The sequence below is a fragment of the Stegodyphus dumicola genome, chromosome X2, assembly GCF_044657685.1.
Source record: "Stegodyphus dumicola isolate Sdum_Otavi_A_Nest chromosome X2, ASM4465768v1".
NCBI lineage: Eukaryota > Metazoa > Arthropoda > Arachnida > Araneae > Eresidae > Stegodyphus > Stegodyphus dumicola.
This window is the reverse complement of record NC_140781.1, coordinates 153397365-153519260: the sequence shown is the minus strand read 5'-3', so window position 1 is coordinate 153519260 and position 121896 is coordinate 153397365. Positions and strand designations below refer to the sequence as shown.

At 32.8% G+C, this 121896-nt stretch overlaps 1 protein-coding gene across 1 annotated transcript; it reads left to right on the top strand.

Annotated features, from left to right (window-relative positions):
- The first annotated feature begins 7644 nt into the window (after positions 1-7644).
- On the top strand, positions 7645-74468 carry LOC118186996 (uncharacterized). The gene is made up of 18 exons (XM_035357175.2): positions 7645-7795; positions 19024-19089; positions 20027-20486; positions 21410-21624; positions 25552-25710; positions 28027-28329; positions 28421-28459; positions 31615-31699; positions 34291-34445; positions 36169-36296; positions 42814-42898; positions 49771-49902; positions 54828-54973; positions 55792-55894; positions 59972-60010; positions 63762-63836; positions 68692-68742; positions 74176-74468. Exons 2-18 carry the CDS (start codon positions 19056-19058, stop codon positions 74262-74264), a joined length of 2298 nt encoding a protein of 765 aa, XP_035213066.2. The 5' UTR covers positions 7645-7795; positions 19024-19055; the 3' UTR covers positions 74265-74468.
- Positions 74469-121896: the final 47428 nt, after the last annotated feature.

Here is a 121896-nt window from a genome sequence, read left to right as displayed (position 1 = left end):
CCCGTCACCTGGCACTTTTATTTCCTGCAATCATATTTCGAACCTTTGCGGACATGAGGATCTAAGGATTTTCAGATCGCAGCCCACACACAGATACGTGCTTTTCACAGCGATACATGATATCTAACATCAAAATCACTTACGATATAAATTTTCGGCTTCCTAAGAACTAAAAAGACAGTATTTATAAAATTTGAGGAAACAGGCTTCACTGAATTTTTCTTTAAAGCTAAACGTGTTTATTTACAATCAGCAGTTGCTAAACGAATGTTTATTTACAATCAGTAGTTGCTCAAGTATTACGGGCAATTTTAGCAGTAAATGAAAGTCTGATCCATTGTAAATAATGGTCAAATAACACTAATATCTGAAAAGAAAATTCTTATATCTTCGGTGTTTCTACGTGCTATATAGTCCGCATAATACGACTAAAGCATCAAAAATAAGCATAGAATGCATAGCTGATACACCGTAACAGCACGATTCATAGTTTGACAACCGCAGAGTCCGTATAATGCTTCAAAACATTAAGGCATTTCTGTGACATGAGGTGAAATATTTAAATGAGCAACAACTATCTAAGATGCCTAAATAAATTTCTATAAAGAGCAATGTGATTCGAGTTTCTAGAGAAAGCAGCGAAGGATCTTATGATACGAAAATGTGGCCAAAAATAAATGCGAAAACATATAGCCGTTTTCCTTTTCATTAAATAATTGATAGCCGCTTTTAGACCTAAAATGAAATCACTTTAACACATGCTGAGTTGAACCAGCTTTCAAATGAGATTTAAATTTTCCGTCATTCAGAGAAGTTTTGTTGCCAAAATGTTAAACATTTATAAACTGAGAACACATTTTGGGAAACTAAGAGAATCTGTATTATTTGTTAGCATTCTTCGATAAGTCTAAATTCCTTTTATGCGAGCTAACACTTTTTTGTTGATAAAATTTCTGTTTAAACTTATAACTGCTGTACATAAATTCGCTTATTAATTAACTTAAAGTTTTTCATAACCAAATAATATCCGCATGTTATAGCTTTTATACTTTTGGAACAAAAAATTTGCACACTTTTCTGAGATGAAAGTTTCGTTTGGTTTATTTTAATTATGGCAGAGCATGCGAGGGCTGTCTGGCTGAAGCGAGGGTTGCCTTCATGTAGGACTGGCTGAAGTGAACTGGCTCGTATCCACGTTATACAGTTAGAAAACCACGAAAACGCCTATGCAGTACCTCGTTTGCCGGGTTTCGAACCTGGTCAGATTCTCAGTATGGAGCAGTGTTAATCACTCGGCCATTGGTGGGCTCCTCAGATACAGGAGCCGGAAGCTTGTTACAAGATTCAAAATCTTTAAATCTGTGACTTTTTCCTGCTTAATGAATATATTATTAATACTTCAAATAGTTTTTAATTTTCCGAGAAAATCGAGTGAAATGAAAAGCTATTGCCAGCCCTTGCAGTCCAAAATCTTTCATTTATCTTCCAAATTATTAATCTTCAGCTTCTTAATAGCCTTTCATGAAAGCTTCATTAGCGTTTTGTTATAATTTACTATAATAAAATATGTTGCTAGTACGACATAGATGGAGTTCTGTGAAAACGTTACAATATTCATTTCATTGATATAGTAGTTTATTTATTTCTTTATATTTATTTTTATTATTTTTGGCAATATAACTTTGTAACAAAGGTATTATAACTGAAAAGTATAATTAATTAGATATAATTTAATTAATTAATGGTATAATTTAATTAAAATTAACTTTAAATTATGCGCTTAATTAAAAGCAAATTTAAGAAACAATTTTCAAAAGCATGTCCATATTTATTAAGATACAAACAAAATTCAGTATAAATGAAGTGCATAATTAAAACTCATAAAAATGTGGCTAATTTTCTCATCATAATTTGGCGAAAAATACTTGTGCAGCAATTAAAATTCAACAACTGTAGCTGAGGAATTCAGCTGATGGACAATGAACATCGTTAGAGCGACTCAGCCTTTACACAGCATAACTTTGAGTTTTTAGAAAAAACCAAGATCTATTAGCTGTAGATCACCTTTGTCCAGAACTATCGAGGCGATTTAAAAGTTAGTTTCGAAAATTTTAGAGAAAACGCAAAGTACCAGTTTCTTGAATTTCCGGCAGATATCGCTAGATGGCACACTGAAACAGTTTGGAATAATTAAGTTCACCACGAAATGGAATAGCGATCAATCGGATACAACTAAAACTTCAACAATAAATTCTTTTTATAATGAACGCTTCATTGGAAGTCAATAAAATACAAATTTTGCAAACTTAAAATTAAAATTTTAAACGTTTATAAAGTGAAGATTTGAAATACTGAGTTGATGAAAAAAGCGCGAAAATTCGAGTTTTGAAATTGCTTTAGATTTTGTGTTTTAGATTTAGATGGGATTAGATGATTTGAAGAGCCATTCCTTAACTCTAGATAAAAGCAGTTTGACAGGAAATCTCGAATCGAGGATTAGAAAAGAAGATGTTATCAGGGCCAGTGTTGCATTTACTCTCCACTTACCTGAAAAATCTATGCAGAATGCTTTTTTGTTTCTTCATAATAGAAATCTTTAAAATTCTAATTTAGTTCTTGTGCAATTAATAGAAAACGTGTAGCATGGAAGATTATGCAAATATTAAACTTTCCTATAAGCACCTGCTTAATTGTAGGCGGAACAATTTCAAAACAAGCGACTCCAGTCCCGGTTAATTACAGTGATGATACTAATAGCTATACTCGATATATCGATACTTCTCTAGCAGAATGGTGTCAAACACCAGGATACCTGAGCTCGAAGCCCTACCCCCTGTAGAACATATTTACATTTCGAAAGGATGTCAAAAAATAACTTAGAAAGATATACACAGTTATATATATGAAACCTATATTATATATGTATTATGCATATAACCTATATTATATATATATATATTATACATATAAAACCTGTATTATACTCGTATATATAGAGAGAGATATCCTGCCGCTTTAGCGCAGGACTAGTTAATTTTTTTTTAATCTTTAGCCTTTTACTATGTTCCTTTCTATATATATAGAAATGAAATTGTTTTAAAAAACAACGGTATATGGTCAGCGTTTCTTTAAACTATAGATCACTATCCCAATGACGGAGACGTGAAAACTTAATTCAGATGCATGAATTAAAAATATTACATTTATTTAGATTAATCATCTGAAATATGTAAAGTCCAAAACGAATTTGTTTGAGCTATCGAGAGACTCAAACTTGAGTTTCCGCTAACATCCTTGACTGAATTCTGGATCGGAGTTAGAAGTGAATTTCTCATTATTTCTGAAATAGTATTAGATATTCTTCAGCCATTCAGCACCACATACGTATGTGAAACGACTTTTTCAGAAAGCACACCCGTCTCATTAAAATGTGATTCTTTAATTTTTGCATATTTTAGACAAATGTTAAAACTACTTCGAAGGCTATTTGTCTTATTATTATCTACTAGCATAAAAAGATCTGCATGCTAAAACTTCAATAATATTAAATTTTAAAAATAATTCTGCATACGTATCTAAACTAAGTTCTAAGTGACTGGTTAATAAATGCTATAAAACGTGCCATCTGTAACAGTTATCTTAGTATGAAAGATTAAGAGAAATTTAAATGAGTACAAACTTTCCCCGGAAATACAGTAAACACATTGTTTGCTCATGCGCCCGCCCTAATCCAAACTGATCGATTATGTTCGGATATGCATTTATTAATGTAGATAAATATCTGGGTTCGGCTACTATGATAAGTTCAATTTGCAATTGGCCATAGACAGTTTGCATATCTGCTATTAAGTCTGTATTAATATGCCTGATTAGCTATCTATCTGCCTCTAATATAGAATAATTCTAAAAAACAAACTCTGAAACTGAAGTCTCTACTATTCCGTTTTAAGTAAATTTGCATTTTAGATTAAAATCACTGAAAACAGAAAGAAAAGGCTGGATTTTAAGCCTAAGATGATTTCAGAAAAACCGCTCAAGAGTACCTGACACATTAGGCAAAGAAACTTTAGGCTACTGTATGCTGTGTACAAAATGGAATCTCTCTAAGACGTCCACCCGTAGTTCATTAGTTTGGTCTTTTTTTTGAAAGGGTCGCCTCATACAATATGATTGCCTTTCAAGTGTAGTACTGTCATTCAATTGTGTTTTCTTCTGGAATACTTTTGGAAGTAGTCACCTTTGGAAAGTAATTATGAAAAGTTTGCCGCCAGGCGGTATAGTAGTTAGGAGAGCCGACTGCGAAACCGAAGAGTCTGGTTCGAATCCCGGAGAAAGCATGGATGTAAATTTTCTGTCCCTTCATAGGAGCTAACGGTGGCCGCCCATTATGAGCCTCCATAATACAATGACCACCACTTCTGGCCTTAGTAGTGGCGAAAGCCTAAAAATGGCTAGTGCCCACCATTTAAAAAAATAAATATATAAAAAAAATCTGAAAGGTTTGAGATTTTAAATTACGTCTAAAGAGGCGTTTTTTTTTAACATTTTGTGTGTTACCTTTATTTATTAAATATCATGTTCTTCCCACTTAAACCATAAAATTCAGTTCAAGAGCATAATCCCAAAATAATTTTTAAATGAGCATAGCTTTATAATTTACCATACACAGACTGGCGCGCTGGAGATAAAAATGTTTCTTCTTTAAAACGTTGCTCGCTTTGAAATCCTTGATTTTATTAATCAAAAATTCGTTAAAGTTTTACAAAATATGAAATCGACAATAAAACAAAATCCAAATTTTAAATTTGGGCTTTCAGATGCCCATATTCGCAGGAGGATTACGTTATTCAAAATTTGAGAGCTCTATGTACCATTGTTTTCTCACAATGCGAGAAAAATACATACATTTATTCAGATTATTCATTATTTAATTTCTTTAAATATAATACAGGGGGATAAAGTTTGATGACAACAATTTAAAAAGTGAACCGACATTTAAAATGAATCAACGCAAAATGCCAAACCGAAATTAATAGTCCTCCTGGACAAATTGTCCCTTTGGACTTGAAAAAAAACTTTTGTGACAGCGAAAACACACAGTTAAACAGTGAAAACACACAGTTTTATAGTTTCACTATATGAAACCACTGTGTGTTTCCAATATTTAAATATTTTGCTGGACTTAAAAAATTCGAAAATATTGAACGACATGCCTTTCTTTATTTTTCAAAAGGAAGTGCAGTACGGAACATGGCTTGCCTACGCGATTGCATACGATTGTTTAATAAACACATGTTCAACAAAAATCTATTAAATATTTTGAAATAAAACCTACATGATTTTTAGATTAAATAATAATGTACAACGCAAAAATATTTAGTGCTCTTCGAAGGCTATATGCATTATTATTATAATGATAATAAAAAGATTTGCATGATAAAATTTCAATAACATTAAATTTTAAGTAATTGCAATTTCATAATGAAATGGGTAATTTAGTAATTAACTGGTAATAAAATGGGTCCTGAACAATACTTCAATAAGATAAAACTATATAAGGAGGTTAGAATATTGTCAAAGAGATTTAATTATCAGTCAGAAAGTCCCTAGAAAAGTGTCCGTTACAGGTATTCCATATCTCACATTTTATTGTTCATTGCTAAGTAATAATAGCAAATTTTTTTAATACCACTATGCCATATCAGTAAAGAAATTTAATGCTTTGTTCTCCCTACCGACCGATGAATGAATACTGTGATATTGATAATACACTCACCTTGGGAAATAAATCCTAAAATGCATGATAGTACAACATGCAGGTTGAAAGGCTCTTTGCAAATGTCATGCATTTCTAACGTCTAGAAACGTGAAATATTGGGTCATATAAAAAGACTCGTGTTTTTTTTTTTTTTTCCACTAGATGGTGTTGATGCCTATATATCTGGCAACACTCACCCGATTGTCTCAAAAGAACATGTGCTTAAAAGATGACATTCATCTTCCATTGTCTGTGAAAATAATTTTCTAATTCGCTGCTTGTGTAAAAAGTTATATTGATTCGAAAATGAGTGAAATATCTGAAGAAATACGTTATGTGGTGCTTTTTTACTATAAAAAAGGTAAAAAAGCTTCAAAAACATGCCGAAAATTTTGTGAAGTGTATGGTGAGAATGTTGTGAGTGAACGAAGGACCCAGAAGTGGTTTGCTCGATTCCGTTCCGGAAATTTCGATATCAAAGATGCACCTCGCTCTGGTCGTCCAGTCACTGAAAAAGTCGATGAAATTTTGCAACTAGTGGAGTAAGATCGGCACGTAAGCTGTCAGGAAATACCAGAGGCACTAAACATCAACAACATGACAGTTTGGAATCATTTGAGAAAAGCAGGTTACAAAAAGAATTTCAATGTTTGGGTGCCACATAGATTGCAATCTAGTGCAACCTGGCGAAACCATCAATTTGGCCCTGTACTGTGTACACCTCGACCGTTTGAACGAAGCAATACAGAAAAAGCGACCAGAATTGGACAAAAGAAAAGGAGTTGTGTTCCATCATGACAATGCGCGACCACACACATCTTTGATGACTTAGAACAAATTGACGGAACTTGGTTGGGAAATTTTGATGTATCCACCATATAGCCGGAATTTTGCACCATCTGACTACCATTTTCTTCGGTCTCTGCAAAACTCTCTTGATGGTAAATAATTCTCCGACCGAAGAGCCTCTGAAAATCACTCGCCCAAGTTTTTCGACAATAAAACCACAGAAGTTCTACACCGATGAAATTATGATGCTATCCGGAAAATGGCAAATGGTCATAGATAATAATAGTCAATATGTACTTGATTAAAACTGATTTTCAATAAAGAACATTTTTGTTCAAAGATGCACCAAAAAAGGGCGGAGACCTTTTTATATGACCCAATATTTAGGAAATGACCCTCATATGCAAAGCAACATCTGAAGATTTTATGTAAATTATACATGTACGATATGCAAGAGCTTCAGGAAGGAAACTATCGTATATGAATGAATGAAAGTAAAGAAACCTTTAACAATAAATTCACACACACACACACACACACACAAAAAAAAAAAAAAAAAAAATCCAAATCTTATTAGTAGTATATTCTCCAGTTTATATTTTTTTTATAAATTTTATTAAAATTGTTTCTTCTTAGTTGTGTAACTAAACGAAATCTTTTCATTAAAGGAAAGACTTTTGTAATTGTTATGTATTCTGTAGATAACATTTTAATCCCTGAATAGTTGTGAATATTTGCTATCCACTGATTAATGTATTTTCTTAAAGAGCTTCTTTTTTATAACCACAGTAATTTCTTAATCGCCTTCTGAGAAAAGTGAGGTCCAGTAGCTAATAGTAACGTAACAAAAACCCAACTTCCTTCAGATGATTTCGCTTCTTTGACAAAACTGCTTTACAGTTTGAATTATCATAGCTTTTTACTGTGTTCTAGTGCAATGTACTTGACGCTTGAAGAATGTCACATGATATCACTGAGTCGCCAAGTAGAGATAATCATTCTTAAGATAAAAGAAGCTGAAAATACAAGAGAAAAGTATACTAAAATTTCTGAGATAAGATATTTTCATCGCATAGGTGGAAAGGTAGTTACACAAACCGAGGCCAAAGTATACCTGCGGATGAAGTTGCGCAGAAACTCTAACGGTGACATCTTTTTTTAATATCTTGGTGATGATGCGTTCTTCGCTTGCACTATTGTTTCATGTTTAAGCCTGAATAATCGGATAATCTGAAGAATTATTACTAAGTAAGCGAATTCATTTCATCTCTATCCGTTATATTTATTTTCATTGTTTAAACTACATAACTTGAAAACAAACTTTTGTAATTTGCAGGTAAAAATATTTCCATTGTTCGACCACACCCTATTGGTGGTATCTTTTAATGCCTACCTATTTATAGTACATAAAAGCTCATTTATACATAATGCTTTATTATTTGGAATTGGTGCAGATAATGGAAGAAAATTAAATTATTTGGCTTAATGCAAAACAATTTTTATGCGATATGATTAATGTGTCTTTCATAGAAATTTGTCATTTTGTAAATACTTTCATTTGTTCATTTCTAAAAGTGATGTATTTGAGGCACGCTTTTTATTCATTTGAGAAATCTGAAGATAAGATTATATTATTTTGAATAAAACTTTTTATCCATTTTTAATCGTTTATTAAAGGAATTAAGTTTAAAATTATTTTAAACGAAATTTTTTGTTCTTTACCTTATCTTTGACAGAATTGATTATTTTTTAGATTGCATCACATTTACAACAACAATACGGAGGTACATTATACTAATTTAAAATGCTAATTATATCTGTTTCGCAGATATAACGCTGTTTTATAGTTCTTGATGTTATTTACAGTTTTTAACATCAAACGCGAATTCTTTGGTCTAATTTCTTTTTATTCTACTCACTTGTTTCTGAAATCTATCTTCGTTGTAACTTAGAATTAGCTTTACTTATCATATAAGGTTCACTGCATTGGCACTACCATAGCGAAATCCAAATATTTAGTTCCATTGTTTAATAACTGGAAAATTTCATGTGATGTATTTTTTCATTTCTGGCCTTGATTTCAGAGTTCTTTACATTTCAGGATGCTTCTTATTCTTTGAATACTGGTTAAATAATAGCTAATTATAATTAATAATTATGTTTTTGGTCTTTGGATCTCGTAAATAATTCATTAGTAAATAGAAATAAATGGATGAATCATCGGATACAAAATTTACTCAATTGTTTTTCTGTGTTAAAGCATAAACTGGATAAAGAAATTTAACAGAAGTTATGTCTGGTATAGATATGCATGGAAAAAATAATTTCTTGTGAGACTAAATAAAAAGATCTTAAGCTCATGGCAAATTTCTTTTGATGCACCATAAATTTAAGAATTATGAAAGAGAAATTACCATATTTTATTAAAGCTAAGTTTCTAGGTTTTTGTTATTTTGCTTTTTATGATCTTAATAATGCTATGCATTTCTTCCATAAAAGAATTCTTAAACATTTATTAGCAATACATCAGACAAGAAAACAGTTTCTAATGAATTAAGCTACTATAGCGTCTCTGAATTTACTCCCGATGGTTTGAACGGGCGGCTACATAAAACTGCTTGTGGTTTCTTCATACACAGCTTAAACATGCGCCAAATTCTTTTAAAAGTTTTTCTTGAAGATTTCCTTCTTCATATGCAGATAGGTTTAGCATGTTTTACCTCTATTAAGAGTACCCAATATAGTGAGCCATCATAGGAACTGTGTCACATCGGGAACAATACCGAGTGTGACGAACCTGCATTTATCCATGGCGGCCCGTAGAGCAATCACAAAACATCCGGTGGTTCAGTTTTCTAATGCTACTTATTATTCGTTATATTTACATATTTACAACTGTCCTATTGTTAGGTGGACTACCTTCACAGAAACCATATTGCCTAATCAAACGACATTTCGTTTCTACTTACATGCGTTGCGCTACTGCCAAGCAGCGCCCTCTACTTCTTTCTTTACAACACTCCCCACCTGTGAACTCTTTAAGTTCACACAAACCGAATACAAAATAAACCAGTATTTCTAAATCAAACACAACATTTGAATACTATATAAACTACATCAAATTACAAATAACAATTAAGTAATGTTTAAACACGTTAAATCAACTTATAAACTAATTACTAAATAAAAAACATTATACTAAATCAAAATTCGCAATAATTATATAAACTAAACTACATTTAGCAAAAATCAATAAAGATATTCAGAAGATGATATATGTGCAAACAACAAATTAGATTATTACATTGTAACTCTTTACTACTAATTATGCACTTCAAGGTTGTACAGCAATTGTACTGGTCTCTTTAGATTACCTGTTTGAGTTTTTATCAGACAAGAGCGAACCTGACCATCTCTGCCAGGATAAGTTTCTATTATCTTACCTAGTGTCCACAAATTCCTAGGTAAACGGTCGTCATGTACAAGGACTACATCATTAACATTAAAGTGACCAGACACTTTAGTAGGTGGACATAAATTCACAGATCTTAAAGAAAGCAAGTAATCCTTCCTCCACCTATTCCAAAAGTGGTTTAACAAGGTTTGTTGATGTTTATACCTTTTGATCAAGGAATGTCTAGACCCAATCAAGTCTTCTCTGCACACTCTTGTAACTGGAAGAGAAAGTAAACGTTTACCAATTAAAAAATGAGCAGGAGTTAGCGGTGAGGGTTCTGAAGGGTCATTGTACACATACGTTATGGGTCTTGAATTAATTATGGCTTCGATTTCTACGAAGACTGTTTCTAGCTCATTCAAACAGAGACTAGAACGTCCAACTATTTTCCTTAAACAAGTTTTGATCGTTCTAAAATGCCTTTCCCAGAACCCTCCCCACCATGCTCCTTTTTCCACAATAAACTTCCATGTTATACCGTGGGAAGAAAACAAATTTTCTACAGATGGATGTTGAATGCACTTCCAAATTTTTCGCAACTCGAGATCAGCACATTTGAATGTCTTGGCATTGTCAGAATATATTGTTGAGCACAATCCACGACGAGAAATAAACCTGCGAAACGCAAGCATGAAATTCTCCACGCTCATAGAAGGGACAAGTTCTAGATGTAAAGCTCGAGTTGTAGCACATGTAAACAGAAGCAGATAATGTTTATTCTTGCTGTCCTTTGTAAAAAAGGGACCAGCATAATCCAGCCCTGTTACAGAAAATGGAGATGATTGAAGAACACGATCAGGTGGTAAAGGAGCGGTTTCCTGTGTACCGGCACGCACCTTGTATCGTTTACACAAAAAGCACTTACTTAACGTGGATTTGACGAATTGGCGTCCTTTTATGATCCAAAACTTTTCTCTAATATCGGCCAAGGTAGCTTCGACTCCAGCATGAAACAATTTGTTATGAGACTCAAAAATTACTAGTTCACTGTATCTATCTTTATAAGGTAACAGCCATGGGTGTTTTTCTTCGAAAGAAAAGTCTGAGAATTGAAGTCTGCCCTTCTGCCCTTTAAACGCAGAAGACCATGGGTATCCAATTCTGGGTTAAGTGAATAAATCGACGATGTCTTTTCTAAGCATTTTCCACTTGATAGATCTAGAATCTCTTTCGCAAAGTATTTTCGCTGTGTAACTTTTACCCAATAGAACTCAGCTCGTGAAATCTCAACAGAGCTTAATGGACCTTTGACTTTCACTGAATTTCGTTTTATATTGTTGGTAAACCGCATAACATAAGCCGTAATTCGATACACCTTGAGCAGCCTGCTAAATCGCGTTAACTGTAGTAATGCCGAAGATTCTACGTCTTGAACAGAAACATGAAGAGATGTTTGCACCCTTGCTTCGTTCTGAACGCTCTCCTTGTCGATGTTGGTCTGTTGATTTACTGGCCAAACACTTTCAGGTTGAGACAGCCAGTTAGGTCCCTGTAACCAAAGGGAACTTCTCACAAGATTAAAGGCATTTTCTCCTCGAGATAAAAGGTCAGCAGGGTTTTCACTCCCACTGCAGTGAAACCAGCATTCAGGATTCGTGAGTGACTGAATATCAGAAACTCGGTTTGATACAAAGGGTTTCCAATTTCTTGCACATCCCTTTATCCAGTAGATAGTTATTTGTCTATCACTCCAAAGAAACTTTTGATGACACAGTTCAGGAAACAGCTTTGTCAAATACATAGACAATTTGGCGGCTACTAAAGCAGCCATCAACTCCAAACGAGGTAAAGTCATAGTCTTGAGTGGAGCTACGCGACCCTTTGCGGTAATGAAACTGGTGCAAATAATGTTTTCTGAATCAAGGTATCTAAAGTATGCTACTGCGCCGTACGCTTTAGGGCTAGCGTCAGCAAATACATGAAGACTAACATTAGATTTTTCACTACTACCAAAATATTTTCTCGGAAGAGAAAAATCCTCCAACACCTGTAATTCAGCTTGCCAACGACTCCAGTCCTTAACTATTTCTAATGGAAGGGTATCATCCCAGTCCACACCTAATGTCCAAATTTTTTGTAACAAAATTTTCATTTTCATCACAAAGGGTTGAAACACACCAATTGGATCGTAAACTTTGACCACCCTTTGGAGAATAGTCCTTTTTGTGACCTCAGCACTGTCATGGGATAAATTTCCTAAAAATTCGCAATTCAACTTGATCTTATCTGCTTCAGAGTTCCAGATCATGCCCAAAAATTTTGACTCTTTAGCTGGTTCTATGTTATAACCTTTTCCAATCCACCAGGAATTAAGTTCCTCGGAATTTGACCTTAATTTTCTCAAATTCATCTCAGCGTCTTTAAAAATCTTAACCGCGTCTGAGGATAATCGACATGCATCTTCAATAGTGTCTGCACCGTAGTATAAATCGTCTACATATAACGAGGAATCTAACATATCATAACTTTCTGGATTTGTGCTTTTATATTTTTTAATGTGGAATTTTATAGTCATCGCTAAAATTGCTGGACTACAGCAAAGTCCGAATGGAAGACGTTTAAACCTTAAAACTTTATATTTTTCCTCACTATTCCCGAACCAAAGAAATTTTAAATACTCCCTATCCTTTTCTAAGATTCCTATCATTAAAAAGGCCTTAGCTAAATCTCCGCTGAAAGCAATTTCATATTTCCGAAATTTCAAAATTATGTCCAAAACCACGGGGATCAAACTAGGTCCAATGTCTAAAAAATCATTTAAGGACTTTACACCTTTAGTTCTAGAAGAGCTCGCGTCGTAAACAATCCTACACCTTGTGGTTTCCTTAGGTTTTATTATTTCCCTGTGCGGCATAAAATACGATGCCTCCGTTATTTCCTGTGAACACTTCTCAACTATACCCTCCTTCATTTGCTCTTCAATTACGGATTTATACTGCTGATAAATCTCAGGATTTCTAATAAGTCTATTTTTAAGACTTTCAAATCGTCTTAATGCTACTCCGAAATTATTTTCTAATTGCCCTGCTTCCGATTTCCATAATAAACTGACATAGTATCTATTACCTTCTACCCGTATTTCCTTTTCAAAGCTCTGAATAATTTCTCTCACCTCGTTAGAAACCGCTGAGTCATCGGTAAGGCCCATCAAATCTAAAGTCCACAACGATCTCAATGAATCAGTTACGCAAGAAGAAAGGTTTACTATTGCCGTGTTTTGAGATACTATTTCGCTCTCTTTATCTTGAAGGCCAACTGGGACCCATCCAAACATAGTAGAAATCGCATAAATTTCCTTTCCTAATTGAATCTTTTCCCCCCTTACCATCTTCCAGTAATAATCCACACCTATTAGAATTCCAACCGTTCCTTTACATAAACAAGCGATTCGCAATCCGCACTCATTCATCATTTTTAGTGTTTGTTTTGACGGCGTGGTCATATGCGCAGCCGTTATGGCGTCAGTGACGAGACAGCTGATTTTTATTTTGTTCTTTTGCTTCGCATCCGAAACACAGAATTCGACAACCTTATATGTTTTAGGTACTGCGTATTTCATTCCGAAAGAATAAATAGACAATGTTTCTTCTCCAACAAATTTTAAGTTTAATTTCTTAACTACACTAATATGAACAAAACTTCGTGTAGCACCACAATCGAAAATTAAATTAGTTAACTCTGACTTTCCGTCATAATGAGCTAACACTGAACAGGTTTGCAATAAAGCGTTTTTATTCAATGATTTATCACAAGGAACAACAGAAAGCGTGTGTTCTTTTGGGGAGTTTTGTGTTTCATCTACTGAATTATCTCGCGAACTTTCGCACAATTCTTTTATGATTTGATCTGAAGCCGTTCGCGCTTTGTTACGATTTGAACTACTCGTACATAGTGACTCATGATGCGACTTAAACCCGCATCTTAAGCAGTTAATTTTATTTCTGCACGATTTCCAAATGTGATATTTTCGAAAACAAATAAAGCATCTATTTTCAGTACGTAACTTACACAATTTTTCTTTAATGCTTTTGTCACAAGAAAATGAGTTATGGGACTTTTCGCAGAAGATGCATGCACGATTATCAACAGCATTGAAACTGGCAGCCGTAGGTACATTTCTGTGAATTTTTTTATAATCAGACTTAGCATGTTCGAAACGTGGAGGCAAGGTATTTCTTTTATCTCGCGTCAATAAACTCGACGCTTCACGACATTCAATTTCCCGCTTTATGAAGTCCAACAAGTCTGAAACATTAATTTCTTCATTTGGGTTTTTCCTTCGATTAAATTCCAGAACGAACTCTTCTGGAATAGCTTTTAACAACACAGGTATTAATAACTGACCAAATGAACCTTTCGTAACTCCTTGCGCTTCCAAATTCCGAACTGCAATTTCGATTTCATCATATAACCTACGTAAAGCTTTAATATTATTTGAATTCCTTACTGGTTCTAAATTTAACAGTTTGTTCATGAATTGACTAATTATTATTTCTTTTTTCCCGAATCTATCCTTTAAAGATTTTATACTCTCATCGTAATTTTTTGCATTTAATTCTAATGAAGATACTACATTACTCGTGGCACCTGTAAGTAATGTTTTCAAGTATGCGAATTTTTCTATCTTACTAAGACTTTCGTTTTTGTCTATAGTGCTTTCGTAACTGTTCCAAAACTCCGTAAATTTTTCAGGATCACCTGAATATTTCTCTAAAACTAGTTTTGGAAATTTTACCGTACTTTGTACATTTTGCAGTCTAACCAAGTTTTGTTCAGGATCTTTAATACTTATTTTATCCTCTTCCAACATTCGATTAATTCGTTTAATAGCTCGAGAACTTTTTTCCTGATATTTCTCAGAACTAACTACATCCGCTTCTAGAGAATCTATCTCAATTACGGAATGAAATGCCTCGTCTAATTCTTTCAAATTACTTTTCTTTTCTATTAATAATTCATGCACTTCGCATAATTCATCTGTATCTTTCTTTGCTAAGCTATCCTCGACTTTCTTTAATAGTTTAGATACTACCGTTCTCAATGCGGTTCTCTTTCGTTTTAATCTATCTAGTTCTGCCATTATTTCGCGTTAATACACAAATGTACCCAAGACTGCAAATTATCAAAATTCAAATCAAACACGTTCAAAATTTAATAATAATCATGCTCTTACCTAGGGCATGGTCTGGACACATACTTCCTCGTGAAGTTCACTTTAACAAATCCAAACATTTCCGTAAGATGCACCATTGTGATGAACCTGCATTTATCCATGGCGGCCCGTAGAGCAATCACAAAACATCCGGTGGTTCAGTTTTCTAATGCTATTTATTATTCGTTATATTTACATATTTACAACTGTCCTATTGTTATGTGGACTACCTTCACAGAAATCATGTTGCCTAATCAAACGACATTTCGTTTCTACTTGCATGCGTTGCGCTACTGCCAAGCAGCGCCCTCTACTTCTTTCTTTACAACACCGAGTAATGTAAAATTCAGCGTTTCTGTTTTCAAATGGGTTGCTTAGAGTATAGAATTCTGTGGAGTAATATAAGCGCAATATTACAGGTCGGCATTGAATTCATTATACCTGGGATTTTACAGTGGTCAAATCTCCTGTACTTTTACTGTTTTCTAAAAGATAAAACTTATTAAAAGAACCAGGTTTGAAACTATTTCCGAACTACTTTAGGTGAACATTGATTTGTACCAATTTAAGGCATAGATCAAGTCCAGAATAAATATTTAGATAACTATAATTTGCTGTTTCAAATTAATTTGAAATCTGTTACCATCAAAAAAAGATGGAGTAGGTACCTGTTTGGCCCGAAGATAATGGAAATTTTATCTTATCTTTTGTATTCCCTTTTGATACTTTTGCATTTCTTTTAACAGAAGGCGTGACTTTGCATTGAGACTTTTGCGTTTCTTTCAAGGGACCCTTTCCTTTTTAACATGCACAGACTATGATATTCTATGGAATTTCTTTTAATGGCCGGGAGCTTTATTTAATAGCCACTAGCCTTGCGCCACTACAAAGGCCGGAAGTGGTGGACATTTCTTTATGGAAGCACCTAATATAGGTGGCCACTTACGCTTCCTATGACGGGACAGACAGTTACAACCATGCCTTCTCTGGGATTCGAAACCGAGCCCATCGCTATGGCAGTCGGGGGTTACTAACCACTGGGCGGCAATTCTATGGGATTTTGTATACCCTTTAAGACTTTTGATATATTTTTATTACCTTTACTAGAAGGCGTGACTTTGCATTGAGACTTTTGCATAACTTTCAAGAGATTTTTCCCTTTTTAACTTTAGAGACTTTTGCACTCCCTTTAAGACTTCTTGATCTCACACACACGTTCTCTATATTTCTCTTTAGCAAGGCATGTCCTTTTCGTGAAGACATGTCATACTCAAAAAAAAAAAAAAAAAAAAATATAGAGAACGAGCGTTCTTCTGTTCTGCATTCTGCAATTTTAATTCTGTATAATTTATTTTAATTATTCATAGTTCCATATTCCTTATTAAATATATTCAAATAAGAAATTACATTACAGAAGAGAAATGAAATTAGCTTTTACCTTTTATATTCTAATGTAGTTGCTATAACAAAGAATCGTAGCTGAGTTCGAGTAGATCTTGCTCTTTCTTGAAGTAAATCACATATACCTATCATGTATAGCGGTTTTGACTTTAAGCCTGTAGGATTTCCCTTATTTTGACAAATTTGTTTTATGTTTTATACCTGTAATGAACTTCTCAACTTCCCCTCACATTTTTTCGCCAGGATGTAAAGTGCGTGTTTAAACGGGTGAATCTCTGAATTTATTCAGAGTGCGTTTTCGCTAGCCAGCGCACGTTTTCGTTGCTGTTTCGCTGTTACGCTAGTCAGCCTCTTGGCCATTCGAATTATCATCACGCCTGTTAGGTTTTTGTAAGTCACCCTGCTAGGCTTAACTTATGTGCTATCCAGAACTATTTTATTTTAGATTTTTGACTTAAATTATATTCTACGTTTTTAGTTTCACAACAAGTTTAACGGTGCCATTAATCAGATATTTTTAGTTTCACCGCAAGTTTGACGGTGCACGAAGATCGTGCCTTTCTGTTAACTATTTGAATTTAAATAAAGGGTTAATTTCACCCTTCTTCTGTGCTGTTATTTATTCACGCCTGTGCGAGAACTCGCCAGGTTCACTGTAGGATCGAATTTAGTTTATGTGGAAAAACAGAGACAGACCCTACAATCCTTATGTAATTGAATCTTGGTTATGGGAAATCTGTGCTTAGAGAAGAATTCCTTACAAGGCTGAACTGGAGTAGTATAAGCATAGGCTCCAGTATGCTTTTGAGAATCCACATACCACTTTTTTTATCTTTAAGGAGGAAAACATCATTAATGATTTTTGAGGCCTCAGATGACACGGAGTTCTGGGACCAGGCTTTATGGGCATTGGAAGTCTAAGCCCTGATTCCACAGTCTATGAGTATAAAAAAAACTAATCTTTAGTCATCGTGCCGCTCTTAAATGGCCTTGCGATGCATCGAGATGGCCGATGGCACTTCATCACAGTTCATTTGGCAAATAATTACACTAAGATCTTTTTTTACATCTTTTTTCTAGTTTTCAAAGAGATCACATAATCTTGACACGCTGATTTCATTCAAATTCTGCATAATTATAAAAGACTTTAAGGTAAATATTTCTGAAACCCATAATGCGTCTTATTTGCCAATACGCTGTAGAATCGGGTATAAATTGTTAATTAATATTCGTATTATTCAAGTACATCTATTTTCTGCAAGCTTCAATAGTTTCTCAACAGCAAGGTTCCACAAGAGAAGTCGAAAATTGTAAATCAGCTGGTTGCAGCATTGTTTCTTTTTGATTTCATTGATTAATTCTTTTATTATTATTTTGATTTGAAACACAATTTATTCACTAAATATTTAAATGAAATAACACAAATATTTCACAAGAAATGCAGTCTTCTTAATAACTGATTATATTTCGGGTAAATTTCATTATTTATGATAATTTTAAAGGTGAATTAATCTACTTCTTCCTTTTTTCTGTCTTCCTTGGTTATGGATTTATGTCTATGGCTACTGTCGTCTATAAGTTTTAAATGACAAAAATTGCCATTCTAACTAACAAAATTTTGCCGCTTAAACATAAAATTTTTCTACTGACAAATAATCAAACAAGCCTGTTTTTTTGTGAACTAATAGTAAGTGCATTTTAGTATTGTATTTAGTATTGTAGTTAGTATCTACTAACTTATTTCACTTTAACGAACCTATCGAAGGCAACCAATTTCTAAATAATTTTTAATCTCATTCTCAGTAACTGCAGTTTAAGCCTTCACCAGTTCAGTTCGGTGGACAACAGATCAAGGAAACAACTAAATATCTTGTTATAATGTTATAAAACTTTAAATCTTATCAAACATATTCGCAACCCTTCGAGAGTTATTTTAATTGTTCTTCATTTAGGTACTTCTACAATAGTAAAAATTACCATACAGAAGTATTACCTGGATGTCCTCCATTTTTAAAACATCATCAAAATAAAAAAGATCTAAAATTAACAACTTTTGAGTGTAAACTTTTCCAAGCACTAGTTTCCGATGAGATAATCCCAGCCTGTCTTTTTACCCAGTACTCTTTACTATCAGGACGAAATTTATTGCTTGTGGGATTTAAGTTTTAGTTTACGATGTCGGGGCTTAGTTCAACAGTTTTAAAATTTAGAGGAAATTTTATAGAACATGACTTGTAAAAGGAAAAATAATTATATGATTATTAGTTATTAGTAACTTAAAAGCTACTTCTCATTAAAATGAAATTTTAGAAATGCAAATCTGATCATCTGGATTTTCATCTTTTGCTTTCGTAATGTCTATACTTGATCATCAGTATCTGGTTCTTAATCAGATATTCTTATAAATGTTCTAAAAAAGTAATTTATATATGTAAAAAAAGCAATGTTCTTTTCTACTGTTTACAGATAAATTGCTTACAAAGTACTCAGGAAACATCATGAAGTCTCAACTGTTTTTCTGTTTTTTTATTGGTAAGCTAATTTTATGCCTTAAGGTTTAGATAAAAGATAAAAATGTCAAATTTTATTCAAACATATATAAATTCCATTGGCTAAATACTTTATAAGATATAGAGATTAATATAAGTATGTCATGTACGCAACATATCTGCCAGAATAGCGTGATCTAATTAAAGTATCTGAACTTTATTCTTTTGTTTACCGATTTACTTTCCCTCCCGATTTTTGTACTTCTATGTACATAACTTCCAACATTTTGTGCATATTTCGTGCTGTTTGAAATCGGATGACCCAGTATCAAAGCTAATATGCCCCCGTAATCTTTGTCTTATGCCAATGACCGAGTTTTTAGTGTATAGTTTTGAAATGATTATGAAATAATTAAGAAATTAACTTGTAAATCATATACAGATGGCCCTCGACTTACGACGAGTGCCGCTCCAGCGGGGCAGTCGTAAGTCGTTTTGACGTAAGTCGGAAAATTATTTTATGTTTGACACCTTTGATACTATTATTATAAACCAGGCCCTTATTTAATTATAAATTTCTTAAATTTAGAGCGAAGGTTCTTTTACTCCTGTTTGCTATATTTCAATACGTACTTCACTTTTTTCTCTGCATTACTGTTTAATATGCATTATTAAAGTCGCATATAATTTCCATTTCCATATGTTTTTACATTTATCTGTAAAATATACGTTGAATTTACTAGACACTACTTTTATGTGTGATTAGGGCTGTGTTTACAATTATAATAATAATTTCAGTTTCGCATTATCCTGCTTATGAATATCTAAATAATTTATTTTGTAAAACAAGTATGCATTTTAGCATATATTTTAATTCCAGCATTTTGAAATTTTAGATTTACATACTTCTAATGAAGCGCTTTCACCACAAACCAAATATTTGTATTTAACTTTAAAACTTTTTCTTATGCTTCTTGCAGTTTGCGTGTCATATACTTCATCTTTCTTAAACGTAAGGGAGTTCAAACAAACTGATCTACTGAAATGCTATGATGGACTAAGAAATAATCCCAAGACAAATGAATTAATTAATGGTCAAGAATATCCTCTGCCAAATTCGTTAGAGACATTTGTTTCACTCGTCGAAAAGCTTGAGACTTCCCATAGGAATATGGAGCCGTTTGAAATGAGCAAAAATCTTCTTCTAAGTTTCAGCGTTGAAGGAATGAATCCAGACCTAAACGTCGCTCGAGAACCCTTCAATGCATTAAATGAGTTGAGAAGATCCTTTTTCGAAATTTCAGACGTCACTGAGAAATCGAATTTCAGAGATGGAGCCCTTACTCATGATGAAAAATGTGCACTTCATTTCATGCTATCGCATACAATAAATGATACTCTAGATGGTAATGAAGACTCAGTTCTAATTGACGGCAGAGAGTAAGTTTATTATTTTTCTTCCCTTAATTTCGTTATTTATACTGAGAAGTTTTCAGTGTCTGAGTTTAAATACATCTGCAATCACAATCACCTAAATGGTTATGATATTGCTTAATCGCAGCATTTGGAGAAGAAAATATTCAAATGAAATTTTCTGGCTATTTTCCCCCACAGAGAATAGAATAGAATAAAATAAAATATAGTTTTATAGCGTTAAACAACGACAGCTAACAAATTCCGTCTTATTAATTTTTTTCTACTGAAGGCAGCGTTATTTTAACCAAAGTTTCATTATTATTTGGACTACGTTGAACTAATTATTTATAGTTAATCCATTTCAAATTGCTATAAAAAACTATTAGGCCATAAAGACCCATTAATGCTTCTGCTTGCGTTTTTCTTCTACGACCATGTGCGAATTTCCTAGAATCCGTTTCACAGTCTTGCAGTTGTTTCTAGAATGCAGAGACAGTCTGTGTAGAAACTGTCAGCCATTTTGCCTCTTCCACAGATGTTTCCCTAGTCCTCAATCCTGACTGCTGCCTAATTCACAGATTTTTCTGCGTAATACTTTGGTCACACAAAATACAATTTTGTCTCTTTAAACACTCAAACCAAATCTTAAATTGCAAAACATTTGTACAAACGTATTTTAGGTAAAGTGACCAACACGCATTTAAATGGCATCCTGTCAATACTTTTAGTTCAAAAACAGGTTGATTGAATTAATTGGATGATGATAATTAGGTTTGCTTTATCTCATTTCATGAAAATCATTCAGAATGAAGACATACTATTATTTTAAAGAACATATACAATTTTATGCAATATGATATTATTAGATAATGATGCCATATCGCTTAAATCGCACGAATGTAGTTTTACGTACATTTGTAAACGCCTCTGCTTTTCCTTTCTTCCAGTGTTGCAAAGCGTCCGAGAGAGTATGGCGTTGTTAGTTTGCATGCTAAGAAGGTTCATGCCATTGCATTAGCAAGAGTTCTGTTAGGAGTAATGGCAGGATTAAGAGGAAATAATGAGATGGAAGCTTCTGTTATATTGAAAAAGATAAAACCTGTTGGTAAAGATGGGCTGAAAGGGGTGAAGGTCAAACTTTTACCGGCTGTTACACTTGGTGGTAAGTGAAAATTATCTTATAAAAAAATTAAACTAGTCGTCCTCTTCTTCGTAGATATTAGGTTTATTTTTACAATAATAAACGTTTTATGTTCATTCCGAAAGCTTGTAGTTTTAATTTCATAAAAGATTTTTCCTTTTAACTGAAGATATATTCAAATCCTTATAATAGAGATCTAAATAACTGCAATCAAAAGTACGCCACTTTTTTAAATTCTTCTGGAATTGAAATTACTTATATAATCAGTCATTTAATAAAAAAAACAAAGGAATTCAAGACATTTTTTTAAGGCTCGAGAATAAATCTTCTTCTAGAGAAAGTTTAGAAAAAAAAGACGTTACAAGACTTAAAAACGTTTAGTTCTTTAATACCAATTATAAATTTTTAACATTCTATATATAATCATTCAGAGTTGTCTTATAACAGTCTTACACAGAAAAGGAAGTGTATACCCTTTTACTGACGTCGTTGTTCTTGAAAGTTATACTTCAGCTCCAAGCACGGTAACAACGAAGGAAGAGTAAAAATTATTTTCCGTGCAAATAAAAAATAAAAAATGATTTCATGAAATGTGTTGGATAATATAGATCTTTATTAGCATTCAACTTATTCTTAATGCAAATATGAATTTCGTGAGAAATTTAAAAATTTAGATTCCATGAAGACAGTTTCTTGAAGCTGCACAATCCTTCGTTTGACCCTGCATTAAGTACTTAACGTCATAATACTATCACATATTATGAAAAGAACTAAGTGAGAATTAGGAAGAACATCAAGCAAAAAGTATAAAATAGATTTTTAAATCAGTAAGCCGAAATTTATTGTTGTGGGATCACAATTTGCCTGAAAACTTAATAACCTAATAATAATAATAATAACAATTTTTACTAAATGTAAGCGAAAAAGCAGCATTGCATAACGATTTCTGCAGTTACATTTAGGAGTTCTGAAGAGGAGTAGAGAGTCGGTATAGATGCTTACCATAGAGGCCATATATTGCAAATAACTTCCTTCCTTCACTTTTTGTTATATCATAGAACTAGCATAATACAATCCTAAAGAACTAACATGAAACAGAAAATATATTTTTTCATAAATTAAGAAATTAATTATATTTTCATAATTATAGATTATGATATAATTCATAGATTTTAGTTTCACTTTTTACAATATTTATGTGCGCTAGTATTAAAACAAATTTAACTAAAATTTTTTCAAACTCAGTTTCATTAAATTAAATAATATAATTTAATTAATAAAATAAGATAATAAAGTATTAAAAACTTGCTAAAATATTGTTTAAAACTTTAGCGAAATCAGAGCATTATTTTTCTACTGTGATATATCAAGAACAGTTTTATCATTTATTTATATTATGCACTAATTTTAATTAGTTTAACACAAAGTTAGTTTCACGTAATTTAAAATTACAAAGTTAAATTCAGTGAAATTTTCATATTCATACTGTTATATTTCCTAATGTTATGTTCACATAATCATAATTAAGGCTTGCTGTAAGATATTTGTTTATATTTATTAACATTATAATGTTAAAAAATTTAAATAGGATATCTAAATAACCTGACCTTCGATATACCCAGTATTATCTTATATCCAACAAAAACTGTATATGGATATTTTCAATACAAAAGTGACGAGACAAACGGACATAGGCGGAATTCTAACATTAAAGTACGTAGAAGCAATGCGAACAGAAAGGAAAACGGAAATTGTTTTCATGTATAAAAATAAAAAATACCTCTGGAAACTTAAAACATTAGTTTTTGATGCACCATTTCTTTCTGAACATCCAAAAGCAGAACCACAAACCATTTACTCACTCAAAATAAAAAATGAATAAGTAAATAATAAAAGGAAGCAAGGAAGGAAAGTAAAAAAATCTGAATTACTGTAGAATGGATCATTGGTGTCCATAGCATCCCACTAGTGGAAGAGGATATATATCAACCCACTAGTATCCTACTTGTGGAAGAGGGCTGGTAAAAGAAAGACACTGAAGGGAGATATCCAAGTCATATGTACAATTTTCTACCTACAATTGAAGAGACGATGACCACTCCATCTACTTCTAACTGTCATAATCATATAGCAGATTTTACTAGAAGATGCTAGAGCTGAAACCCTATTTAGACCTTCGTAGAGCCCATTCAGATAGACCTATTTATTTGAAACTTCATATATATGTTATATGAACCGTGGGGAATAGAAATTTTCAATAAAAATCAATAGTTCAAATTTTAAATGACAGCTAGCGCTTTTTATGCAATATAGAAAATATATTATACAATACAGAAAGGACATCATTCGGGAGCGTTTCAAAAAGCCTTAAATACATTCTTCTTTAGAGAAGATATATCGAGCTTTACTGATCAAGTTGTTTTATCAAAATAGCGGTAATTTTTCAACTGCACTGCAATAATATAGACGTTTGAAAGGCTTATGAAAAGGGAATACGTCATGGCATGGTTTGAAAAAGATAATTACTAAATTTGAAGAGACTGAGAAATTGTGTATGCTACGAGGAAGAGGGCGGAAACGGATTTCGAATGAAACTGAGGAAGAAGTCGATCTTAAAGTGGGCGAAAGACAGTCCTATTTCCAATATTTTTCAACAAGTGCTGGAAGTTGCATCATAATTTATCTCTCCCTCAATGGATAGTACGAAAGATTCTGCTAGCCTTCTTTTGGTCAGAATAGCGGTTGACAACTCATGGCCTTGGAAGATTTAGTTGGTTAGACAAGTCACATTTTGCCTTAGACTGAGCAATTAATACTCTAAACTGTCGCATATGGGGTACTTCAAATCTTAATGTTGTACATGACTGGTCTATGCCTCCCGATTAAATTACTGTATTTTGTGGTTATACTGCTGATTTCATCCTTGATCCTTTTATCTTTGAGAACACTTCTTAAAGCTCTCAAAGATGTTCTATCTCACATATGCTCAAAATGCAATTTTCTTCAGAAGCAAGGCATTCTTGCCTTACAAGAACGAAAATGTTTAAAGACAATCTTCTTCATGCAAGATGGTGGTGCACCTCCCATTTCCGGGCCAGTGATAGCATGGTTTCGCGCCCACTTTGGAGATGATGGGATAATTTCGAGAAATTTTCCGACTGCCTGGTCTTCTCGTTATCCGAACTTGAATGCCTGTACTTGGTTTCGGAGATTATTAGATCGTGTCTATGGAAGAAGCATACGGGAATATGCCTGAATTGAAAGCAAGCATAACGCGTCATATCGCTGCAATTGATCGAGAAACCCTTCACCCTACTTTTGAACATGCTATAACACTCTTTGAATGTGTGATTGACACAACTTGAGTGCACATTGAACAAATGCTGCTATCAAATAAAATTTTGTGCTTCTTACTTGTTTTTTTTTTTTTTTTTTTTTTTTCTTCGTGCGCCAACTTCTCACCTGATGGTCGAAATTTGAACCATTGTCTTTTATTGCATATTGCAGTTTTCTTTAGCCTGAGGGGTCCATATAATGCATATATGAAGTTTCAACGAAATAGGTCTATCAGAACGGACTCTACGCAGATCTAAATAAGGTAATTTTAATTATAACCACTCTGTACATATATCTTCTATATTAAGAGCTGGAAATGAAAATCACTACTTCCATTCCAAATATATGCTAAAATATACTTCATAATTTGCTGGGAACATGTAGTAGGTGAAAAGTGTACAGTATAGACCATACACTAGATGGGAAAGAGGACATTTCCAGCATATGTATTATATAATGTATGTCTCATAAATATAACAGTCACGGTTCCTCTGAGGAGTCTATTTTTTAAGTGAATACTCTGTATTTTGTCTTAAAAACCTGATCTCGACGTGATTAAGTCATAATTTTGTCATCAAATTTTAAATATTGGTGTATTTTCTGTGGTTTCAGATTTAATATCCGCATTTGTATCTTCAAACTATCAAAGAGACAATCCAATATTCTTTCCTAATGGAGAGTGGAATGAAGACGTATGCCCAACAGAATATTACCTTAATGAAAATGTGAAATCTGTTGTGTCATATTCCCTTTTGCGTGGTGCCATTGATGGTGAGTATTTTTATTTAAAACTTTCTTAAATACAGATAGGAATGTATCAAAATGAATCCCAGTAGTAATAAACTCGACTAAAACGCAGTATACATAATTATTAGAACAGTAGAAAATCTAGTTCCATATTCTAATCTATGGCATTCTTTCTACTTTAGTTTTACATTATTTGCCTGAGTTGTATTTAAATCAAACTATTGATTCTAGATAATTATCTCTTAATTACAACTAGTATTGACGTTTATCACTTTCATATTTTAGGATAACAACGTATAGCGTAGGTTTGTAACGCTAGGCAAAAACGCTACTTTAAACTGAAGAAGACTTAGATAAAACTCAAATAGTTTCATAACAGAAGAATGAAACTCAAAGAATAAAACTTTTTCCCTAATTATATATATACTTTGGCGTGTTTCTCTTCCAGTTAGCGTGTTTTAGTTAGTTTTTTGGCGTGTAATATGTAATTCTGTAAAGAAAAGACTGCTAGTTTTCCTCAGTCAGTTATGCTAACAAACCAAACTAAATATTAAACAATTCACTAATAAAAAACAAGGTTTTAATGAACCTCATTTTTTCAGTAAACAGAGAACATCGACAAAGAGAAATATAGAAAAAAATATGATTTTTGATCTCCTTATAGAAAAGTCAGTATTGTCTCTGAGTTTCGTTATAATCCGTGGTTTTTTAAATTGTAAACTTCATTCACTGTGTGACACCTGCTGTAGGTAAAAGTAGCTTAGTTAGTTCAATTCCAATAAAACTAACATGCTACTTAAATTCCGAAGTGAATTATTACTAGAAGAATTTCTAAGTGAACAGGCATAGAAGAAATAGCACTTTAAATTTATTCTACGTCACAACTTGTGAGGGATTAAATTTAAATATACAAGCGTATAGTTAAGTGGACCTGGTTTAAAACACAAAGTTTCTGTTTCTTCTAACAATCGTTATAAATTCAGCAATTTATATCTAACTTGACAGAAAATGCAAGCTTTGCCTAGACTGCAGCAGAAATTTAAACATATTGTTGCGTGCGTACGGGTTCGTAAGAGATTGAATGCACAAGTCCGATAAAAAGTTAATAAAATTTATTCTTATCACAAGAAATGTAACAAAATGCTAGGTTTTTCTCTCAACGATATTCGCACAATATCACACAGAAGTTATATTTTAAACTACTAAAACGTTAAATAGAACGCAATCCAAAGCTCAAAGAAAGCTAATCCAATCTCACCGCGAATTCGCTACAGTCAACAACAACAGTTATCTAAACTGTTGAACTAAGATGTTTCTCTCCGGCCTTTTAAATCTTTTTAATCGGGCAAGAGAATGTTCTGGTAATTTCTGTTTTCTGGAAGTTTCTGTGAAGCAAAAGTGTATAATTACGAGATATTTATTTATTAAATGTTAAATGCGCGTGCTCCTGTACTTTAACTTTTCCGTCGTAGCTTACTTTTAAAATAAGTCTCTTGCTGCATTGCATGGGGATATAAAACAGTTTTAAGTACAATTCTACTAAAAGTAGCTAACTAAATACAATGACCAATAGTGGAGTCGCCAACAGACTTTGTTTTAACTAACAAATCAGCAATGAATCGCAAGCCAAACTTTCCCACGCATATTCGTAATTCCTCTATCTCTTTATAGTAAACTGCTTGCCTCTTAATTCTGTATAAATTCTGAAATGAGCGAACCTCGGGGCGAAAAGAGTCAGAAAGGAAAGGAGTAAATTAAATAGCATTTCGTTAAATAAAACTTAAATGCCATTGTCTAAGATAAAAGTTAACATTCATTACATTTTCTATTAATAAATACTCTCTACAAATATAGGTGATACTTCACGCAATCTGTTTCTAAACGTATGACACTCACAACTCTCAGAACAGACTAGGGCAGCAGTACACCGGCCGTTGGGCAGCAGTACACCGGAAGCGAATTCCTGACTCCTGACTACAAAGCCGTAGTGCGAGCTTCCTTGCTCATAGCGCAAATACGAACTAGTTTCCCTTATAAATCCTTCTCGAATCTCTCTCATTAGATAACCGCTCTTTGCTATTAAATGATAGAAATTAAAATAAAATGTTATTTTTACAGTAAGGCAAAAAAGGCTGCAATAACAAAAATTAATAGTAGTTTCGTTTTAAATATATAATCTGTAGATGAATAGCTTCAAATGGCTTAAAGATGCTGTTGCAATTCTTTAAAAATGAATAATTTTAGCTTTAAAATTTAAAATTTTAATTTCATTTAAAGAACAAGCTTTTATCTAAAATTTAGAGTATATTACATGTTCTTAAGAATTTTTTCTCGAAACAGGGTTCATCCTTGGAAGACTAGTAGAAGAAAATCTTGAAACTTATAAACACCTTCGACTGAGTCAGATATTACGAATGTACTATGGCCCATCTGGACTTGTCAGTGGCACTAATAGTAAGGATCAACAGTGGTGCAACAGGAACTCGCTGTATACCTCTAAGAAGGTTAGCAATGAAGAATACAAGAACTATCTTAAGCTGTATAATGTTTATCGCGCTGCAGATGACAAGTCACAGTTAGATGAAATAGATAACGTTTTAAATATCATTGAGAACAAAGCGGAAATTTTTGAGATAGTATCTGGTATGCTATTTTTTTCTTTAAATTTTAAATTTGAATTTTCAAGAAAAAATATTTTATGTATTAATTTTGATCACATTACGCATTTTTACAGTTGAATCATCAACGGAGTGCCGGACAGATTCAAGTCAAGGTAGGTGAATATTTGAATTCATTTTATATAAAAAATAACATTGATTTTAAACACATAGCTCAAGAAAAAATGCTCTAAGAAACTAATACCTTTTTTATTTTCGCCATCATTAAAATACTGCAGAATGTAAAACATTTACACTCATAAATAGCAATTTGAAGAAGGCTAAGGATGTGAAATCTTTTCATTTTCATTTGTAACTGAATCATTTATGATATTAAGGTATAAGATATTTCTCCCGCCTTCTTAGCGAGCCTTCGTGGTGTAGTGGTCTGTACGCTCAGCTCGTAATTGAGAGGTCCCTGGTTCGATTCCCGGCGAAGTCGTTGCTAATTTTTCAATCTCTCTTGCTTTAAAAAATAACCTAATGTCTTTACAAAAAATAAATATTTATAGCAATGTTTAAACTTAGCCAATCTTCCTATAAGAGTTACAATTTCTTCTAATATTTGATAAGTTACAAGGACTTAAACAGTAATATCAAATTCTTAACGGATTGAATTTCAATGAAGGGGACCAGTATATCTGGAAGTTAGTTGTTTATATAATCAGACTGCCATTTTGAAGAACATAATTTATTGGTGGAAAGCGCTGCAGCGATATGCAATATTAAAGTCCAATAACATTTATCGCAAATGCTTAGCAACGCTCAGAACTCTAGCATTTAAAATGATAGTTTGATTAAGTTGTAGAATTTAGTTATAGCAGAAATGCGGTACTAACTGAAGAATTCAAGGAATGGGTATTTGTAAAAGGGGCTAAATAGGGCACAACTAGTCCTTTTGCAAACAATAATTCTGCGGATACTTAACTTACCATAACAAAGTTACCGTTACAATTCCATGAATTCTTCAGTTACCGTTATAAATTGCTTTACTTGCTTCCTCAGTTGTGTATCAAGGTAAGTGTGACAGGGTGCTCGAATATCGTTGCTGGTATAGTAAAAGAGGTGCGCTAAAAATATGTAAATTAATTTTAAGAGTTTAATTTAATTCTCTTTAGGTTTGATATCTGTCATTTGGAGTCTACTGTTTAAATGGTACAACTCATATCAAGGTCACTATTTTTCGAATAGGCAGTGGAATGTAAGATTATCAGGACTAGTGTTTCTTTTGACTTCTTTGGAAACATGAATTGTAATGAATAAGAACAGGGAGCTTACTCAAGCTATGTTCAGGAAGGTGTAAAATAGACAAGACAAGCAGGAAGGGTATACGAAACCCTTTATTTTCTATCTTTACAGGTATTCCCGAACTTCGGGATACAGAGACCAACCACTCGTGGTCTGAACGTAAGAATATAAAAACTATTAACTAAAACTCTAACTAAAACTAACTTTGAATTAGTATACAAATGCCTAGCACCAAGATTGGCCTTTCCTTAAAGAAAGGTACGTATGTAGTACGCCGAGCTGCTAAAACTACGATACGTCTGCAATTATCAAGAGGGCTAAACCTCTGGCCTTGAAGGCAACCAGCAATAGAGTGAAAACTCGTAAAACTACAGTGGCAAGCGGCTTGCTTCCTACAAATCCTTTCTCTCTCTTGCTTGGCAAAAAGCTACAACTTAAGTGCTTGGCGTTAGCAAGACAATTTGCATAAATAAGTTAAAGCGTTTAATTCTGGCCGGAAGTAAAAAAAAAGAAGTTATAATAAAGATTTAAAATAAAATAAACGTTAGTAAAACTTAGGATCCTTACAAGATATTTAACGACCCATTTCAGATGCATTTGCTAAATGATCTATTGAGACATTAAACAGGCGGTAACTGTTTGGCACAATGTAGCAACGAACAATGGCACGTCATCATGGCATGGCACGTCATCAGTTTTCTAACAGCTGTCGCGTTGACTTTTGTAGCTAAGGAATTATTATGGCTGCTTTTTGCCTTTCTTGCTTTCGTCATATGAAAGTTAGAAGCCCATTCCGGATTAGCCTTGTGTCTTCTGATTGAAACATTTCAGTTTCAGGTCAATTTCCAACTGCTTAGGCTACATCGCATGTGCAGTTACATTTGCATAATACTTAACTGCTTTCTCCATAAGATATCATTTGTCGACTTTGTGACATTATGTCAAGATATAAGATTTTAATGAGACCGTCTGCGGAAGTTTATTTGAGCACTAAAAGTTATTGCTGTGTATTTCATTTGTGGATATTAAAATGTTGTTTATCTTTAATTTCCACATTATTTGTTCTCGAAGTGTTAGTTTGCTGCACAAATGTCTTGAAACGCCTAACGCGTTTTAGGTTTATTTCATAAAATATAATTTTCTTTAAATATCTGTGTTCAATCTTTGTTCTTTAAATTCTTTATTTAAATATCTCTGTTCAATAACATGTTTTGTGTTACAATTAATTCGGCATCGTTACTTGTAATGCGTGTAACAGTGTAAGATGATAGCATATTTAAGATATGAACCTCCCATCCTAATCATTCCTATGACAACACTGCTTCTCACTTGAATTTCAAGATGACTGTCACATGAATGTTCGGGGAGAACGAAGATGCCCGAAATCTGCAGCTCAAGCCAACTTCGCTATTGCGATTCATGAATGCCTGAACGAGCTCTAGTCGGTGGATAGGATGTAGGTTCTTAAATTCATCAGTCCCTTATCCTTGGCCGCTTTAAACACTTACCTTACGACACCAGACAAGGTCCTGTGATGTATCGTTAAATTGTAAGTCAGGAAGAATTCAGGAATAAAGGTGGTGCGAAGATGGGGTTTAGAACAAATAATTGTGATATTAAATTTATAATGAAATAATGGCATATGTAAAGGGATTTTCTGGCCACCCTGTTATATTAATAGATTTTTATTTAGTACAGATCTGAGATTCGCATTTTGTTGAATGACAGAGGCTTTAAGTTTATTTTTATTTGTGAATTCTATAACTTATATTATTTTTTATATGCCCATTCATTTCAGAAAAATTCTAATGATGCACGTAAGCTGTAATATTTTCAAAAAAAAAATTCCATTTCTGTTCTGTAAAATTTCATTTTTATATTATTTAACAAGCTAAACCTTTTCGCGAAAATAATTTCTTTTACCAAAATTTTCGACATAATAAAAATGTAGTTGTTAATAAATATTTATTTGATAAAGAGAAGAAAAAGAAAGCAACTACATTTGAAATATTTTTAATCCTAGGTGCAAAATGTGAAACTCCAACCAACATATTTGCTATACTAGATGGAGCACAATTAAATAACAATTTCCAGATGGAAGTAATTGGGTAAGTTCTTATTCTTAACAGCAAACATTTCTTCGCCTTTTTAATTAATAAGTCATAAATAAAAGAACAAAATAGTTGTAAAGTTTCAATTTTATAATTTGGCGTAATTCTTCACTCAGATTACCTGAGATATACTTCCCGTTGTATGAGGCCCTGAACTACTTGTTACTTTTAAATGTTAAAGTATATTAACATATTTTTAAGCTATGGAATTTCAGCTGCAATTCAGACGAAGAAAATATTTATTTCCTTCCTTTTTCTTAGTGAAAAATCACAAAGTGAACAAAAGGTCGCCTTTAGTTCTTATTTTTTTTTTTTTTTTTTTTTTTTTTTTTTTTGCATAAACTTTAAGTGTGCAGCCTTCCTTTCAGCCTCCGTAAGTACACTAATGTTTTTGAAAAATGCAACACCATAAAGGCATTGTCGGAAATTAATGAAATTCATTCACGTATTACTAATCGTGTCGTGTCAAATAAACTGTCAAGTTTACAAGGTTAAAAAAGGTCGGAAATCAGTACTTTGTGTGTCCACCACGCCGAGCGATCAGAGCCTGTACTCGTCGTGGCATTGAAGCATACAGGTTCTGAATGTAATCCTGAGGAACCGAATTCCATATCACTTCCACTTGTTCGATCAAAGTTCCGTCTTAATATGTGATTCACCAACTGTGCAAGCGAGTGAAATTCCAAACATGCTCAATGGGCGACATATCCAGGGAACGAGAGGCCATGGAAGAAGAGAAACCCATTGTGCTCTAATGACGGCTTGTGTAATCTGAGAAACATGTGCACGAGCATTATCCTGCTGAAATATAGCGCCTGGAATACGAGGAAGTATAGGAAGGACCTCTGGCTCCCCAACTTCCCTTATGTAGCGATCACTGTTAGGCTGCTGGCAATCTGCACTAGATGGGATTGACAATGATACCCAATAGCTCCCTACACAATGATGCTAGGCGTTTGTGCGGTATGACGCTGGATAACACACTATGCGAGCAGTCGTTTTTCTTTCTCTAATGTCTGGGGTGTACTCTTCCATCGTTGGTCTCTAGACTGTAGCAAAATACATCGAGAAAACAACTTGTTTCCACAAGGCACGCAACGCATTGTGTTGCTGTGCCCATTGAAGTCAGAGGGGTTTGTGATTCAGCGACAGGGCGTAGCTGTGATTTAGCAGCGTAGATGAACCCATTCATACGCAGTTCATGCTGCAGCAGACGGTGACGAATCGTGGAGCTAGACAATACAACACCTGTAGTTGTGCTCCAACGTTGTATTAACACACTAGGGGACTCTGTACGATCCGTCACAGCCATTCGAAAGAGGTGTCTGTCGTTCCGAGCCTTTGTACTCTTGCATGCCCACTGCCAGGACTTCGCCTTGTTTGGTTCTCCTCTGTCCATTTCTTCCAAACACGCATAAGTGTTGTGGTATTATATTGCCTGCGCGCTGCGATTGCTCGATACGAAAGTCCACCCTCTCGGATACCGACGATGCGGCCTCGTTCGAACTCCGTTAGTTGTTGGTATAGCACCTTGCGCTGTTGAGGAGGCATATTGACCACTAATTAATCGTTCACCGCAGACAGAGAACGATAAACAGATTTCAACGCAACTTTACAGTTCATAACATGCATGGTTCTCATTGCACCCACGCACAATCGCTTTGTAAGTCTAATCATTTGCACGTCTTACTTCACTTTACATTTTTTGTAAGTTTGGTTCAATTTCCATAATTTCTTCATTGTGTTGCAATTTTCGCAAACACTAGTGTATTATTAATATATTATAATAATAATATAATATAATGTATAATTAATACATTATTATTAATGTTTTTCAGATATATAAGTAAATATAATTATATATGCATTAATAATATATACATATACGCATCTGAAAATATATGTCTCTGCAAATATTATTATTAAAATAAACAAAAGATTATGTTAGCTTTAAAAAGCTAAATTACCAAGGTTTCGGATAACTTTCAAGCAAAATCTGGCGTAATTAGTTGGAGATATACTCAATAAAGAGGTTGTGCAATTAACGTTTTATCTCTCTCCGTATCTTTTGTATTTCTTTTAATTGATTATATAATTTTATTTTTTATTAATTACGTTTATTTATTTATTTTTGTAAAACAACGTTTATTTAATCTGAAACATTTCGTACTTAAAATGTTCAATATTGTCTTTCAAAATTAGTGCGGCACGAAGGAATTTTTCATAAGCCTGAATTTTAGCGCATACAAACTACAACACATAAATACAAATTACAAAACAGCTTTTACTCCTTAACGGATATTTTTTATTATAATACAAATTTAAAAATAATTACTTACAAATAACGTTCAAAAATGAAAGATTTATTTAATTATGGTTCTGAACTATTCGACATAAAATTTAGTTTTAGGAGGAAACTACGAAAAATAATATATATTAATTTATATATTTTTATTTTATAATTATTATGAGTACATTTCTACTCAATAAGGAATACTTAGTGTTTTCTATAGATGCAATATATAGTCTGCACTAATATATTTTCATATCACCAAATTTTGCATTTTTGTATTGATTTTATGTTCCAGGAAATTATCAGTTGATTTTGATATTCGTCCGCATGGAAGTTCAGTGGGAGTATACTTTAATTCTAAAAGCATGCAGAGAAGAAGCCTAGATCTTATAGCAAACCACACTGGAATTTCAGGATGTCCAGGATGTTATGTTAGGCATTACAGGAGATGTAAGTGTAATTATTACAAATGACAAAAATGTAAGAATATTTTCCAAAAATATTTAGTCTTTAACAGTAATGTTTTCGAATTCGTAGTATAATTAGTTCGAAATTAATCCTTTATTTCATTCATTCCGATAACTTTAGGGATTTATTTTATTTCTATTTCAGTTCATACACAATTTTAAAAATTCTTGCGAGACCTACAGAAAATTTAGGAAAAATTACTTCTTCTCTAAAATAAATTATTACGCAGCTTCTTTGGTTCTGAATTGTGAAAAAAATTTCACTTAAATAATTTATCATTAATTATGTTTCAACTTTAAAAATATTAGTTCTGATCATAATTAAGAATATTTTCTCACAAAGTTTAAAAAGTCATTCTAATCTTTATAAAGTACGTGTAATTTAATTCAATTTAAAAATTTAATCCTATAAATTTCTAAGATTTTTTGTTGAGTTGGTAAAAAGAAAATACCTCATTTGCCCTTTGTTAGTTGAAGTTGCTTCAGGCTTATCTTTACTGTGCTACTTAGTTTTTTGAAATATATAAAGATAATAGCCTAAATTTTATTTACTTGTTTACACGTGTCTTTGAAGTACATAGACATGCCTCAGCAGATAATAAGCAAAATTATTCTACTGAAGTGCACTTAAATTTCTGCTTATTATTGTTTAAGGATTTACTATTGTAGTGGTGCCTCGCATAACGAAAGCCTCGCATACGCAACATCCAATGTCAACAGCACACAAGGAAAAAATGTCCTGGGTCGCATATTAGGGAATGCAATGGAATTTCATCATATATAAAAACGTGGGGCTAAATTAGTTTCACTTTATGTTTTAATGGCACCGAGGAGAGGATAAATAAACATATTCGTTTATATTAAATTTTTACTGAAAACTATGAGTTCTTTTTGACCAGAAACATGAGCTTCCTCATGTTTCTGGTCAAAAGGAAATTTTACTCTGAGCTTCTTGGCTTCTTGCCTTATGAAACTATCGAGAACATTCTGAAAAAGTGGAAATTGGACCAAGAATACATGTCTTAAAAAGGAAATTTATTTAATTCAAAATCCTGCACAGAGAAATGAAAAAAGGTCTAGCTCATAGTCAAGCAGAGACACCCCGATAAGAAGAGATGAAGGGATTGGCTGATTCGTTTAAAAACATTATCATGTATTACTTGAAAACAATGCTAAGAAATAAAGAGTCCACACCACAAAATTTATAATTCACTTTAAATAACTTGGAACTTCAATCTTCCCAAACACTAAAGAAGACAAGCAAGAGCTTGCTGAGTCTTCTACATTCAGTGGATGATTGGGAAGACTCAGACTAATCTTAAAAATTGCGAAATTGTGTACATTGAAAGCATGAAAATATTTTTATAACTAATAAATTAATACTATCTCAGTATTCTCGACACTGGTATTGTTTTAATATTTCCCTTTTTTTCCCCTTCCAGTACTTCGTGATTTTGCACGGGCTTTGAAAAGGAGTAAAATTATGAGCAGCATAATGAGCACCATGTTGGAAGAGATAGCGTTCGTTATGAGAGGCACAACTACATTATCATATCTAACCTATATGAATTAGAAATCTCTTCAGTTATTATTTATTCATAGAATTTTGAATCAACTTTATATATTAATCATACTGCTTGTATGATTTCTGACTGATATCTGACTGATTTTCTGACTGATATCTTCCTTTATGATTCTATTTTAAGCTGGTGGCTCAAAATTAAACGAGGATGAAGTTTTTCATAGCTTGAACGAAACCTTAACTGAATTTGAAGAGGCATATGACAAAGCTCAAGAAAATCTTCATGAAGCTAAGTCTGGAACGCCAGCAAAGGTTTGAAAAGCTTTTTTGACCTATATACGTATTATAATGCAACGGAAGTGTAAAATGTTTGAATGCCAAAAGTGAAATAAACTTAGACTGCAAAAATTTAATTATTTTATGCAACTAATAACAATTTTATGCCAACAACTGCAACAACAATCAAGCATATTTATCTATATAATAAATTGCTGAACAGTTATTTCTTTTGAAGGTTTCTGCGGCACGACACACGTTTCTCAGGAAGCATAACTTTTTAAAGAAAAACATTTTCAAACTTTCGATTTCACACTTTTAATGTTTAAAATAAAAGATCTTATAATTGCAGCGGAATTATTTTCAGTTTGATATATTATATAATTATCAGTACAATTCTAAAGAAGTTTTCAGAAGTCTTTTTCTGCATGCTACATTTTCATGAATATAAAACAGCATGTATATGCATATATATATATATATATATATATATATAAATCAAGAATAATGCTAAGCTATCTGACAGGAAGAACATAAATCAAAATTGAAACAAAAACAAAAGAACATAATAAAATGACATATTAATACACCGGTGTCCAAAAGTTAAGAATAATTGATGTTTGTGGGAATGTTTAAGAATATTTATATTTGAATGACGGGAAACGTTATATGCGAGTGTAATATGTTTATACCATAAGAAAATAATGCAATCATTTTTATTATCCAAAGAAACAGTTTGAAAGAAAACAACGCAAACTAATAGGTTGCACTTTACTGAAAAATTTTAAAAAAAAGTTTTTTTGGCAGTTTAATAAGGTGTATGGTTGCCACTAGTAGCTACGCATGCTGCACAAAGATTGCCCATATGTGCTATGAGAGTGTGGATGAGTTGTGGCCTCAAACAGTTCCAAGTATTAAGGAGAACTCTCTCTTTTTAGTTCTGAAACGGAGTTTGGTGGGTGTGGAAGGGCTGAAATTTTCTCCGCAGCATATCCAACACATGCTCAATAGGATTAAGATCAGGAGAGTGAGCATACCACTGGTTAGTTTCACTTTCAAGGAAGTTGTCGACCCGGATCGCACGGTGATAATGCACGTTATCATCCATGAATATGAGGCCAGAACATCCAGTACATCGAAACAGGCGAACATAAGGCTCAAGGACTTCGTCTCTGCGCGATTAGCAGTATCAGAGCCCTGTCATAGACATGGAAGTCTGTGTGGGCATTCAGCAATATAGCTGCGCACACCATGACTTCCTTTGAAGGAAAATGGCGCCTTTCCGTGATATCGTTATCCGACGAGAATTAGTGTTCAGAAGAAACCGGGACTCGTCAATGAACAACACATTGGCCCACTCTTGGAAAATCTCATGTTGATGTTTTAAACTCCAGTTTAGGTGAGAGCGTTTATGCGCAGAGGAATAAAATGAGAGGAATGCCAATGACTTGTCGTGTGGCATACATACCAGCATGATGGAATCTCCTAGAAAACAGTTTACCTTTAACTTCGTACTTCTGTGGCAACGGAGTTCCCTGGCACAATTTTCCCTCAGACATTGTGCAGTTATTGCCAGATATAGGTCTTAATGGATGATTGTTACTCTTACTCGATCTTGCAGTGGTCGTCTGGCAAATTATCACGTACGGTGAAACCGCTGCCACAGTCTTGAAATCACACACTGAGGCACATTCAAAATTTGAAAACTTCGGTTTCAGGTCATTCACATTTCAGTATTCCAATAGTTCTTCTTTTTAAAAGCATGTCCATTTGGCGTCTTTGTGACATCTTTCGGCACGTTTAATCATTTAACTCGCTTCTCAGCAGTAATACGATGATTTTATGCAATTAATTTAGTAATTGCACATAACCTGCCTGATCTCCATATGGCGCATGAAATAGTTTTATACTTTTTCTGAAGTGCGCATATGTTTTGCGCATGCCAACGTCGACTGAAATGTTTTGCATATGCACATTGTTTCACCTTGAAACAATTATGCTCCACAAGTGATTTTGAACAATTTAATTAATATTTACTCATGCTATCCCGCATTTTACACATTATGCTAACTTTTGGACACCAGTGTATAAAAATACAACAAACACCTAAAACTTCTGTGGTCTATTTTAAGTAGCAGCCGAAAGAAACCAAAGAATAATAACAAGCAGTTGAAAGAATTTTCAACTGCTTGTTATATTATTGTATTAATATGTTATTTTTAGTCTTGCTTCAATTTTGATTTATATTATTCCTGTTGTTTACTTGCCAACATTTCTTGATTTAATTATTAACGCTTTATTATATACATATATATATATGAACTTAAAGCATCTAAACTTAAAAGTAAATTGGAGTCAAAGCAAGGTAATTCCTCAACAATATTAATAACTGCATCCTTGTAAAGGGTTTAAACATAAAATCAAATCATTTCAAAATAAAAATGATCACAGTAGTACAAACCCGAAAACTAAAAATGCAAAAAGGGAAAAAATTTCAACATCAAAATTTCCAACTTGGATATGGTTCCCAAAGTGAAAGGAAGACTTTTTAAAGGATCAATTTATATCTTACAGCATAAATCACTTTACTCATATGTGCTCAACTCTTGCCTTTGGAGTGTAACAGACCACAATGAATCTACTACTTGCAGTCAATTTTAAATTTACAGTAAGAAGACTTTAAGGTGGAAAAAGAGAAGGTATAAGAAATATTAAAAATTTTTTGCTACTATGAATACAGAGCAACTACAAAATAAATTTAGCAGATTACTACAGGCTGCCTTAAATTACTCCCCATTTTCAATAAGAAAATTTTATGGCAACTACTTAATTATTTCTAACAACATTATACAGGTTTCTAAATTATTAAAGACTTAGTTATTGACTTCTGTAATTTTAAATCGGAAAAAAGCAAAATTCTAACTAAAAAAGCTTACTGAACTATTAAATTTAATCATCCAGTTTATGATTCACATAGCATTAATCAAATCTCTAAATCCTTTCAGCATCTGTTTTAAAATAACAAACATAAAACACATCAATGTTTCAAATATACAAAGAACTTGAGTAACTTAATAACTGGGGAGCATGTTATAGATTCTAAAACTATCTGACTGTGCAATCATCCAGAATATCATACTTTTGTGATTAACCACCAGCAGCATATTACTGCTGGAGATTTAAAAATAATAGAAGACCTCGCTTTAAGAAAAGTAACGCAATTAGGGACACAATTTAGATAAGTATTAAGAAACAGAAAGAAATTCTGCATCGACACCTTTAAAAATATTGTTTTTAAAGGTGTCGATGCAGAATTTGCATTCATTGTTTCTACCAAGCTACAAAACTAATATATTCATTGCTACAGTTTTAGAATGGAAAGCAGCGGTTTTTAACAACTTCAAGTGTAACTTATATCAGACATGCAAACTATTACAATTTAACCGCAACAAAAAAGATATTACTATTAAAATCTGTCAGCTTAGACAAAAATTCATCATCACTTAAAATTAACAAAGCCAGTAATCATTTCAATATTATTTTACTACCACTATCTGAAATGAGCATATATATCATAGCTTCAGTATTTAACCTGTTTTAAGCTCTGTTCACCTAACAGTTTATGAGTTACTTCAGAAATAGTGGCTAGTTATGGCTTTGTTTAAAATCAGACTTGCACAAAGTACACTTTGCAAATTATAATCAACAATCTTTAATTCGACCACATCTAGTGGATATGCAGGTAAAGAAGAAATCTACGAAATTAAAATTGGTAATGACAAGTAAAACTTGTAACAATCAAGTGACCTGGCAGTGTAGTGACGTACCACTATCAAAGGTGAAAAATATTTAAATAAGACACTTGGTTTTAATATTCATGTAACTAATAAATAAAAGGAGCTCACTTACCATCTCTGACGGTACAGGAACTCTATGCTGCTTGCAATCAGTGCTAATTTCTCTCCAAAAAAGAATAGCTGGATAGGTATAAGCAATTACCAATAGCAAAAGAATTCTTCACGCATCAAGAAATGAGTTGCGTTCTTCAATCTTTAAACTTCATGCGAATGCTTCGTATTTGCGTATCCTCTTCTGATCTGACAGAATGCGTGTCATGAGAAAAATAAAAAAGAAGATAGCGTAGTGTTTAAATTAAACTTAAATGTTATAAAAATGTTATGTAATTGTCGTACTACATGTAATTATTGAAGCACACGATGAATATATGCAAACATATTTCGTATTCTTATTTGATACTGTTTTTAACTGGTTTCAATTTGATGACACCGTCTATAATCGCCATTTAATGACATCAACTATTCATGAAATGAAAACATCTTAGCTCATCAACAGGAATATTGATTTCAGTATAAAAGCCGGTTTCTAAATCTTGCTGATAGCACCATTCTCGCTGATGATGATTTATAGCATCTTAAACAATCATTTCAAGCATGATTTTGAAGCCCTGAATATTCACAGCAACTACTTCGCTTACCTCATTTCAAGGAAATAAGACAGTGAAATCTTAGCAGAAATTTAATACCATTCTTTCAACCTTCATCTATGGATAGGACGTTGACATAGTCTATGTGGATTCTCTGGATTCCATTATATGAAATTCAGCTTACTAACATTAATAAACAGTTCTACCGCGTCAATATTGTACTGCATGGACCAACACTTCTTAAGAATTAAACTCCCAGCTGTACTGACTATGATGATCTCACGACTTCACTATAGTATCACCATGCAGCATATAGTATGTAACTATTCATCTCTGAAAATAGTCAGGCTTTTTTTTCAAGGAAACCTATATTATGCACCACGCCTACAAAAGTCTTAATTAGGTCATTATTTTTGCGTCCATTAGTCGTAAACATATACATTCACCTACAAAAGTATCTTAAATAATACAAATATTTATATTTGACATTTTTAAATGTAAAAAATCATCATAATAAAAGTTACAAAGCTTAAGTTTTTATACTAGCCCTTGATATTAAGTTTATTCCCATTCTAAAAAATAAAACAGAAAAAGTTTGATTTCTATGAGACCAAAATTGCATGCTTCCAATTACACCACGAAGGCAAGCGGAGAGGAGAGAGAAAATAGCTTATAAATTCTGTGAATAAATTATCCTTTTTGTAAAAGAAAAATTAGAGTGATTATACTTTTCACTATAGCATCACTTAACCTATTAAAATCAGAAACCTTTCTATAAAATGAGATTTTTACTTTCAGTTACTTACAATTGCAAACATCTCGCTCTGCAACTTGTATACGACACCTGAACACGAGTTTTCAACGTACGGGAGTCAAACATTTTGTGATATTTTAGAACGAGCATACATCTTTAAAAAATACAATTATAAGGATCAATAGGCCGTATAAGAAATAAAATTTTGGAAGTTTTTATATTTTAAATTAAAATTGGCATAACACATATATTTTCCTTATTTAAAGTATTTCTGTAATTGGAAGCGTACGTCAAGGACCTCCCGCTGATTAAATGCATAAACGGATCCTATTAATCTTCCTCGCTTTACTATTCGCTTCAATATTTAGTGCTGTAATATGTAAAAAACTCTTAAAACGTCACCAAACATATAAATAAATAAAAACATAAAAATAAAAGGATTTATATCAAATTACCATTTTAATTTGAATTTCCTCAAGTCATGTTAGTTTCCGCTAATTTCTTCTTAAACTCTCTTTATATATTTTTCTCTGTTTCTGCTTACCATTTTATTTTTATGTTATTTTTATGATATTGATGTTGATGGATTTTATTCATAAGCAATCTGTAAAAATTAATTCTTGATTCTTATGCCAAAGACCAATAGTTACGAAAATGTAGGCCGTATAAGTGCTTTTATGAATACGGTATATATTATAAGTAAACATTTTTTTCCTATCACTATAAGCAGGCTGCGAAATCATCGAAGCTATTTATTGGAAAAATATCTAAGTTAGTATATATGAAGAAATTTTAATAATAATTGATGTATTTTAGATTCTTCTGTACTGTGAAATAATCAGGTAAAGAAAGATTAGAAAAGAAGATTAAATCAAAATTTATTCGTGAAATTACTATAACAGAATTTTATGTACCAGCCTCAAAATAATATATGCGTTTAAATTTTGCACACTTACTCTAAATGCTGTGATTTATCACATATACCTCTTTTACGGCATCTACCTTTTTAATATAACATAAGAAACTTTTAATGTTCTTGTACATTCCATTATTGTCTTATATGTCACTTATTTAACTGATTAACAGTTGTTAACTCATAAATATATTAAACTGTTAATTTCAGCAATTGTAATCTACTTGCTAATAATGCTTTGGTAGCACATGTTAAGGCATTAAAATTTCCATTATTCGTGCTTTGAAAAATTGAAGTGTTTATGAATGTTATGTATGCCGAATGCACGAATTATATAATGCATTTAAAATAAAGAAGCATTTTTATAGTGCTTTCTAAGAATATGTTTTGAGGAACTACTTTCAAAGAATGTCTCACAAACTGACAATGTGGTTTCTTTTAGGTCATTCTGTACTTCAATAATGGAAAACCAACTAATACTCACAAACTTAGAGATGCTGTTTGGGAAGTGGAGAAGTATTTTAGAGGTAAGCTATCTTGAAAGGCAGATATTTATAACAAAATGCTTATTATTCTATCTAGTACAGCTCAAAAAAACATGGAAATAAATTATCTTTGTATTCGATAGACGTCAACAATTGTTCCTAAATAAAGCAAAATTAAATAAAATGTCCAGCCGAGATTGTATTTGAACTTTGATATTAAGTAAACATAAAAATTAAACAGCGTTTCCAATAAACATTATTACAATAAATTTCTTGAAATATTTCTTATTTGCTTTAAATTTAAACTGCCACAGCATTAAAGTATATTTTGAATAATAAAATCCAAATATGAAAAATTGCCTAACTTATTCATTATAATAGCTTATACTGGATTTTTTACCTGTTCATATTTACTAGGATTTTATGATGTACATTATACTTCCGTCGAACTTTGGAAACACCACTTTGTAGACAGTTGATCCTAATTAGTTAGGACACCTAGAACCCCAAATATTTTGCCCTAGTTAAGCTACTGTTACTACTAGCTAAGTTGTTTTAAGAAAAACATAAAATATTAAGTTAATACTTAACGATCTAAAAATACACATTATTTATTTAAATAAATTACGTAACCTAAAAAGTGAAGTAGGCTCTTAACGACACAAAAGCTTTTCATATAAGACATTTCCACTTTTTTTTTCTTTGTGTACCATTTTCCAGTATATGCTTGTTCTTAATAAAATACTCTGATTTAATTCGCTTAAAATAATAATATTTCTTGGAAATGTTTGATGCTTAAGCACTTAATTTATACAAAGTAAAGGGGAATATTTGTGAAGTTTGCCACTATTATTTAAAATTACTGAAAGAATTTGTTTTGTCTTACAAATCCCGACAAGATTTTCCATTGACTATATATAAATGAAATAGAGCACTGACTTCTAATGTATATGACACAATTGCCTTCTTCATGATGCACTGTCACATTAATTGATATTCTTTTAGCATTCTTTAAATACACTGTTTTGTTCTGTATTTACAAATTTATACTCTGCTTAAAAAATTCTTCTGAATTTGCTAAACTTAATAGGCAAGCACTTGATAAAAGTGCTGTAAAAGACGACGCCAAGATATAAAATAAATAGCTTATCTTGAACATACTAGAAAAGTAAAATAACAGGAGTCCTGGAACGATGGAAAGAGGTCGGTGACAGATATTGCTTATCTTCGTATTAGCTAGGTACGTGATCTACGGTAGTGAAATTTTCTTAAGGGCAGTAAGACGATTTCGGCAGGGAGTAGCTTGGAAATTTTCATTTTCAACAACGTAATATTTTATGAATAAAATTCACTGTTTTATTAAAATATTTTACTTACGGAAATTATGCATTTTTATTATTATTATATTAAAGGGAAATTTCATTTTTACTTAAAATGTTGTATTTTTGGAAAGAAATCGAAAACTTGCATTGAAATGATAGGCTTCTGATCAATGGTCACATATAAGTACGCATAAAAATATTTCGTCTTAACAGAAGCCTTTTAAATTTCTACTGTTACTTAAAAATATTGCATTTCTCAAAAATTCAAGTAATTCTGCTTTTGTTCTGCGTCACTTAGCATACAAATATGGAAGAAGTTTTAGTGCAATAAAATTTGAAAAACCTAAAAAAGGTAACATGTTTAAAGAAAACCAACGACTTGAAAATTCGTTTCTTCTTGGAAAAAAATTTTTAATATGTTTAACCAACATAGTCTGTAATGAATATTATATAATGTAAAATTTATATTTGTCTGGTGTTTAGAATTTCATAAAGGTTTACCTCTATACAGTCATATTTCGTCTTACCCCGTGCGTAAACCTCCACGGCAGAAATATAGTACAATTCGCGAGACAGTTCCGCTATTTGGGTGTGATTATAGACGACAGATTCTCCTAGCTGCGTCATATTAAGGACCTTAAAGAAAGGCTGCATAAGCTGTGTAACATAATGTGGAGAACAGCTGCTCCCAGCTGGGATGCCTCCCCGCAGATGCTCAAGGCATGGTATGCCACAGTCGCTCAGCGCATAGCTCTTCATAACGTCTCCTTATGGGGCGCCAATGTCACGATTAACATGCATCAAGCATTGGACTCGGCTCAAAGACCATTTCTTCTGGACATCTGCGGAGGATTCCGTACCGCTCCAATAACTGCATTAAATGTATTGGCAGGTCTTATGCCCCTGCACTTGGTAGTATATAGCGAGAGTACTGTGCTGAGAGCAATCAGACTAAAACAAGACATTATTATTTGGAGTAAGACTTATATATACTCGGACTACAAGAATCACATTTCCCACTCTCCTTGCCACCCTGCAGACTTCGATATAGAAGCAAGGTGTAATCACACATGTACATTACAATCCTCAGCCGCCTATACTGATGGCTCCAAAGGAGAGCTCGGGACTGGCAGTGCCTGGCATGCAATGTATGGTGACCTCATAATCCATTCCTGGGCTAAGAAACTTCATCCCAGTAACTCAGTGTTTCAGACAGAACTTACAGCCCTAAAAGCAGCTCTGCTAGCAATGAAGGGTATAAAGTAGTTTACACAGACTCAGTGTCATGTTTGCAGGCCATCCAGGACGGCCGCAGTAAACATGCCGTAGTACGAAAACTATTAATTTCGATTTCTGCAAGTCTGAGGTCCAAGCTTCAATGGGTTCCAGCCCATACTTCCGATTAAAGGAAAAGAAGCGGCGGATGTGATTGCGGAAAGCGCAGCTAATGAACCCCATTGAGTAGCATTAGTATGCCCCTTCCGCATTCATATCTGAAAACCACTCTAAAATATGAATTAATGAAACAATGGCAAAACTACTGAGAGTCAAGCACCACAGGCAGAAGACCGTATAATTTTCATCCAAAAGTAAGCCAGAATTTAAATAGCAACTCTTCGCCCCTCACACAGTATCTGACAGGGTGTGGCCCATATATGTCCTATCTTCACAGATTTCGTCTAAGAGACAGCAACCAATGTATTTGTGGCAGTAAAAGTGACCCAGATCACTATCTGTCTGATTGTCCAAACACAGCGAATTCACACTGAAAACGACCAGCTGCAAGCTATATGCCGACATGGTTCAAGAACACAATTAAGAATGAATATGACTCAAACGCATTGAAGACTGCACTATCATTGCTAAAAGCATTGCTGACAGCCTGGAGTGACTTCTTTCCTTGGACAACGTGCAGTCAGTAGCTCGCTCTGTACATATATTAATCTACTTAATATCTTGTGTTTTTGTTTTGTTTTTAATTATGTTTAATATTATGATTAATCCAGAACTCATTTAATGTATTTCATAATTTGTGTATTTGTTCAGATTTCATCTTTATATCTGTAACTGAGTCTATATCATATCCTTAATATATCTGTACGCCTAACATGTACCATAATAGTGAAAGGTGGCCAACCTTAGTCTCAACAGTCCCCGCCATGCATTCTTTCCATGTTCTGGTCCTCCTCTTAATGTTCCTCGTTTAGCGTGGCCAATTCCCGGAGGACACAGCACTAAGCTCCAAATGTAATCAATTCCCGGAGGACACAGTACTAAGCTCCTTATTTATATTTATTTATTTTTATCGACGGGATTCAACAAGCTAAAAAGCACCTAACCCAGTGTGCCAGCTGTTCTGTCCATGGCGAAACGAAAGAAAGTCATATTTCATCAGGGGGTCACCCCTCGGACAAAGAAAAAATATATTATTATTCAGATTACCTGTTATCTGGAATTGTAATAAGCCTTTTTGGAATAAATGAGCAAAATATGTAACTAAATAAAACGAAATTATGAATAATAATTTTCGTTAATTAAAAAAACGTAATTCTAACGAGGCATAAGAAATACTTGAAACTTTTATATAAAGTATTTAACAATTATCTGGATGACGGTTAAGTATTCTAGGACTATCTGCTGATGGTAAGGGCTGCTCACAAGTGTCGAAAGGTAAAGCCACTGAATATTTCGATTTAGGTTCATATCCCGAAGTACGGGGTAACTGCATAAGAATTTTTGCAGTCTTTCCCTGCATGAGAATTTTCGCGGTGACGGGGAACCAGTCAGTTTCCGATAGAAAATCTTCCACTAAGGCATTCCTCCTCATAGTCAGATAGCCCTCGAGTTGCACTGATTGCTGTTGTTTCAACTTAATAACTTTACATTCAGTTTGATGAAAACTTTCATGGTCTTCAATGTTGTTTTGTGAAAATATGTTTAAACTATGCATCAAGTCTCCAAAACATTCTTCCCACCAGCGGCCGAGCAGTAAAGTCGCTGGACATTGGTAGTTTGGTCCGAGGTTCGAATCCCGCGAATGGGCTGGCTGCATGGGTGTTTTCGTGGTTTTCCCCATGTGTAACGTGTATACGAGCCAGTTTCCCTTAGAAAGTCCTCCGCGAAGGCATCCCTCCCCTTAGGCAGATAGCCCTAGTGTGCTTTGCCGTAATTAAATACACCACCACACCAAAACATTCTTTTTAGAAAGAAATTTCTTCAGAGTCGTTAAATATCTTGCTCCAAGCAACAAATTGTAATCGCCTTTCAAAAAATTGATCGAGAATCTGAAAAAAAATTTAAAGCAATTTTTTCCTGTAACTGGTGGGCCAAATGATGGGATTTGAAATGAGGCTGCAATGGAATTTGCGGAACACGTACTTCGCTCTCTAGGGAAATAAGTAGCTAACATCTCTGTGTCTTCTTCATTGACAGACACCAACTGAATTTATTTATTTCTAAGGAGCAGTAATATTATTGTAGTTTGGGAAAAAGTTTTAACAAAAAATATATTCTCTTGCTGCAGAATAAATAATTTTCATCCCCTCGCGAGTCTGAATGAGGTCTAATAATATGAATTAAAGGGGACCGAAATAATCTGACGTAGTTGGCGAAGTGATCTACTATCCAAATGTCCTGCTAAAGAGGTTAAATTTTATTAAAAATCTGATGTGTACACCACATGACTTGCTTGTACGCAATATTAAATTATACGCATATTTTCCAGCATTTCATTTAAACTTATTTCCTCGAATTTCATTAGATATATATTTTTCATTCAATTAACTCAGATCTCACTTCGCGGCAAGGCAAAAATGCATAAAAACTCAAATTACCTTCGTTAAAAAGTGAAAGATATAGAAAATATAAAACATCAAATACAGTTAAAACAATTCAAAAAACAATTTTTAGAATTAAAATTACAGTTTCTATGCAAAAGCAAGCAATTTGTCCAGCAGACAAGAAGGCAGACTTTTCTGTGCACAAAACTAAAGTTTCGTTTCGGTCCCTCTCGGCGAAAAGCTCTGAAGGTGCAGAAAGCTTTAATTCACTAGTCTACTGAGTTTCAAATGTAAATAAACATGGCTGCAATAGTAAAAATAAATTAAGCTTCGCCGCACTTAAACAACTTTTTAATTGTTGATAATTCTGCAACTATTGCATGAAGATTAACTAAAGTCTTAAAAACCTTAACCGGAAGATAAGAACAACATAATTCAATCATTTTTAAAGCAAAAAATGCACAATTTACTAATATATAAGGGAAATCACTGAAACGAGTAACAGAGTGGGTATATATATATATATATATATACACTTTTGGTGCCGCTGATTGCGAAAATGGAGGTACACAACTACATGTTATAGCAGTCCTATATACAAAATTTCAACGATATGACTCGGTTTTGAGTTATGCGAGATACATACGTACGTACAGACGCCACGAAAAAGTCCCTTCTGAATCCATTTTAAATCAGTTTCATAATTAATTCTTTTGGGGAAAAAGAGTTCTTTATTCTCTGTCCTTACGTATCGAAGTCACGCAAAAACATCGTTAAATGGCATTTGATAGCGGTCAAAATGGGTATTTTCGTTGACATATGACACCCGGAATTTTTTGTGATTACAATACGTCCTTTACTTCGTACAAGGAAGTAAAAAACCACCAACTTGAGAAAAAAGTTAAATACCATATAATTTACTCTATCAAATCTTTTTATAGTTTTAAAATTTTCCCTCATCTTATGATGCAGCTTTCTGCTTTATTCTATTTTATCTTTTCCAGAATACTTACATATATTTTTGTTTCTTGCCTGATATTTTGAACTATTATTTCATCTATGCAAAATCAATGTTTCCAAATCTATTACACATACTACTTACTGGGTAGGCTTGAGCTCTAAAGCTTTATAGCTTTAAACTTTTCCATCAGACAATAGCCGCTTCATTAAACACATAATGGAATCGACCTTTTCAACATTCAAAGTTCTTACTGAAACAAAAATTTAAAAAAGTGTGCTTTTATAAGCATTGTCTATGGATACACTTTAATATATATATTCCCCTTAGATTAAGTTTCTGATAGCTTCCTTAGCTACTTGTAGACATGATTCAAAAAACAATACTTGCACGAATAATTTTCCATAAATCAAGAATGATAATTTAACAGGTGCTTGGAAAGTGCTTAGAAATAACCCTTTTGAACGCAGTTTCTTTGAAAGACTAAAGTGATTCTGCTAGTTTATAAACTTAGGCTTAATTTAGTAAAGTTTAACACCTCAAACCCAAGCATGTTATACACTAATTTTGGGATCAACAAAGCTCTCATTATTTTTCTTTTCTTTATCTACGTTTTTAATCAAATTTGGTTTAATTGCCTTCCATGTAAGATCTCAAATTTGAACTGACTACTTTAAAAATTTACTTTAATTTATTGCCATTTTGTAAAATTTTTGTAGTTAATGTTACAATGTGCTGCTAGAATTTTTGAATTGGTAAGACTAAAATACTTTTGAATGTCATGGCGCATTTAACTCTCTATAAATATTTGTGTATAAGAAAAAAAGCTGAAATAACTTTATTTTATTCTCATAGAAGCGGTAATTTTAGCCATTGGTAGCAACACCGAAGCACTTCAAGTATTCACTCGTAATGATGATACAGATATTTTCTCTGAGAAAAATGTAGATACTTTGGTTCCCAAGTTGAAATCCAGAATTTGTAAAGGTAAGATTGACCACTCACTATATTCTTTACCTCTTTTGCCATTCTTCAAATAAATAAATAAGTAAATAAAAGAAAAATTTACGGGTAGTTTGTGTTTATTTCAATTACGAGCTAAATATTAAGCAGAAGTAAATTTACTTCTATGGGTTATTTAAGGAATCAACGAAAATTCCTCTTTTGTAGCAAGTAAACTCATCAAGGCTGTAAAATAATAACTTGTGCAATTCTAAGTTAAAAGCTCTTTAGACACTCCTAGACTGTCAAGCTAATTATCGCTCCGTCTGTAGAAAGTAAGGAAAAGTCATATGAAAGTTTTAACTAAATCTTTTTATTAAAGCTTGAACTTAAGAAGGCACATCTTGTGCGTACAAACAAACACCGCCGATTGCGGTGATTAAATGATAGAAATTTTTAATTGCAATTAAAATTGAATTCATAGACTGGGACTACTCAAATCTGCCTAACTATGGCTCAAAGCGTAGACGGATCGAGAACATTCTAGAACGAATTCTTACCGGTTTTCCCCAGAATGCTCTCGAAGGCAGAGCAAAAGCTATAATACCCTGCCTGTACGCGGAATAGCAGTGTATTGAGAGTACATTGAGTTCAGTAGAAGTGTTTTGAGTTCAAAGGATAGCTTGAGAGCGACCGAGTCGGGAGATGTACTTTAGCATTTTGCCGTGAATCTGTCTTCACCGTTATAGTCTAAAGGCTGTATTGCTGATTGTTTCAGCTTGTTTATCGTAGTTTTACGACGACTGTAAACGTGTCTTTGGAACTCTCCTCTATAATACTGACGAATAAATTGAGTTTTGATTCTTCAACAAGTGTTGTCATCAATCACTCCAAATCAACGAACCCGTAGAATGCAATAATATACACGCTCTTCTCTTACTTTTTTGTTTCATTAAACGTCACCTCTTCATACTTTGCAGGAATTTTCATCATAATTTTTCCTGTTTATCAACAGTTTCTCCATTTCTTGTAAAACGCCATTTAATATATTTTGAGGGATTTAAGTGAAAGATAAACAACTTTAAAGAAGCATGTTCTGCACATTTCCGTAAATCAAATTTAGTCTCTTTCTCTAATATCTTTTAAACTGATACTTTTGCATATGATTTTGCTTTTAATTTAATCGCAACTATAAATTTACTCCATTTATTATTGAATTATTATGAAATGAAGTGAATATGAAATAAATTTTAAATTAGAGTATAACTGCATGAACCATATTTGACACTTTGTTGTAACGAATAATTCGCTTCATTTCGAAACATGACCAATTTTCAATACCTTCGTATTCCCTGATTGATATTTTAGCTGCAATTTTAATTATAACTCAGGGGTAAAGAGTGATTACTTTCACTAGAATTTTTATGGCATAAAACATTTTATTTTATAAAACTTTCCACAGTGCTGCTTCATACAGAAAATCCAAATCACTCTTCAAACAGGTACAGAAGCTCGCTTACTATTAGCGTGCATAGCGATTAGTGGGGTTATGAAGATATATATATCTTAAAATAACTTAAATTGCAGGATTAACAAGCATAAATCACTTATAAAAAATTTTAAGTTACAATCCAATTTAAAATTTTCAACAGAAAAAGGCAGAATAAAAGCACTTCCTTCCTCATAATTTTAATTAAATTGAGATTACTATTCTGGATATCATTTCAAAAAAAGATAGACTGTTTAAGGAATCGCTTTTCGTACTGAAGAATAGAACACTTACTCCATATGAGCTAAACAACTATATTCAAAAATGGCCACAAAAATAAATGTATTGCACTTTCACTTGATACTTTGTACCTTACTTTATTCATTTCAAAATTGAGAAAAATCACTTAAAATTTCATCAAAATTAGTTTCCTTTATTTCAGTTTTGATAAAATTTTATTTACTAAAATTTTTACAAATGCTAAACGTTTTTCTTGCCAAAAATTAGGCGTTTTTCTGGCTGCATGGGCGTTTTTGTGGTTTTCCCCATGTGTAACGTGTATACGAGCCAGTTTCCCTTAGAAAGTCCTCCACGAAGGCATCCCTCCCCTTAAGCAGATAGCCCTCGTGTGCTTTGCCATAATTAAATACAGCACAGCACAGCACAGCAAATAAAATAAGATCATTGGTAACGTAATCATCAGCTACCACTAATAATGTACAAAAAACACATTATTACTGTCAATCTACAAATATCTGAAGATCAAGCTGTTAATGATATTATGTAAAAAGGAACAAACTTCAGGTCACTTGCTAATTTCAATAAAATTTCTTGCCTTAAAAATATGAAAGACGGCATTGATGAATTCGTTTTTTAAACCAGCTGCAAGCCCAGATTTCCCGCTAAAATTTACTTGGAATGGAAAAGAAAAGTTGTGTACTGAGAAGCTTAACCAAACCACTTTAAAAGTTTGAATTAAAGAGCTCAATTTACGTTGTAGAACTAAAGAACTCAAAAGTAAATTTGTCATCCTCTGACAAAGCCAGTATCAACTTTAGCATTATTTTCAATACATTTTATCACGAGCTTATTGAACAAAAGCTTCATCATCCTCTTACATATAAAAGTGCTCGTTCTACTGAAAAATCCATACTGAATAAAATATTTGCTTTGCATAAAAAAATTAAACTTCCACATAAAGCAGATATAATAGATTCTTCATCCTCTACACTGTACCTACATTTCATAAAAAAAAAAAAAAAAAAAAAAAAAAAAAAAAAGGTATAATTTAGCTTCTTTGTCAACGGGACCCAAAAGCCACTGACATTGTTTCTGCTCAACAACTTAAAAATATTTTCAGTAAATTAACTGAAAAATCAGTAAAAATGTCAATTTCTGCTAGATTATTAATAATAATGAAAAAGTAATTAATACCCTAAAAACATTCTAGTTAACTGTTACGACTTCAAAAATCTCTATACCACACTTCCATTTAAAGAAATTTACAATAACTTGCTGGATTACCAAAATATTTGCCATAAATTTTTGAAACCCTTTCAAGCAAGGAATGGAAAGACTTTCTGCACCTTATTTCACAACTTTGTTAAATTTAATGTTAATATTTTCCAGCAGACTAATAGATGTCCTGTAGGAACAAGTTATTCAACACAAATTTGCAACGTTTACATTTTTGCCAAGAAATCTGAGCTTTTACAAAAAAAAAAAAAAAAAAAAAAAAAAAAAAAAAAAAAAATGATGATTTCAGGAAAAATAAATTTCATTTCATTTGCAGGCACTGATGATATTATTTTCATTACCAATAATGGATATCCAGGGTGGAAAGCAAAATTTACCGTATTTGCTAAAACTTAATAAACCAGGAACTAACGGATTACAATTTTTGATAAAAGGAGACTTTTTAAATTCACTGCCAATAAACTTATCCACTGGCATTCCAATATATCTAAAAAAATTTAGCTAATACTGTAATTAACCAAGTACCCACTTCTAACTGTAACTGCGAAAATGCACTGTCCTATACTTTCAAAATGCCTACAGCACCTTATTTCCTTATTTTTTCATATTTTGGTAGTAACATTTTGACGCTAATTGTTTATAATTATAATTATTATAATTACTGAACAGTTTTAGTTTTAAAAAAATGCTTTATTTGTATTTTGCATATTTTTACGACGTTCCGTTTTTCAATTTAAGATTAAACTTTTGCTTTATTGCCAAAGTAATGGCTGTGTTTAACTTTGAATTTTTCTATTTCATTTTTAATAAAATCTAGAAACTTAGAGGATAGGTTTTATGAGTGGCCTAGAAAGTCTTTTAATAACATAGAAAAATTTTGGAGCCCTCGGACGGAAACGTTTTTAAGTGGGACTGATTAAAATTTTTATGTTTGACCTCCCCTCTCAATGAAGTATAATATCTAAGCATTTTATTACGTTACATTTTTAGCTAGATTTCTCCCCAAATTTAGCCCAACGTTTACATTTTCAAAATCCTTCATATCAAGCTTCCTTCATTTTCGGGTCAGTGAAATTACCTTTACGTAAATATATATTGGTTTTATTTTCATTTATATTTTCTCATGCATTTTAATGATTACCATTTTTTTCTTGGTCTTTTGAAGTGTAGATTTATTTATATATATGTGTGTGCGTGTGTTCGGTGTGTATGGTGTGTAAGTCGAACCAGTATTAGAGAATTATGCACTTTATACGTGTACATTACAAAGTTTTACATGTTTAAGATAATTGCGCAATAGTCTGAGTCAGACGCAACTCTGAGTTTTCAATAAAATATATATTTTCTACACCTACGTATGAGACACAAAATGGATATTAAATTTGTAGATACATTTAGAACAAAATATAAATTCGACATATCATTTGTTTTTTGCGTACGTTTAAAGGTTTATAAAATATGCCACTGCGCTTAAATATACTTAGTTGTTAGTGACTCTGAGTACTGTAACGAAGGGCCAGAGTTCGAATCCCGGAGAAGGTACAAATGTTGTAAATGTATAGTGTTTGTCCGGCATGGGGTTACTCTAAATATTAGCAGAGCCTTAAGTTCTTTCGTAAGATTTGAGGACAGGGATAGAGGGGTGGCAGACCCTAAGACCGCTTCCCTGGGAGCTCTCACTCAAAACTGGGGAGGAATTGGGCAAAATCATATTGTCATCTTATATGGTATCCAAGGCTCTTGCCAACAACAGACGCAAACTTTTACCACCATAAAATTCGCGGGCTTGTTCTGATTAGGTTAGACAAGTGAGATTAGTCACGACAATAAACAAATTCTTTTGCAGTTTAGCAACTTGAGTGAAAGCTATACATTAAAACACCTTTTCCAGAGAATTTTGACATCAGTTTTATCTTATATACTATTGCTTTTTAACCAAAGTAATTTTGTGCATTTTCTTGAGGATAATCACTTACTTTTACAACTTCTGTTATCTCTTCCACAGTACCCGCAGAGTTTCAGTTCAAGAAATGCGAATCGAAGAGTCGTGGAGTTGATACCAAGCAGCTGATTTTTATTCCAGCAAATAAGATACAATACTGGGCCATGTATCCCAAATACTTTTTGAAAAGTTTAAGTATTTCTCTGAAGGTAAGATCTGATTTTGTCTATTAGACTTCTCACGTACAACTAGTACCAGAAAACTGTCTATGTACTATTTTCATAAACTAAATTTTTTAGAACTTAAATTATAATTCTGATATAGAAGCTAAAATTATGTACTTAGTATTATGATCTAATTTCATTAAAAATATTGAGAAGAGAGGCTATGGGCTGGAAAATTTGGATGTTTCCGACGAACATTTCTTGGTAGGTCGTTATGACTACATTTTTAGAAAAGTAGTATGGATATTACGATAGCAGTGAAATAAATATTCTTAAACATACGGAAGTAATTTAATTTTTATTAATACTTAACAGTCGCATTCGGTAGGACGCAGTAGTATTTGTGTATATCATGGTAGTAGTGAAATACATATTTATAATCATATGGAAGAAATTTAATTTTTGCTATTATGTCTTGAGTATTTGGCAGCTCTTTTTCAGAAAGTTGCAAGGATATATACCAGACAAGAAAATAATCTCATAGTTTCTTATGCGTAAAATAAGAAAGAATGTTCAATGCAACACTTGAATTAAGTGACTAAGTTCGATGGAACACTTGTAAGAATTAATATTCAATGTAACACTGAATTTTCCGGCACTAATAACCTTGTAAGTCTTTACCAGCTCTTGAATGGAAATAATGTCATCACGACACTAACAATCAAAGAAGCCATTCTCTAGATCTTGAGTTTTGCAACTATGTCATAATTTTTTGTTTCTTATCATGATGTGACTGATGTTAGCATTGTAACATTTGGACACTTAATAACCTTCAGTAATTATTGTAATAATTATCATTTCAGTTCCAACCAGAGGAGGGTGCTCAAATAAAAGTTTGCTTTTCGAGAAACTACTACAGAATAATTGAAGATCGAACTCAGTATGTAGAATGTCAAGATTCTAGCGGTGAGTCTAAAATACAACTTCAAGATCAAAAGCGAGTCAAAAAAAAGTGGTAACCATTAACCGTTTTACTCTCATTAATAATGGTTAATGGTAAAAATTTAGTGTTCATAATGTTTAACACTTTCATAGTCAGTTTTTACATGTGCTGCTTCAATATTTTTGAGAATTGACGCATATTCTAAAAATGAATCTTCATAACGTCCCGAACAGGTGTCTCAGACATTAGCTACTGCTTGCAGTTCCTCTGAGGCTTCTTCGATATTAAAAGCCCCATTTTCGAAAACAGTTTTAGACTGATTTTAAGAGATTAACCCTCTACATTTACTGAAATATACCTGATCTATAGCAATTATATCGACTTATTTACCTCTTTCGAGGTGCGTTTTCACAAAATTCAATTAATTCTGCTCATAATTTTCTGAATATCTTTTCTGTAATGACATTCGAAAACTTTTATAATACTCTTTTCTAAAGGCTAAAAGTTAGGAGTTGTATTTGCAAGAAGCGACGATAATATTTTCCAGAAAGAGCTCAGAGGTATACGTGCTTCATAATTACCTCATTAGTAAAATTATTTTTCGGTTCGCGGTCTCATTTCAAATACAATCAGAAAAATACTTATAGACATGCACAAATTCTTCCTGTGGAAAGTTAAAGGCAAAGCTTGACTCCCTTCAAACCTCGAAGTTTTCAGCTTTTGTCAATAATCAATACTGTCTTTTAACTGCTGCTTCCTTACTGCACGTTAATAATATAGCAATTCCTTCTTTCAGCTTCTTAAATCACCTGCTGTTTCAATTTTAAATATTAATGTGCCCTTTGATAATGCTCTGTAACGCAATTCCGTTCCGTCTGTATTATAAACTTCGTGTGACATGTATTCGTTTAGCAGCCCAAATAAAACGCTTTTTATTCACATATCAGCCTCAAGATTATCTGCCTCTTTATTCTTACAAAGCAGTTTCTGCCGAACAATACTGGATTTCTCTTTCTTCAACTTAGAAATACACAACTCAATTCAATTCAGTACAAAAATCTTTGATACAAATTCCTCTCCTAGCATTTAGTGAATTAATGAAAAATGATCTAGAAATAGAAACGCTGCCAAACCGGGATAGTGTTTAGCGACGCTGATTGCCGTACCAAAGGGCCAGGGTTCGAATCCCGGAGAAAGCACGGATGTTTGTAAATGTATAGTATCTGTGTGCATGGGGGCACTCTAAATATGCGGCGATCCAATGGCCTCTCGAGAGGTTAATGGAAGGGGAAGAGGGGTGGCCGACTCTTGAATACGTCCCCCCGGGGTGCTGTCCGTCAAAATTTGGAGGCGGAACTAAGCAAAGTAGTACTGTCACCTGTATGGTGCTCAAGGCTCTTGCCAACGACAGACGCAATCTTGCGCTCCTTGCCACGATAAATTTTGTGGGATTGTCCTGATGTTAAAGTCAGACAAGTGGGAAAAGTCACGGTAACAACAACAAGAAATAGAAACACTTTTTAGTTTTATAGCTTGAAACTGTTGTAGAAAAGCAGTTTCAAAATCTCACGGTTTTCTGTTTTCTTTTTTTAGCCTTCCTCGAGACATTTTCACTTCTTACTAGCTGTTACCCAGCAACCGTTGCAAAGCTACTTAAAGGAAAGAAAGTGTTTGTGTTTTAATTCTGCTTATTGAAATGCTTTTGGATACACAACTTTTTTTGTTTTTCCATCTGGCGCGTACGCGAATAAACCGGAATAAACACGTGAGCTGGCCACATACAGCTGCCCATGTAAAAAGCATAGATTTTTCAAATTTTAGTCCATAAACTGGTAACGATTGTCTCTGTGTTTTGTTAATCGCCATTGCAAACGTTAAAATTCGAATGCATATCTGTCGGAATCATTGGGATACGTGGCTGTTAGTTCAGTATAAATGCAGTTTGTCTCTGGCAGCAATTACCAAGAACATCAAATTGTTTTAACAATTTATCCTTTTCTGTCAGGCTTAAGTCTTTTCTTTAGGCATTTTCGACATGTTGCTAGTTAAGAACACTACAAGTTAAAGAAATATACTTCTTCCAAGTGGTCCATTCAAAATTCAAAACTTGCATTCATGGCCAGCAAAAACATTGCCCTTTGTCTGTTTAATTGATCTGTCACTTCATGATTAAAAAGCACGATCAATACTTTCTTTGGTTTTTTTTTTCAGGCTATATTTATCACTTTCTTTTCATTCGAAACTGTTAATGTACGATCATGCTAAGAAGCATTTCATGAAATTTTCTAATACTCTCTGTGAACATTATGTATCTATCCCAAAGGGAAAATTTTGAAAGTAGAAACCTTTGAACATGGGATACAAAAGTTGTACTTCCACCTCCCATCAACTGGTATTTAAGAAGGAACCCCGTTTATTTACAAATTCTCTAGAGCAGTAATTCTCAAACTTTTTTGCCACATGCACCTCGTTCACCAATACTAGACAATCATTCCCACTTCATTTCCAAACTCCAAAATACACATACATTTATTTAAATTTAAATTACTTTAATGCATTTTATAAATTAAATGATAAAAAGTATAGAAAAAAAATTGATAAATACCAAAGAGTGAAAAAAGTATCTTTTTATATTAACAAACTAAAGCTAAATAGTTGTCAGGTAAATTAAAGGTTGATCTCTTCTCCTTGAAAATATCGAATGCCTTCCGGAGAAAAACCCCCTCCCCCTGGTTGAGAACCCCTGCTCTAGAGGATTGTTTGTTTGTTTTTAAGATAACGAAGTTCATCCCCTTTGTAGTCCATAGGACTCTGAAAGCATAATCCCACTGTTACGAGGACCGAGGGATAGGAAACATTATGTCATATTCGTTTTATTGAAGCATTACATTCCTGATTGAGAAAGCCGTTGTCCACAATACATTTAAATGGATGAACCATGAAAAGTTTGTATAGGTACAAATGGGTAATCTCACTCTGAAGAATCAGTCTTTTAATAAGCGGCGGAAATAATTTAATAAACGGCTGTTTTTCTATTGTATATATGCGTTTTGGTTCCTGGAAATTTCAACGTCGTTCAGTTTATTAAACAGTAAGTTTAATAAGCGGTATCTCTCTTATAACTAAAAGCCCAAATTTACTCTAGTGTTCCTTGAAAATTTTAGAACTTGAAAAACGTGTTCCTCAATGAGTAAAGTTTGGAAAATATTAGTCTAGAGGCAATAGAGGTGGTGGAGGTGTTACTTCCACAGGTGGCGGGATTGTTACCAGCAATAAAAAATTATCAGGCGTAAATATCTAAATAACAAATCTACATTTTCCCGACAAATATACAAAACTGGCAAGCAATAATCTTGAGATGAGTAACATATGTAAATGAAGCAGTAAAAAAGCTATTTATTCTGAAGACATTATTTTTCATATTTCTTTCATCTTTTACGTTCCTAACGTTTACTTAACTACATAAACCAGAAACAGCCAAATATCCCGTAATTTTTATCTCAGAAATTAAATGTCCCAAAGATTAGAAATTTAGATCGGAATCTTTAAAACTTCATTTAATTCCATTTTGTATCTCTAATGGATTTCGTAAAAGGTGAATGTTTAAGTTTGGATGAGTAAAATTGAAAATTTTAAAATTACTACTGCATATTTTGTGTAGATGATTTTGTAACTAGTTGAATGAAATTCAGTCTGAAGGACTGTTTCCATTGCTCATTTAATTAAACATTAAATACAATTTTAAAAGTGAAAACATTTTACTTTTTATAAAAACACTTGTTTTCCTATTTAGATATATTTTATGTTCCAGTGGTTATCGCTAATCATAAAAACATAATATTTGTATTTTATTTCTCGCTTGGATCGCTTAGTAAATATTTAATGAATAAATCGAGAAATAATTATTTGTTATTAACAAAATTGTTTCTGGCAAAATAATTTTTCTTCCAGGAGAAAGAAAACCTTTATCCCTCGAAGTGCATTAATTTTAATTTTTATTTAAACTATCTCAAATAGAGATTTAATTTTACCATGTGTATATTACTTCCACATTTGATCTCATTGAGTGCATACTGAAAATTTGCTTTTAATTTTTTTAGGTGCCGAAATTGAATTCAGAGTCAGCAATCCATGCAAAGGTAAGTTCCTATGCAATCAATTTATACTTTCCCTTCATTAAATGGAATGTATAAAGTGCACAGAACATTTCTTTATGTTCTGTGCACTTAATACACATTTTCGTACAATTGTGTTGGTGTTTATTTAATCCACTTGTGATATACACAACACTATAATGTAAATGTATGCAAAATATTTTTGTATATTTGTTCCTATCCATGATTAATTAATTTCAATACAGTCGCTTTATAATTTTGTGTTTTTACCTATTCATTTTTATTTATTTATTAATACTTATTTTGATTTTGTGCAATTCTTGTGTATTTTGTGTATCTTTTAATTTGAGAATAATAATTTAATTTGATGCACCTAGTTGGTTCATTGTTTTGCAGTATGTTCTGTCCTGAATAAGTAAGTGTTTTAATTATGTAAATAACATAAGAAAAACCGGGTACATGATCTATTATAGTCTATCTAGCTTTGAGACAAATTTATCTGCAATTTGGCGCACTTAAGATTTTAAAGTTAAGAAACGTATTTTCATAAATCCAGGACGTCCAGTCGCTTTTCACTTCCACTTGACAAAAGCACAGTTAGAGGCCTCAGGAACCTCTCGGATTAGTCAGTTTGCTAGCTGGAATTCTGTAGAGTTATTGTATTAAGCGATTTAGTCTGCACTCGATCAGCTAATCTGCAGTAGTGGTACATCTTTTGAACTCTGAAGCTGTGACGTTTAGGCTCAACGGGATGCTGATTTTTTAGGAATTGAATCTAGATATTCATTCCTGTGTTCAAGAAAATTAGTCTTATATCGCTCTGTTCTGGCAGAGCTACCTTTATTTATTTTCATTATCGTAATAATAGTTATATCTTGACCTTGAGCTAAAGATTCAAGTTTCCTCCTATCATCCATCCTGCTTCTACGCGATCCGTCAAACGCTCAAGAATACATAAAAAAGCGTACGTAAAATAATCCAAAAAATGCTTTGTAGGCTTTGACCTTTATCTTTTATGCGTTATTTGCGCTATTGTCAGTGGAAATTATTTTATATTTTAGACTGAACTCTCAAACAAGAGCCGATATTTTAAGGTAAAAAAAATACGGGATGGTTACTTTTATGATGTTAAACATTGTTCCTTATTTGCATAGAATGACAGAATTATTCCATACATCTGCATTTTTCAAGACATTACTGGATGAGTTGTTATTTCCCAGAGCCTGTATCGATGAAAAAGAAAGGGCATTTCATTTACAAATAAAGCAGTCGAAAGTATACACTCTTTTTTTCACCGAAGATTTATTTTCGGTTGTATAAGAGCATTTTATTTTAAGCAATACTATATAAAATTTCTAAAGACTACAACATAAAAGTTCATCGCTTTTTTTAATTTTTTAAATATTTCTCAATTTATTTCAAAATTGTATATTCATTACATTGAAATGCATAAATTCTACGTACTCCTACATTTTCTAAAGTTATTTTACGCTTGTTATGAAAAATATGCACTTGTAACGATATGCGGTTAATAAAATGTCTAAGGGTTTCATTTTCACAAAAAAAAAAAAAAAAAAAAAAAAAAAAAAAAATTTTAAATTACTTTTTAAATATTAAAACAGACTTATTATATTAACTATGTAGACATGTCTATAAAAAATTTCAGTTTATTCGTAATACAGCAAATTTTAGGAATCTGAGAAAATTTAGAAATTTTTTTTGAAAATAATACGTCTAACTCTAATGTAATGCTCTTCAATAAATATTTAATTATAGCAATTTTAAAGCAGAAACTGCTCAAAAGTATAAATTGGTAAAAATCTAGCGCACAATTTGAGAAATATCATACCGTTAGTTTAGAAATTGGTTTGAAATCTTTTAACGCCCCTTGAGTTGAGAGATAAATGTGAAAACCTTAATAATTATCTCAAAAAATATTAGTTCTTGAAATGAAACAACACTTGGTAAAATGAAAGGAAAATATTTTGTTAACTTATGTAACCTAATCTAATAGCTTTACATCGCATGAGTCTTACAAGTGGCGTATATGCGTAATATTTGTGAATATTATGCATATAATAATATTATATTATTATATTATTATAATAATAATATTATATTATTATAATGTAAATATATGCGTAATATTCATAAATATTACGCCACATATTTACATTCATAACCATGAACATCGTTTTCCTTTGTCCTACTCATGAATATTACTCTTAGTTATCTTTACGCATGAATTTTACTGATGACTTTGTAAGGATTTACTTGCTTTCATCTAACCCGTTATTTTATGTTAAATAGCTTTACTGTCATTTTCCTTTTCCGTTTTCCGGCCAGTATGCAAATTTTAGTTCGCATGTATACAGGTGAGGTAGAAAGAGATTGCATTTAAAGGAAGGTTTTAGATTGTTGAATTAGAACGGCTTCAGCCTGTTGAAAACCACGTTACTATAGTTGAATTTCTTTCGATAGCTGTCTTTCTGCGGCGTTGCCTTGTTCTTGCCTTTAATGCTTGTCACGCCGGCATAAGTTTGAGCCAACTTGCGCATTATTCATTCTGTGCAGCCTTTGGCTAACTTACAAATTAGTTTAAATTTGAATTCATTAAATTTTGAGTTATGCCATAATTTCTGGCTGGTTTTGTGGGCACAAGAAGTTCCTTCTGTTAAATACTGAGTTTTGATAAAAGGGTCTTTTACACCCTTCTTATGTTCTCAATCTGATTACTGGACTAAGCAATAAATCAGTTAGGTTCAGCTTGAGGCTTGAAATTATTTTATGCTTCCCAAGACGTACAACTTTCAAGATTGCGCAACTTTTAAGACTACTTTTTATTTTCGACACTTACCTTATTTACTTTACTTTTTTACTAGCATTATTTTTCAACATTTTATTTTTTATTTTTCTTATTATTTACAAACTGAAATACCAAGAAATAGTTAAATTTCATTTGTGAACTGATTTTTTTCATAAAATCAGAAAAAATAGGGTTGAGACTTTAAATATGAATTCCTTTCCGCTATTTTAAAGAATAGCGGAAAGGAATTCAGTCTGTTGTAAGCGTAAATGGAAGGAATAAAATATTTTAAAGGTGAAACTTCTAAAACCAAAAGTGATCTTAGACGCTATAGCCTTTGGAAATAACTCATCAAGCTTAAATGAAACTTAAAAATGTTTCAAATAATTAAAAAACCTCTAGTATCTGGTTTTGGCTGGATATCTCTTCGCAGTTTTCCAGTTGCCTTCAGTCTTTGATTCCGAGTTCGATTATCTGTATGGTAGTTCTGAATAAACTTGAAGAATTTTAAAACTTTACACCAATGTTTAAATTAAGTGTATTATGCAGAGAAATCCAAAGCAAATAAATCAGGCACAATCATAGTTTAATTTGTATTAGTATTTACAAACCCAAAGAAAAAAAGACACCATTGGAAAATATTATGTTTGCGAATAAGGCATTTCAATCACCAGTCATTTTCATTAGAACATATTTCTCAAAATTAAAGTCAAGCGATCCTACTGGCGTTGCCATTCCATGTACAAATATCTACTCTATGCAAATTTACATTGATCACTATTTGACAGAAAAGAGAATTAGAATACTTCTATTTCCTTGCCACAGATCTGTTTTCATATAAGAGCTGCCGTTTACTTTTTCACATCATGCTTTAAATGTTACAGCACAAATTTCGATAGATATCATGAGAGAAGAAAATGCCTCAGAATTTGAGTTGGATGCTTACACGTTTTTATAATTATTTTCCAGGTCGAAATGAACACAATTGTGATCCTTTTTATTTCTTTGTCGAAGGAAAGAAATCAGGCTCGAACCTTTGCGAAAGTAAGTAGTAACGACTTTTTATTCCTTATCTATACCTTCTAGATTATTTCATTCCGTACTAGTCATAAAAGAAAGCAATAAATGAATTACTTTTCAACGCACTGAAAAACCTAAAAATAAGTTCTTTTCTGGGTGAAGCATTTGCCTCTTATATTCTGTGAAGAGATGCTTGCCACATTTTTAGCACTGAATGAACAGATACTCGTGCAACACAAACTACAAGTAAGTTATTTTGGTGCCCATTCAGCGAAGCAAAATATGTAAGTACCTGCAAAAGATCTATAAGGTATTTTCTGCCTCCTTTCTGCATGCCTCCGTGGTGTAACAATTAGCATACTCGGCGCGTATTCGAGAGTCCAAATTCGAATCCCGGGGAGGGCACTGCGCATTTTCCACTGCTCTAGCATCAAAATACAGTGGAGCCCGAGCTAAAAAGTGGCGGATGATGATTCTCCACCAACAGGATTCGGCGATTGGTCCCCTAATCCCCAGTCGCCCTTAAAAAAAAGAGTATATAACACATTTTCTCCCTCTTTTCTGCATGCCTTCGAGGTGTAACGGTTAGCACACTCGGAGCGTATTCGAGAGGTCCAGGTTCGAGTCCTGGCGAGGAACTTGCTCCTTTTTCTCTTCTCCAGCATTTAAAAACCCTAATGAATCTACAGATCAATAAAATATATGTTCTGTTTTAGCTTGTCTGTTAAATAAATTCACTCTTCATGTAAATCTGCTTGGCTAATTATTGTTAAGACTCATATTAGTATGAACTCGTATTTCTAAGAAATTACGAAAATTTGTTCAAGTCAAATTTCGATTAACAAAAATTACACATAAATTACCTATACTTTGTTGAGTATTCGAGAATGAGTCGATCTCATATCAGAATAAGTTATATGAAATGTGCACTAATCCTCTAGAGAAACTTTAACGTATATTGTTTAACTTCACACTCTCTAACTTAAATCTTCTGCAGATTTCGTAAAATAAAAATAAATTTACATTACTCCCAAAGGGGCGTTTTTTTAACGTTTTGTGGGTTACCTTTATTTATTAAATATCATGTTCTTCGCACTTAAATCATAAAATTCAGTTCAAGAGCAATATTGCAAAATAATTTTTAAATGTGCATATCTTTAGAATTTCCGATACACAGCCTCGCGTGCTGGAGATAATTCCCCCCCCCGTACAGTCTTGCCATTCCTCACTTTGAAATCATTGAGTTTGTTAATTAAAAATTCGTTAAAGTTTTACAAAATATGAGACAAATAATAAAACAAATTCCAAATCCCAAATTTGGGCTTCCAGATGCCCATATTCGGGTGGAAACGTACGTTATTCAAAATTTGATGGCTCTAGGTACCGTCGTTTTATCACAGTGTGAGAAACATGCATACATTTATGCAGATTCATCATTATTTAATTTCTTTAAATATAATAAAGGGCTTTAATATTTGATGACAACAGTGTGAAAAGTGAACCACCGGCATTTAAAGTTTTCAACGCAAAATGCTAAAACGACATTAATAGACCTGCTGGGCTAGAGATTGTATTTCGTTTGGAAGATTTAAAATTAGTGTATTATATTAAAATTCATAATCCTTGTAAATTAAGTATATTATATTAGAATCTAAATCTCTTTAGAAATTACAGAGCTTTTTAAATAAATACTTGGCAAGCAAGGCATCCCCCAATATAGACCCTGAAACCGCTCAAATCAAGTAGTCTTACTGATGTTTTGAATAATACATAATTTCATGTTAATATAGAGAGCGGAAAATCTGAGACAGGTTTAACTTAAGTATATACTGGACAGCAAGAGAAATAAATTTTACAATGTGATTTTCTTATGTTCTAATTACCTACAGCACGTCAATAAAGAATCGCAGATTCAACTACAATTACAGCTTTTAAAATTTTCATGGAAGTCAGTAATTAGTAGATGTTGCTTAAGAAACATATTTCAGAAGAATTTGTTTCATGTCATTTATTTAATCAATTATAATAAAGCACACATGGGCTGTCTGCGTAATGAAAGAAATAACTTTGTGATAAACGTTTTAAAGAACCCTGACGAGTATTAATACAACGCATGAGAAAAAACAAGAAAATAGCCATTATCTTCTTTTATAATGTTATAACTTTTATTTCACCATTAATTTAGATTATCAGGATCCAACACAATCTCTTCTAAAGTGCTATTTTCATATTTCCCTATCATAATACGTTCAAATCAGTTTGATCTGTAAGTATAAAATTAAAGTTATTGGTGATGTTCTTGACTAGTTTCACAAGATATTACACAAAAAGTAACTCTGAAGCAAAGAACCATTTTTACTCTTATTACTTACTCTCTTAGCTGTCATCACATAATAACGAACATGTTGAGCGCTAGTTGAATTCTGTTGAGGTTAAGTATCATTTTTTTTCTAAGTTTCCTGCTTAGATTACAAAGTTTTCAAGTTTCTGAGTAGTTGACTTTTCATATGTAGTGGATTTAATAATCTAACAGAGTTCTGAGTATAACATTTATTCAGTCACCCTCGAAAAATAGCTTTTACACTGGTACATGTAAAGACATTTATAATACACAATGTTACAAATTATCACAAATTACAGCATCATTAAAACAGAAGACAAAGTTGTTTTATAGAATGCAGAAAACAGTAAGAATTTACTCCTATTTTCTCAAGAGCATTTGCTGTATATTTGTTTAAAAATGCATTGAATTATTCCGCTATGAAAAATACTCAATTAAAAAAGGCATTCATATGAATGCAAAAATTGTATTAATTCATTAGCCTTTTTTTAAAAAAATATTTTCATTTCCTCTTTAAATGTCGACACTTCAAAAATGTTAATATAATGATAAAAGCTCTCTGTGTTTTAGAACAACACGTTAATTTCTGACAATGATCAAAAACTATTAAAATTATAAGGTATTTCTCCCACTTTCCTAGCATGCCTTCGTGGTGTAACGGTAGCACGCTGGGCCGGTATTCCAGAGGTCCGTGGTTCGATTCCCGGTGAAGGCGGTTGCATATTTTTCATGTTTTCTACTTCCAATTAACCTAATGACTCTACAAGTGTCGCCCGAACTAAAAGGGTTGTGGATGATGATTCTCCGCACCCAGGATTTGGCGACTAGGTCCCCTAAAACCCTAGTCGCCCTTTAAAAAGGGGAGTATATAAGGTATTTCTCCCACTTTCCTAGCGTGCCTTCGTGGTGTAACGGTAGCACGCTGGGCCGGTATTCCAGAGGCCCGTGGTTCGATTCCCGGCGAAGGCGGTTGCATATTTTTCATCTTTTCTGCTTCCAATTAACCTAATGACTCTACAAAATAACTTACTATCTTCCGATAAATTAATTATCGCCTTAGTGAATCAGCTCATCTAACAAGCGAGAGATCTAATGCTCACGTGTAATTTGTAACTAAACTTTTTTGTCATACTTTCGTTCAACTCGAAACCGTACTGTGTTAGCATTCCTCTTCTAAACCTGGTTTTCCTAATACTTCACTATGATAGAATTTCCGTGTAGAGTCATAAGGTTTATCGAAGCATGAGACACGAGAAATATGCATTGCCTTCGTCGGAACTTACCAACTAGACCACGGAGGCACGCGGCAAGGAGGAATAAAAATCTTGCATCCTTAGAAAAGTCTTCTATGAAAATTACTTATCTTTTAAGACAAGTAAGAAAGGGTAGTATTGGATATGATTATTTAATAAAAGTGAAATGCATGAGGGATATCATCCTATGCCCCATTCTAATTTTAAATTGAGTATACTCTTTGATATCCTACCATAAATAAAAGTTCATCCGGGAGCTAATGACATCAAAATATTTTAGATAAAGTAATGGTAATTACTGAAGACCAAGTAATGTCAAAAGCCAATGACAGTAAAATCAGCCAACAGCAAAATCAGATCATATAACTCTAAACAAACCATATAAAGGGGGAAGGTTCTTCAGGAAGCAATTTCCATAAGTACAGTTAAGGAAGTTAACTTCAGTTTATAACTCAAATCTAGAACATAAAAAAGTAAAATCAGTTTTTATTGAATCTTTACATAAATTCTATTCTCCGACTGCCAATCTTGGGTTGGCAAGAAAACTCTCCTTCTTCTGCACTTCTCTATAAGATGAAGAATTTCAGAAAGCAACTTGCATAACTTTGGATCTGCGAACATGGAAAATGCATCATTAGTTGCAGATGTAATATCAGAAGTGGAAACATTTTCTTCCGTTGATCTTCGTTATACTTAGATGTTTCAGTCTTTCCTTTTGCGTCATCAGCTGAAAGACTCTGAAGTTTATATTCAATATTCAGCCCAGAGTCTTCGTTGTTTTCTTACAAAATAAGCTCTTCTGAAGCTCCTGGGTTTGGGGAATTAAGAGTATCCACGATAGTTTGTATGATGGTTCAAATTACATCGCAAGCAGCAAGCTTTTTCATCATCGCGGGGTTCACGTGTGTAAATTAAGTATTCTTCACTGCACTTCAAACAACTCGCAGCATGGAAGCTCAATATGTGTCTGGGTCAAAGAGTAGCCGAACGGCGGTGTGCGCGAAAAAAAACGCTGTTATTTCCCTGGAAAACGCCTTTTATTTCCTTCACTGTTTCAAATCAATAATGTACTCCGCGATCAAAAAAAGAGAAATAATTTTTCATTTTGTGCGTTCTACCATCTTTTAAAAATGTTTCCATCTCTTTGAAACACCAGTACATATGGAAAGTTGATTTTTTGCTGATTGTCACTATTAGAAAGCCTAAAAATGTTAGGGACACCTTATAGTGATAAGGTTTCTCTGTTTCCTGCATGTAATATTGATATTTTTTTTTTCTTTCCCAGACTTCGGATGCAGCACAGCAAAAGATATCAAAGTTGAATTCCAGCATGAAGGTAAGAAATACCAGATAAGATTTGCTTGTGCATCTGTAATCAGAATTTTACTTCTGTTTCGACCTCAATTTTGAATTTTCTTAAAATGTAAAGCACATTAAATTCTGAGACATGGTACCTTTTTTCATAAATGCAGTTATCCAAATCTTCTATATTATGAAAAAAAAATATTATGAAGCATGGCATTTAGTATTGTGAAGAACTGACATAAAGCCTGCCACATAAAAGCAAGGGTGAACAGACTTCATATCAATAGGAGGCACATTATAGAATTCAGATATTTAAATCGCTTTAAGTGTAATAAAAAGATTGGTAATAAAAATAAATGTTTCAAGCACACTAAAGAAGAGCTCCGTAATTTTAATTCATTTTTTATTAATAACTAAAATTTAGCAACCATTTTTGCTACTGCTATGTATACTGAGAAGTACTGTGTTCCTATAACATGACTATTTTTAATTTTTCTGCGATATATTCCGCAAGTTATGTCCGAATGATAACATCGGATGCTACAAAATGCATTTATCTATCTACAATTTTGAATTCCCGCCCTGTTCATTGATGTAGACTGCCGGGATACTACAAGATGCATGGAGAATGGCAAATGAGTTTGAAAGGATGATACCGACACCATTGTTGCGGCCAAATGGTTTTTTCTTCAAACTTTACTCCTATCGACACTGAACAACCTCATTATTCCTATGGGACAAAACCATTTCTCTTAGGTCTATAATACGAGCAACCTCGGAACGAAGATGTAACGCTACAGGTTACATCTCAAGCACATCTTTTCAGACAGTTTGCAGTATCAAAGCAGAAAGTTCAATTTAAAATTGGCGCTTAATGAGAATACGGTACTTCTAATATTGCGCTATGCGATATTCTCATGCAATTTTAACGAACCTTATAACATAATTGGAGTTCAAATTCTAATCCTTTTTCCAACTCCTCAAGGACATTAGAATACAGAGTTTATCAGTGTAGCTCAGTTTTCTTTGCATGCGTATTAAATGTATGCAGGTAGATTTTAATAGAAGGTGTATTCTCAGTGTCATTCGGAAAAATTCTATTATATACTCTCAATGTAGTTTAAAAATTTAAGTTGCTGATTTCTGAAACATATGTGACATATCCCAACGATATCTGCTTCAGACTGTGATTGTATTTAAAAAAATATTACCGCTGGTTAAGCAACCCACCATGCGGTTCATAAAGGTACATACCTGCTAAAATGAATGGATCTGAAATTATCCCATTTTGTTCCATTTATTATTTTAGCTTCCTTTAAAGTAGCATGAAATGCCACACAAGAAATAATTTAACACATTTTCTGCAGAACTTCAAAAAACGTAACAAATAAATATTGAATTTAACTTTTTTTTCCAGAATATTAACTTGAGAAATGATTTAAATTAATATTTTTCTTGAAACAAAAGTTATCAGCATTAACTTTTTAATTTAAAAAGGTTTCCGTCCAAGTCTTAAAAATTTTAAGGGTTCATTACCTTTAAGCTTCAGACCACGGGCATGCAATTGTGTTCGATAAATCCGAAAACAAGTATTATTTCCTTAAATATTGATCTTAGACCAGCGGTTCTCAACCTTTTTTGCCTTATGTCTAAATTTTAATCATTACTAGAAGATTATTTTCCCCTTCCTTTCCCAAACGTGAAAATTATACACTGTATGCATTTGTTCAGATTTAGATTCTTTTTAGCGTGTTTTATAAATTAAAAAACAAAAAGTATAAAAAATATTGGTAAATGCCAAAACTTCAATAAATGTAGTTTTTCATATTTATGTACTAAAAGTAAATACGTAACAGCTAAATAAAAGGCTGAACGTATTCCCTCCTGAAACTGTGATTTCTCTGGTTGAGAACCACTGTCCTAAACATATATTTCCAATTGTAAAATTTCTCAAAAGGAGGTAAAATATTTTACAAAACCAGGTTCATCATTAGAAAAGCGGGATGAGAGAATTTTTAAAATATAATATCTAACATTTTATACAGTGTTCATATATAAAAACGTACGTAAAACGCAATAGTATTTACACTCTTTAATGTTACAAAGTTGTAACATATTTTTTGTTACAATTATAAAGAAATTTCCCTTTCAAAGACATATAGTTTAAAAAGACTTTTGTTTGTGCGTTCTGAATATGCACCTTTTGGATAGTAATGAAACCCCTATAATTCATACGTGAAAAGGCAAATATTGTGTTTTAAGAAAGCATGATATCATGCTATCTGATGCTTATTTTTCGTTGGAAAATATTTGTCACAATTTGATGTAACATCCCTCCAGGTTGGTTCAATTCTTCGACAGGATGTCTCCTCTTATTTTCTTACTTACCTTATAAACATTGCTATTTTTACAGTTACTTAAATAAAGATAATAAAAGTTTTGTAACAAGAAGCTGTCAAATTATATTCAATAAAATTAAATCAATTTTAAACAGGGCACTGCTTTGCGTCTGTAATATTATGTCATTTTAGCAATAATATTGCTGATAAGAAAAAGAAGAATGCGTAATTTTTTAACCAAATAAATGAAGTTATCAAAGTTTTTCAGAATTAAGTAAAAGCAACGAAATTTGTCAAGTTTATTATTTATAAAAACCCAAAATTTAAATTAAACTTACCTTTCTTCCCATTTTCAAAATTCTCCTGGTGGAGGAAATAAGATGAAACAGCTTTAAACTAGTAATTTAAGCAGTTATTTGATTAAATTTTCCGCAGGGATTATCATGTACAGTTCATGACAGTCCCCTACATTCAAGGGCTCCGTACACCTGATAATCGGGCGTACATATTCCTGCCATAGTATGACGCTATTAGTATTTCATTCACCAGTGTTTCAGAGAGGTTCGAACTTGTTTCGGATCTTTTTGCCATTTTTATTTGGTCAGTCTGTTATCTGAAACTGTGCGTTTATATATAACTTTCTCTCTTTCTGTTTACTTATTTAGAATCTTTTCAAAATATTATAAGATATTGATAAAGGAATAAAACAGAAATATTGGATTTTAAGAGATCACCAGAAACTAAATGCTACGAATTCAACCTATGATTATAATAATGATACTTTTACTAAATATTTTTCATGGAAAGACCCAGTTATAACGCAAATATTGAAGAATTGAAAGTTTGGAAAAGAAAAATATTCTTCAGTTTCCAGAGAGTTAATTTTAAATGCGTACTAAAGCTAATTCCTTTTTGCACACAAAACGAAAGGAATCGCCTTAGAGCTGGCTTATGAAATCTAAATAGAGAAACAAAAATATAGACTTTGTCGTCATTGAAGCCCTAAGAAAGCCTTCAGTAAATTTCACCTCAGTGTTCATCTTTGAAAAGCACATTTTTCATTCATTCGTTGTAGTATAATAAAGTGTAAGCTAACATTTCAATGATCTGAACTTTTTCTCCACTAGAGGAAATTTTAGTTTATAGTCAAAACCATTTTATGGCAGTACTTTTCAAACGTCTTAGCCTTATGACATGCATGCATATAGCTGCAATTTATTATGACTCGTATGCATAAAATCGCTCTGAAATAAAGGTAAAGAAACAAAGGTCCCTAGAATAAAATATTTAATAATGAAGTAATAGTAAATAAACACATGTAATTACATGGTTTGCAAAAAAATTTCAAAGTACCAGGAAGGAAGGGGTTGTCTTTGATGAAATTGAATATGTGTATATCTCATACACAGATAATAAAATGATTGAAAAATCAAGGTCATAGTACCTGTTCATAGCTCACAATTACCCATTGAGTGTCCAAATTATTAGTCGGTCGAACCGCCTCTGACGATAATACATGCTTGAATTCGTCGAGGCAAGAAGTGGTACAGGTTCCTAATGTCATTCTGCGACACATTCTGCCAGGCATTCATCAGCTGTCGCTCCAGATCTGCGATATTTTGTGGTGCCCGAATCTGGCAGCCTACCATGCCTCAGACATGTTCGATTGGTGAAAAGTCTGGTGACCTTGCTGGCCAAGGAAGATTATCAACCGCACGGTATATGCGAGTATATGCGTGCGATTATCAACCGCACGGTATATGCGAGTATATGCGTGCGATTATCAACCGCACGGTATGTACCAGAGATATGCGAGCGGTATGTGGCCTGGCATTATCTTGTTGGAAAATGGCCCCAAGATGGCGTTCCATGAAGGGTAATTCAGGATGGTATCAACATATCGTTGAGCTTTTAAAGATGTACGGAGGATAACTAAAGATGACCTGCTGTCTAAGAAATAGAGCCCCACACCATCACACCAAGGGTTATGGCCGTATGCCTTTGTAAAACCGAGGCTGATTGGCACCGCAGGCCTCGTCCTCTCCAGACACGAATACGGTGGTCATCTGCTTCAAGAATGAAGCGGGATTCATCGCTGAACACTATACGATGCCAGTCTGATGGCAACCATGATGATCGACTGCGACACCATTCCAGACGAATCCGTCGATATTGTAGGGTCAAAGGTAAACGTCTTCAAGGCCTCTGTGAACGTAAGCCGGCCTCAGACAAGCGCCGTGAGATGGTGGATGGTACCACGGAAGGTATAGACGTGGCTGTAGTGCGTTGAATAGTCCATAATGGTACCGTTCGGACTGTTCGGGCCTGGCGAACATTCATCCTATCTTGCCAGGCATTTGTGATCCTTGACCTTCCACAGCCTTCATTTTGTCGGCCATTTCCTTGTAGCAACCACTGCTGCCAACATCTTTGCACAGCAGTGTCTGTACGCTGCAGGTGGCGGCCTATTGGTCATTATGACTACCCAGCTTTACGCAACCCTACAATGCGACCACGTTCGAAGTCGTTTAGTTGTCTGTAAGGTCTTCGATATCGTCGTAATGACATCTTTAGTTGCTTCTTTACGGAATTACAATGGCAGCAACCAAAAAAGGATAAATTTTCCGTCTCTGTTACTGGTTTTATACTTTACGAATTGCGAACTAGAAATGCGCGCTATAATCGCAATTCCTGTTCATTTGCCTTTAATCATTTGAATGTTCGATCAAGAAGTTTTTGCAGACCAAATTTCGTCACGATCGCAAAAGTCATTCTTGGTGCTTCGATTTTTTTGCAAAAGAGTGTATATAATAAATAAGCATTATTAATTACATAACAAAAGAGTATTCCAAAACTACTCAGGAAAAATTCTTTACCAATCCACTGTCGATCTAAACCTATACTTTTTTTTTTACTTTTCTTTTAGACATTTTGAATTGTTTGTAAAAAATTATAAAATAACTGAAATAATGTGTTGCTAGAAAACGCCACGAAGTCTTAAAATAGGTTAGTTTCTTTTTCATATTTGCATGTTTCAGCATGAGCACTTTTAAGGTGTGCATTATCATTAGTGAGATTTTTAATGTTTTAAGAGATTTCAATTTCCAATTTTACTTTAATTTCAGGTATATCTTGCAGTGCAGCAAGTTTTGTGTCCGTGTCGGCTCTAACGTTTTTGTTTGCAGCCTTTATCTTTTTCGTGCACAGATATTAAATACAGAAGTCATCTCCAAGGATGCATTTGCAGGAAGTGGAAAAGAAGTGTAGAACTTTTTGTCACGGAAACTTCAAATATGTTAAGAAAATGTTCATATTTTTATGTTTGAATATCTTCTCATTTGTAAAGTTTAAGCTTATTCAGATGGATTCTTCAATTTTTGTATAAGTCGTATAGCAATAAATTTTTGTGGTTTTTTAATGTCATTTTACTTCCTAAAAATATAACAGCGAAATTTTAAAATCCAAATGCAAATCCTTGATTCGCAATACTACCAAATAATACAATTGGAAATCGAAAATAATCTTCTAACTCTTTTAAATGTTTCATCAGTTCTCAAAGAAAGTTTAGACTCCAGAAGATACAGGTTAAATGTATTTAATAAATTAAACTTTAATTTAGAATTAATAGGCTAGGAGAAATTGGTTTTGAAAGAACTTCATTTGAATGCCCACACTACTCTAAAGCTGATAGAGGCCATAAAATCTTTGCCATTAATGCAAGTGCAGCCAATGCCAGCAATTAAGAATTAATGCATTATTAATTTCTGACTTATATTAATAGACTTATATTAATCTATTTCAAAGCAACAAATTACCAAAAACTTTAAAATATGAAATTATTAAAAATACAACTTATGAATTCAGATGCAAGTCACTAAATAATTTACTTATAGAATGCAGTGAAACCTGTCATGGCGACCACCTTAAAAAATTATCAGTATTTCTAAGAATATAAACAAGCATCGCTACTGATAATTATAATCTTCTTCTCTAAGACGACCACTCCGTAACTCGACCAAGATATTTGTTCTCGACTGCCAAAACGTCTTAATTTCGTTATCACCAAAGTACTCCTAAGTACTATACAAATTAAGAAAAGCATTTGCAACAAGAAAAACTTTTTTTTTATTGAAACTGTTTCGATAATTGGCCAAAATATTCTTTTTCTGTATACAGCTTTAGCTAAAGATAGATCCTCTTTTACGCAAGTTAAAGAGGTGATGTGATAAAATTAAATATTCTAGCAAAGGATGATATCACTATTCAAACTTATTTAAAATCTGAAGTGTTAGACTGGAAACCTTTTGTGACCCTCCTAACAATGTTTTTTAATAAATGAATGTAGATTTGAGGGAGGTTTATAAAAGCATCATTTCAAACGAAGCTCGAAATGTAATTGCTCAAATGTTTTTGCTTTTGGATACAGATTTAGCTAAGGATAAATCATTTTTTACAGATGCTAATAGAGGTGATGTATTAAGATTAAAAATTCAGCCAAAGAAAGGATTTAGCATTCATTCTTTCGAAACTGAAGGGAGAGGTTATGGGTGGATGTCATTTGGAATGAGGTTACTAAAAATAGTGTTTTAAGTGAAGATTTTATTAGAAAGTTTGAAAATATTGTCAATTGGGATTTGATTTCTAGATATAAAACATTATGTATCTTTTATCAGTGAATATAAAGATAGAGTACACTGGGATAATATTTTAAGATATCAAAAATTTTACAAAATTTTTTAAAAAGTTAAATACTAAATTACATTCTAGATATCGGAAGTTATCGGAAAATACTACTGAAGAATTGAAAGAGGTAATATATTGGTATAAAATAATTAAATATCAAGATTTGAGTGAAAACATTTTTAAATAAATATGAAGATAAAGTATACTGGTGTAATCCAAACTTATATAAACAAGTATCGGAAAATTTCCTTAAAATACATTATACAAGAATTAATATTAAATTATTAGCTCACATATGTGCGAACGATAAAAAATAATTAATTAAAACATTTTTTTCCTAATAAATGGAACTAACAGACACAGTCAAAAATTTACTTGAAAATACAATATTGAATATTTATTTACAAACGAAAGTTCTAGATTTATAGACAATAAAAATTTTAGCGAAGATGATTCCTTATTATTTGAAAATGAATTTAATAAAATTAAAGGTTTTGATGGAAGGCAATACAATTTAGTAGATGATAATCACATTGTGAATCTGTTTCTTGGTGTAACCTACATGTAGCAATTATAAAATTATGTTTAAGTTCTCGTTTTATAGATAATTTCTTATACTGTTGAAGGAAGCGTCTAAAATAAAAAATATTTAGAAGTACAATTCTAAGGACTAGTATTTTCATCCAAAATAAATGAGTATCAGATCATACCAAGAAATTCAGAAATTAAAAGATAATACATTGTAAATATCCCTTGATAACATTGAAAAAAATGACAGCAAAATATATGATACAATCTTAGCAAAATTAGACGTTAATGGTATAGAGCAGACAGGGTTAAACTGCGGCTCTCCGACATCGTAACTGCGCGAGCTACTTACGATTCTTCGAAACCTGAAATGCGATTTGTTTTGAATAAATATAGTTTAATTTTTTGATACAAATGGAATTTGAAATAGAAATCATGCAGTGCCACGTTTCTTTATTAATCGCTAATTTAATTTCTGATATTACGAATATAAAAATTTAATAGATTTCAAACCGTGCACTGCTGGCTTATCGTCAGAGCAACAAATACGTAAAATTACAAATAATTCCATTTCTAATACTCCAATTATGTTACTTTTTGAACAGGTAATGGTCATAGGAATACGAAGTTAATCTAAAACGTAATGCTATAGTTAATCTAAAACTAGCTAATAGTTAATAGTTAATCTAAAACGCAATATTTTTACTTAGTTGTTCTCCCCAATACTTTTTCTCTCAGGTTAATTTTACTACAGGCAGTATCTGCTTACATTCCTATGTGACCCCATTGTTCACAAAAGTTTGGATCCACCTGGAAGATTTGCTTTTCCATGTAGGGTACTACTTTTATCCAGTCCTTGAATGGCGTGAGTAACTGCTGAAGAAACCTGTTTTGCCTTGCAATCCATATAAAGGTCTTTTTTAATCTGTGGAAGAATTTTACAAGGATTTTATTTTTGGTGAAGAGAACCTTCAGCCTCTTACTTGGTAAGGAGACTTGTCGCAATTTTCTTCGGAACTCCATCAAAATTAACTTTCTATCGCTAAGCAAGTCAGGCATTTTCATGCAGATGCTTCACAGATTTCGAAACCATTCACAATAATGTGCTTAATGAACACTTTTTCCACATTAAATTCTATCTTTCCTAATAATTCCTTGATAATCCTAGGCAGAGATCATAACTTATTTTACCAATGGTTGTGCATGCTGAAATATTTGGAGTCGTGGGATGAATCACTGTTTTGACAACCATTTAAATTTTAGACAAAATATTTAATTCCCTTTTTTATCAAACATTGTTATTCCAGGTAGAGATCTTTCACCTTAGTCATCAAATTTTCATATCAGTAACGTTGCATCAAGCAAGGAGGAATCAACAGAACACAAACGTCTCTCTTCTCCAGCATTTCTATCCAAATGTCCAAATCGGCATATTTATAGTGGTGAAATCTCTTTAGCTTGTGATATTTTCTCGTATTTTTTGATTTCTTGTTTGTCGATCTTCTTTCTTTCTACTTCGTACTAGCTTAGAGGCATTTTGCTGCACTGGATTAGAGGCACTAGGTTAGAGTCGCAGGTAAATATCACACTAGGTTAAAGGCATTTTGCCGCCCGGCATATCTAAAATTTTTCATTCCTTAGCACTGCCGCTCTGCAGCTGCACCAGTTGGCCCAGCTCTGATGCCAGCACTACATTTCTTTTAATCTGTTGATATTTTTTGTTTTCCTAGTTTTCGATAATCATGTACGTCTGACACGTCCTTCGTGAAATCTTAGTAGCCAAACGAAAGGTTGTACAATGATCCACTGCTTGATCACTACAGATTTCAGGCAATAATGTGAAATTTTGCTCCCGTAAACTTTTAAAGTCTGATCTTTTATTCTCTGAAGTATCCTCTGCCTACAGACTCACTTCCAAACTCCATTCGAGATTTATTTTCTGTATACAGGTTAGGTAGCACAAAGGAAAGTTGTATTATGTAACACGCTGACAATAATTTATTTTAAATTTTTTTCTGAGTTATTTTACTTAGAAATTCAAGATGAGAAGATAAGCCATTTGACCGCCTTTATGGGTCCAATAGTTAGAATATGGTGGATCTGTATACCTATTCGGCAAGAGATTAGGAACTAAACTATTGTGCAGACGTCTGCCATGTTACAAAAGGCCTCCGCATCGAACATCTGTTCATGTTCATAGAAATATGAAGAGCTACGCGTTCATGCTATATCTGAATTTGCGAAATAAATTCATTATAGTAATGGCAGGTATGTTTTCTTTTTGTAACATTAGTTTGGATTTGCCATGTATTTGAAAATATGCTCAAAATTGCATATTGCTAGGTTGAAGAGTTCGTCTGGTAAACAGATGGAATATGTGCTGGACGAAGCGTTTATATAGTCCGGCATGAACTACTAGATTTATTAGCAATAGATTACGCATGTTCAGAATCATCGCAAAGATTCAAGAGGTGGTTTCGAAAATTTTCAATGATGCGCATGAATTTCATTATCTTTATCCAAAGTTATCGGGAGGATTCGAGACATAGTTTCGACAATTTTCAATGATGTGAAGTGTACTGATTCTAAAACATTCTAGCAGATTCCGTTGGATGACACGCTTAAATACTGTATCAGTTAGGGCCGTCATACTGAATATTCAAATGCCACTGAAATTGCAATCATATTTTTTTATGAATTCTTCTATACTCGACATCAGTAAAAGTAGTTATTCCAATGTTTTGGGGAAAAAAAACGTTTAAATGTTTCTTAGGTTAGGATCCAAAGATTCGAATGATTTCAGTATGTTGGTTAATTGTATGGAGAAACAAAATTACTTTTTAAGCAGAAACCTAAACAGTTTAATAGCTTTTAAATAAATAGTCTTTCTTGAATAACAGTTTCTCTGTAGTATGCGTTGACGTGTACCATTTAATTTATCCTTCTTAAAAGACTGCTAATGAGTTTAAAAAAAAAGAAAAAAACACTCAGTTTTTCTTTTAAATCAGGATTTGTAATTTACTGAAATAACACTTTTTACGCAATTGTAGACCAATGACTATGCTTCCGATTCTTAATTAGTAATATAAGAATCGGAAGCATGTTCATTGATCTACAATTACGTAAAAAGTGTTATTTAATTATTAATTTAAGAATCGGAAAAGTACTTCGACTTAGTACTAAATTACTTGTAATAAAATAAAACAATAATAATTACAAACGGAGAAGAATATTATAAATATTTGCCTAATATTATACAGGAAATCAAAAGAAAATATTTGGTAGCTCAACCTGTAGAAAAAACGCTCATTTGCCCAATACAAGAATTACAAATTTTTATTTTCATGCGACTTAACTTTTCTGAACATGGCAGATCCAGAATTTTATACACCTGGTCCCAATGCCTGGTATTCATTAATGAATTCTTCATCCAAAGGTTTCAAAGTTGAATTGTGTGAGAAACGCTTAAATAGATAATTTAATCTTTTTCTGGAATTTTGTTCCAGAAATTTCATTTGACAACATGTTTTGTTGTCAAATGAAGATTTCTTCGAACTGTTAGGAACAAATAAATAAAAAACGCAAGATTTGATTTTTGAAGAATCCGTCTTTGAATACATTGCGAGTAGTTCTATGCGCATGCCGCAAGAAAACAATTATAGTAATTATTGTAGGCATGTTAATTCGATTCATGATTTATCTAATATCTTAAAGACGTTTTGGGAAATCGAAAAGGTCCATGAACCCAAGCAATTGTAAAGTAAAGAAGAACAATTTTGCGAAGTAAAGAACAATTGGTTTTCTTCGTACGTACTGTAGAAGAAAGGATGGGAGATACGTCGCAGAATTGCCGATTAAGAATGATGGGCTTACACAGTTGGGGAAGTCGAAGGAAAATTCCAGAAAAAGATTAAATAGTCTACTTAAGCGTTTCTCACACAATTCAACTTTGAAAACTTTGGATGAAGAATTCATTAATGAATACCAGGCATTGGGACACTCGGAAGAAATTTCTAATTTAGATAACCTCAGTTTTTTGCATTATATACCTCATCACGGTATTTACACACCAGATAGACTTAGTACTAAATTACGAGTGGTGTTTGACGTAAGTTCTGCTAGAACTTTCTCTAAACGATGTTTTATTAAACTCTGGGATAGTTCAAGATGAACTATTTGGCATTATTTGTAGATTTCGAACTCAAGAATTCGTCTTCACTGCTGATATCATTAAGATATATCATCAAATCTTAATTAAGGAACATCAAAGAGACTTGTTAAGAATCTTATGGAAATCAAGTGAAAGTGAATCGGGTAAGATTTGTAGATTAAACACTATTACTTATGGTACATCAAAGGCACCATATCTCGCAACACGGACACTCAACCAACTTGCAACTGATGAAAGCAAAACTTTCCTCTGGCAGCACAAGTTGTACATGGAGATTTTTATGTAGATGATGTTTTGACAGGAGCTTACACTTTAATGGAGGCTCAGAACCTACAATCACAGTTGACTGAATTACACGCAATTAGTTTTCAATTACGCAAGTGGCACGGTAACCACCCAGAACTCTTGCCTTGCTCAGGGGACGATACCGAATACTTCAGATGAAGAATTGAACATCAAGACTTTAGGCTTGAGGTGGAACCCAAGATTAGATTGCTTTCATTTTAAGTCATCTGCCAAGGAACCAGTCATGTACAAGAAAAGAACGGTTCTTTCGGATATGGCTCCATTTATAATCCTTTGTGATTATTCGCACTAGGCATAATCAAGGCTAAGATTTTCATTCAAAGACTTTAATTGTTAAAACTGGAATGGAATGAACCCCTACCTGAAAACATAATTAAGGACTGGCAAAAATTTACCGCTTCCATGCAATCGATAAACAAGGTGATAAACAAAGGTGAATAGGTATGTTTTATACCACAACTATTTGAAGTACAACTTCTCCGATTTTGTGAAGCTTCAGAACACTCATATGGTACAGCCATTTATTTACGTTGTGTTACTAATGCTAATCCATCTTCAAATTTACTTTGCAGTAAAACAAGGGTAGCACCATTAAAACCGTTGTCAGTGCCACGATTAGAACTTTGTGCAGCTTTATTATTGGCACAGCCAGTTTGTGTCAAAGGTGGTGACTCTCCTGAATTTAACCATCAGTAAAACATATTTGTGGTCGGATTCTACCATCGTCTTGGCATGGCTTCAATGCCCTCCACATTTGCTCAAAATCTTTTGTGCCAATAGAGTGAATAAAATTCAAGATTTGACTTCGAATTACCAGAGGAATCACGTGCTCTCAGAAGACAATACGGAAGATCTTTCTTCCCATGGAGTAAACTTCGACAAACTACGTAATGCTGATCTCTGGTGGAACGGACCTTCCTTCCTGATGAAGTAAGAGGTCCCCGTATCGACTAAGAACATTGATCGTCAACATCTAGAAGAAACAGAAGACTTTTGTAATGAATTTCGCAACGTGACTGACGCATCCCTGACTTGCACTGACACTAATGCTTTAACTGACTCCATTTCAGACATCAGTAATAATTATATTATATTAGTATGTATTTTGAGCTATATTTTCAGCTATATCTCGAATTCAAGAAAGAAAAGAAATTCTCCTCATAATAAGAACAAATTGGGTAAGTTCAGAAGAATTAAAATATGCAGAAAATTACCTCTTAAGGGAACACACACACACACACACACACAAAAAAAAAAAAAAAAAAAAAAAAAAAAAAGGAAATTTAATCCAGAATAGTTAAACCAATTTCTTGCAAAAGTAAACTAGTATCATTGAATCGATTTTTAGATAAAAATTAGGTAATGAGAGTTGCAAGCAAATTAAAAAGTACCAATCTCAGTTTTTCACAAAAACACCAAATAATCTTGCCAGCAAAGGGTAAGTTAAGCAAGATAATCGTAGAATATTATCATAAAAAATATCTTCATGTAAGTTCGCAAGCATTGTTGTGCTGTGTGAGGCAGAAATTCTGTCCACTACAAGGCAGGAATTTAACCAGAAAAATAACGCATGAATGAGTTACGTGTAGGACATACAACCCAGTTGCACTTGCAGTTTTGTTTTCGCCTATAGGGGCATGCAATGCATTTAGACAATTTAATAAATAGTTCAAGTTCAATTGCTTATGTTTAAGTGATCATCGCAAAACACATCGCATCCGCATCCACAGCAAATACTAGTATATTACATCATATACAGAAAATATTATTAAATTAATTGTAGAAAATAAATGTAAATAAAGTATATTATTATATTAATTGTGGAAAATAAATGTAAATCAAATATTTGAATTACACTAAGATTCAAATATAAAATCTGGAAGACTTTGTAAGGATTATGTTATTTTCCTATCGTTTCTTAATTTCAACTTACCACTTCCGGTCAGAACGTAGCTTTAGAATCACGTCTGAATGCTAATGAGGAAGAGCGGTATTTATCCGCGAAGTTCTACTGTCTTAGTGAGAGATATACCAGATATTCTGGCTAGCACGCGTCCGCCTTTTTAGGCTACTCTCTCGTAAGCAATTATTACGCTCTGCCGCACTTTAGGCCCTTGATAGCTTCGCAATCAATTAGAGTTAAGGGGCCAACTCTGTTAGAATTTTGATAGCTGCGGCTATATCTTTTTAGTTAAGATTAGTTTAGTTTATTTCTTAATCTCTTAAGTTGAAGCCCGAGTGTCAGCTTTATTGTACAACTCCAAGACTGAGTTTTGTTAAACTTTAGTTGAAATAATAAAGGGTTATTTCACCCTTCTCACTTGTTGTTTTCTACCTCACGAACACAAGCGATTATTCGCTTTAAGATTCTTCACATTCATCTGTAACTTAGAAGTACACAGTGGAGAATCCTACAACTTTACTAAAATACTGTGTACATTTGTTATTGCCACCCAACTGGGATAATGGTAGTTAATGGATAATGGTTAGTTAGTGATTTCTAGAATTACGTTTGTGTTGAAATTAGTTTCTCGTGCATTTCGAGATTTTGAAAAGAAATAAAAAAGTATCAAATGGTTTGAAAATAATGTAAAAAGGGAAACATAATTGCATTTATTGCATGTACATATATTATAATTATTAACTTCTTTTGGTTTAACCTCAAAAATTGTTTCCCAGATTCTCTCATTAGGTGGCATCAGAAAACTCATATTTTATTTCTGATGACTAAAATATGTTACTTTAGTTAATGAGGAATTTTATTATTGTTACTGTGCTAGAAAAATGGTCTGTTAATAGACGTTGTGCCTTAATTTGTCTAATATGTGTTAAGATTTACTCTTATATAAAACAAAAGATAATAAATAATCAATGCATGTGTACAGATAGGCTGATGATAAGGGTTTTTTTTTTTTTTTTTTTTTTTGTAATTATTTACTAATCCCCTCAAATGTTGCTGTGTTTTGTAACTGTTTACTACCCTAATTATTAATGATAGCAAAGATAAGTCATACACATCAAATTTATGTGCATAAATTCATGCACATATTTCATTAAAATGATTTTTAATACATTGTGTTAGATTAAAAATGTATTTATGTATAATTTACTCCTAGTTCACATTCATATAAATTTATTGCAAACATCCATATTTGGATTTTTGGTTAAGAACTGCACTTCAGCCAAGAATCGTTTGATTTTTACATTTGTGAGAAGGGGATTAAAAAAAAAACATTTGAAGAGCAGTTATTACACTAGAAATTAGATGAAATTATAATTTTCCCATCTATTACTTAAAAGCAAAAAGCTTTTTCCTAAAAAAATATTCATAGTACTATATTTCTCTTCCCAAAACAATCATCTCTTGTCTTCAATGCTATCAAATATATTCTGAGGTAAAACTGACTTTCTATGTTTCCATGCAATGTCTTTTTGGGGGGCTTGTGATGGCAGGATATGATAAAATATCAATTCCTGGACGAGTTTTATAAGCCATTTTTGTCTATATTCAGAATGGGCAAGCAGTCACATATATTCGGAACCAAATAATTAGAATTATGTTTATTATAATTTTCTATCATTCTCTTCTCCTTCTTTTCAGTATTGTTACGAAATGTCAAGGCGCGGTGAGATGGCTTCCCAGCAAAGCAGTTTAGGCAAAGTTGCCACATTTGGCGAGAAATCGCCCATTTGGCCACAAAATTGGTGAAATGCTAGGACTGATGGAGAACCTTTTGGAGAGAATTCTTACCGGTTTAGCCCAGAATGTTCTCGAACACCAGCCGAAAGCTACATAAACCCTGCTGGTCCGCAGTCAGTTAGTATCGAGAGTGCGCCTCGTCGAGAAGACGATTCAGTGTGGGCCTCGTATAGTTAATATCCAGTGCAAGATAGTTAACATCCAGTTGATGTCTCGTCTAGCGAGTCAATCCTTGCGGAGTCGATCGAGTTGACAGCCGGGTAGCGAGTGCCGAGTGGGTCGTCGAGTGCACCGAAAGAGTTTCGTAGTGTATCACGGTTAGTGCATCGTCGAGAGAGCGTGTTGAGCTCCGGGAACGACTGAACCGAAGAGTCGGGAGCTGTGCTCTGAGAGTCGTCGAGTGCATCGCGAGTTGTAGCGTGGAAAGTCTCGAGAGTACGTGGAGTTCCGAGAAAGACCAAGCAGAGTCGGGAGTTGTACTCTAGTGCTTTGCCGTGAAGCTGTCTCCAGCGTGATAGCGTGATAACCTGGAGGCTGTGTCGCTGATCGCGTCAGCGTGTTTATAGTAGTTCATCGACGACTGTAAACGTGTTTTGGAGCTGTCCTGACAATACTGGCCAATAAAGTGTGTTTCGATACTTCATCAAGTGTCGCCGTTATTCACTCCAAATCTACGAACCCCGTACGAACGTAATCACTGGTGTCAGATGAAAAAAACGCAACAGTATTAAATATTAATTTTAAGTTAAACTTAAGAGAGTTGACAGCATTTACTTTAAACTATCAGGTACCTTATAATAAAACAAAAACTTTAAAATTTTTATGCCTTTATAGTTTTACCTAAAATTTGGTTTCTGCTAAGTATTTTAAAATAAACCTCGTGTAAATTTTCCTCTAGAACAGTGTATTGGTAAAAGTAGTTCTGAGCTTTCCTTATTTAAAGAGCTTTTGGTTTGCTGACATTTGCATTTTAGCAATGTCCTCATATTAAATATCCTGAAATAATTACATAGAGTGTGTCAGTACCACGTTTCAAAACTTCTAGGAGGAACAGGGTGCACCCCACCGACTCGAAATCATATAGCAATGCAGGGTCTGGAGTGATTTTTCTGACGCGGTAAAATGTGTTGTGCGAATGTTCCGAAAGTTCTTGCAGGGAATCATGATTTCGCATATATCCCAGAGTTGGCCAACAAGCCGATCGCGATTGACCGGTCGACCGTGAGGCTAATTTTGGTCGATCGTTGATCGCTCGCAATGACTGGAATCGAATTCCGTGTACAATAGATTGGGATGAAATGCCAAAGTTGATGTCCCTGGAGCCTTAACCACTTATCTCTTCTAAAAGATTTTGTACTTTTTTGCATTATATAAATTTTCCCTCATTGGGGAAAAGAATATAAAAGCCTAGTAACTAATTCCTACATTTCCCTCTTTTGTTTCAGAAATTAACCCCATTGAGAATTCATTTAATAACACACAAGGATCTTTGTTGCAAGAAGGGAGTGGTTTAAAGGGGGTAAAGCATTCGGTTCAAGCCTCTAAGAGCTGCCAACTCTCCGTCCGCAAAAGGTTAATGCATTCTGGGAATTTGCTGAGGTCATAAATTTCGAGAATCCTAACAGCCTGACACTGTGATCTCCGCCTATCCAGCACAATACATTTTGACTTATGTTTTACACTTGTCACCGGAAGCAATGCATGAACATTCTGCCTTCAATCTCTGTGGGTGAAGGTTGCTCTATCTTGCGCTCTTCGATAGATGGAGAACAACCATGATCCTTTGCCTTTGGGCATCGCAATTCCGCCGGATAAAACCTCGACTGTAGATTGGAGTTTGTCGTTTACTACTGCCGATACGATTATGGACATTTCTTCAAGGCAGAACGGAAACATGGATACACCGGATCTTGACTACGAACAAGGTGTATGGGATACTAATCTCGAAATACAAAGGATAGAAGCATGCATTAAACAAAATAGACAGGTCAAGAAGCAAATGGACGCTGTACGAGCGGTCTCGGACCCAGATAACCATACTCCCATTTTCTCCAAGAATATTCGAGAATTGAAGAAAACGCTGGAGCACCTGAAGGGTAAGTTGACCTTTTATTCAACACAGTGTGCTATGAAACCCCCAAACAGCCTCGCTAAAAATTCAAATGCGAACTTAAACGCTAAGCGTAAGCAAAATGATATCTCAGATAATTCTGGTGTTAATTCAAACACTGAAGATGGTTTTGTAAAGCCCATAAAATATGCGAAACTAAAAAAAACTAACACCCTCCCAGACATTTCTACTCAAAATAAATTTGGTCCATTGGACTCTACCAATAGTATGCTACAGGACACCCAGACTACAGATAATAACAAAAATCAACCATCTACTTCTGCCCAAAATTCAGATCGACCTTTAACTGATTCCTCTCAATCTAAATCTGTACCTCCAATCATGGTTAAACCACCCGACGATTATAAATTCAACCCCTATTTAAAATTTCTAGCAGATCAAACAAAAGCTAAATTCTTCGGCAAAATCAGTGGAGAATTCCACAAGTTTTACCCGATACCCCTGACGACCACAGAACACTTCCACAATATCTTAAAGACAAACATATCAAACACTACATTATTAACCCTAAACATCAACGAACCATAAAAGCAGTCATCAGAGGACTCCCCATTGATATGGAATTTTCAGGAATTAAGGATATCCTCACAGAAGAAGGCTTCACAGTCCATAAAATTGTACAAATGACTGGTGAACACGACAAGTTCTGCCTCTCTTTTAGATACAAATACTACCCTCATCAAATGTAGAGGAAATATTCAACAACATCTCCCTATTCATTGTACAAATCGAAAAATATGTTAACAAAAATCTCATTCCACAATGCCATAACTGCCAGAAATGGCACCACTCTTCCGACAACTGTTTCCTCGCTCCCCGTTTTGTTAAATGCGCCGGGGAGCACACCACAGCTACATGACAGGCTACATAGACACCCCCACTTGTGTGAATTGTTCAAAATCTCACCCCGCTTCTTACAGGGGGTGCGAAAAATTCCCCAAACCAAAAACTACTCTCACACAAGAAAATCTTAGGCAGACATTCTTACCAACAAAAGTCAACCAACACAGAAAACCTTACCTTCAATACCCACAATCAACCAGAACGCAAGCATATCAGGGCCCTGATATGCTCCTCCTCTGCACCACTCAGATACCTGCTTCTCCTGACTTCCTTCTGGCTGCAGACCCAGCTCTTTCATTCAGCTACGCACTCCCCTCTATGACGGTTCCTCGCTGCACTCCGAAATTGTTATCGAAAAGTCTTGTCTCATCAACAACTCTCATGTTACAATAATATGGACTCTCCTTTCGACATTCAACTCCCTCTCAAGATTTGCATTATCACCTTTGCCTTTCCTCACGATCTTCAAATAATTGCTACCAACTCAAAAATTTAAGTTCTCTGGCACCGCCATCCTATGCTCAAGATTCGAAAAGTGGATTATTTTGCTACATTGGGATAGTGGTTTGACCCAGGAGCTCGATTTCATTGAACTTCGTTCAACGAGACAATGCGTGAACGCAACTGTTAGAGCTTGACTCATCGAAGAACACAGTCATTTAGCTTGAATATTTGGTAGTGTCATACGGTAGCTTCTTTTCTTTTCTATTAACAGTATTATTATTAATCAATTTTATTTATCCCCGTTACTACTATGGCTTTCAATTTTCCTTCTGTTTAAAATATAAGTACCTTTTCTTTGTTTTAAATCAAATTGCTTTTCTTACATATCTATTTACTTGATAAGTGAGCATTCTCGGCGACATATCTCTAAACTGCGGTTATTACACTGAGAGAAAAATAAGGAACAGTTTTAGAAATATATTAGGAATAATAATAATTCTACTTGAATTAAGATTCCAGTATTTAAATCGTAATAAATATATTGAAATTTTAACATATCTCTTCTAAATTTGATTATACCTTTATTAGATTTTAATACACTTGTATTGCTGAGTCCGATCGTAGTATGCAGTATTGTTATCTTTTCTCTCAATGTAACGGAGATAACAGCTGCAGTTCATGAGATTTGAACTTTCTAGAAAAATATTTAATTCTATATTTATTCTTTAAATTTTCATATTTCTTTGCATTCTAATATACCGATGAGCATAAGTAGTAAACCGAAGAAATCGAAAACTTATCACTTCAATGAAGAATGAGAACTCGATTACGTTTTTACAATGTTGAATGATAAACGTTGTTGTTTAATATGCCTTATCTCAGTTTCTTAGGGGTGTTTTTTTCCCTGGTCAGTCCCATTTTTTTATCATACTGCTGGCTTGTGCCGGCTAGGAGGATCGGGGCTGTGCCCTTATAATAATAATAATGCCTTACCTCAATAGCCATTGCTAAAAAGGGTAATCTGGAGAGACATTTTTTATCTTTACATAACTAGTATCAAACAAATTATCCACCAAATTCTGAACCGAGAAAACATAAAGTTAGGGATCTTAAAACTCAATTAACAAATCAACAAAGCGTGTTTAAAAAGCCAAGGTTGAAGTCGCAAGCAGTAACTCCTGGATCATTCAAAATAAGCTATCTCTGAGCAAAACGATGTAATCCATTTTCCGACGGTGAATTTGTAAAGGAAACTTTTTTTAGAAATGTTAGAGTGAAATTGTTTCTGCAATTTAAGATTTACAATTGTCTCGAAACACAGTGATGCGAGGAACTGAAAGGATGAGTGGAAACGCAAAAGAGTAGTTTTATAATGATATTAGTAATAGATGCTGGTGTTTTCCCCTTCAGTGTGATGAATCGACAAATATAAGTGATACGGCACAATTACTTGTATTCTTTCGTATGGTTTTTAAGGATTTTACATCTAAAGAAGAATTGTTGGGTATGATTTACTTGAAGGAAAAGACTAGAGGTGTAAACATATTCAAAGCCTCTAAAAACTTGCTCAATGATTTGAAAGTACTTTTTAAATTAGTCCCAATAACAAGGGATGGCGCATTTGCAATGATTGGTACCATAAATGAATTTATAATTCTATGTCAAAAGGAAGATGAATTCCTTGCATCCCTGCCTTTTTAAGAGATCACTGCATAATTCACCAGCAAGTATTAGCTAGCAAGAGACTAAACACAAAAGAGGTAATGGACATAGCATTTCAAATTGTTAATTCAATTCGACGAATTTCCCCTTAAAAGGCGTCTTTTCCAACTGCAGCTCGATGAAAGCCAACCTGAATCATTACTACATACCGATGCCAGATGGCTAAGCAGAGGTAAATTTTTGCAGCGATTTCGTCATTTATTGTCTGAAATTTTAGATTTTTTTCACGAACAAGATGGAAACTATAAAAATTAAAATGATGAAACTTGGCTTAGTAACTTAGCGTTTCTTCCTGATTTTACTTCAATATGAAGTCATTAAATGTAGAATTACAAGGTGAAAATAAAACAGTAATTGATATGATCAGCTGCATAGACGCATACAAAACAAAATTTATTTTGCTAATAGAAGATCTGCAACAAAATAATCTGAATCATTTTCCAAATATTGCGAATAACGTACAAAAACATAAAAATATTAATTATAAGATCGACAAATATGTCACGGAAATCCAAAAAGTAATTGAAGATTTTGAGATAAAATTCCAGGATTCTGAAAAAAATTAAAGAAATTGCAGAATTCATATCTTTTGCTTTTAAAAAAAGATTTAAGTGTGAAACGCATTATCTAAAAAATTTCAGACATATTTCATGTGGATCAAAAGGCATTAGAAAATGAAACTATAATTTTACAAACTGATTGTTACGAGCCCGAAAATTTGAAGAATATTTTTGGAAATATGTCAACCTAGAAAAATATCCCAGTATCATCAAATGTAGCGAACATATCTGTTCTTGTTTAGGATGTACATACCTACGCGAATTGGCATTTTCACACTTGAAACTAAAGAAGACTGAACAACATTCTGTCCTGACTGATTCCCATACTGACGACTTATTATTATTATATATCTGTCAAGATATATACCTAATTATGATTTCTTGGTTAGAGACATGCAAACTCAGTCTTCCCATTGATGTTAAGGCAACAAAGTAAATTCTAAATCTGTCTTTATCTGTAGCTACTTTCAAAGGCGTAGCTACGGTTTTCAGCCCCCAGAGACAACTGAAAATCTTGCGCCCCTTTCAGTGTCCCAAGAATGAAAAATGTTTCATTCTGAAATTTCGTAACATCAGTTTGGCGCCCTTGGATGCTACTCCCGGGGACAGATGTCCCTCCTTGCCCCACCCTAGCTCCGCCATTGGCTACTTTGAATTAATAAATATTGTTAATAATTATCCATGTTCTTTTTTTCTTTTGACATTAGTTTTTGGGATCTTTAAATAATTGTTGTTGTTGCTTTTTACGTAGGTAGATAAATCTTATAGCTATATTTCTGTACGAGATATGCTCAGCGAGCTATTAATACATCTGCAAAAAATAAGCTATGTTATTCTTTCATATTCTCCTGCCCAAAAATTTGCGAAAGTGAAATATTGAAATCAAATTATCAGCCATACTGTGCATTTTTATGACAACTTTTTAATATTAACAAACGAACAGTACAACAACTTATACATGGCAGTAGATAAAAAAAAACTAAATTGCATTTTAAGTTACTAAAAATCTATCTTGAAAGAGTGTAGAAAAATCGAATTTTTTAGGTACCGCATGTACTTAATGCTTGAACTGGTTGGATCTGAAATTTATTTTCTTCATGAGCCTATATCTTCAAAACTTAATAAGTGATTTAAAAAATCAAAAATAGTTTTGAACATATATTTTACTTATCTACCCATACCTCGCTGGAATACACCTTATACTGAAACACAGTGTATAAACATTGTATGTATTTTACATCCTTCCCCCCCTCCTTAGACTACACCTATGACAACAAGTCGATCGCGACACACTTTTAAGATTAAAAAGTAGATCTTATTATATGCAAAAAAGTTGGCCACCCCTGCGATATTCTATGAAGCGTACACTCAGCCATAATTTCTTTGCGAGCCTGATGAGAAGTCTGTTAGCGTACTTTCCTCCTCTGATAAGAAACAAATGTTCAGGTGTGCTCAGTTACTGGAAAGAAACATTCCTTGCTTTTATTAACTCCTTTTCATTTAAGTGAAGTTAGTATTTTCAACATTTTACTCAGCTTATTGCATAAAATATTTACAGCAATACATTAGGGCTTGCACATTAGGACAACTTCACTCTTCTCTCTCCTTTTCTCTATCTTACGTAGGCTCATAATTATTTTTTATATATAATCTGGGCCTTATTTTTAATCTTTTTTAAACCAATTTTTTACCTGACTTGAAAAATTTTGCATCATACGCTATGAAATTATTATTCTCTCAAACAAAATTGCCCTCTTTCTTCCTTTTGCAAATGAGATACATTCCGCTGACCTCATAGATCACGTGACTTATGTATACCTTTTTGTATACAAACAATGCAGAACTCAGTGATCACGTGATTTATGTACAGTAAATGCAAACAAGCATGGTCATTCTTCCTCCTCTTCTCTTGCGAAATGTATCTCATTGCCTTACCTTTTCTTCGCACCTAAGCCCCGATTTTTCGCCCTATGGGCAGAAAGACTCAGCGGTACATAACAAGACATCTGTCTACTTTGTATGTCTGTCTGTCTGAAGCTTAAAAAACATGTATATTTGTTTATTTTTGTAGTGTATCTTTCAAGAAAAATTTTCGAAGTGTGTAAAAATGCTTACTTTGGTATCGCGCTGTTGTATAAATTGTAAAAATGTGGTGGTAAGACATATTTCACTGTCAGACTTTTAAATTTATTAATAATTTTTAGAATTTGAGTGAATATAACTGCTATTATTGTTATTAATATTTTCCCCCTTCTTAGTGAGTTATAAAGTATGCTATCTTAATTAATTGCTTTATTCGGCTTGTTTATATTTACGCCAAATATTCTTTCTTTTTTAATAGCGTATTAAAACTCGTTTTATGTTTCAAATTTCAGTAATGTATGGCTGTCACGCTTCTAGATCTTTAACAAAGTTTATGGTTAATGAGTGGCTGACCCTTAAATTTATAATTATATAGTGCAGTAGTAAAAACTGGCTTTTTGCAAACTTTTTTGTTAAATACATAATTGCCAAGTTTTGTTTGAAACAGATTTTTGAAAAACAATCCTGGCACAAAATAAATTAACGAACAAAACGAAATCTGATAACTGATATAAGGAACATGTCGAAATGAATACATTGATTTGTTCTAAGATGAGGATATAGTTTCCTCATAAAGAAAATTCTCTGGGGTATGTTGTGAATACCCAATGTAAAGTAATTCATCAAAACAGTGCAGAAATACAGGATTGATTGCATTAAACCCAAATGCTAAACATATGCTAAATTTTAAATATACTTTTTTCAGAGGTTAATGTTATTTTAAAAACTTAATACATTATAATTAGGCAAATAGTGCTAATCTAAGCCTAATTTTAGTTTATACACTGGCATGTTTCTCTGATATTGGTTCATCTAGAAAATCTGCCGTTTTTCAACATCACGGTTCATTTTTATCTAATTTTATTATTGCTGATAAAGAGTGACCTTCACTGAAGCAGATGCATAAGTACAGTCTTTTCTGTTCCCGTTTCATAGTTTAGTTGTGGTATACTGCATTTTTCATTGCAATCCCAAGAACTTAGAACATAAAAGTTCATTTGGGTACAGTAGACTTTAACGTACCCCTTGTATTATGGTGAAATTGTTGTTTGATTTATTGCCAAGTTGTTGTTTCATTTATGGTAGCCTGAGTAGTTGAATGTTATGGAAACCCTATTGTGATGTAATCAGGTGCATGATTCTGGGAAATTTTGAATCATGGGATGTTTTGTAAGCATTTTTTTGGTGTGTGTTAAAACCGTTTAGATGGATTTGAATGGGTTTGTAGGAAGAAAGGTTCAGATGGTCACTATGTGAAGCGTTCGATCAGAAACAGTACCTGGTTTGAAAAAAAGTCATTTGAGTATGATTGATATTTTGATTTTTACGTGGCTCCGGGTGTATGAAGCGAACTCGAAAATCATGGTAAGTGAATATTTGCTTTTGGTAGTGCTTAAATGTATAACATGTTTTTCCTTTTTTGTTATTTTATTCTTTGGTTTAAAATGTATTTTATTGTGATTATGTATTTTTTTGTTTGCCTATATTGTAGAATTTGGTGCTCCTTTGACTTTTTAAGTGAAAATATATCGATGTGTACATGGACAAAGTAAAGGGAGTGCGCAATGCAAGTTGTGCAAGGTCGACGTGTACATGGATAAAGTTAAAAAGTGGGCAATGCCATTTTTGTGCAATTTGGGGATTTTTTTTTTAAGTGAAAATAGGTCGACGTGTACATGGATAAAGTCAAAGGAGTGTGCAATGCCATTTTTGTGCAATTCGGGGTTTTTTTTTAAAGTGAAAGTTGATGTGTACATGGATACTGAGTTTGTGCAATTGTTTGTCTTGTTATTTTGGCTTTTTGTAGCGCTTCGCAAGCCAAAATAACGAGTCAAATATTTGCACAAAATCGGTATACATGTACTGCCAAAAATCACCAAGTTTCGCCAAGGGGTACCCTATACTATACTTTTACCGTTCATTTTCATCATATTCTGTTTTATTTATTTATTTATTTATTTTAAAGAAACAAACTGCAGTTTCTGAAGGCACAGTTTGAAGGTTGAGAGATTAAAGCAGACATTTCAGCCTTGAAGATGCCTTTTCTGGATGATCATCATCTGTAAGCAAGGATCTCTTAAAAGAAGCTATCTCCATCTACATTGTGCAATTCAAGAAAGATATACTAAATGTTCTGAAGAGTACAGTATAAGCATTTGAAGAAGACTAGGTTTGGACTAGGACCATTACAGTATATGGTTACTCTATATTTTAATAGGACAAAATATGCTTTGTTGAATTTCACCATATGATTCTTTGTTAAAATGAAGTAAAGAAATTACGCTTTTGAAATGGCTCATTGCTGGATACTGCTGGATGTAAACATCACAGAATCTCTGATATGTTAGTGTGCCAGCCAAAAACCTCTTACTTATACCAGTCAGATGCATCAAGGATGTGCCTTCATCATTCTGAAATGTGAAAGAAATAGCAAAATATTAATGAATTAATTAACAGAATTATATATATGACTACAGAAGTACATTTAAAACAGTTCCTGAAATGTAAAAGAAATGGTAAAATATTAACCAAAGAAAAATTTAACGCATAATATAACTATGATATTACTACTGAAAGAATTTCAAACATATAATAGAAATAGTAAAATGTAAATTAAATAAAATGTAAGGTTGACACAAAAACAGTCTCTAATTTACTATACAATAATGTGACAAGGGTGACCTAGATGTACCTTCTTAACCGTCTGAGCGTTATGACCGGCTTTATCCGGTCATCAGAAGTTTTACTACTTGGCATGTATTAGCTTATAATTTAAGATATTTTGCTTTCTTACTTTCTTTAATAATGTAAATATCATCTCCATGAATGTACATTTAGGAAAATACAGACTAAAATAAGTAATAATAAATGCTGTTTAAATACCAGTCTTCATGACAGATCTAAAATCCTGCACCGCTCAGAGGGTTAAATAACTTTGAGAGGTGGCTGCATCCCAAAAGTAATGCTTCGCATTTGATGGGACTACACAGGAATTATGGGTTGATCTTTACAATATGGTAACTGGTAGTTTGGCGACATTTTGCAGGCGATAAAGGTTACTACCTGGGACTTTGGTAATAATGTGAGCAGTACTCAGTTCCGATTATGCATTATTTTGTGTGGGGGAAATGAGAGATCCTGGGATATCATGTCATGTGATATTGTCATGTGATATTGTCATGGATATATGTCAAGTGAATTGTAGATGTGATAAAGAGAATTTTTTTTTATCAAATTCGGAAAAAAAATCATTCAGTAATTTTATTGAATCCATAATAAAAGTGTATCCACCATGTAAGCAATATTCGGAAGAAGATTAGGTTAGTTAGACTTTGTTAAGAATGTGAGTAGTATTCAGTTCTGATTACGCATTATTTTGTGTGAGGGAAATGAAAGATCATGGGATATGTTATGTGATATTAATGGACGAATTACTATTCTTTAATCGGGAAAAAATCTCGCAATTTTGTATTTGGCTTTATTCTGTGTTGTGTGAAATAGTGTTTGTGAATTTTTTGATCCCATGGCCGTAACTAAAGTGAATTCGAAATGGGTATTTAGTGGTATTGAAAAGGATAGTAATAAATGTTTTTTAAGGTTGTGCGAGAGAGAAATAAAGATGTTTTATTATGTTATTTATTTTACCTGGTATCTTGCTTTGAAAGATAAGTATGATTTTAAAGATTCTGAAACAGAAGTAAGAAAAGTGTATCGGCCACGTAATCAAGATTCTGAAGAAGATTAGGTAAGTTAGTATTTTTAATTATTTGAGGATATTATTTTTATGCATTGTTGTAAATGTAAGGTGGAAAGGAATTTGGTATTATTGGGAAAATTGTTATTAGCAATGATTTAGTTTAAAGTAATTAGGATTGTAAGGTAATTTTTATTAATTTAATGTATGTGCTCATTTATATTTTAAGTAGTGTTTTTGAATTTAATTATATTTTAATGAAATGATAGTTATTTTGTGAATTTTATGTTTGTAGGAATTTGGTATACGTTTAAGTTGAAATAAACGTGCATGGAAATAATTTAAATATTTGATATTAAGTATTTGTAATGCTTGAGGTATGAATTCGTTGGTGACGTGTATAATGGAATAAATGATTTAGAGGTAAAAGTTTTTGGATATTCTATTTATTTTATATGTGGAAATGTTGATATTTGTAAAGGGTAAATACTTTTTCGCGATCATGTAATTTCATATATGTTCTTTTTACCGGGTTTAAAGATTGAGAAAATTGTCATGTATTTTCGTGAAATTTTTTTAATTTATGAGAAAAAAGCAGTGTACATGGATATAGTGAAGAGTGTGCGCAATGCCATTTTTGTGCAATTCTGGGATGTTTTTTTAAGTAAAAATAAGTCGGCGTGTACATGGTTTATGTGTATGTGTTATTTTGAAAAATGCGTAAGGAGAATGGTATTGTGCAGTTTTTCCTAATTTTGCAGTGAATATTTGTCATGATTAAGCAGTTTTGTTTGAGAAAATTTCTAGCATAAGTGTAATTCGGCTAGTAGATTGTTGGAAGAAGTGTTCAGGAGATAAAAAGAAAAGAAACATGTCTTTACTTCGTGAAGACAAAATGGCAGTGGGGAAAAAAAAATAGAGAGTTGCTGTAGGAGAGTTGGTCGCCAAAAAATCGCCAAGTTACCATAATGTAAAGATCAACCGAATTATGTATTATAATTTCTTGCCACCAAATTGGGCAATTAATTCAGAAAAATAATGTTATCAAATAGCATTTTAAAGGCAGAAATCAAAATAAAGCAAGAACTGACCAATTGTCAAAGTGTTATCCATCAAGACAATGTTAGGCCCCCACACACATTTTGATAAAAGTAATACAAAGATTTATTGAACATGGCTAGCATGTTTTGTGTCACCTCCCGTATTTGCCAGACCGTGCTTTCTTGGATTTTGATCTCTTTAGCTCACTTCAATATTCTTTTAACAGCCTGATGTTCACTTCTTTGAAGACTGTCAAACGAAGCCTTGGTAATTTCTTTATGAATAAACCTAATGCCTTTTTTAAAAAGTGGAATTTTCTAGCTGGTAGAGGAATGGCAGAAAATCATAGAACAGAATGTTGCCTACGTAATTCACTGAAATTTTCTTATGTTTTTTTACTGCTTCATTTGCATTTATCATAAAAAACTGCTGAACATTCTGAATGATTCAGTACATTTTTGTATGAATTTTTGTCCAGGAGATGGCTACCGTAATTTCTTTCATTGATGATTATGTCTTTAAAATTTATATTTCATGGAAGAAATTCTATTCTCTAAATTTTTTCCATGAAATAAAAATTCTTTTGTCTAAAATAACCAAAATGGAGAAACATTTTGGAACTACTCTTATATATGCCTTTGGTTAGCGACAAATTTCTTCCCAAACATTTGTTATGAGAAACCGTACGGCTAATTTTAAATTTTTGTCTACATTTCGAACTTCAAGTTTAAAAAATGTCTACAAAAATGCGGTTTTCACACGGGCAAAAACCATGTTTTTAACACACAATTTACGCCAAAAATCCGAAACAAAAACAAAAAATTTAGATAGCAAGAGAAGGTTAGAAGTTTCTAACCAAAAATATTTGACAAGAATGTATACAGTGATCTGTTTTAACTTAAAAAAAATCAGAGAATTGCATGATCTATGCAGCTTAGGAATCTAGGAATTACGCACACCTCACTAAAATAAACTAACATAACAACAATAAATTTCAAACAGTACCATATACGCAGCATTTTGTTTTAACTTAAAAAAACATCAACAAATTGCACAATCTAGGCATTGCACACAAATCAACAAAATAAACTAAAATAAATGACAAACACTTCAAAAAAACAACAATAACGACAGAAATTCATAGCAAAAAAATCAATGTACTTAACATTCTACAAAATAAGAACAGCAATAAAATAAAATGTAATAAACAGCAGACATATCAATTTCAAACATTTTATTCTTCCCTTTTTACCTTCTGAGACACAGAGCATACAAAGTCCAGCATTTCAAAAATTACCACAGAAATTCCAAAAATACACGTCGATCTGCATAAACACACCCGTGAACAAAAGACTCATTAACAACTCCAACATCGTAACTTTTAATACTAAATTTACCTTGTACATAATCCAAAATACGCGACTGAAGTTTTGCAACATAAGCCATTTCAAAACGCCCACGAAACCAACCAGCAAAATAAAGTTTCAATGTCAAAAGGGTTGCCATACAAACAACATCGTGCCAAAAGACCAGTACAGAACATATATCGCCACATTTGGTGATGCCATAAATCTAAAGGTTTATATAAGAGTAGTACCAACATTTTCAGTAAATTTTTAAAATACTTAAGGAGGTTTTTGTAATTCTGTAAAGAAATTTGCTAATGGCTTGTTCTAATGCTAGTATTCTTAAAGAAGACTGCTGAAAGTGAGAACTTAAATTTTTACATGTGTTTGTGTTAAATGTATTAATTGAAGAGCAACTCTTAACTTTTCCTTTCTTTTTCAAGTTGTAAAGCATATTTATTTTCTTCTTTCCTAATGTATTCTTTTATGTTGCATGCACTCCTAAATTATAATTCAAATTAATGTAAAATCTTTTCTCTGTCTGCTAATAAAATGGTTACTTGAGCTGTAACTAATACTTTTCAGCTATTTTACTTTACAGTTATGAGATATCACCCCAAAACTCTAAGTGATTGTTATATTTTTAAAAAAATTAACCTTTCTTATTTCAAATGCATATTATATCTTTTATAAGAATTAAATGGAAATGAACAGTTTATAAAGAAAATTTTGAAGTTTGTTTTATGCAAAATTTTCCCCTAAGTAATATTTTTTTAAATGATGTCACAGATTGATAACAAAAAGTTGTGTTGGGCTCTGATGAATTCATCTTACCTGCAGGATGAAGGTATTGCTAATGGGAAGTAAGCAAGAGACTATTAGCAAGTACGCTGTCCTCCAAAAATTAAGGAACAGAATATTTTTGTGTCTAATTTGAGAATGAAGCAACAAAGAAACAAAATTTACAGGACATGTTCACTAAACAGTTCTTTAATGGCTGCGACATAGAATGTTTCTAAAGTTCCACACAAACATGAATTGCAACAAAAAATTGTACTCTTGGCAGAGATTTTCAGTCTTAAAGAAACAATATATCACAGCTTTTTGAGGAAACAGTGGAGTAGTAACGTTAGAATAAATTGTTTCTAATAATGAATGTATCCACTTCTAGCTGCAGTGCATTGGTGGCAGTGATGTTCCATGCTGTCAATTAAGTTGTTGGTCAGTGAAATGGAAAGCAATGACCAAACACAGACTAATCCTTGTTAAAGCTCATTTAATGACCTTGGAGGAGGACTTAAAGCAGCAACTTGTCTCCAAGGTAGTCCTAAAGATGCTCTATCAGATTTAGGTCTGGAGATGGAGCTGGCTATTCCATCTGCTCCATATTGGGACCCTCAAGATATTCTTCAGCAACCCGAGCTTGGTTCGGTCGTGCATTATTGTCCGTCAGAAGAAATCCGGGAGCAATAACAACGGCATATGGGCGGACATATTGATTAAGGATCTCGTCTTGATATCTCACACCAATAAAAGTCCTTCCATGGAAAACATGCAGGTCATTGGGACCACTGAGAGAAATCCCACCCCAAAATTATTCCACCATCTCTGTAACTGTGTCTTTCCACAATGTGAGATTGGTTTTATCTGTTGCATTGTTCCCTCCAGATCATCTGACACCTGAATCGCTCTCCAGTGTGAACCTGAACTTGTCTGTGAAGAGAACAAATGCTCTTTGTTGACTGGTCCAGGAGACATCTTCTCTTGCTCTACATAAACGGGCACCTCTGTGTCCGCGGGTCAAGGGGACACAAGCAATTGGTTGTCTTGCATACCGACCTGTATTGTACAGGTATCTGTGCATTGTAGTAGCTGAGAGCAAATGACTGTAGAGCAAACAACTTCTTTTGGACATTGATAGACTCTTCTGGATAGTGTCCACAAAACTGTAATAACAACTGAAGATCAACGCTCGTGAATAAAAATTATGATTTTTGCATTTTTTCTCCAACTCGTATATAAGTATTCATTTCTATAAAATAAAAGTAGTAGCTATTATTTTTGCATATATTTTCTTAAACTTTGTTACTGTCATGCATGTGAACTGTGAATTCAAACATTACTGACATTTTTGTAATGGTGAGCTTTGAAAAATATGCTGTGCCTTAACTTTTGGAAGGCAGTGTTTATTGCTAATAGGAAATAAGCATCTGAGTTTCAGATGACAACTCATCTTATAGGGTCTTTTTTCAGAGTTTCACTGTTGTAACTGGAGCTCATTCATTTAATGTAATAAAGTGATTCCTTAAAGCATATCTAAGAACTGCCTTTTAGACAAAGCCAAAGTAGACATGGAAGAATGATGCAAATTCTGTAATCCATGTGCACCACATAAATGTCTGCAATACATATACAAAGGGGATTATAATGTTATTGTGTTGAAGCACATTTGAGAAGAACACTTAGGACATTTTTAGACCTTTATTTTAAGCAGCAGACAAATACATCCATCCTAATTATCATGGATTATTTTAATGTGATTGACCATAAGCTTGTGACATTCTTGACCAAGATGTTTAACCATTGCAAAGTTCTTGTAGTGAACTGAATTTCTGATTTTTTAATGATTTAACTTTCTAAAGCCGGCGGTACAACTGTTGTTACCACAAAATGTACTTGCTTTAATAGTCTTACTAGCAGGTAAGCTGTCGTTTGCAACTAAGCAGTTTTGACTATTGGAGGCAGTCTTATTCTTGTTTCAGTCTGGAGGAGGACAGCGACCATGGGTAACAGTGTTTTGTTACCTCAGATGATGTAGCGAATCCCAAAAACTTTTTTATGGTTATTTCTACTAAAATGCCCAGTATACAGCTTTAATTACAAGGATAATGCAACAAACAAAAATTATGTATCTTCTCTTAATTGTTCATAGTATATGTTTTAAGACGTGATAGATTCTCATAGCGTATTTGTTTTTGTGATGGAATTCTCATTCTTTGAGGCCAAGCTTAATGAACATGACTTTTTGTTTCATTTTAATTATTAAAATGCACTATATTTTTTACTATCATTTTTCAAATTTTTCAATACCATTACTAATCATATCATCAATCTAATGCTTTTAATACATATAGCAGTATTAGTTACTATTCATTAAAATAGAGTACTTATGTAAGTATCTTTGTTTATACACATAGCAATGCAACCTTCCGTCACGTATCTTAGTTATTCCTGCATTGAATTTGGATGTGGTCCGTGGGGGAAAACATTGGAATCCTAAATTTAAGAAAGAAAGAGCAAAAAAGGTAAGTTTTCTTTCTAGAAGTAAAAAAAGAAATTTGAATGATGATATTGTATCTCTCTTCAGAAGTGAATGTACATATTTAATGTAATAAATTTAATGATATTTATGCGAGGTTATCCACATATTAAAATCACATATTAAGCACGAGTTAAACATAACTAATTTTATTTGATAACTGTACTAATTTACTGAGATGGAATGAATGGATGATAAAAGATGGATGAAACTGAACATATAGCTGGTTGTCGATGAAATTGACATAAGACCCACTGGTTAAGTCTATGAATACTTCAAGTTATACTGAAGTTCACACTTGGTTGCTTTTATCATCAAATCTCGGGGACAACACAGGAATTCAGAAAAGCTGGTGGATTTCTATAACACAACTTGGAAATTACAGTTCTCGAACATTAGTAAAAGATCCAGCTCTTCTAGGATTTATCTTAGAGGCTCACAAGCTGTCTGCTTGCCTTAAGGAACTAGTCCATTCCCTTCCACATTTTGGAGCTCTCTGGGTGTTGTCTCTACTGCTCTGCACTGTGCTGGGCTGATGGTAGATGACATCACATCTCGCTGGGTCTTTGCGGATTCAACAGGCATCGATGAGTATGTCTTTCACGTCTTCGGCCATCTTGGAGGATATCGCCCCCGATGTCTGTTACGGGGACTTCACCATCATCATGGGGTACCTGCAAAGAAAATAAAAGAGTATTAGGTTTCTAAGTTTGCTGATACAATCATCAGGCCATGGCTTCATATGGTCAGCCGCAGTAGATGTCATATTTGGTCCTTCGTGGCATCCTACTTTTTCGACTTGGTACCTGTCATTCGATTTAATAGTTATGACTTTGTACGGTTCATGAAACGTAGGTCATAGTTTCAAACCAGTCCCATACTGAGTTTGCTGAATGGCTACCAAGTCGCCAAACTTATACAGTCTCGGTTTCTTCCATCTTTTGTTGCAATTCTTGTGTTGTAGTTTCAAAATATTGTTTTTTGCATCTTCCCTCATTTCATCACGTTCTTGCATCAACTGCTTTAGATATTCTTCGTTCAGTATCTCGCTGATCCTCAGATCTTCTTTGTTCTTCATTTTCATTCCTATGAGCAGTTCAAGTGATGAATACTTTGTACTTCTAGTAGTTATACTATTGATTATTCTTTGGACATCTGGACCATATTTAAACCATTTTGTTGAATCTTCATATGATAACAAAACAGGAATCAAAATCGTATGGATTTGCTCAGTCTGTCCATTGCCTCTTGGAATACCTGTAGTTATTTTGACATGATCTGTTCCTTCTTCAGTACAATAAGTTGCAAATCCTTTTGATGTAAAAGCAGTACCTTGGTCAGAGATGATTCTGGTGGGATTTCCAAATACAGTCTGTTGTTGCCTTAATTTTGAAATTAATTCTTGTGTAGTTGGTGACTTCACTGGGTAGAACCAAGTAAATTTCATAAAAGCGTCAACAACAGTTAAAATGAGTTTGTATCTCTTGTTCATTGATGGAAGTGGTCCAATAAAGACAACTTGGTATGGTCTTAAGGGAACATTTCCCTTTGGTAGAGGATGAAGAAATCCTTCTGCTTTTCCTTGCTTCTTGTTGTATAGTATACATTCTATGCAGTTCGCAGTTACTTTTTCAACTTTGCCTTTCAGTCTGGGAACAAAGAATTCTTGCTCTACAGCATTCGCAGTTTTCTCTGCAACGAACTGACCTTTTTTATGTACACTGCTAAAAAAAAAAAAAAAAAAAAAAAATTGGAACAGTTCTATGTTTCTAGTTCTACTGGGCCGATTCACGAAATTCAAATTGCGTTCTTCATGACTCGAAAGCGCGACTTAGAATGTATATTAAATTTGGTACTGTTCGGTTTTGAGGGCCGTAAAATTCGCCAAACTATTGTTGATGCCAGTGCTGCCAAAAATAATTGTGGCAACCCTAACGCAAGAAAGGAAGTATAATAGTAAATAACTATCTAAAGATTGATGTTTTAATTTAAATGAAAGGTTAATTTCATATAATATAATATTATAATTTATATAAAAAAGGCTAAACATGACTAAATGAAAGCATAACAGTAAATAACTATTTCAGATCATTATTATAATTTATATAAAAATTGCTAAACATAGCTGAATAGATGCCTTGCATCGCTATTTTGCTACCGAGTTATCGCTAAAGCATAATTTCATCTCGTTGGTTGTTCAAACGTAATTTTCTATAATGAATGATGCCTTTTCTTTGAAAAAATTGTCGGTAAAGTGCAGAATTGCTTACTTATTTGTTTGCCGCTTTTTACAAGGGTAAAAAGAATTGGATTTTTGTCAATTTTCTTTTACTTTTTAAGTGAAAATAGGTCGATGTGTACATAAATAAAGTCAAACGTGGGTGTAGTGCCATTTTTGTGCAATTCTGGGATTTTTTAATTAAGTGAAAATAGGTCGATGTGTACATGGATACTGAGTATATGCAATTCTTAAAAATGCGTCAAGCAGTGGGTGATTCTGCACTTTACCCAAAATTCCATCGCAGACTTTTCGTCATGGGCAATTCTTAAATTGTTAAATCCATAGGATATCAAAAAAGGATTTAAAAATCAAACAAGTATTTCAATGGCGTGTTAAGAAATGTAGAACTATATAAACTTACGCAATCTGAAATTAGTGCGTACGCTAGATTTGGCGCTTTTGCGCACACATTTTCGCTGCAATTTTTTTACGGTCCTCAAAACGGAATAGTACCTTAAATTTATATATAGCACTATTCTAACATAGGTATTTTTACACAAAATCGGACTTTTTCTGAAATAACATAACAATTTTTTTACATATTTCGATTCTACGACTCAAATTATGCCTAAATATTAAATTTTGTAAAATTTGATGCGAAATTTACGGAGAAATTCAACAATTTATGTTGCCGCTTTTTATTCAGTTGACGCCAAATTTAGTTCACTTGGCAAACTTCTTAATATGGGGCAACCTATTTTCATTTCCATTTTTACATAGTGCGTGAGAGGGAAAAAAGACTCAATCATTCCTTCTTTCAAATAATGTTCTTTATCTTATATTTTTAATTATAATTGTTATAAATTTTAAGCAATTTTTTTCTTTTTTGAATTTTATTTCAATTATTTACGTTGCATAGTTTCTTTCAAAATTTATTAATTTATTGCATTGTCTCTTCAGATAATTATTTTAAAATTTTCCAGAATTTGATTTTATTTATTTGAATTGCATTTCTTTCGGAAGAATGCTTTGTAACCCAGACTGATGCATTGTATATATTAAAAGAGAAAATACAGTAAAGCACACTTAACACGCCTTTCAATGTTACATTCAGAAAAGAGATATATAAATAAGAGAAATGTATAACCGGCATTTTAACTTAGGATGACTTGCATACACTGCTTTAAACAGTTTTATCATTGTGCCCATTGCTTTACACAATCTTATCTTACATTTGGTTTCTTAAAATGTTATTCATATTTTAGTCAACTATTTTATTTTTTGAAATTGCAAGAATCAAATATTATAAGATTAAAAAGTTTTAAATTTAAAAAAAAGTACAAATACTAAATTTTACGCAAAAATTTATTTTTTCTTCTCTTTTTCTTCAGGCATTCTGTTTCATTCTTGCTCTTTTTCTGTAGGCATTCTGCAAGTATATTAAAAAGCATCCAACTTTTCGAAACATCTTGGTATTTCTGACAATCATTTTAAATAAAGTTATCGCCTTCCATTTCATAAAGGCCCATAAACGGCCGAGCGGTAAAGTTGCTGAACACTGGTAGTTCACTACGGAGTTCGAATCATGGTAAACAGGCTGGTTGCATGGGTGCTTTCATGGATAATCTCATGTGAAATGTGTGCCAGCTGGTTTCCCTTAGAAATTTCTTCAGGAAGACATCCTTCCTTTTAGGCAGATAGCCCTGCTTTGCCATAACTTAATAATCCAATTCAATCCATTTCATCAGAACCTTTATCAGTCTTTAGAGACTAAGCATTTTGAAAGTATGAGATAAAAGGAAAGACTGGTTTCATCAAGAGGTTTTGGTTTATTTAATTATGACATAGCACACTAGGGCTATCTGCTTAAGGGGAGGGATGCCTTCGTGGAGGACTTTCTAAGGGAAACTGGCTCGTATACACATTACACATGGGGAAAACCAGGAAAACGCCCATGCAGCCAGCTCGTTCGTGATATTCGAACCTCGTACCGAACAACCAGTGTTCTGCGACTTTACCGCTCGGCCGCTGCTTCATCAGGAGGAAAAAAAAACGTCTTTAGGTAACATCCACATACATCACTGGATAAACTCCTGAATCTTCAAATAATTCGACTGAGAAATCATGGGATTCTCCGTTTATGATACGATATGATGTTCTATAACATAATTTAAATTTATACAACCATATAGTCTAAAACCAGTCGCTCTTCACTTTAATTTGCAGTGATATCATTTTTGTCTTTTCTGTTAACACAAGCTCAATTGATGGTATTTGCTTGTGTACACATCCGAGTGCTTTCTCTTTGAACACCTAAATTCTTTGAAGTATCCTGAAAGTATCTTCAAAAGCATCCAACTTTTTGAAACATCTTGGTATGTCTGACAGCCAAATTTCCCTGCAAATTTTTGCTTACTTTTCTCCCTAATTTTCTTCTTTCCTTCTACAATTATTTTCAGTGCTCGCACAAGAAAATTAAGATTTTTCGATTGCTAGGCTTCCATAAATTTTGCATTCTTGTAATTTTTTTTTAAAATATCAATTGCATGAATTGCGTTTCAGCTGAAGGCAGTTTTTCATTTTCTAGTCATTTTAATTATAAATAAAGTTTAAAGCAAAGTCCAAATTATAAATATAATTAAAAGGATGAAAATAATTAAAAGATTTTTTTCTAAATGACAAAGAATAAAACAATCCAGCAGTGTTTATTCTGTATCACTGAGTGACCCGAATCGGTCACTTATATCGGCTGAAACAATCTAAATCATGTTTTTTATGCAGTCTATAATGCGAGAGAAAAATTAGCTTCTTAAAACATTCTTTCTAAGAGGATTAATATAAAAATTTATATTTATATATATTTTTTTAAAGCTGGGACTTGAACCAAACTGTCAAACTTTTAAAGTTTAATTTACATGGTGGTTATAATTAAAGTTCCACTTTGAAATGGTCATAAAAGGAAAACTACCGCACCAGATGTTATCACCACTTGGGAATCATGTAAAGGAGGGTATGGGAATTTATTTTTCGCTGGAAAAGAAAAGAGTTCACAAACTCACCACCTGGGAAAAATGGCGCTGTATGCAATATTGTTAAATGAAATAAGACATGAAAACATTGGTTTAAAATGTGTTTAATTGTTTCCGAAACGTGTTACAAAGCATGTTCAATGTAGCGTCCAGTATTTTCCGAAAGCAAGTTAAATCCTCTTACTGCATTCTCAATAGCAGCTCTTAGCATATCAGGAGGAATGTTACGGACATGTCGGTGTATCACATTTTTTATTTCTGCCAAACTGTTTAGATTATCACCATAAACAGTGCTTTTGAGATAACCCCATAGCTAAAAGTCACAGAGATTGAGGTCTGGTGGAAAGAGGGGAAGTGTCCGCCTATAAGACGTTCATTCGTGAAATGTTGCCTAAGTAACTGTGCGACATATGTGAGGTTAGGGCCCAGCACTGCATAAAAATCATAGTATCTAAAATGCCATGTTACTGCAGTTCATGTGTCACGAAACATTTTAACATTGACTCTAAGCGAGCTGCAATCAACTGAATTTCTCTGAATTTTCTCTGAATTTCTCTGAATAGCAGCTGTCGACTGCTATTCAGAGAAAAATGGTTCAGTTATGAAACTAGCTGTCTGCTATGCAATCAAATGCATTAGGAGAACGCAGTGGAACTAGGAAGATAGCATGAGGGATTTCTTTGGCCCAAATCGATTAAAAGCGTTTTGAATTGGTATCTTCATGTTTTAGGGCTGAATTCAGGTTTCAAAAATTACAAATTAGCTATCTGTGAGAAAAGGATTTCCAAATTGTACACACTTGTGCGAGTGATTTGCTATCTCAAATTTTCTAATCGCTAATTCATGTTTTTAACAGACGAATATCTCCTTTACACGGATGGCGCACTTGACTTTTATTGAATTTAACGCCTTTAAATGGTAATTTGCTTACTTCAAAGTTTCTTAAGGGTATACAGCGTATTAAACCCATGTTAACAAAAGGTTAAATTAGATTCCGACCCATATTTTGTTTAACAATGTTGCATGCAGCGGCTTTTTCCCCCTGGTGGTGAGGTTTTGAACTTTTTTTATTTGCGGAAAATAAATTCCCATGACCTCCTTTACAGGGTTACCAAGTTTGATAACAGTTGATCCAGTAGTTTTCCTTTTATGACCGTTTCAAGGTGGAACTTTATTTATAACCACTCTGTATATTATTAAATTTTAATTTGAATCTATGCGTTATATGTATATCATGCGTAAGATTTTCACTTTTGTGGAAAAAAATAAAGAATCGAAGCAAATATACTTAGGATAATGGACCAAAACTGAAAAAATTTCCCCTCCCTGTGAAAATAAAATATTGACACTTTGACCTTGAATTTATTGGTAGACAAGTCAAATTGAATATCGAAATATTCAATTTGACTTGTCTTCTAAGTCCTAGTTCTGACAACAATTCTGTCAAAAATTCCGAATTACTGAAGTTGAAGTAAAAGGTTTAGTATATATTCACTGTGTGTTAATAAAGTAATCAGAGTGAAATAAAAATAGATTATAGAATTTATGCTGATCCAACTTTTTGTCTGAATGCACAACATGTAATGGAAGAGAAGTCTTGTAGAGATCTGTTTTTGACATGCCTCTAAAAGTAAATGTCATACTTCTTTTGTCTCTTCAATGTCAAAAAACTTTCCTTTGAGAAGCAACTTTAGTTTTTGGAAAGAAAACAAATCGCAAGAAGACAAATTTGAAGAACATACAGGACAATTGAGTACACATACTTATTTTCGGAATACAAGTATTTCTCTGACTGGTTATTGAATAATGAAAAGATGCATTCTCATGCAATACAAAACATTTGGAATACATTTTCTGACTAAATAACGTAAGATTAAAAGACATTTGCTTAATTCACAGCCACTTACAATTCAACTACTCGGTCAATTGCAGAATCGTTTTGATTCTGAGCTGGTAAAACAAACCTAATATCACTGGATATAAACACTTCTTTAATCTTCCGATAACATTCCTTCTTTAGCTCATATTCCAAGAATATTAAGTGAATACAATTATTGCAATAGAAATTGAATTTTCATTTGCACTACGGTCTTGGTAATTTACTAACGAGTTAACAAAACTTAAATTCTGCTTTTTGTATCTAAGAATACGACAATATTTTAAATATTTACAAATAAAATATTAAATTGGAGCCTCACCAGTTGCCTAGCATGTGAAAATTGTTAAATACTAATTGTTTGTTGCAAAGTCTAACCCAGGCTGCATGGTTGGTTTTCGTAGTTTTCTAGGTTCTCCTTACAAAAGCTTTCATCTTAACCAAACAGCTCCCATGTTCTTTCTATGTTCAAATAACCAACTAACCTAGTTTAAGTGTGATTTCCAAGTGAAGTTGCTAGCAAAACCCAAATACTCATTAAAAATCATGTAGCTTGCCAATCGAGAGTAACGTGAAAGATACGCCGCCAATAATTGAATTGCTGTTACGGTACACTGTTTCTAAACTTAGATGGTCATTCCTTAATTAAATATAATTGATTTATAACTTCTACTAAAGCTGACGGTAAGAACTGAAGTCCAAATAAATAATATCGTGTGCAATCTTGATTAATATAAAATTAGAAATATTTGCATTCAGGCAGAAAGTTTTTTGAAATATTTGCAATTACTTTAAGAAGGATTTATTAATAACCATAATAATTACTTATTATATTACTGATGATTAGAATTCTGTTTTTGACTATTACATTCTAAATTAGAATTTTAAGGATGTAATGAAAATACACTACTCATAAAAATATATTTTAGGATAAAAAATGAGTTGATTTTTTATGTTTAAAAACATCTTAAATTCGTTTAATAAACATCGTACCCTTGTTGTTAATTGAATCCAGAATGTTGGGTGTCGTTTATATAATTATTCTTACTTGTCCACAGAACCTGCTGACGTATCCAGCCATTAAGTAGCTGCAGATCATTTCCACATAACCACTGAACTTCCATTAATTCGGTCTCTAGAGGGTTGTATGTTTATATCATAATTTGACTTTTATAGCAATGATTATTCTAAATCTTATAGTTCTATAAAAATATACTGTGCTTTAAAAATATGGATGATAGTATCAGCTGCTCTTTCAGCCACTTCATAAGCAACAGCTTGTTTAGAAATAAATTATGCGTTTAATGTCATAAAATATTTTCGTAAAATTCAAATAAACATCAAACAAAAGTTCTCAGTTTTAGACAATTTGATTTACACGAAGTTAAAGTAGCAGACGATAAAACACCGAAGATAAAAATTTACTCCTACAAATTTTTTTTTGAAAAAAAGGAAAAAAGAAAGAAATTTAAAAAAATAGTTAAAAATTTGAGTAATATCATCTATAATTTAAAAAATTAGCTTTTCGTATAGTATTAATAGACATTTATACCGCATCATTGAGGGAAAATATTTCATATAATTAATTCTCCGTAAAATTTTACTTGAAATTTAAGGTTAAAAATAGCTGTGGCAATTCACTGTAACAAAAATCCATAAACCACATTTGGTGTTATTATCGCTCAAAAAACAGATGTATGTAAAAATAATGGGTAAATTTTATTTGGAATGAACCTAAATTTCGAAATGTGAAAGGAAAAAAAAAATAATTAATAAAAAAAGAGATATTAATAAATATTTGCCAAATTCAATTAATAATGAGGAGCTAAAATTTTGAGAACTAATATTTTAAAAACTACTCGTACAATTTTTACAAAACTTGGCATTCTGGCATAAATTTGAGTCGTAGAATCGAAATAGGGGGGGAAAGTATGTTATTTCAGAAAATGTCCGATTTTGTGTCAAAACACCTATGTTAGAATAGTACTATATATAAATCTAATAAATATCCTAAGTCGCGCTTTCGAGACATGAAAAACGCAGTTTGAATTTTGTCAATCGGCCCGGTAGAACGGGAGATATAGCACTGTCCTCTTTTTTTTTTTTTTTTTTTTTTTTTTTTTTTTTTTTTTTTTTAGCTGTGTACCTTTTGTATGATTTCATTCTGTAATGTTTCTGGCACTGCGAGCACATCTTTCCCATTTTTCAATTTGTACAAAATACCATTTCTCAGAAATAATTTCTTTCCATTTTCTTCTCCTTTCTTGATCAATTTCGCATGCTCATCTTTATTCTATTGTTGTGCTAACCGAATCTTCTCAGTAATTTGGCTCCGTTGCTGTGTATCTGCTTGGCACACATCTCAAAATGAAACATTCCACATAGATACATCGTTGATTTGATGCCAACCTGGCGAATCATTATTTATTATACTTTCCTTTCATCACCACAAGTTTATCAAAACATGACAACTTGAGTAATGACTAGTGTAGAGATGCCTAAACAATGTTTTTATGTTAGTAATTGAATAATAAAGAAGTATGGTAAACTTTTATATTGACATTACGCTTGGCAATGATTACAGATTTAGTTAAATGCGCTAAAAAATGTTGACGAAAAATTTGTTGTTGGAAAATTTATGTTGGGTGAGCCAGGGAGCGATATCTACACATTTGAAAAATTTAAAAATGCTCTCATTATAACATTCTCTGTTGTGAAAGCTAAGGTTAAACTCAAGTCAGAGATATTTAGTACATTTTAGTTTTATGTTGAAGACTTGACAGATTTTGTGTTACAAAATGTCCAAATTTATAATTTGTTGTATAGAAAAATTCCAGATAAAGAAATTATTCAAATTATCTTGCCTAAGTTACTGCTGCAAATTTAGGATTATTTTGAACTCTGCAATTCAACGACTTTGGAAAGTCTTTTCCACAGTTGCAAAAGTTGTAAGTGAGTATGTCAGGCCGTGCCACTCTTTTCAGTTAAATAACAATGCTATTTATAGCCTAACTGGATACTTAACTAGTATAAGGGCAGCGTTTCAAAATGAATTAGTTGTAGTAAATTTATTAGGCTCATACCCATGTCAATAAAAATAGATATTTACTCATTATTGTAGATCCGTTTCTCTAAGTGCGTAGAAATAGTCCTCCTAAGAAGAGCCCCAGCTAAAATAGTTTCAGATTCTTTCTTAAATAAATATATTTTAGAATACGGAGTTCTGTTAAAAGTAATATTGAATAATGGTAAATAATTTATTAGCCAACTATGTGCAGACTTGGCATGCAACAGCTAAAAATAATGCCTTATCACAATCAAACGTAGTGGAGTGGGTCAATAAGAACATAGTTAAAATTATATGTTAGTTTGTCAAAATATATCATAAGCACTGGGACAAGGGGGTCAATGAGTTAGCATTTGCCTGAAGGTCAGCAAACATGATACGACATGAAAGACTTCAGCCAAACTATTCTTAGGCCAAAAACTAATTATGCTGCTGGATTTTTTTTTTTTTTTTTTCAGAAGAGAGCTTCAGAATTCAAAATGGCAGATGTACAGGAAAATAATAAATGAAGCAGTGAAAAATTCACATATGCCAAGGGTAAAGCAGGAATTGTGTTATAATAGAAGAAGGCGAGAAATAAATTACAAGATAGGAGACCAAGTACTCAAAGCGAAGCATTTGTTGCCATGTGCTAAGTAGTAGTACTAATAAGAAAAGTTCTAGAAGAGATAATTTAAATTGAAGTAATATACTAAGTTTTGAATTTTTCTGATAGTCTTTTTCCTTCCAGATATCTGGAGAGGGTTTAGCAGCTGAAATATTGTAAATCGAAGAAATGTGTGCAAGATCTACCTCTTTGTCATTTAAGCGTAAAACTTAATCAGTTTAGTTTAAGTTTTATGTTTATGGTAAAAAGTTGGCTCATAGGTAGTTATAATTTAAGTTCTTAACAAGATTGTTAAAAACCTCTGTTGCATATACATAAACTCTAGTAGAGAAAATTATAAGGGTTCATTTGGCTTTTTTTAACCAGTTATTTCATGTTTATTTCCTTTACTGTCTTTCTTACATCCCATTTTCCTGCCAGAATGTAAACTTCTAGCTCACATATATTCAAATAAGGTAGAAAGAAGATAGTATTTAAGGGAAGTTCTTGGAGGGTAGAATCAGAGCATGTTCTGCCTGCTGAAGACCACATTTGCTAATTTGATTCTCTTGAGAGCAGTTATTCTGCACCATTGCGTTATTCTTGCCATTAGGCTTGTCATGTTAACTTGTGCATTTTGTGTCTGCGTAGCGTTTCAGCTAACTTAATCATACATTTAAAATTCATTACTTTTGATTTAAGCTATAAACGATGGCTATTGTGTAAGCATGACTAGTGCCTTTTGTTAACTTTTATTTTAATTAAATCATCGGTTTTCAGCCTTTTGATTAATGTGTACCATCTAAAAAAAAAACTGAAAACCTTTAGTACCACCGCTATTTATTACAATGATTCTTTTTTTCAATTTCTTAATAGAAATATTTAAAAAAAAAAAAAAATCTGAAGGCCTTCAGATTTTATATTATGCCCAAAGGGGCATTTTTTTTAACGGTTTGTGTGTTACCTTTATTTATTAAATATAATGTTCTTCTCACTTAAACCATGAAATTCAGTTTTCTGACCATACTCCTGCCAACCTGATTTTTAATGTATTTCTCCGGATTTTCTTTTATTCTTAAAATTTCTGATGATTTTTTGTAGGTTGGCTTAATACTTCATTAATTGCCCGTAAAAAAATTATTTTTGGCGTCTGAAAGCGCTTGTTTTTTTTAGATGCATATAAAAATGACCGAAGTCGTTTCATCCCTGAAATATGGCACATTTCTGCATTGTATACGAGAGTTTGAAATACATGTCCAAAAACATTGTGTTCCTGTTCTCCAATGAGAATCAAGTGCCGCTGCAGATCATGTGGCATATATTGGCCAATGAGCACAAAGCAAGATCGCGGTTGTTTATCTCATTCGTCTCATCAGTGAGTAGCGTAAATTTCACATGCTTCTCTGAAACAGCTTAAGAAACTGCAATATTTTGCATTAGTTTTGTCAACGAAAAATGCTCATTTACTTTTCAAAAATCGTACACAGATGACTTTCCTTCTATTATTTCGTCAAGGAAATATAATATTGCAATCTGCATCGTTTGCCAGTGCGATTTTTCGATTTCACACGGTGGAAGGACCGATGTTCTTAAACATGTGCGTATACAAAGACAATGTGAGTTGTACTGGGAAAAAACTTAACAGCACTTTTCCGTTTCGGCGGCGCAAATTTCACCAAGCAGACTTTATTGGCAACAACATACAGTATACACATAAAAAATATTAACAAATGTTAGTTCTAAGAATTTTTTATTTTGAAGGCATAAACTTTTTAATAGCGTTTACAATTTTGTAAAAAGACAGTAATTTAAGAATTTACTATGCTTTAATGGTTCAACAATTCGCCGATTCATATCACGTGAGCCCAAGAATCTTATTCTCTCAGTAATTATCTACATTAATTTCAAGTTAAATCTTAGTTTGTAATACAAGTTTAAATGCAAGAATTATTTCAATTCGTACGAATAGCTTACTCAGTAATTATGTAAAACCACAGTGCTTTACTTCGCTGGTGCATTCCATTAGAATTGATGAATTTAACCCTTGACTTTGCCTTTACTATATTTTCGTTTTCAGCTGAACGGTGTGATTGCTTCCTAATTGACTTAATTACTACAAATGGTCTTAGGGCATAAAATTCAATTGTCTGGTAAAAATTCTATGTAATTTTATGCCAGTTTTGGAAAAAACAATCAATCTGATAAGAAATGACTGCAACTTGTTTTGAAAATGAGGCGTAAAAAATTACCAGCGAGTATATTCTGTTTGCTATCAGTTGTACCATTATTAAGAGACTTTATCGCCTGCGCCAGCAAAACGGAAAAGTACCAACTTAACTTTTCTGTGGAAGCAAAGGATCAAAAAGTTAATAATGCAGCATATGTATTCTCTGCCTTTTTACTGGAGCGCAAACTGCCTCTGAATGCATCGAATCATGCTGCATCCATCTCTTTTAGAAAAGTGATTCTGGCAGTAAAGTCGCTAAGAAATAATCAGGTGCAAAAACAAAAACTTTTAAAGTTAAAAACTATAAAAGGTTTTTAAACATTTTTATTTTCATATATTAATTAGTTACTACTTAAAGTTAATACATCATTAAAAAATATATTTTCTTTCTACATATTTTTATTATTCAAAAAATCTTTTTGTTATTGAAAAATTCTCCTGATTTTTAAGTGTCGTAGGTTAGCAAGTATGAATTCCTCGCTTTGAAATTGTTGAGTTTGTTAATTAAAAATTCACAAAATGTTAAAAATATGAAATTGATAATAAAACAAATTTCAAATCCGGGCTTCCAGATGCCCATATTCAGTGGAGGATTACGTTGTTCAAAATTCGATGTTTCTAGGTACCGTTATTTTATCACAATGCAAGACACATATATAAATTTATGCAGATTCTTCATTATTTAATTTCTTTAAATATAACACAGGGCAATAATATTTGGTGGTAACAATTTGACATGTGAAACGAACATTTATAGTTTTCAACAGAAAATGCCGAAAAAAAATTAATAGCCCTTCTGGGCTAACGCCCCTTTGGGCTAAAGAGAAAAAAAAAAGAAAATCTGAATGCTTTTCAGATTTTATATTGCACCCAAAGGGGTGTTTTTTTTTAACATTTGGTGTGTTACCTTTATTTATTAAATACCGTGTTCTTCGCACTTAAAACACATAAAATTCAGTTCAACAGCAATATCACAAAGTATTCAAAAACAGCATACCTTTAGAATTTCCGATACACAGTCTCAAGCCCTGAATTTTTTTTTTTTTTTTTTTTTTTTTTTTTTTGTACATTGCTCGCTTTAAAATCATTGAGTTTGTTAGTAAAAAAATTCGTTTAAAGTTTTGCAAAATTTGAAACAGATAATAAAAAAAATTCAAAATTCAAAATTTGGGCTTCCAGGTGGCCATTGTTTGGTTGGAAGACTACATTATTCAAAATTTGATGGCTCTAGTTATCATTGTTTTTTCACAATGCAAGAAATATTCATGCAGATTCTTCATTATTTAATTTCTTTAAATATAATGCCTAAGAGAATTGACGCAAAATGCCGTTTTGAAATTAATAGCCTTTCTGTGTTAACGCCCTTTGGGCTAAAAAATGTTTTGCTATTTGCATCATCTATTGGCTATTTGAATTAAATTTGCCCACAAAAAAATATTAGATTAAAATTGGTTACCATTTTAATTATAAAAATTTAAGTTATAATACTTCTAAAATATAGTGCAAAATTTAGTGCTAGAATTTAATATTCTAAAATTTAGTGCAGAATTTGGGCCTGTTTAAGAGAAATCAATTTCTTTTTGTCTGGTCTTATTTCACTTAGTTTCAAGTGTAAAATAGAATCTACATTTAATTTTGTTCTGTACGTATAGGTTGTGCAAAAGGGCAATAAAAATTTAATAGCATTATTTGAAATGCTTCTAAATTCTTTTTTTCATTTAAGCCAAATATGTGTAAAATAATTGTGTTATTTTTGAAATCTTCAGTTACAGTTCGATTACAGGAAATTTCTATCAATTGTTCTTGTTCTTCACAAGATAAAATTTCAGGTATATTTGAACAAAATGGATTTCTAATCCAAGTTTCTTTTTCATAATCCTCGGGAAAATTGCCTGTTAATTTATCTTCTATTTTCAAATTATTTTCAGTTAGAAAACTTCCTAAAAGTGGCAATAAGCTTAAAATATTATTATCCCATTCTTTCAATATTTGCTTGAATTTTTTATCATTGCCTTTATTTTATATTTAATGGTAAACAAATTAACATTTTGTCTTTGTAATCCTAAATTTAATTCATTTAACTTTCCAAAAATACCAGCTAAATATGCTAAACGCACCAACCATAATTTACTATATAAACATTTTTGCAATTCAAATTTTGAATCACAGAGGAAAATTTGAAATTTCTGATGAAAGTTCAAAAAGATGGTTTGAAACTTTGCCTCTGGATAACCACCTTACTTTGGAATGTTACAAAAGCGTTTCATGTTCTTTTCCCATCTCTTGGCATAAAAACATAAATATAATGTTAATAATAATAATGTTGTTTGTTTATTAAACAAAAAAGGCATCGGTTTCTTCAAAAATCTCCAGGAAAAAATGCCACAATTTTGGCAGGCTATCTGCCAGCTTTCATGGTTGTAATAAGTACTATCCTGTCCTCAAATCCTGTACTATTCTGTCAAAACTGTACTATCCTGCCGTAATCAGATTAGTTGAAAGGTTTTGCTGATCTTTTAAACAAGCCCTCCATTGCCATAATAATGAATTGGCAGAAGCTTTGCCTGTTGTATGGCTTGAACTTCACTCTGCCCTCAAGGAAAACTTAAGTGCGACCTGTGTTGAGATGATCCTCAGAGAAGCCATTCATCTTCAAAAGGGAATTTTTTCAACAGCTACTAAAACATCCCAATGATCTTGCTCCATTCCTTTAAAAATTGTGGAATGCAATGCATGCTGTGCAACCTACTGCAGTTGCACTTCACATGAAACTGGTTACTTTTGCACCCAGGCTTAAAATCCTACACTTTTTTGTGCATAATGATTGCCTCAAGCCATCCTTAGACAGTCCTTGCAATGGCCCATATGAAGTTATTTCCTGAGCGGAAACCCCTTCCATTCTTTAAATTAATGGAAAGGAGACTGTTATCCTTATTGATCATGTGGAACCATTTTTTTCTCGAATGCGATGAAACATGATGATAATCCAATACCATCTGAATAACTGCCACATCTGCGTTTGACTACTAGGCCTCGTATAACAACTCACTCTTGTAAAACAGTAAAGTTCAGTACAAAATAGCTTCAATGATATTGTACCCTGCTATACTAAGGATAATACTGTGTTGTAATAATGGTTAAGTACATGTAAACTTTTAACTTTTTGGCTGTTCATCAGATAACACCGCTAGATATTAAAATATTTGTATTGAAAAACATGCATACATATGGTAGAATCACTTGTGCACACTGTTGAATGTAACATGGTCTGAATAGTTATTTAGTGTTGTTATGTTTTTGCAAGGTATTCAGTTAGTGTGATATACTATTCATAGATTAATTAAACTTCAAAATTTGAAGCTGTATATAGATTAATAACTTTTTGTTGTTTATTTATTAATTCTTTATTTTTGCAATGTAACAATTCACCACCAACCATAGTGGCTTTCTATCATCTGTAGTTTGAGTACTTTGAGATAAGAGAGAAGAATGCTAAACATTGGTAGTTTAATGCATGTTGTTGAGATCAATGACAGAAAATATTAACATTTTTCAAAGGAAGCCAAGTATATCTGTTGATATATAAATACCAAATAAAGTGCACATAGATTTTATGAAAAAATGTGTAGAAATGATAATTTTATGTCATATACATTATTATTTATATTGTATTTAACTAGGTGTTAGGCTTCAGTTGCAGAATGTTGAAATACAGAAATATTCTTACATGTGTGCATTCTAATCAATATGATGCAGATTTTAAAATGATGCTATTGAAAGAAACCTTATAGTAATGAAAATTAATTGTGCATTTAGAAGTTAGAATAGTTGTGTCAAACTAATTTTTTTTTTTTTTTTTTTTTTTTTTTTTTTTTTTTTTTTAAATTTTTAGGTGATAAAGGTTGAATTGCCTGATTTTGATCAGTTGAGAAGAGATGAAAAACTCAGTGTAGAAGAAATGAGATCGAAGTTAAAGGAAAAGGGAATAGCACCTGCTCGGCCATGGCATGAAAAACCCATGTTTATCAGTTGCTCAAGTATAATTATTACTTAATTAGCTTTTTAATTCACATGGATGAACCTGTACTTGCTAAATAAGAATAGGAAGTATACCAGTGATTGCCTGTGATATATAAATAATTGCTTAAGAAGTTTGGATGTGTTTTGCTTTCATTTTAATGTTGAGAAAAAGTAAACTCTTTCTTGACTGTCACCTATGAAAAGTAACTGATATTTTTAGTAGCATTTAATGAAAATCAGTATTTATAATTAATTATAAGTATTGCTTAAGAAGACCATTTTATAATCTGACTTGGACTTCCAAATGTGTATTTAGGCAACCAGTAAAATGTTAAGCATTTTGGAATTTAATTTTTTCAGAACTTTTTGATTATCCACATAAATCCATATTTATTCAAACACAAGTGTGGTATATGTATGTTCATGTTGGTTGTTGCCACGTAAATGCTATAGTTCACATACTAAAACATGCTGTAGTTATATTGAATGTTGATATGTTTGTGGGTAATCAGAAAGTACTTTTTTTTTTTTTTTTCTTTTCTCAGCATGGTATGATTTATAAGATTCTATCAGTAGCATTTTACAGTTCTGTTTAAATGATCCATTGCACTCCAAAACTGTTTATACTAAGTTTTTTCCCCTTGGTGTTTAGGAGAGTTCATGGTAATTTTTTCTGGTTTTGATGTTACTCTAATTATTTCCAGTTATTTTGAGGCAGACATTGCAGTGCATATATATATTTCTTAACCATACATTACTAAATTTTGTACAGCAAGAACATACTTATCAAACATTCATCTAACAAACCATGCTAATAAAAATTTGTTTTTACCAAGCTGTAATTTGAAACTTGTATTAATTCAGTGCATTACTTTTCTGTTAAAGAGTTTGTTCCTGCCGAAGATAGCTTGAACTTATTTAATGAAACTTAACTTCAGTGAGTGAACTGTAATATTAACAATAACAAATTTATTTTAACAAAAACAACATTATTGAATACTAGCACACACATATGCTTATAGTTACCTATGCAACTTATCTAAAAGCAAGCAACCATATGCTCTTACATCAAGTCAGAAATCATACATACTAATAAGGCAAAAATGAAATAATTTTAGGGTTACACTAAAGCCAAACTCTGCTTGGCGTAAAACAATTCTGCCAAGCAATACACTTTCAGACACCGAACATCCCGCCCGGCATTGAAATATTAATTTCAATACAATAAGTAAAATTCAAAAAGTAATAAATGTTCATACAATACAAAATGATACAATGTAAATTAATGCACAAATTATAATACATGTAATTACAATGTGAAAAGAACAAATATGATAGATTACAATTCAAACCTTCAAATAAACATAAAAAAATCGTACATTATTTCTCAATTGGCAGTACAGCAGTTTTAGTAACTGCTCGTTTATAAATACCATTTTTGGTTTTGACGGAGACAACTCGCACAAGGTTGTCCTTCCCATAAAACACATCTACAATTCTACCTAACAACCATTTGCAGGTAGGAAGATTTTCTTCCTTGATCACTACCATATCCCCTATTTTAATATTTTGTTTAGCAATCATTATTTTATCCATTTATTTCTTTGAATCAAAGTGCTCAAGTAATTATTAATCCAGTTCTTCCATATATTTTGTACCATTTTTGTAGTTTTTTGCCATAAACTAAGTCTGTTATTATCTACTTCTGTTAAATTGGGTTCAATTATTGAATTGATTGGTTGACCTATAAGGAAATGACTAGGGGTCAAAACATTTAAATTATCAATATTAGAAGTTAACGGTGTAAGAGTGCCTCTACTTGAACTGTTACTGTCAAAAATTCTTCGTAGGTTAATTCTGAACTTCCTACTGTTCGTTTAAAATGAAATTTAAAGGATTTTATTCCTGCTTCAGATAAACCATTAAAATTTGGTGCTCTTGGGGGTATAAACTTCCATTTTACACACACCTTCCTCGGTTAGAAAATTAGCTAAAGTTCCATTCTGCTTTAGAAAAATACTCATTAATTTTTTAATTTCTATATTTGCACTAACAAAGTTTTTTGCATTGTCACTAAATATTTTTTCTGGTTTATCTCGTCGGGCAAAGAACCTCTTCAGACAAGCAATGAATGCTTCTGCGGTTAAGTCTTTGACAATCTCTAGATGGATTGCCTTTGTCACCATACAAACAAAAATACAAACATATATCTTATGATAGTTACCCTTGCGTTGCTTTTTGTACTTTATCAAAAATGGGCCGCAGTAATCAATAGCACAACAATTAAATGTAAAGTTAATATTAATTGTCTCTTTAGGTAATTCTCCCATTAGTTGCTGAGAAATTATTGGTTTTGCCTTAAAGCAAATTATGTAGTTTTGGACTATGTTTCTAGCTATATTCCTGCCATTAATGGGCCAATAAGTTTGTCTAATAGAATTTAATAATGATTGTGGACCATTATGAAAATCCTTTTCATGAAAATAAATAAATATAAGTTCAGTTAACTTATTCTTGGCAGGCAAAATAATGGGATGTCTTTGACTATAACTTAAATTTGAATTCTTTATCCTACCACCTACCCTTATCAGACCTTTTTCATCTAAGATGGGATCAAAATATTTTAACTTACTCCTTGATGTTATCTGTAGACTTTTCTGCAACAAAGAAATTTCTTCTGCAAAATACCTACCTTGGATATATTTAAGGAGTGTATTCCTTGACTGCTCCATTTCATCTATACTAATACTACCTGTTCGTTTATCATTTGTGTTCCTACAGTTGTAGATAAATCTGAAAAGTAAACTAAGAATTCGTATTAGTTTCAAGAAATCATTAGTTATTTTTAGGCAGTCATCAAAGAATGAATCAGTTTTTAAAGTCAACAAGGAAGTCGTAACTGGTTTCAGTTCTGAAGAATAAAGCTCATCACTAAGTCCATTTTTATCTTGAAAATTGTCCTTGTTTAAAAAATCAGGACCTTTCCACCACAGCTTGTTAGATCCAAGAGTTGTAGCATCTGATCCTATGGAAATGATGTCAGCTGGGTTCGTTTCTGAAGACACATGTTGCCACTGATAGTTAGAAGTAAGTTGTTGAATTTGTGAGACTCTATTACTCACAAAGGTTTTCAAAAGATGTGGTGATGTATTGATCCAGGCTAAGCAATGCTTGAATCTGACCAGAGCTTAACGTCATCAATTTTGAGTTTCAAAGCTTCTAAAACCTTTTGCATAAGTTTGGACAGGCG

Bases quoted from the DNA above. Each gene is read 5' to 3' on its own strand.
- LOC118186996 (XM_035357175.2), top strand. From the start codon at position 19,056: ATGAAGTCTCAACTGTTTTTCTGTTTTTTTATTG. The intron at 28,460-31,614 runs GTAGGTGAATAT...TTTTAATCCTAG, and splicing joins CCGGACAGATTCAAGTCAAG to GTGCAAAATGTGAAACTCCA. The intron at 36,297-42,813 runs GTTTGAAAAGCT...GGTTTCTTTTAG, and splicing joins AGTCTGGAACGCCAGCAAAG to GTCATTCTGTACTTCAATAA.